The sequence below is a fragment of the Benincasa hispida genome, chromosome 9, assembly GCF_027475165.1.
Source record: "Benincasa hispida cultivar pf3 chromosome 9, pf3_genome.v1.1, whole genome shotgun sequence".
NCBI lineage: Eukaryota > Viridiplantae > Streptophyta > Magnoliopsida > Cucurbitales > Cucurbitaceae > Benincasa > Benincasa hispida.
Genome location: NC_143486.1, coordinates 57,808,914 through 57,953,092, shown reverse-complemented (window position 1 = coordinate 57,953,092; position 144,179 = coordinate 57,808,914). Strand labels below are relative to the sequence as shown.

Genomic DNA, 144,179 nt, shown 5'->3' with positions numbered 1-144,179 from the left:
ATACTGAAGTTTTCTTCCAAAGGAAAATAGAACAAAATTGAGAAGAGGAACGATTGAGGCGAAATGCGTTAGCTAACACTAATGGTGCAAATATACTCGAGCAATTGTTGGAAAAGCAACTTATCAGCTGGGAGAATACAAACGACCAGAACAAGCAAGAAAAGTGGATGATCCTAACTACTGCAAGTATCACAGGGTCGTTAGCGACCCAATTGACAAATATTTCGTGCTGAAGGAGCTGATTCTAAGGTTGGGTCGTGAGAAGAAAATTTAGCTGGATTTGGATGAAGTAACTCAAACAAATCACGTTGCAGTGGTAGTGACTTCAAGTGCTCCAATATCAACTGCGTTTTATGATGAAAGAGAAAGCTTGGTCCAGTTTGGGACCCTCAAACTTATAGTTGTTCGATTTCAATAAGCGATTCAAATGACAGACTCCCACAACATGTTTTACTTCTTAAATTTCCATCGATTCAGTGATAAAAGCGTGCTATTTAAGGCCATGCATATAAAACCTCGGGTCAACGTGAAAGCTCTAGAAAAAGACCCTTAAACTTTTCCATAGAAGATGATCACACCTTCACAATCACGTTAATTGCTTCTTCAATTCTATCACAATAGACCACTCAAAAACTGAGTTATGAAGACTTCACATCTAGTCCATACCAAGACCAACTTCATCAAGTCTGTCAAAGACAAACCACTAAAAAACTGAGCTACGAAAATTTTACAATTATCTATCAAGTCCATACTAAGACCACCCAAAGGAAGGGTATGGAATTTTTAAATGTTTTAGTTTTATCCATCAAGTCTGTACTAACACCACCCAAATGAAGGGCTATGGACCATCAAGTCTATCATAATAGACCATCCAGATAAAGGTTGTGAACCATCAAGTCTATTGCAATAGACCACCTAGATAAAGGGCTATGGACAATAATAATGGTTTGAGTCCCATACTTATTGAAAATTTTAGAATTATTCTTCGTGTTAGGCCTTTAGTGAGAGGATCTACAAAATTCCTCTCAAACCTTACAATGAAATAATCCTCCTTTCAGTAATTGTTTCACAACTCTATGCCTGAGGCGTATATGCCTCCTCTTGCCAACATACACACTATTCTTGGAAATTCCTGTGGCAGCCTGTGAATCATAGTGCAAAGAGATTGGTATTAATGTCCCCCAATCTCTTGTCCTACTAATTTTAGAAGAATAAATTCAGACTCCATGGTGGACCTTGCTATACAAGTTTGTTTTGAATACTTCTATGAAATAGCTCCTCTACCTTAATAAGATTTGAATCCTGAGCGAAAGCATGTGAACGCCTTGAATTCCGCAAATTGATTTTTACATAAACAAAATCAATGAACTAAAACAGAATATGTGTAGAATAAACATGTAAAATAGCATGCTTAGGAAAGAACCATTCTCACCTTTGTAGATTCCTAAGATCCTAGAACGATGCTCTCGATATTTTAATGAACGACTCCTCTAACGATCTTGAACACGAACGTCTCCTTGAACAATCTTGAACACAACCATAAGAATAACCTTGTTATTCTCAAGGATTCTAATAGAAGGATAGGTGGTATCCAACTATTGGAAAAAAGTGAGGAAGAAAAACCTTTGGGAGAGTAGAGAGGATTTCTTTTTGTGGCTTAAGGAAAAATTTGCACAATCAATGTCTTGCCCCAAAAGGGCCATAAGGAATACTTTATATAGAGAAGGGTCAAACCCCTTCTCCAAGTCTTCTTTCCAATTTTTTCTTGAGCACAATTAATTAAATAACACTTATTTAGTTAATTAGCACATTAATTAAATAACTATTTATACATTAAATCCAATTTAACGTGTATATATATTTAATTATCATAAATATCGTATGTCTATGTGCAACACTTCTCTATTTATTAACGATTTCTTTGTTAATCGAATTCACTTGAATTAATTATATGAATCTCATTCAAATGTTTCTTTCCAACTTAATTTGAATTATAGATCACATCCATAATCAATTACATATTAATCATATTAATATAAAATTTCCTCAAATTAATTTGAACAATTCAAATCATTTTTTTTTAATATCCTTTAATGATCTAACAAGGGGACCTGGTAAACCTGTAGATCAGAAGCTTCAACGATATGAGATTAATTGGGTAAACTCATTAACCAAGCTAATCAATATCTATTAACTGTGGATAGACTTTACTAAAGACCCACAGCTGCACTCTTCTCACTACAGATATATTTCTGTGTCCATGGATATAGACCAATAACAACAAGTTAGTCCTTCACAAGTGTTTGTAACTTCAACTGGATCAAATTACCGTTTTACCCTGGCTTACCTCTGACTCCTTAAGTACCAGTGCTCCTCTAATGAACAATTTGTTTATGGTCCAACCAATAAACATAAACCCCTCTTAGGACAATGAGAGGGTAAGACCCTTTGTTCAAGTCCCGGAGACACCACTTAAGGGAACATTCATCTACTTATCCTAAAGATGGGAAGGAGCGAATTCCATCTTGTATTATTATGTTCCCAGCTCCCAACTCAATCTTGACCCCAAAATGGTAGGTCTATTGAGTCGACAAACTGGTGAAAAGCATCTAAAAAGTGCTTTTATTATCTTCAAATTTAGAACTACTATTGCTAGTTTTGTTTAGTTTGATGTGGTTGATTGAGGATTTTCAGAAAACTAAGCATCATGAGCAATTTATGCAAAAATGATAAAAAAAAAAAAAAAACCCGGGGCAAAAATCCTAATATGAGAAATTACGGGTTGACTATAGAATTAGGAAGAAACCAAGAGTCAAGAGGCAAGAAAAGAGGTAATTTTGGAAGACAATTCAGGGGAGCCAGCGTTCGATGAGCGTTGCAACGCTACTCCCTGATGTTGTAGACTCAAGAGTAATTTGAAACAGGGCAACATTGCAACGCTGCGACTTCTACGCGTGGCTGGCATGACGCCAGCGTTACAACACTAATTTACAACGTTGCAACGCTGTGAGGGCATTATAAATACTTTGTTGCGCCACCAGTTCCGGAGGGAAGCAATTTTAGAGAGTTTTACACAAAAATTCAAGTTCATACAAAGGTAAATCAGAAGGATTTCAAACCATTTATGCTGAAGACTCAAGATTTTGATTGAGGGTTTATCCGAGAGCGATTCTGGGCTGATTGTGACAGGATAAACAAGAACGTGCGTTTTGTTGAAACCAATCCAGAATTCGTTACGAGAGTCAAGGAGATCGTGATTGGGATTCTGTCCTATTGAAGGGAGATTGTTCTTCTACATTTATATTATTGTTTTGCCATGATGAATGATTATTTGTTGGTTGTTGGTGTTAGAATCATACGTGGCTAAACAATGCTTCTAGGGTGTTTGTGGATTTTAGGGATGTTACTTTGAGTATTTGAATTTACAATTGATTGATTTTACATAGATTTCTAAATTGTTTGTGCTTAATGTTTTCGATTAACTGGCCATTAATTGAATGAACTTAAGTTAATTAGATGTCTCTCGAGAGAATTTAATTTGCTAGACCCAGTAATTTAGATTGTTATTCGAAATTGCATGAGAATGAATTTAGAATAATAAGAGGTATGATTGAAAGGTCTTAATGCTGTAACTAATCAAGTGATAGAAGAGATTCGGGTCGATGGTTAGTTATTAGGAAGGTTTGAGCTCAAGAGAGGATTTTCTGATTTTAGAACTTCTAGTCTCAGTCTATCGATTTCAATCAATTGCATGTCATTACTCATTGTACTCCCTAAATGCAACAACACTCTGGATAAGTTCGCTTTGAATTATATTTGTGTGTGATTGAATTTTTGTTCTTTTTAGTCATTGATAGAAATCCTCTTTTGGGTGCCTGGATAAAATTGACAAAGAACTGCGATAGCTAAGTTGAGGAATAATTGCTCACGTCGGTCCCTGAGGACGATACCCTTTTTGGGAATTTATTACTTCAATATGTACACTTGCATCTATGCATCAAGTTTTTGGCACTGTTGCCGAGGACTGGCACGAAATTTTTTTCCCAAGCTTAATATTGTTAAGGATTGAGTTGATCTTAATTTGGCCGTTTTTGTTTTTTTTTTTTTTTTTAGTTGTTGCAGAATCCTATGTATGCGAAGAAGTCAACAAGCTGAACTTGTTCCTTGTGATCCAGAACTTGAACGGACTTTAAAAGAGTAAGAAGGAATAGGAGAGTTGAGTTTGACACCATGGGAGCTGTTAGAACTATCAAAGATTATTTCCAACCAGTCGTCCCTACAAACCAGATGGGCACTACTGAGGCCCCAACTAATGCCAATAATTTCAAGCTAAAATCAAGTTTAATTCAGATGGCATGGGACCTTGCATCCAGGGAAACTCCACATGAAGATCCACATAAGCACATCGACTCTTTTCTAGAAATTAGCGGGACGGTGAAAATAAATGGAGTCTCTTCTGATGCTATTCGATTGAGATTATTTCCTTTTTCTGTGCAGGACAAAGTTGAAGATCGGCTGAAGTCACTTACAGTGGGAAGCATAACCACATGGAATGAGTTAGCCCAAGCCTTTCTGAACAAATTCTTCCCTCCTGCGAAAACGAGAAGACTAAGAACAGAAATTAGCACATTCAGATAAAGAGAGGACGAGCAGTTATTCGAGGCATGGAAGCGCTATAAGTAGTTTCTGCGAAAGTGTCCCCAGCATGGATATCGTGACTAGTTACAAATCTAGTTGTTCTACAATGGGTTGACTAGTACAACGAAATCCATCTTGGATGCTACTGCAGTTGGCTCAATTTTTGCAAAAACTGCTGATGCTGCTCAGGCATTATTGGAGGACATGGCTACCACGAGCTATAATTGGCCCTCATAATGGTCTCCATCTAAAGTGGCTGTGATTTATGAACTTGACGAGGTAAATGCTTTAAAGGTGCATATGGCTACTTTGACTAATGCCATTAATATTTTGTCCATAGGTACTCAACCATCGATTGCGTTGATGGCAGTTTACAATGCATTTACATCATAGGAAGTACCTAACCCTGAGCAGGCAAATTATGTGCACCAAGCGAACCAATTTCAAAAACCCATCAAAATTCTTATCAGATGAACCAACCCACTCATTATCACTCAGGTTTGCGCAATATTGAGAATTTTTCATATGCTAACAATAAGAATGTTTTGCAGGCACCTCCAGGTTTTTCTGAAAAGAAACCATCTGTGGAGGCTTTGCTTCGGGATTTCATAAAGGAACAAATAAGCATAACCAATTTCTTGGAGAGCACAGTAATGAGTCATGGGAAAGCTATCTAGAACCTTGAGGTTCAGGTTAGCCAGATCGCTGCTACATTGAATACTATGAACAAAGGAGCTTTCCCTAGCTGTACGGAGAAAGCCCCAAAGGAAGAGTGCAAAGGAATAACCTTGAGAAGTGGGAAAAATATTGTGCATCTCGTGGCAGACCAGTGATAACGGGCAGAAATGCACGTTATTACAGTGCTAAGTTATTAAACAATGAAGGTTTGCATTGATAAAATATGTTAAATTGCGTCCAAAAAGCATTAAGTTCATAATATTGTGGTCGCATGCATTCATCGCATAGAAACAATTAACTTTTGTATTTTTATGCAGAATATGCGTTGACGCAAGGCAGAAAACGTGATCACAAGAAATCAACGGACGAGTGCAGCATTACCGCAAGGCTTTGCGGTGATTTATGCTCGCAAACATCTGCTCAAGAAGGATTGCCGCATAGAGTTGTCGCAACTTGGTGGGCGCATCTGGGTGAAAGGCATAATTAATCACGATGGGATAGTTGACAAGTCGCTAATGATAACAAGTACACTCAGCTTTTCGATGACAAATATTCGGCGCATCAGTCAGAGAATTAAAGTCATCCTATATGTGCAATCATAAGAGAGAAGCTTTCTTTCACCCCAGAGCTCTATAAATACCGAAGGCAACCTTCAGAAAAGGAGTTCGGCAGTTCAGCAAGTTTGAATACTTAGATAATTTTCCCATAGTTAGAATAGCCTTGTTTTTAGATTTTCTTTTATTTTAAGGTGGAAGCGAGAGAAGTGAGATTTTGCTGATAGATCGTTCTGATAAACTTGGGAGAGTACCGGAAGCTTCAAGATCAGAAAGAGGGCCAGCTTCTGCAGAAGCAGGATTATCTTTTGAACAGAATAGAGTTGACAGTGTAAAAGCCTTGGGAAGCAAGGGATTGCTACCAGGCTCTCTATCTTTATCTTCCATTGTTGTTTTGTACTTAAACTCATCTATAGAAATGGAACTCACTTCTTTATATCTGTTCACTCTCTGTTTATTACGCATGAGTAGCTAAACTTGTCGAATGGGGTGAGAAGCACTTAGTTAGTATAACTGGGAATCTTCATTCTATGTGATTATCTTGTATTACGTATGCATCATTCGTCCATTAGGAATACTTGGGAGAGTAGTCTAAGGACAGGATCTAGGCTTGGAAAAACCAGGTTAGAATTTAGGCTCGGGAGAGTCAGATTAGAACACATAATCAAGAGATAGGAGCTTAGAAATAACCACTGTTTTCTATTAATGCATCGCATGCATCCTAGAGATAGGATATGATTGTGTGCAGTCACCTTGTCTTTGTATGCAGTCACCTTATCTTTGTGTGCATCTTGCATCATCGCATAGGAAAAGAGTAGAGACTTAAGAATAAGCTCTATGGGCATTGTTGCATTCAACACATGCATCCAAGAAGTAGGAGCACCACATTTGCATTGGAAAATGATCTGCTGTTGCATGAGTGTAGCATGATCGCATACTTTAACGCATTCCCAAGAACCGCTAGTGAAAGTCCTTCTCAACCCATTCCACCGCATACTCAGTATATTTATAGCATAATCGAACTTTTCTCAAATCCACCGCATTCGTTTATTTCATTACTGCATACAACAACCCAAACAACTATTTGATTTAATTGGTTACCGCAAAGTCTTTTGAAAAATTATCACCGCATACCGTTTTCCCAAGTCCCTGAGTTCGACCCTGGACTTACCAGGAAACTCAGTGGGGTTTATACTTGGATTCCACTGAGAAAACTTGTTGCTCAACGCAATTCCATCACCACATTTCATTCCATATTTTCACCTCATAAAATAACGCATCAACCAGACAGAGGAACATGTGGTATTGAGTCATACAACTGGTAATGTGAATCAAGGGAAAAAGGGTGATGTTTCTATATCATCCAAATCAGGGAGTAGTTATGAACCTTCATTTACTGTGTTAAATAAAATCTTCTATCCCCAACGCTTTTAGAAAAAGAAATTGAATGATCAGTTTGTTAAATTTTTAGATATTTTTAAGAAGCGTCACATATATTCCTTTTGCAGATGCTCTGGAACAAATGCCCAATTCTGTGAAGTTCATGAAGTAAATATTGTCTTCAAAGAAGAAGTTTGAAAAGTATGAGACGGTTAGCTTAAATGAGGAATGCAATGCTATATTGCAGAAGAAGCTACTGCAAAAATTGAAGGGTTCTTGGAGTTTTATGATCCCCTGTACTATAGGGAATCTGACAGTAAACAAAGCTTTATGTGATTTAGGAGCCTCAATTAATCTGATGCCTTTATCTTTGTATAGAAAATTGGACATATGAGAGGTACAACCGACGATGATATCATTGCAGTTAGTAGATCATTCCCTCACTTACCCTCGTGTTATAGTAGAGGATGTTCTGGTTAAAGTCGGTGATTTCATCTTCCCAACAGATTTTGTGGTCCTAGATATGGAAGAAGACTCTAAAATTCCCATCATCCTTGGAAGTCCATTCTTAGCCACAGATAGAGTATTGATTGATGTATATGATGGCAAGCTTACACTTTGGGTGAATGATGAGGAGATGAAGTTCAACATTTTTGTCCTTCTAAGCCTGAGGAGCCTGTAAGTTTGTGCCAAAAGATCAATAAAGTTGTTTGTGAAAATCCTAGATAGTCTCTTGGTAAAGGAAAGGGCAAGGAAAAGGTAAGTAGTCCTAAACAATCTTCCAAAGAAGGTAAGGTAAATTTTCTAGATTATTTTCGGAAGGTAGATATAGAACTCATGGACAAAAGGAAAAAGGATTATGCATTTTTTGGTGATTGTTGTTCGACTAATCTTCTGTGTGAATGCCAGCGTGGAAGAAAATTGTTCATCTCAGGTGCTTTAGTGCATGGAATGATGAAGCCACCTTGAAAGTTTGACTGAATTGGAGACCTAGTCTAGCTAAGGACGTTAAACTAAGTGCTTATTGGGAGGCAACCCAAATGTTCCAGTTTTATTTCAGTTTTATTTAATTTGTTATTTGATCATTTTTTTAAAGATAGAGAACTAACTCATGATTTTTTTTTCTTTTGATCCCCAGGTTGGAGATGATGCTCAAGCATTTTCAAGCATCAGATAGCCATCCAAATTTGTGTATCCCCACTCATACCCAAGCTTGTATCACTCATCTATTGTGTGATTGTTTTAGATGTTATGCATTGGGGACAATGCATCTTTTTAAGTTTGGGGTGGGGGGCGTACTTTGTGCTTGAGATTTGAGCTGTTATGCTTGTTGTTTTTTAGTTGACTGATATATGCTTGTTATTGTTGATTTTGAGGAAAAATTGAAAAATTTTCAAATTTGGCACAAATTTGGTTAAAAAGAATGTTGAGACTGATTGGTTTGTATTATTTGGTTGTTTTCTCTTATGATGACGGTTGATGAGTCACTCATGATGTATGCCATGCTTGAAGTAGAAATTGGATAACATAGTCCTGTTTTGAGTGTTCTTTATTCTGAATCCCTTTTTGTATCCTCTGTTATCTTAAGTACGAACCACTTTAATTTAGAACCTTTAACTGAACAAAGGATTAATTTAAGTCAAGTTGGTTGTCACCTCGAAAGGCCCCACTGGTTAAAGAGTGTCTTGCATGATGGTCTGTAATGTTATACAAAGAGGAAAGAAAGGAATATTATTATTGTCTTTGAGAAAAAAAAATAGAGTGTGCACTCATGCGCTTGAAAGAAATATATTTTTGTTATTTAAGCTTGTAATGTGTATGCATGGATGGGAGTAAAAAGAGTTGCTTTTGTTGTGATCAGTTAAGACACCTGGGAATTGACTAGGTATGGTTCCTTGCAGTGGATGTGTGAAAGCTAGTGCCCCTAGGTAAAATGATGCAAGTTTAAGGCCCTTTTGTTGTTGAAAATAAAAACAGAAATAAGGCACCTTAGTGGACATATTACTTCCTTGAGTATGATGATGCTTGATGATTGGTGCTTGAGCTAGATTAGAGAGAAAACTAATGAAGCTTAATTAAATCTTAAGTCAGTTGTTGAATTTTGAATTAAAGGAGAAGTCACACTCGCATAGGGGATAAAAAGTTTTGGCTTTAGAAACTCTCAATATTTATGATGTGTATGAATTTTTCTATGGAAGAGTGTTATATATGTAGAGAATGCATGCTTAGAACCTTTTCATTTCAGTATTCATTATTTCTCCTACTTTGTGATTCTTTCTTTTCTTTGCTTGGGAATAGCAAAGTTTTAAGTTTGAGGTGGTGAAAAGCATCTAAAAATTGCTTTTATTACCTTCAAATTTAGAACTACTATTGCTAGTTTTGTTTAGTTTGATGTGGTTTATTGAGTAATTTCAAGAAACTAAGCATCATGAGCAATTTGTTCGAAAATGATAAAAAAAAAACCCAAGAAAAACTCCCAATTTGAGCAATTACGGGTTGGCTATGGAATTAGGGAGAAACCAAGAGTCAAGGGGCAAGAAAAGAGGCAATTTTGGAATAAAATTCGGGGGAGCCAGCATTAGACGAGCGTGGCAATGCTGCTCTCTAATGCTACAGACCCGAGAGTAATTTGAAACAGGGCAGCATTGTAACACTACTTGTACGTGCGGTTGGCATGATGCCAGTGTTGCAACGCTAATTTGCAGCGTTGCAACGCTGTGAAGGCATTATAAATACTTTGTTGTGTCGCTAGATTTGGAGGGAAGCAATTTTAAAGAGTTTTGTACAAAAATTCAAGTCTGTACAAAGGTAAATCAACAAGATTTTGAACCGTTTTGGTTGAAGATTCGAGATTTTGATTGAGGGTTTATTTGAGAGCGATTCTGGGTTGGTTGTGATGGGAAGAATTGATCAAGAACATGCGTTTTGTTGAAGACCAAACCAGAATTCATTGCGAGAGTCAAGGAGATCATGATTGAGATTCTGTCCTATTGAGGGGAGATTGTTCTTCTAAGTTTATATTATTGTTTTTCCATGATCATTATTTGTTGGTTGTTTTTGTTAGAATCATACGTGGATAAACTTTGTTTCTAGGGTGTTTGTAGATTTGTGGATGTTACTTTGAGTATTTGAATTTACAATTGATTGATTTTGCATAGATTTCTAAATTGTTTGTGCTTAATGCTTTCGATTAACTGGCCATTAATTGAATGAACTTAAGTTAATTAGATGCCTCTCGAGAGAATTTAATTCGCTGGACCCAATAATCTAGATTATTATTTGAAATTGCATGGGAATAAATTTAGAATAATAAGAGGTGCAATTGAAGGGTCTAAATGTTGTAACTAATCAAGTGATAGAAGAAATTCTGGTTGATAGTTAATTATTAGAAAGGTTTGAGCTCATGAGAGGATTTCTTGATTTTAGAACTTTTAGCCTCAGTCTATTGATCTCAATCAATTGCATGTCATTACTCATTGTACTCCCTAAATGAAACAACACTCTGGATAAGTTCGCTCTGAATTGTATTTGTGTGTGATTGAATTTTTGTTCTTTTTAGTCATTGATAAAAATCTTCTTTTGATTGCCTAGATAAAATTAACAAAGAACTATGATAGCTAAGTTGAGGAATAATTTCTCACGCCAGTCCCTGAGGACGATACCTTGTTTTGGGATTTATTACGTCGATACGTACGCTTACATCTACGCATCAACTGTCCACTCTCACCGATACAAATCAAAGGACAATCCCTTGTGTACAAGAATTCATAACATACTTCGGATTAAGACTAAGTTGCCAGGGTCATCCTTGTGAAATAGAAACCTAATTACTCAACGGTGTTACATCTAGTGGTTACTATTTCGTGGTCCGGTCTTATGAAAACTCATTGCATAGGATACCCCCATTGGCTGTCACCTACATGAATGTGTTGGATCATTACGTTTGTATCAAATACAAAGTGGGTCGTATCCATCGTGTTACCGAGATAAGGTACCCAACCTTATTCCTATCTACTATCTACGAGTTTTAGGGCACAAAACCCAACAAACTCCCACATGAACTAAAACTCTAGTTAGTGGGTTGTACATGATATCAGAATCCAAAAAGCGGGATTATGGTAAACAAATACAATAAACTAGGGCATCCATATACCCATTACACAACTCCCACTTGCCCTAAATTATATAATGTACATGTCTTATAGACCTAGATTCTTTAGATGAGCCTCAAACACTTTAGCCGAGAGAGCCTTCGTAAATGGATCAACAATGTTGTGTTAGGAAGCAATCTTTGTGACGATCACCTTCTATTGCACAATCTCTCGTATCAGGTGATACTTCCTTTAAATATGCTTTCCTCTTTTGTGACTGCAAGGTTCTTTATAGTTGTTTACTGCCCCACTATTGTCACAATATAAGGTAATGGGCAAGTCCATATTTGGAACCACTTCCAAATTGCTTAGAAACTTCCTGGGCCAAACTGCTTCCTTTGCTGCTTCACAAGTAGCTACATATTTAGTTTCCATAGTGAAATTTGCAATGCATCCTTACTTAATGCTACGTCAGACTACAGCTCCCCCGTTCAGGGTAAACATTGATCCTAACATGGATTTTCTAGAATCCTTGTCAGTTTGGAAATCAGAGTCAGTGTATCATATCATGATCAAATCCTTAGCTCCATACACCAGCTTGTAGTCCCTCGTTCTCCTAAAATACTTGAGGATGTTCTTAACCGTAGTCTAGTGGTCTAACCCTAGATTGGACTAGTACCTGCTGACTATTTCCATTGCATAACAAATGTCTAACCTAGAGCAGATAGCATACATTAAGCTATCAATAGTTCAGGCATAAGGAATACGTCTCATATCCTCAACTTCTTGAGGTGCCTTAGGACACTGTTCCAAGTGAACCCTGTTCCTGAAAGGTAATAAACCTTTCTTAGAGTTCTGCATCGAATATCGAGTCAACATTTTGTCGATATAAGTTGCTTGAGACTGAGCCAACATACTGTTCTTGCGATCCCTAATGATTTGGATCCCAAGTACATACTGTGCCTCTTCTAAATCTTTCATTTGGAATTGGGCTGCCAATAAGGTACTCTACATCATTCTCAATGAGTAGAAGATCTTCCACATAAAGTACTAAAAAAGCTACTTTATCGTTGATGATTTTCTTGTAGATACAAGGTTCATCAACGTTTTGATCAAAACCAAAAGATTTGATTGCTATATCAAATCTAATGTTCCAAGATTTGGATGCTTGTTTCAAACCATAAATGGATTTATTCAACTTGCAAAGTTTTTGCTCCTGACCTTGGGCTATGAACCTTTCAGGCTAAGACATAAAGATATTCTCTTCAACATCGCCATTCAGAAAAGCAGTCTTGACATCCATTTTTCATATCTCATAATCATGATGTGTGGTTATGGACAAGAGAATTCTTATAGACTTAAGTATAACAATAGAGAAAAAAGTTTACTCATAGTCAATCCCTTCTCTCTGGGTATAACCTTTTGCTACAAGTCTAGCTTTGAAGGTCTGTACCTTTCCAGCTACATCTCTCTTTCTTTTATAGATCTATTTACACCCTATGAGTTTAATCCCTTCAAGTGGATCTACAAGCTCCCATATTGAATTGGAGTACATAAGATTCATGGCTTTGACTCATTTGTCTTTGTCTATGTTATTCATTGCCTATTTATAGGACAATGGATCCTCAACACTATCATCTGGTATAACAACTTGAGTTTAAGTTAAACCCAAGTAACGGTCGGGGTATATCATGCCACTACGTCGAGGCACTCTCAACGATTGAGAAGGAAGAGACTGACCTAGAGTGTTAGTTTCTTCAATAACTCTTGATAAAGAACCAGCTACATCAACAACCCTTGTTGATGCTTTAGTAGCTTGACTTAATACTATTTTCCTACGTGATTTATGATCTCTTATGTGGTCTTCCTCTAAAAATGTAGCGTTTGTCGATATAAACATCTTATTTTCTTAAGGGTTATAGAATAAACCACCTTTGGTTTCCTTAGGATAACCAACTAATTGGCATAATCTTGAACAAGGTTCCAACTTCTTAGGATTTATCATTAACACATGTACAGGACAACCTCATATTCTAAAGTAACATAAATTCAGTTTATGCCTCCTTCATAACTCGAAAGGTGTTTCAGAAATACCCTTCGAGGGAACATTGTTCAAGATTTGAATTGTAGTCTCTACTGCATACCCCCAAAACAAGTTAAGCAATTGAGCATAGCTCATCATAGAATGAACCATATCTAATAAGATTCTATTTCTTCTCTCTGATACACCATTTTGCTGAGGTTTACCAGGTGCTAAAAGTTAGGATTGAATTCCATGTTCAATCATATAGTCCTGGAATTCTAAATCCTTTTACTCTCTACCCCAATCAAATTGAAATGTTTTATTTTATTTTTACCTAATAGGTTTTCAACTTCAGCATAATACTCTTTGAACTTTTGAAAGGCTTCAGACTTATATTCCATTAGGTATAAGTAACCACACCTTGAATAATCATCTATGAAAGAAATGAAATATTTGTACCCTCCTTTAGCCTTGAAATTCATTGGACCACAAAGTTCCGAATTTATGAGCTCTATAACCTTTTCCACTAAAAGATCTTTTAGTCATTTTTCCTTCAAGACAGGATTCACATGGAGGTAATGAATTATCTTCTAACTTTCTTAGAAGTCCATTCTTTACCAATCTCTCAATTATATCAAGATTTATGTGACCTAATCTCAAATGCCAAAGATACGTATCATTGTTACTTGGAGAAATTCTTTGCCTTTTTGTTTGAGTATTAGTAGTTTTAAACATCTCATGATTTAAAAGTGCTTTTGATTCAGGTGATCTTAACACATATAAGTTGTCTTCTAGTTTAGCTGAATAGATAATCATACAATTTTTCATAATAAACGCTTCATTAGAAGAAAATGAAACAGAGTACGATTGTTCAATTAAATAGGAAATAGAAACAGGGTTCTTCTTCATTTTGGGAACAATGTATAAGTTTTCTAAAAACAGAAATCTACTTCGAAAAACAACTTAGCAGCTCCTACTACACGAGCTGAAATGGCGTCTTCTGTTCCAACCTTGAGCATCATTTCACCCTCCTCGAGTTGTTGAAAGGAACTAATTCCCTGTAAAGAAGAACAAACATGATTAGTGGCTCCCGAATCAAGTATCCAGGCATCATGGTCATTTTTCATTAAACAAGTTTCCAGAACTAGTAAATCATATTTATCTTCCTTCTCTTTCTTCTTCTCAGCAAGGTACTTGGGGTTTCCAGTGACCATCCACATTGCAGTAGAAGCATTTGCCCTTGTCAGCCTTAGCCATGCCCTTTCCTTTCCTAACAACATGAGCCTTCCCCTTCCTTCTTTTTTTTTTCTGGATCTTCTTAAAACCAAGGATGGAGGAACAAACTTAGTTCCTGAGGATGAACCCTTGTAGAACATTCTAGAATGGGCAACATTTTCCTCTCCTTCTACTGGTCACTTACCTTTTATAACTAACTCATAAGTCTGTAACTCATTAATAAGGGTAGTCAGAGTGTACTGTATTTTGTTTATAACCGCATTGCTGTAGAATTGAAGAAAACTCTTCGAAAAAGATTCTACAATAATGGACACTTGACTCTGCTGTCGGTGATCGCTCTGTTCATTGTTGGCAACATTGAACTAGATCATCAGGTCGAGAACATGTTCTCTCACCGACTGGCCTTCCTTCATGTGCGCATTGTAAATGTACTTGAGGGCCTCGTACTGGATCTGAATGGATGGTTATCCAAACATCTCCTAGAGGGACTCCATGATTTAATTTGCAAACATCATGGCCTTATACTTCTTGGTAAGAACATCAGACAGACTTGCCAAGATGTAGACTCAGGTCTTGTCATTGGCCTTCGTCCAACGGTCATATGTATCTTTCAACGTTTAGAATGCATTGCGAGTGAGGACTAGAGGACATTCCACCATGCAGCTGGACTGCAGATCATCAATAACCAAAATTGTATTCAGGTTAGATTTCCACGTCGCATAGTTTTCACCGATCAATTTTTCATTTTTAAGCAAGGAAATGATTGTGGAAGACATGATGAAACAAATAACAATCAATTGACCATATTAATTATATTTTTCTTAACCCGTTACATAATTATTCAATCAATTTAGCAAAAACATATGTAATCATAGAACTCTAATTAAACTATTGATTTTAGTTTTTGCAATGATACTTCAGAGGTTTAGAGCAACAACCACTGAAGGGTGATCAGCTACTCCTCCCCTGAATTGAGACAATCTCAACCAATCACTAATACCAGAAGAACTTTTCCTATAGTTTTTAACTACTGCTTTTTTCGGTCAAGGATTCATTAACTAGCTTAATTCATCTCTTAAGTGTGACCCTCTCATTTTCGGATCCCTAAGGTATGCTTTAACAGGCTATCGAAAGAAAAGACAACTGTTGAAGATTAACCTAAGAAACCCTATCCATTGTTGGAGTTTACGTTATTCCAACTCCTATGACCAGGCCCTTCAAAGGGATGGTCACTTCATAATGACACACAGGCAGACCATAAGAATCTCACGGTGCAACCTAATGGAGGAGACCATAGGATCGTTGACACGTGTCCCTCTCCCACTTACTATGAACACTTTCCCTATTCACCTTGTTATTAACCCATGCAAACAATTTCTGAATGGAGACTATGCCCAGGGTAAAACGAAGTCGAGCATGGATCTCACGGTATGAACTCTTAGGGATATGTGAGCTAAAATTTGATATATATCATATACCAATTTCCTCGCACTAAAGTATTCTAATATTTTTAGGGTTTTGTTACACTTCGTTAAACCCGACTAATGAATTTAGCTAAGTCATTTTATTTTTCTCAATATAACATTTATATTCAATGATTTATCAATACTTGATTTAATTTTTTAAACTCTTTAATAAAATCAATCATTTATTGCATGCTTATAAAATATTCAATTCACCTTCCAGGTCGATTCCCAGGTGGAGATGTTCCATTTTCGTCAGCTTAAATGCCTTCGCCTAGACAGAACGTTCCTTAGACAAAGGTCCCTTATGAGCAATTATTTTATAAATTTAATCTTTTTGATTAAATTCATTTTAATCTCATTAAAATAAATTAAAAAGATTAACCTAATTTCTAATCCCATTAGAAATAACTCCAACATAAATCTAAGTTGATCAATTTTAAAACAACTTAAAAATTAATTTGGACCTATGTTTGCATGCAACTCTTGATTTTAAAATGTAAATCCTGAACCCTACTTTCCCTACTTAAGTATGTTAATTAAGTATAAGTTAGTGTTATGTTTATAGGGAAAAACTTGAGGATGGTTAAAGAAGGAGAAAATGTTACAAGTGTTGAAAATGAAACTCTTGGTAGTAAGGTGTATAAGCACTTGATAAGGAAAAATTTAGCTAAGTGTGGAAGCCTTGTGTTGAAGGCCTTGATGCGTTAAAGGGTATACGGCAACTATGTCTCATGGAGGTTAGATGAGTGCATGACAGGCGTGAGGCATGGAGTAGGTGACTAAGTGTTGGTCGAGAGTGTGCCAAGCAATGGGCATGAGCTATGTGTAGGCCAAGGTTCATATGAGGTTAGTTGGGTAAGGATGTGAGCAGAAGAATAAGAAGGCTTTAGATGCATGGTTGTGATTATACGTTGGCTAGGCAAGGGCTGCGAGCAAGGGAAGCCAAGCGATGACCTTGGGCCAGGCGATGGCCGCAAGATGCGTCGAGTGTGTGCATTGGCTAAGAGGGTATGCATCCGATTGTGCCATGCAATGGTAAGAGGATGGTGAGCCATGCATTGGTTTAAAGGGTGATCATACCTTAACCACTGACTTGAGTGGGCCATATGTCAAGGTTAGGAGAATTAAAACTACTTAGTGGGTGAGCTGTCAGCTTAAGGATGAATTGTGGGCATGCAATCTTCAGTATAAAAGGAAGCCCTACTTCAAGAGTTCGGTTTGAGCATTTTACCTATGCTAAAAGAGAGATCCTAGAACCAAATGAAAGCCTAAAGAGTATAGTTGAAGCTCCTGGGTTGCTGGAAGAGGATTCGTAAGGAAATGAAGTGGAATCAGAAGTTTCCTCCAAGAAGGTTAGACCCTCGGTTGAATTTGGGTCAGTGGTGAAAATTGGAGGTTTTCGGACAAAACAAGAGGAGTTTAGAGCTTTAATTTTGAGATAAGCAAGTTTAGACATTTTTAAACAAATTTGTAGAAGAAAATTTCCAAGATAAGGCCTGAATTAAAAGTTATTTGAGCTCAAAGATGAATATAGCAGTTGCAACCATTGAGCAAGCAAGCAGCTCAACATGGGCAGGCTGCAGGCGCGCAAAGGACGGGCTGAGCGCAAAGTGTGCGTTAGGCCATGCATGAGGATGTGCTGAAAGGCACGAAGATCTACGACGTGAGCTTGAAGCCATGAGCACAAGGTTACGCTAAGTTGGCGTTGGCGTGCGGTTGGATGAGCACCTAAGGCATGCGTTGGCGCATGGGTTAAGGCTTGATGGCCGCATGGTTCAACCTTAGTACTTAAGGATTTTCCTAAGTGTTCGACGCATAGAAAGGTATGCGTTGAACTAGAAAGAGATGTTTAAAGTTAAAAATTAAGCTTCTTTATGAGAGATAATCTCACAAGGAGACCATTGGCATTGGCTAAACATGTTATTCATGTCCACAGGGTTAACGCAAGTAGGAAAGGCTTATCAACCTTTGGAGGAACGCCCAAGGCTGTGAGTAACAAACTAAGTATTTTCCTAAGTATTTAGTAAACGCATGGTTTATCCAAAAGGATAGTTTTCATGCTAGCTTTAATATAAAGTATGTTAAAATATAATTTCCAAGCAAGAAAACTAAGTTTTAAAAGGCTATTAACGCATGCTAGTTTAAAAGAAAGCTTATGGAAGCATGTTTTAAGCTTTTTGTGCTTTATGATCACAAGCATGCATTTGAAGTTTATGTTTATATGATAAAGATGTTAAAACTCATGTTTCACGATATTATGCTTCCAATTATACATGCTTTAATGATTAAGACTTAATGATGCATGAGTTGAGCCGATACTGAAGGACTATGAGAAGGTATCTGAGTAGCAGTACCTAAGGTATGACAGTACTTAGTTACTACCACATGCATGTAGGTAGAGATGACATTGGTAGTGTTAAGGTTACTCCACACCAACTAAGGGGACGTTGTGGATTGAGCAAAAGGGTTCTCTCTCAACTAAGGATACAAATGTTTAATGTTTTCTAGCAGTTTCATGTTTTAAAGTTTTAAGTATGAGTTTGCTTGGTAGTTTCCAGTTTAAAGCATGATGTTTATGTTAATTGGTCACTTACTAGGCTAGTATCTCACTCGTTTTAAATGTTTTCCTCCTCCCTAGGTAGTGGTCATCTCCCCAGAAGTTAACTGTACTGTTGCTCTACCACTCGAAGACTCTAGTTAAAGCTCAAGATAAAGAAAAGTCTTAGGTGTTTACATATAAATGTCTGTACATATGTGCATTCATGTTAGGGACTAGTGATAGATGTTGGGATCCACTGAACTCTGTTTTTGTATATATGTTGTACTTATGTTGTTTGTTAAATCCCGAGTGTTGCTGAAGTTGTTTTAAGTTCTTTAAGCATATTGAATGTTGAGTTTGTATTTCTAGGGATTTCTAAGCAGGTTAAGGAGGTCATTTAGGCAGTAAGTGCCACAAAGGGTTGGTAACTGCTACAGTCACATTCTCTTTCGAATTAAGAGTGTAATCTGGGAGGGGGTGTGACATAAACTATCGCATTAAAACTATAGCACTTATATTTTAATGCTTTATTAAAACCTATAAATTTGCATTTAATGACATCGATTAAATACAACAATTATATTTATTTAAGTAATGTCATGCTCAATGCAAATTCCATTTTCATTTGATAAATATAATACTTATATAAATCATACATGAAAATCAAGCATTCATATACATCATTCCACTATGTATTACAACAATTTTAATATAGCACGATGCATGGACATGCTTCGTGCGATCATACATCATTATAACATAACATTTATATCATGATGCATGAGCTTACTTATTTAATGATGTATTCATAAAATATAATCCTTATATTTAATTATGATGCATGTATATGTTTATCTTAAGGTGGGTATTTTGAATCTATATGACATACAATATGCAGTATGAATTTAAATATTAATCTAAACATACATCCAATGCATGATTAAATTAATTTAACTAGCAAAAATTGGGCCAATTTTGGTACCCTAATGCAAAAATAATTAATTAAATTAACTATTATATCAATTTAATTAATTAACATTAATTCAATACAAAAGAAAAATTAGGTCAAAAGCTTCAACAGCTACATCACTCCTCGCGTGCGTGCCGCTGCAGTTCTGTTAAAGTTCGTAATGCTGCAACGCTGAGGGGTAGCGTCGCGACGCTATGAATTCCATGCGTTGCGCCATACCACCTTGCCTTTCAGCATTGCAACACTACGATAGCAACATCGCGATGCTGAAAGACAAAATGTCTCTGTTTTGCACATTTTCATCTCCAAACTTGCCTCAAATACCTCTGTTTCTTTCGATCTCTTAAACAACAGTCACTTTATTAATCAACTTAAACTTACAGACTCAAAGCTAGAATTAAATTGATTTTTGTTTAAAAAAATACGAAGAACGAATATGCAAGAAATTGGACTCTAATACTAATCGATGAGATTTGAATCCCGAGTGGAAGCGTGTGAACGTCTTGCATCCTGCAAATCTATTTTTACATAAGCAAAATTAGTGAACTAAAATAGAATTTGTGTAGAATAAACATGTAAAATAGCATGCTTTAGAGAAAGGAAAGAACCATTCTCACCTTTGTAGATTCTAAGCTCCTAGAACGATCCTCTCGATATTCCAATGAACGACTCCTCCAACGATCTTGAACACGAATGTCTCCTCGAACAATCTTGAATATGTTCACGAGAATAACCTTGTTATTCTGAAGGATTCTAATAGAATGATAGGTGGTATCTAACTATTAGAAGAGAGTGATGAAGAAAAACCTTTGGGAGAGTAGAGAGGATTTATTTTTGTGACTTAGGGAAAAATTTTCACAATCAATGTCTTGCCCCCAAAAGGATCATAAAGAAAACTTTATATAGAGAAAGTCAAACCCCCCTTCTCCAAGTCTTTTTCCAACTTTCCCTTGTATACAATTAATTAAATAACAATTATTTCATTAATTAGTCATTAATTAAATAATTATTTGTACATTAAATCCAATTTAACGTATACATATTTAATTAACATAAACATCATATGTCTATGTGTAACACCTCTCTATTTATTAATTAATTCTTTGTAAATCCAATTCACTTAAATTAATTATCTGAATCTCATTCAAATGTTTCTTTCTAACTTAATTTGTATTATAGATCACGTCCACAATCAATTACATATTAATCATATTAATATACAATTTTCTCAAATTGATTTGAACAATTCAAATCATTCCTCTTTAATATCCTTTAGTGAGCTAACAAAGGGACTTGGTGGACTTGTAGATCAGAAGCTCCAACGATATGAGATTAATTGGTTGAACTCATTAACCAAGTTAATCAATATTCGTTAATTGTGGGTACACTCCACCAAAGACCCACAGCTGCACTCTTCTCACTACAGATATATTTTTATGTCCATGGATATAGACCAATAACAATAAGTTAGTTCTTTACGAGTGTTCGTAACTCCAACTAGGTCAAATTACCGTTTTTCTCTTGGCTTACCTCTGACTTCTTAAATACCAGTGCTCCTCTAATGAATAACCTGTTTATGGTCCAACCAATAAACAGAACCTCCTCTCGGGCCAATGAAATGGTGGGACTCTTTGTTCAAGTCCCAGAGAAACCACTTAAGGGAACACTCATCTACTTACCCTAAAGACGGGAATGAGTGAATTCCATCTTGTATTATTATGTTTCTAGTTCCCCACTCGGTCTTATCCCCAAAATGGTAGGCCTATTTAGTTGACTAACTGGCCACTCTCACCCATACAAATCAAAGGACAATCCCTCATGAAAATGAGTTTATAATATACTCAGGAGTAAGACTAAGTTGCCTAGATCATCCTAAGGAAGTAGAAACCTAACTAGTCAATGGTGTTCATCTAATGGTTACTATTTCACGGTCTAGTCTAATGAAAACTCATTGCATAGGATACCCCCACTCACATGTCACCTACACGAACACGTTGGATCATTGCATTTGTATCAAATACAAAGTGGGTCGTATCCATAGTATTACCAGGATAAGGTACCCAGTCTTATCCCTATACTATAAACCCTTTAGGCTGTATTTTGAACATTGATCCCTGTATGGCTCCACATACACTTCAAGACTCATAAAGTAGCCTTGGATGTTAGTTTATTGGGTTTAGGGTTCTTAAGAAAAAATAGAAAACAACACAATAACATTTATTGAATTAACATCTATAACTCTTTATTGATGACAATTAATTAATAACACTTACTATCTACGAGTTTTAAAGCATAAAATCTACATACTCAATAAGAAAACATCCACTAGTAAAGCTTACTTCGTCATTCTAAGTTACCCTATTTGTATACACCACCCTTCTAGTATGGTAAAAAAATATTAAAATGCAAACAATAATCTATTATACCATTAAGATACCATAATAAACGACAAAGAGAAATCAAATGATTTTTAATCATAGGTCTACTATAGTTCATTAAAACATAATAGTTCCTATAATCTTTGCATATTCAGATTGAGAAACACTATCTTCCTTATTTTTCTTAAGATTCATACTAGCACCATAAGGTGTTCTTATAGGAGCATTATCAAAACAATCAAAACTCATTTTCAATGTGTGATTGATATAAAGAAAATCCATATTTAGTTTACCTTATATTAACACCAATTGTCACATCATCCTCACCTAAATCTTTCATTTCAAATTGTGAGGACACGAATAACTTAGTATTATTACTTATATCTATGTTTGTATCAAAGATCAGTATACCATCAATATATAAATGGATAATTACACAATCAGCTCAAATAAATTTGAGTAAACGCATGTATCAAAGAATATTAACAAATATTCACATAATCAGCTCAAACAACCTGAGTATATGATAATGGATAGAAATGCGCGTTATTACAGCGCAAATAAGTAAAACTATGAGGAAATGCGACGATAAAAATATACAAATTCATGTCCAAAAGCGTTAAACTGAGAATATTATGATTGCATGTGCTCATCGCATAAAAGCAGCTAATTTACTTATTTTGTGCAGGAAAAATGCGTTGGCGCAAGTAAAATTGCGATCCAAGAAATTCGGCGTCTGCGCGCATTGCAAGATTGCGATCGCAAGTCATGCGATTGTATGCGCTTGCGAGAAGTTGCTTAAGAAGGTGGCCGCATAAAGACGACGCATCAAGGTGAAAGCTTAATAAATCATGATGGGATGGAAAGCTGATGACATTCGAATCCGAATTTAGTTGACAAGTCGTTAACGACACACTGTAGCAAGTACATTCAACTTTTCGGTGACCATTAATCGACGCATCAGAGCAGAAGATTTAATGACCTCCCATCATTGCAATCATTAAAGAGAAAAGCTTCTTTACCTCGAGTCTATAAATACCAAAGGTCACCATTGTTCAAGAAGTTTGCCATACAGAAGATAGATCATATACAAATTAGATAGCCGTTAGTCTATAGTTATTCTTATACTTAGAAGGCGGAGACGAGCAAAAAGAAGAAGATGCTGAGAGATCATTCTGGATAGCTCGAAAGACTGCCGGGAAGCGTTATAAACGAAGAGAGGGCTAACACTTGCAAAGCAAGGATATTCTTCTGGGGCAGAGTTGAAGTGAAAAGACAGTGTAAAAGCCACGGGAAGCAAGACATTGCTACCGGGTTTCTTATCCCTACTTTCCATTGTTGTTTTTTATTCTGCACTTTATTCATAGTAAATGGAATTCTCATCTCAACATCTGTTCAATCTCTCCACATTTTGCATGAGTAGCTAAATTTCTGAATGAGTTGAGAAGTATTTAGCTAGCATGACCTAAGATCTTCACTTTATGCGATCATCTTGTCTTATGTATGCGTTATTCACCCTTTAGAGATACTTAAGAGAGTAGTCTAAAGAAAGAATCTAGACTTGAGAGAGTCAGATTAAAATCTAGGCTTGAGAGAGTCAGATTAGAACCGCATAAGTAAGGGACAGAAACTTAGACATAAGTTCTGTTTGCAATTATGCATCACATGCACCCTAGAAATAGGATATGATAGTATGTGGTCACCTTGTGTATGTATGTATCATTCATCATCGCATAGACAAGAATAGAGGCTTAGACATAAGTCCTATCGACATTATCGTATACATCGCATGCGTCCTAGAAATAGGAACTATGGCATTTGCATTGAGAGATGACATGCTGTTGTGTATGTATAGCATGATCGCATAACTTGAATGCAATCTTAGGAAGTGTTAGCTAAATCCCTTCTCAATTCGTTCACCGCATACTCATTGTAACTCTCGATTTCATCAACTCTTCACTTGAATCCATCGCATAGGAAATATACTTAAAACAAAACACCGTCCAACTTACTTGTTTTTGCTACCGCAAAGGAATCAATTTTACTGTCGCATAGTAACTCAGTAGTCCTTGTGTTCGACCCTGGACATACCAGGAAACCTAGTGAGATTTATACTTGGGTTTTACTAGGAAAGCTTGCATGTGCAACGCATAAATCATCATCGCAATTATACACCATAATCACATGACATTTACAATGCATCAGTATACTTCTTTAATCATATGAGAGTATGCATCAAAATATTTGAAGATTCATTTACATCTAATTGGTCTGTTTCCTTTTAGAAATTGAAGATCCATATTTAATTCATAATGTCTCTTCAAAAGTTACTAAATCATATAATAACAATGAATCATCAATCTTCATTTTCTCTTTTCAAGATCTTAAACATGCTCAATAAAGACTTTCAATCAATTGAAATTATATATATGTACACCTATGTACCCATTGTTGGGGTTGATGCCCTAAATCTCGTAGAGTTCTATAGTTTGTAAACACCTGTATGAACAAACACTTGTGATATAATAATATGAGATATTTTCTTCACTATTGTCTATGAAATATGAGATATTTTAGTTGCATTAACCACAAACCAATAAACTAAGATCCTTGGTTATCGTTGTAACTTAAGCATGTATGTGGAGACATACAAGTGAATCATGCCTTAAGTGATAACTTAAATGGTCTGTAGTATATGGATAAAGGAGGGAAACATTATCCTGGTGACACTACGGATACGACCCGCTTTGTAGATGTTACAAGTGTTGTAAAGTACTATAGATGGTTTGATCCTGATCATTCATGTGGAGAATGCGAGTAGGGGTATCCTATACAAAGGAGTTTGTATAAGACCGGACAATGAAATGTTTAGTCTTGTTATATAACATCGTTCATGTTAGAGACTTTCATTTTACTAGGATGACCATAGGTAACATGACCTTAATCCTGAGTGAGTTGGAAATTCCTGCCTATGAGGGTAGTCCTTTGATTTGCATGGGTGTGAGTGGCCAGATTGTCGACTCAAACCTACCACTTTAAGGATTCGTCTGATTGGGGAGCTGGGAACTTAGCTACACAAGATGGAATTCACTCCTTCCCTGAAGCAGGGGTAAGTAGATAGATTGCTCACTTAAGGACTGATTCTAGGGCTTGAACAATGTGGCGCCACACACTTTCTCATGGCCCAAGAAGTGTTCACTCATAGTAGGACTATGAAGTATTGTTCATTAGAGGAATCAGTGGTACTTAAAGAGTTAGATGTAACTATAGGGGCAAAATGGTAAATTGGCCTAGCTGTACTTATGAGCGATCTGTGAAGTGTTATCGTATTGTTGATTAGTTATATCTAATGGACATAGAAATATATCTGTAGTGCGAAGAGTGCAATTGTCGGTCTTTAGTGGAGTGCCCGACAGTTAACGAATGATGGATATCGTGATTAAAGAGTTTAGTCAGTTATTCATATATCGTTGGAGCTTCAAGCTACAGGTCCATAAGGTCCCCTTGGTAGCTCAATGGATTCAAGTTGAGAATCAGTTTGTGGATTAGTTTGAAGTGTTCAAATTAACAAAAGGGAATTTGATTATATATGATATAATTAAATTGGTTCAATATATGTGATATAATTGATTTGATGTATTAGATATATTAATTGGAGGAATTGATATAAATATGATTTATATTAAATAAAGGAGAAAAGAACTATGGTTTAAATATTACATATGATGTGATACTAAAACTATAGGTTATAAATATAATATGATAAGTTAGTTATTATATTTATTTATAATAAAAACAATTATTAGATAATGGTTTTGGTTGGTTATTTCTTTTCTCCATTAACCGTGCAAGTAGGAGGTTAATTTCAGTTTTTAATAACTGAAGAATAAAAAAAGAAAAGAGTTTTCATTTTTTTGATTAATCGCTTCATTATCGTATTTTACTGATCGATCGAGCGAAAGAAAGCTATACAATAGCCCTTTCGAGAGACTAAACAATCGAGCAAGAGATTGCTAGACAATTGCTCACGAGAGTGAGAGATTACTAGATGATTGCTCACGAGAGCGAGAGATTGCTAGACGATCGAGTACCCACTGTCTATACGATAGACTAAACCTTTCTCCCACTTACTTGATCGTGTAGCTCGATCATATACATCCTCCTTCCCTCTACCAAATTCTCACAGAACCCACACCTACTGGATTCTCACTCTTAGAATACCAAGGTAACCGAGTGGTAATGTTGAGGGTTGCCGTTCGAGGATCAGACTGTGCGTGATCACACTGAGTGTTTGTTACGTTCATGATCGTGTAGACTTTGCTGGGACGCCTGACCAGTGTTATTCGAGTGAATACGTGAAGAAGAGTTCTTCAAAGGTATGTCACTCGATTCCCTTTTTTGTTTGATTAAGAAAGTATGCTATAATTTTCTCTAAAATGCACAACTGTTGTTGTATGTTTGTGAATGCATTTATTCTTTCACAATGGGCTTGGATAGATCTTGCTTTCGCTCACTGGTCCTCTTGAATAAGAGCTCCTTCACCCATGATCTTATCTAACCAATGTGGGACGTGGGTCGTATTCCCAACAGTCCCCCCCCCCCCCCCCCCGAACAAAGGACAAACCGAGCCTTCCTTGAAGTAGCCATCCATCCATCTATCTAGGCTAACTCCTTTTCACAAGAGCATATTGCCTATCTGATATATTTCAACTATGGATCACACCATGACTTATTTCGAGGTTCTACTACATCTTTGTTCAACACTTAAGGATTATATCAACGTGGCTAAACTAAAGACACGACTCTAATACCACTTATTAAGGATACTAACTCTCCAAATATCTTCACAACAATATGATATTGTATCTACTTTGGACATACATGGTTTTGCTTTTGCGTTTGACCTCAAAAAGTCTCATAAGAATGGAGATACACTACTACAAAAACAGTGTTTTTTGACGTTTTTTATATGTCAAGAATCACTTTTCATGACGTTTTAAAAAACGTCAAGGAAGCCAGTGTCAAGAATATTGATTTTCTTGACGTTTTAAAAATGTCAAGAAAAGTGACACTTGACATTTAAAAATATCAAGAAACATTGATACTTGACATGTTTCAAATGTCAAAAATATAAGTGTTCTTGACAAGGAAAAAACGTCAAGAAATTTTCTTGTGATTGTTTTAGAAAAAATCTGTAATGTTGACGTTTTTACCTATAATTGCTCCTGTATTTTGATCCAACATCCACATTTTGTATATATATGACATACATTCATCAATCAAATAAACAATACACGCAATTTCAATCTTATATATCAACCAAATTTCCACCAATATATATCTCTTTATAAAAACTTCACTTCTTTAACATTGTCAATATTACAACCTCATAAAGTATTTCTAAGTTAAAAGAATGTGGAAAACCCCATATGAACAATTTCAACATTATAGTCAACCTCATATGAACAATTTCAAAAGTATAACAATTATCAACCCCCATATGAACACATTTCGTATTGTACAATCAACAACCCTCATCCCTCTAAGAACAATTAAAAAAAATTATATCTATATCAATCCCATATGAAGTAATCATGGCTAAATCTCGCTCACTATGCTCCTACCTCCACAAGAATAACATAGCCGACCTTGAACTCGTCGCTTTGAGCACCTACATCAATGAAATAATATACCAAAACTACAACATATAGATTGAAACAACTTAAGGTTACTAAACTTTAAGTACCACAACCTACAAACTATAACATAGGCTTTTTTCCTTCAGCTACTAATGTGACTAATCTTTGTCACTGTCCAAACATGGCATGTTCCCTTCAATAATAAAGTTGTACTTCGTTTCTTTATTGATGCAATATATAAAATATATATGAGCCTATATGAAGTTTCTTCTCTCCTTCATTTTCTTTTTAATTGCTATGGACTGCCCCTCAAGCTTTAAGAATTAAGTAGCAAAAAGTCATTGAAAATTAGGCCATGTTTGGAAGCCTCCAAAATGGCATACTAAAGAAAAAAAGAGTTAAAGAATTGAAGAGGGAAGCTTCAACCAAACATGATCCATGTGACTTGATTTGTACCTGTTCCCATAACCATACAGAGAAATCTCATATTCAAATGTGCAAAGAAAGCATTTTGAGAGAATAATTGTAATTTATAAACTCATTCAAACTGGATTATAATAAACAAATTAAAAAGAAAACTAGAGGTGATGGAAGTATAATACTTAATTAGCAATGTGAATGAATCACTCATATAATCAAACAACCACTTCTTCAATCAAACAAAAAGAGTATTAGTTTTATCAGCTTTTATCAACTAACAATATTTGCAAAATCTAAGCTACAAGATATGCAGCATCCAAAGAAATATCCTTCTTGGTAAAAGAAACATGAAGCTTTAGTGAATAAAACACTCATATTCGATGACATCAGGGCTGAAAAACTAAAACTAAGCAACCAGTTAGGGAATGGCTCGTATGCATATTTCGACTTCAAAGGAATCCCTGCATTCTAAGTTCAGGCTAGATTCTATGCTTTTACCAATAAAACATTTTACTCTGCTACATTTCAATATATTCCCTTCCGCAAAATTAAAATAACATAAGCACAAAAAAAATTCTCTTAGTTACCGACCAGAGCCTCCATGAAATCGACAAGCTCTTCTAATTCTCCAGATTTGGCAATACGGCGACAATCTCTCCTCAGCGATTCTACTGTAGCGGGTCTTTGCTGAAGACAAGAATAAAGGTGGTAATCTTTGTTGAAGAAGTGGATCTAGTGTGCTGCCCGCTCGTGTGCGTGGGTTGTTGCTTGTTGTTCATTGTCATTTCTGCAAGTTGTTGAGTTGTGGGTTTGCACGATTCCAAGGGGGAGAAAGATAGAGGGGAAAAGAGGTGAAGGGGTGGTGTGAAGAATGGTTGCTGAGAAAATGAGAGAGAGTGGTAGCCTGGACACAATTGAGAAAATGGAGAAATCGCTAGGCTTTTGTTTTCATGTTTGGCGTTGCAACGTTATTGAGAGCGTTGCGACGCTGATTTTGCATGAGGTGTGCACATTTTTTTTTTTTTTTTGTTGTCAAAATCCAGTATTGTAATGCTAAACATTGCAATATTGTCCTGTATATTCTAGTATTCTTGACGTTTTTAAAATGTCAAGAAATCATTAATTGAACTTGACATTCGTAAGACGTAAGTACTGTATTTTTCAGAAAAATGTATAACCTCTGCTTTTTTAAAAAAAAAAATCTTGACGTTTTTTTCTTTAAAATCACCTATTTATTCACATTTTTCATAAAAAAAAGTCAAGTATTTAAAAATGCAAACGTCAATAAATGTAGTTTTTCTTGTAGTGATAGTTGTTATAACTTATATACGCATAAAAAATCCTCATAGAATATCGACATATTTTATAACTTAGACAATATCTCAAATTACAATCAATTCTACAAGCTTTCACATAAAATTGATGGAACTTACATATTTTCATACTACAAGCATGCTAGGGTATAGTCAAAATAATGTTATAGGATCAAACTCAATTTAAAAGTAATAATAATGATAGATAAAACTAACACGCAATGGAAGAAATCAAAATCTTTAAGCACTACAATTACACTTAATTTGAGTTTAAAAAACATGCTAAAATAGTTTTGCAGAAAAGAGGGTTTGAAGCTAGAATATCTTTGATGAACAACCGAAATTCTTCTTCTCCTCTATGAATTTGATCTCCAAAACACCAATGAACTACCACAAGGATCATCTCTACGATCCTCTAACTTGGAATGAGAGGTGGAATCTTAGAATTGAGGTCAGTTGTTTGAGAGAGGATAAGGGTTTGGAGAGAATTTTGGAAAAATAAATTTCAGCTTGCATGAACTCTACAAAATTCAAATCTCATCCTTTTTATGAAGAATTATCGTGCAAGCACTCTAAACGTTGACATCTCAATCAGATAATTAAAATGGGCTAGGTGTTGATTAGAGGATTATTCCAACAAATGTTGGATTAATCCACTAACTTTCCTATTTTCATTTTTTTAAAAAAAAACAAAAAATAGTTTTCAAAATTAAATTTAATTTTCATAAAATCAAATTTAATTAAATTCAAAACTGAATTTTGAATTTTGAACTTCATAAATTTGTAAAATGTTTTATTTAATTAATTAAATAAAAGTAATTTAATATCAAATATTAAATTAATTAAACATCTACTTTAAACATGAATACAATTCATGTTAATTAAATATTTAAATATTCTAATCTCTCCAATTTTATTTAAATTCGATAAATTAAACGTTTAATTATATCGAATACAATTAATCAAACCCTAAATCGAATTTGAACACTTCAAATTCAAGACCCTAATTCTGAACTTGAACATATCAAACCCACTCAATTCATTAATCCAAGATATATTATATGAGTTAGTAAAAGGACCTTATGGACCTACAAATCATGATCAGCTTCAACAATTTGAGAATAATTGGCTAAATTCTTTAGACCGAATTAATCAATATTCATTAACTACTGAGACACACCACTATAGCTCGATAGTTGCACTCTCCTCACTGTAGACATATTTCTATCCATTTTAACTATAATTAGTAAGTCGATCTTTCATAAGTTGTTTGTATTTATAGCTAGGTCAAAATTACCGTTTTACCTCTGTAAATATATCTTGCTTCTTAAGCTCCCACTGATCTTCCATTGAACAATTGGTTTATAGTCTAACTTATAAACCATGACCCTCTCGATCATGAGAGAGTCGGGCCCCATTGTTCAAGACCAGGAATCAAAGCTTAAGAGAACCACCTATCTGCTAACCCTAAGTCTGGTAGGAGCGAATTCCATCTTGCAAAACTATGTCTTTCGCTATCTATCCTGTCTTATCTCAAAATAGGAGGCTTATTGTGCAGTGCTATTAAACTACTCTCATCTATGCATATCAAAGGATAATCCCGAATAAATAGGAGTTCATAGTTAGCTTAGAACTAAGATCGAGTTACCCTAGGTCATTGAATTTTGAAATAATAGTTTTAATAATAAACTATCATTATAAAGAAAAATGACTATTTTGAGGTCCTATCTTATACAAACCCCATTGCACAGGATGCTTCCACTCACATGTCTCCATGTGAATGATTTTGGGATCACATCACTAGAAGGAGGTATCCAATCTCATCCATATACTTATAGACCATTTTGGCTATATACTAAATCTTGACCCTCTTTATGTCGCCACATATAGTTAAAGTATTCATATTATAGTCATCCATGGATTCGTTTATTGGATTTTTATAACAGAATGCAATATCAATAACAATTTATTAAAAAAGTACTCAATAATACTTTTATTGATAAATAGAACATGTTAACAATATTTACGAATTGCGAGTTTTAGGACATTCCCAACAAATAATACTTTTCAACTTCGTGAAATTTAATAGTCATATATAACAAGTTAATCATGCATAAACTTTTGTCAAATATAACACATGTTATTTCCCTTCATGATAACATGATAATCATACTTGCTCAAGTAGATCACAATAACATCCCATTTAGGATATGAAAAGCAATACAATAACAACAATAAGATTATTTTCTTATTTCACTTGTCATGAGAATATTTGCTAATTGTGAAATATTCAAATATATATTGAATATCATGCTCAAATATAGCAATTAAATAAAATTGTCAAATTTTTATACCTTATATAAAAATTTGAAATATATATCGTTGAGATTAAAAATATAGGAAATTCGACATATATTAAAGTCCATTCAAAATAAACAAGAGAAAACTTGATGATTTTGGATTTGAATCGAAATTTTAACCAAATCAAGAAAGTCTCACTACCATCATCATCTAAATTGACACATCATCCAAATTGACAATAATTTGAAATTTAAAAATTGGATGTGATCGAAATGGCTTCACCTTAAAGCCATCATACTTAACGATCAACCAAATTGACAATAATTTGAAATTTAAAAATTGGATGCGATCGAAATGTCCTCACCTTAAAGCCATCATACTTAGGGACTGTTTGAGATGCTAAGCTGATATAAGATGTCTGGAGTTCTGATATTTGGGGAGTTCTGATTTCTGTGTTTGGGGTGTAGAGTTGTGTTGTCTGAGTTCATATGTCTGTGTTTGGGTGTGTAGAGTTATTATGTCTGAGTTCATATATCTGTGTTTGGGTGTGCAGAGTTCATATGTTAGTGATATTTGGTTCAATTTTTTGTACTCTAAAATAATTTGCCTATATGAACACTATTTTTTTTAAAAAAATCTTATAATTCAATTATTGTATCAATTCAGTTTTTTGTATTCAATTATTGTCTTTTAAATAATTATTTATTATTGTTGATTAATCGTAAATAATCAATGATATACTAACATTTAAAAATACGAAATTTAATTCTAAGCCAGGGATGAACGTACCAACTTTTTTCTAAAACCTTTTTCCACTTATATATAATTCTCAATCATGATTTGAATTTTGAAAAAAGTCTTCAAAAGTAAGAAAAATAAAAAATAAAAATAAACGAGTGAAAATAGTATTTATAAATTTAATTTTTAAAAACTATCAAGAACTAAAGGGTTATGAATGGTCAGTTAAATATTTTAGTGAGACATTTTAAAAAAAAAAAAAAAATTTTGCTTCTGTTTGATTTTAGGGAATTTCGTTGAGACTTTTCTCATATATATTCATGGATAACTTTTTCATTGAGGTTTTATAATGGGCTTTTGAATAGTAGATTTTGAATATTGATTTTGTATATAAAGAGATTTTTTTTTTTTTTTTTTTTGAGAAATTGTATATAAAGATTTAATCCAAAATATTGTGATTTTTTTAATGGGCATTATACAGATAAATAATTGATATACTAAGCAAGTGAAAATGAAAACTTGAATGACATAATTTATAGATAATAAATTATTAATATACTCTATCATAGGACACTGGAAGAAAAAACGATGTATGTAAATTGAAGGTAAAAAATGGGTGCATGGAACTAGATTGAAATACCATGTCTTAATAAAATGGATATAGTGGAAAAAAATTACACCCGAAGTATAATGAAATAAACTCAAGAAAAGAATAAAGAAATAAAAACATAAGTGGGTCATAGGAAGGGAGGAGGGAGTGACGATCGGGTATGAGAAAGGAGGAGACATAGGAAGTGGGGGGTGGAGAAGCTGAGAGAGTTGTTAAATGAAGGTTACTGCGCACATGTTGAAGGAAGTGAAAGGGGAGATGGTATATTAGTGGGTTAAATAGTGATATAGGGGCTATATCATCTCCTCACATAGGATATCGGGCCCCCAAACAGGCATTTAACGATCAACAACTACTAGATCCACACTATAGATTTTAGTAGTGTTGCAAAACCTACATTTCTAAAAAACACAAGCATGTCTAATAACTAACATTAACCAGTCCACTAATTTACTCAACATAAAGTGAAAAATCAATATGTTGAGCTCTCTCCAAAATTCTCAAATCATATCTTCAGTTGGATGACTTAGTCAATACACTATTTCAAAAATAAGTATAGAATGAAATTCATTTATAAGGATCAATAAAATTATGATCACATTCTAGTTCTGAAAGATTCATTCTAAAACCTAAGGTTCGAAATATAAGTAAAGCACATCCATTAATCATGCTCAACCTAAATTGAAGACAACAATGAAACATAGAGATTAAGAGTGAAAAAGCCTTCAGATAGTCAGCAACATAAATGTATTCACAAAATAAAAAATATCATCTGAAAAAATTGAATTTAGTGGAGCAAACCACTGATCAAATTATTTTCAACATATTTGAATCAAATCAAGAAGTTATCATGCTACAAAAACCACATATTCCAAAACTCTATCACAAACACATAAGACGATCAATATAAATCATTACTGATTTACTAATTACAAATGAAAACACAATATGTTGAATCGTCTCACCAAATTTCTTAAATCATTTTGAAAATTAGTGCATAATTATTTGGGTAATTATTTTCCCAATTCCATTCAATTTGAAATGAAAAATTTTCTAATTTCAAATATCCCTATAATCTAAAAACTAGGAACCAAAGTATAATCTCTCTCAAAATTTCTTTCCAACATAATTTAATTCAATTTGGTGACTTATGATTATTCCTTTCCACGAATTAGACTATATCCCCTACCAGATCAACATTTACCTTCATAAAATAAATAAAAATAGGAGCTCAATAACTATTCAAACATGAAACTGCTACAGTGGAATTTGATCTTTTTTTTTATGATCCACTATTAATTCAACCATGATAATCCATGTATAATCAGAACCCAATTCCAAAAATAAGAAACTACAAACTGATGGAACATGAGACATACGCAGCGGAATTGTGATCTAATTACACTCTAATTGCTTTTAATTAAAAGGAAACTAGCATGTAAATCAAGGGAAAAACAGTATATTAATAGGATAGGATACAACCTTTGTAGCTCTCGAAAACCGCTTTTCCTCATTGAATCTCGACCTAAACTCTTCCAGACTACCACTAGAGTTGACTTACTATCCTCTGGACTCAGAACCAGATTGTGGGACCCGGTAGATGAAGAAACCGAGAGAGAGAAAGAGATGGAAAAAGAAAATGGAATTTGGGTAGGGTTTTGGTTTTTTTTCAGCCCAATTTTGAAAAACTAATTTTTTCAAAAATGGCAAAAAAATTTCATCCATAATTGAAAGCCCAATTTATAGAAAAAAAAAGTCATGCAACATTTGCATGAAACAAATCTATAAAAACTCAACACCTATAATCCACTATCTTAGTAGGCTTAATGTCTCCACTATAAGCCAACACCTAGCCCACTATTTTGTTAATAGAATTATCCAACAAAAGTTTGGATTTTCCTACTAACTTTAATCAAAGGGCAAAATAGTCATTTTGTCAAAGTCAAACTTTGACCAAAACGTCAACATTTTGACTTTTTATGATTTTTTCCGTGTTGACTAATTTTGACCTTCTGAGCATGAATCCACATTCATTTTCTTGAAATTCAAATCACATTTGAATATAAGGTCGGTCAAAGTTTGACTTTTCAAAGTCAAAAGTCAACTCTTTGACTTTTTACATCTTTGACCATTTCCATTATTTTCGAGCTTTCGAATATGAACGTATTCATATTCTTGATATTTAAATCACATTTAAATATTAAAGTTGTATCTCTAAACTGAAAACTGACTATTATATCACATATACTTGTCGATTTCTCTCTCTTCACCTAATTCGAACAATTCGAATTATTCTATCATATTGTTCTAAATTTATTCCATATGAGCTAGTAGTGGAATCTAATGGACCTACAGATCATGGGCTCCAACAATTTAAGATTAACCGATAAAACTCTTTAACCTAATTAATCAATATTTGTTAACTAACGGGTCATTCCACTAAAGTCCCGTAGTTGCACTCCCCTCACTGTAGATATATTTCTGTCCATCTGATATAACCATAATTAGTAAGCTAATCCTTCACAGGTTGTTTGTAATCTTGGCTGGGTCATAAAAACTATTTTACCCCCAAAACTACATCTTGTTCCTTAAGTTCCACTGATCCTCTAATGAACAATTGGTTTAAGATCCAACCTATAAACCGAATCCCTCTCAAGCCAAGGAGAGGGTGGGGCCTCTTGTTCAAGACCTGGATTCAGTACTTAAGGGAATAACCTATCTACTATCCCTATAACGGGTAGGAGTGAATTTCATCTTACACCCTATGTTCCCAGCTATCCACCTGATCTTACCCTTGAAATGGGAGGCTTATTGAGCCAGCGATGATGAGCTGCCCTTACCTATGCAGATCTAAGGATAATTCCGAGTGAACAGGAGTTCATAGTCAGCTCAGGATTAAAATTAAGTTACCTAGGTCATCAATTAACGAAATAGTCAATTTTATACATAAAACGGCATTTAGAACGTAAAAAGTGACTATTTCATGGTTCAGTCTTATGCAAACTCATTGCATAGGATGCCCCCATTCACATATCTTTATATGAACGATTCAGGATCACATCGTTTATACTAACTACAAAGTGGGCCACATCCATAGTGTTCCCAGAATAAAACGTCCAACCTTATTTATATACTATAACCATTTTGACTATATATTTGAACTTGATACACATTTATGTCACTACATAAAGTTCAAACTACATTAAATAGCCTCAGGACCTTAGTTTATTGGATTCAAGATTACAATTCCAATAACAACTTTATCGAAAAACAAAACATAATATGTTTATTAATTTACAAACTATGAGTTTTAGGACATAAAATCCAACACAAACAATAGAGGCATTCTTTGTGAGCAGAGTAATAGCTAATTTAGGCTTCAAATTCTCATTTTCAATGGAACCCATTTGCAGAAATAGTAAATTAGACAAAAATTAAATATCCAACACAAGGTAGGAATATATGCAATAAACTCTGAGAAAGTATTTAATAAAGTGGAGAGAGGGATTGAAGAAAAGGTACCTACGCATCGATTTAACTAACTTTCTTTACAACAAATTTCTTGATCTTTATTCCCTTAGATCATGGCACCATAAAGATCCGACAGACAGCTTCTCGGATTGAGATTGGGCAAGACTGCGAGCGAAGGAGATGTTTCGATTTTGGACAAATCCGAGAATCTGCAGATTTGATCGACTTATGATAATGATTTCGAGTGATTTCTTGCTTTTAAATTTTTATTATTGGAACTAAATGTCAATCGTTGTGCTGAGGATAAACTCATTGCCTTGAAAGCAAGATTGGTGCAACCTCAGTGCTAAATCGTCAAAGTCGGTTGCTCTCCAAGATTAACATAACTCCCGAGCTTTGACATGTACTCTCCAGGGACCAGGTTGGAATCAAAGAAAAATTACTCAGAAAATAGGAGAGAGAAGAAGTAAAGGTTGAAAATCTTGAAAACAAAGAATTTCTCTTTGATCTTGCAAAACTTTCTTATTTATAATGAGGAAAAAAAAAGGACAAAAAAATGGCTAATTCTCAACAGCTATAAACAACTAGTTTCCAATGACTATAAACAGCTAGTTTCTAATGGTCATAAATGGTTAGTTTTTTCACTTTGTAGTTGCTATGGGCCTTGGCCCAAAGTAATTTCCAACACTAATGCTAATGATGATTCCTCATTAACTACTTGACTTACCTTGCCAAATGTGAAAGATACTTCAGACTCACAACCCCAAAATTAATACAAATACAAAATTCAAATTCAATTGAATCAAATTTCTCCTGAAATCTTATCGAACACATGTAATTCTGGATTTTTTAAGAATTTTATTTCAACTTAAAAATGAAAAAAAAAAATTGAATCATTGGTTCAATAAAAAGAAAATGTCAAAACAACCAAAATAATTTAATTTGTATAATAACCATGATTTAATAATGATTCTACTTTTTTAAAAAAATATTAAAATTTTAAAAGTTAAATATATCTATTTCTTCTTCATTCAAATCAAAATATAAATAATGAAATTGTGGTAGAAAATTTTGAGACATAATTTTTAATTAGAAATAAGATTTTTGAATGAACATATCATAATTGAGTTTAAATTTAGATAACTATTTTAAATGGTAAAACTGCTGAAAATATTTTGAAGTATAGCAAAATGTCAATGTCTATAAGTGATAGACTGTGATAGACCGTGATAAACATCTATCACAGACTCTAATAGATGTCTGATAACTTGTAGAAATATAAACATTGTAGCTCTTTATTTAGAATAATTAGGAAGTTCAGATGAGAATGCATTAACTTGAAATGAAAATCATGTAAATAGACAAGCTTTGCGTTCAAGCATTCACAAAACTTAATATCCTGAAATTATAAATTTAAAATATTTTTAATACATAATTTAATGAAAGGAAGCAAAAATCAACAAGGAAATAAAAGTTGCAGTCGTTGGATGCACAAGAAGATCAGATCAACCTCATATTGCACGCGAAGAAGAACTATGCGTTGAACAAAAAAATGAAGAGATGAAAATGATAAACGCATGGGCGATGGATGTCAAATCAAAGTGCAAGTTGGTAGCTAATTTGAAATAGTTGTGGCAGAACTAATGAATCTGTGACGCGATGAATTCGATGCAACAGGGCATGAAATTAAATGTAAGGTGTTAGATCATCATTAGAAAGAGAACTTCTCCTTGACACCTATAAATAGCCTAATGATTTTCAACTCAAATGTTAGACTTTTTGTCAAGAAATTAGTTGAAGCACTGTCCAAATCTCTCCCCAATCTTCCATTATCTTCAACCTCTTGAGCTTCTTTTTGAGAAATTCTGAGTGAGAGTTTAGTTTTCTTTTGTGAATAGGAAGAGAGCACCACCAACCTCCATTACAATCACAGTGAAGCAGTCACCATCAAAGCCAAAGGAAGCAAGAGATTACAACCGGCAACTTGGTACTTCCATCTCTGCACTTTATTCTACTTTGTCACTATTTTAGATTTATATTAAGATCTTGAGATTGAGAAATTCCTTATTTCTTAATATAAATATGATTTTCATTATTTCTCACCTATCCATATTGTCAGTTCTCTCCATCATGAGCAACTAATTTCCTGATGGATTGAGAAGATTAAACAATCATTTTCTCAAGTGTTGCATAAGTTAAAGTAAATCTTGTCTAGTGTGTGCTTAATCTATTGCTTGAACTCATTTGACAAAATTTATTTAAGTAAAAATAACTAACTACTTGAGAGATCAAGCGGTTGTAGGAATCATTAAACAAAGAAAGAAGAAGCTTTAGAGATAAAGTTAATCTTTTGTCCAAAATTAACTTAAGCATGCGTCTTAGAGATAGGATAAATGTAGCATGAAACACTGAGAGATGAGTTCTTCATTTCATAAATTAAAGACATGAACGAATACTTATGCATCACTTAAGAGAATGTTTGTGACCCTTCTCAACCCTACTTTCTCAATTGATTTTCACCCCTTTTAGCGCATGCTGCTTTATTTGTGAGTGTATCTCTCTCACCACCACCATTTCCATCACCTAACGCATCATCACCATCATACACACCTTCAATAAATCATAACTCCACTACCATTCTCATCCATTCTCACCTTTATCTTCTAATTAATTATTCACTACTTTAGCTGTACAAACAATTACTCGACATCATTCATTTATATCACTTGCATAAATTTCATTCATTAAGTTCAAACATTATTCATAAATCCAATTGATGGGATAAGATAACATGCAACGGAAGTAAACATAATCAATAAGTACTCTAATTACATTTAATTTGGGTTCTAAAAGCATACTTAAACAGAAATTTAAGAAGAGAGTTTCTCAACAACATACCTTTGATGAATTCTCCCAATTCCAAGTTGCTCTTCACGTGATCCCAGCTCCAATTCAACAGTGAACTGCCAAGAGATCTTCTCTATTATTCTCAGTCTTGAATTTGAGTAGTTGAACTCCAAATTGAAGTGAATCTGGTGAAGGGAAAGAGATGAGTTTTCAAGTGAAGGAGAAGAACTCAGCCAAAACTTTTTCCTCTAGTTCTTCCAACTTACCCTCTACGATCCTCACAAATTGAAGTGTTTTATCCACTCTTTTCATGTAGGCACTGAAGGAGACATCCCAAGGCCACCTCAATTGCATGTATGAAAATGGGATTTGTGTGTGTATATGGGAGGAACACCTCAATTTGTTGAAAATGTGGGAAGATCTCACTCAAATCCAATTTCCAATTTTTTGTATTTTTAAATTCAAATTTTAATTAATTCAAAAATTACATAAATTTGATTTAATCAATTCATAATTAATTAAATTTAAAACATCAAAATTCAATTTCTCAAATTGAATTGAAATTGAAAATTAATTTGATTTTTAATTAATTAAACATATTTAATTAATTAAATAACAAATTTAATATCAAAATATTAAATTAATCACACACCTAATTTTAAACATGAATCCTATTCAGGTAATTAATATTTAAATCAATATTTAAATGTTGTAAACTCTCCAATTTTATTTAATTTCGATAAATTAAACGTTTAATTATATCAAATATAATTATACAAACCCTAATTTGAATTTGAACTTATTCAAATTCAAACCCTAATTTCAGTTTGAACATTTCAATTTGAATATTTCAAATTGATATCATTCCAAATTCACTCAATTTATCAATTCAAGGTGTTTATGTTTTACGAGCTAGTAGAGGGACCTTATGGACCTATAGATCATGAACTCCAACGATTTAAGATTAATTAGCTAAAACTCTTTAAACCAAATTAATCAGTATTCGTTAACTATCAAGTCACACCACTATAGCTTGATAGTTGCACTCTTCTCACTGTAGATATATTTGTGTCCACTTGATTTAACCATAATTAGTAAGTCGATCCTTCACAGGTTATTCATAATAACCAATATGCTGTTTTACCCCCGATATTACATCTTGCTCTTTAAGTTCACTAATCCTCTAATGAACAATTGGTTTGTGACCCAATCACTAAACTGGATCCCTTTCGGGCCAATATGAGGATGGGGTCTCTTGTTCAAGACATGGATTCAGTACTTAAGAGAACAACCTTTCTTCTACCCCTAAATCGGGTAGGCATGAATTTCTTATTGCACCCTATGTCCCCAGCTATCTACCTGAAATGGGAGGCTTATTGAGTCGGTGCTGTTGAAACAACCCTCACCTATGCAAATCTAAGGATAATCCCAAATAAACAGGAATACATAGTTAGCTCGGGATTAAAATCGAGTTATCTAGGTCATCTAAGTGAAGTAGTCAGTCTTAAACAGTAAACAACGTTATAAAGTAAGAATGACTTATTTCTTGGTCCGATCTTATGCAAACTCATTGCATGGGACGCTCCACTCCTCATGTAAATATATGAACGAATTAGGATCATTTCGTTTGTAGCACCTTACAACAAATTGTAACAATACAGAGTGGGCCGCATCCGATAGTGTTGCCAAAATAAGGCACCCAACCTTCTTCGTATACTATAGATCATTTTGACTATTTACTCGAACCTGATCCACTTTTATGTCTCTACATAAAGTTCAAATATTCATATAATAGCCATGGATCTTAGTTTATTGGATTTAGACTTTATAAGTGCAATTTATAGATTCAATAACAACTTTATTGAAGTAATGTCGAATAACATCTTTATTAATAATAGAATATGTTTAACTTTACAAACTACGAGTTTTAGGATATACAACCCAATAACTAAGACACTCCATTTAGACTTACACTTGGATTCATTTGGAGAAAACTTGTATGCAATTAAGATAATTTGGTTAACCCATACACATATGCACAAAGAGATTATTTTTTCCAACAATGTTTATCGCGGTCTATCTCTGATAGATAGTGACATTTTTCTATATTTGTAAATAGTTTACCCAGATTTCTAAACTTAAAAACACCGCGTTAAATTTTAAACATTTGGCATGAGTAAAAGTAAAGAAAGAGAGAGATTATAGATTAGATGGGATAAATAAAATTAATATATATGTGATATAACTTAAACAAAATTTGTAAAATAAAATTGATAAGAAAATAAAGAAAAATAAGATATCTTATTATTTGACCTTATTATGTCATGAGTAATTATGTGGTGCATTTCTCAAAATACAAATTTTTACTATGTTTATTGGAAATGTCCAAAATTTAAAAAAAAAAAAACCCAAAATTTTACTTGGTTTTTCTTCCTCTCCTCTCTTTGTTACCTGACTATGCCCTTTACATTATCTTTTTTTTTTTTTTTTTTTTTTTTTTTTTTTTTTTTTTTTTTTTTTGTTAAGAGAAGACATGTAAGAAAAAACAAGTAAAATAACCCAACGAAGTGAGAAGAAAAGGTACAAACTATTAAAATTCAGGTTATAATAGATATTTATTTTAAAATGAAGGACATAGTATGTCTCTTCTCTCACAACCCCTTTTAGAATAGTATATGAAAAAAAAACACAGTAGAAAATTTTTAATTTATGGTATTAAAGTTATTTTTCTACTCTATTTTGTGGTTAATTATGTACTATTTGATTTTTTATTATTAATCATTATCCAGTGTCATGTTAACATGTGTATCTTCCCTTTTGTATTTTAAATTTTTGTATATGCTTCTTTATATTAGCGGTCTTCGATTTTGATGGAATAATATTACAAAAAACTTATCTTCAAATATCTCCATCTTTTCAATCTTTTTTACTTAACATCCTTTATTCTCTTTCTTAAAAAAAAAAAAAAAAAAAAAAAAAAAAAAAAGAAGAAGAGAAGAAACTCACCCAGATTCTATTATGAATGGAAGAGCTAGTCTTCAAGAATTCCTTTAGAGACTTCACCGTTCAGTGAGACCCTAGGGTGGTAGTCAGGGGCGGTCTAGTATGGACACATGGGAGGGGAGGTTCGAGCCCCCCTCAACTTTATGCTCTTTATAATGTGTATATATATATATATAAAAAAAACCTAAAAATGTCTTCTAGCCCTCTCTAGACCTAAGCTCAAGGCTTACTCATCACATTTATTTTTATTAAATTATATAAAGTCTCCCATTAACAAAATTTTTAGATCCACCACTGATGGCAGTGGCAACAGAAATCCATTAAAAGAAAGCAACCAACAAAATGATGATATAAACGAGGATTGTGACCATCTTGAAATGGAGAATAAAAACTTTAATATTACTATTATAAAATTCTATGAAGGGATATGCCTATAAAATTTGTAGTTACGATGTGAAGGGATTTGTCTATAATTTGTAGTTACGATGTGAATGGATCCATCTATAAAATTTATAGTTATGATGTGAAGGGATGTGTCTATATAAATTCCAGTTATTATGTGAAGTGATGTGTTAAGCCGAAAAAGTGTGATATCCTTTTTCGAGAGATGTGTAAATGGTAGGGGTGTTCGTGGATTGAGTTGGGTTGGGTTGAAGAACTTTTTGGACCCAACCCAATTATTCATGTTGTTAATTTCTTCAACCCAAATAACCCTTCTTAAAAGATGAACCCAACCAACCCAACCATGAAACATTTGGGTTGGGTTGGTTCGGGTTGATCGGGTTATTTTTGTTTTAAAAGAAAGTAAGTTGTTAATATGTAAAAATTTGATTTAATTATTTTCATATATTGAATTAAGATTAACAACTCAATTTCAATTTATATAATGAATATTTTCTTTCCAAAGTGCTAAAAAATTATTTTTAAGAGTTGTTGGAGAATAAATTATCCAAAAAAAATGATAAAACTTAAATAAATATATGTATATATAATTGTATCATAAGTAAAAAAAATATATATTGTAAAGTTAATAGTAAGTTCGGGTTGGTTCGGGTTGGTTGGTCATTTTAGGTGAACCCATGGACTGTTGGGTTTTATGTCCTAAAACTCGTGGTATGTAAACAATGGAACTTATTCTGAAAATTCATTAAAGGTGTTATTGAATAGATCTATTGCTTGAATAGAAATCCAATAAATCTAAAAGTCCCTTGACTATTGGATGAGTACTTGAACTTTATGTGGAGACATAAAAGTGGATCAGGTTCGAGTAAATAGTCAAAATGATCTATAGTACATGGATAAAGTTGGGTACCTTATTCTGATAATACTATTGGATATGGCCTGCTCTGTAGTTGTTACAAGGAGTTGTAAAGTGCTACAAATGAAGTGATTCTAATTCGTTCATGTTGGACATGAGGAGTGGGGGTGTCCTTGTGCAAAAGAATTTGTACAAGATCGGACCACAAAATGAGTCACTCTTACTTTATAACGTTGTTTACTGTTTAAGACTGACTATTTCAAAGCGATGACCTAGGTAACTTGACCTTAATCCTAAGCTAACTATGAACTCCTGTTTATTCGAGATTGCCCTTAGATTTGGATAGGTGAGGGTTGGCTCAATAGCGTCGGCTCAATATGACTGCCATTTTAGGGGTAAGATCGAATAGATAGCTGGGAACATAGGGTGCAAGAGAGAATTCACTCCTACCCGCTTTAGAGATAGTAGATAGGTTGTTCCCTTAAGTGCTAATTCTAGGGCTTGAACAAGGGATCCCGCCCTCTCATTTGGCATGAGAGGGACTCGGTTTTGTGATTGGATCACAAAACAATTGTTCATTAGGGGATCAGTGGGGACTTAAGAAACAAGAGATAATTTCGGGGGTAAAATAGAGATTTGACCTAGTCGTTATTACAAACAACCTGTGAAGGGTTAACTTACTAATCATGGTTATATCGAGTGAACATAATATATAATGAGGGAGTTCAACTATGGGCTTTAGTGGAGTAGCCCATTAGTTAACGAATGGGGATTAGATCGGTCTAATGAGTTTAGCCGATTAATCTTGGATCGTTAGAACCTATGATCTGTAGGTCCATGAGGTCCCCCTACTAGCTCGGAAATGGAATAACTCTAGGGTAGTATGATAAGTTAATTTGAAATATTCAAATTAGAATCAAACGGAATTGAAGAAAATATATTTAGATATATGAAGATAAATTTGTGTAAAAATTAATTTAACATTGGATATTAAATTAATTAGAATTATTTAAATTGTTTAAATACTTATTTATTAATTTTATTAGAAAATTAATTTATGAAATTAATTTGTAAAATTAATAAATTTTGATTTTAGAAAAAAAATATGATTTTAAAATCAAATTGGATTTTTTGAAAATTGAAAAATTACACAAAACTTGAAAAAATGAGTTTTTCAAGTCATTTTCAAAGTAGCTTACAAGGAAACCACCTTCTTCTTCTTTGGTTTACTCCAAGCATGAGCCGCATCCCATGCAGCACATCTCTTTACATGATAGTCTGCAATATATTGAAGAGATTGGAGTAAAGAATGAAAGAGGAATTGACTAAATTTTTGCTGAAAAATTCGGATGAAGAAGGTGTTCTTCAATGGGTTCTGTTCAGTGAGCTTTCTCCATATTTCCTTTGATTCTAGCTTATTTTGAGTCCCACAACTCAATCTAGAGCACCAAGAAGATAGTAGGGAAGATCTTGTGGTGGTCTACATAAGGATTCGGAGGATTTTACAGCTAGAAATGGAGATTTCGTTGGTTCGGCCAAGGTATGTTCTTGAAACCCATTATACTCTATTTTAGCATGTTTCTTTTCAACCAAAATTAATGAATTAGAATGCTTATGGATCATGTTCCCTTCCGCTGCGTGCTGGTGTTGATCCAACATGAACCAACCCAAGCCACAAAAATTTCATTTATTTGAACCCAACCCAAATAGCATGTATTAGGTTGGGTTGATCGGGTTTTTTGAGTCATCGGATTTTTTGAACACCCCTAGTAGGTGGTGAAGGTAAAAGAATAAAATTATTAAAAATATTATAAAGGGCTTTGAGGGTAAAATAAAAATTTTGGGGTGCTGAGTTGGTGCTTCGAGACCATTTGGGTCCTATACAGCTGGCTGACTTGAAGTTTATCCCCAGATATCAAGAGGTAAAGCTCTTTGAAGCTATGTTTATATGCTTTGGTCTTGAGAATCTGTCCTCCATCCAGGTATCGAATATCTTAGTTGAGTGCAATTGCCTGGAGGTTAAAAATCTGTTGAATGATGTTTTTATTGATTACTTGGAAGTTTCATTCTTTGTTGTGGAAGCTAAGAATAGGGGCGATGAGTTAGGAGTTGTCTCTTTCTCTCATATTCGTCGTAGTCAGAATGTGTTGGCACATTGTGTTGCACACAAAGCGTTGGATGATCGGGAATCTTCAATTCTTTCTATTCCTTATCCTGAGTGGTTTACGTTGTCTACATAATTTACCCATGTAGCAAGGTTGTTTCCTGTTTTGATCTTTTCCTAAAAAATTCTCAAAAGCTTTAGTGACAAAAAAGGAAGAGAAAAATTCCTCCCCTTATTGTCCCTTTTAATATAATATAGATATAGATAAATAAATTAAATATAATTCTGATATGGTATACTTTTTAAACAAAATAATTAAAAAAAATGAATGATAATGTTTCTTTCTTTATGAGTCCTTTTAAACATGCATTATAAATTAGTTTTTCTTAAAAACAAATGTAGTATAGATCATTAGATATTAGAAATGAGCCTTTTTTTTCCCTAAAGAAAGCTTTTTTGTACTTTAGTCCCATTGACTTAAAATTGAATTTTTCTCAAATTGTATGTTATGGATTTTACTATCAAATGTAAAATAATAAAATGACTAATTTAAAAAGTTAGGAATATATAATTAAATTTTAAATAATCAATGCAGTTTATATCTGTTAAAACTATATTAGTTTCACAAATTCTGAAAACATTTGAAGTTTGTGAAAAGATTGAAATAAAATATTCTTTAGAAAATAGATTGAATTAAAATATTTAACTAAGGTTTAGATAGAACATTAAGTAGATTATTAAAATTAAATATTTGGGATGAATTCAAATAAAAAATAGAGCGGTTTTGAAATATAGTAAATAAGGTAACTTATTTATAAGTATAAAAAAAAATATCACTGTCTATCAATAGTAGATATTGATAGACATCTATTAGTGTCAATTGAAAATATTTTCAGTATTTTTGTCATTTGAAATAATTACTCTAAAAATAAATATGATTAAATTAATTATACAACATTAAAAAATATATACCAAATAGAGATTATCAACAAGATCTTAACAATTCCAAATTGCTTTTACATAACATATTTTGATCCAACTCCAAATTTCTTTTTTCTTTCTCCATATATTTACAATCATTTTGTTTTAAAGTTTAAAATGTACCTGATAATTAACTTATATAATACAACACATTAATTTTAAAATTAAATAATATAATATAACTATGAACGAATTCTCTATAATCAGTATCAAAACCAAGGAGCAAAGACAGTGGTTGAATACACTGAAGACTTCCATTGCCGGGGAGCAAGGACGAACCTGTTCAAGTGTGAACATCACTTGATCGCAAGATCTGTGGGCGGCCTTCGCATGGAAATTGGAGATAAGGTAAAATTCCTGCTCTTAGGATTTCTTACTGGTGTGATTTCTTTGGTAGAAACAATTGAAGAGATGAATGAAACTCAATCAAAGAGATTCAATAGAAGAAACCAATTGGAAGCTTCACTGCGCACTTCCAAGGGAGAAGCCCTGAGTACCCCAAAGAACCAATCCTTCAGTAATTAAGAAGACATGACCAAGAATCACCAAACACCACCTGAAAAGATCAAAGAACCAGTCGCTGCAACTACAACAAAAAGAGCATCCAATCCTCATGGTAGACCAACTCTTGGAAAATATTTTCGTTGTGGGAAAATGGGATATCTATCTAAATAATTGCCTAAAAAGAAACAGTAGCCATGGTGGATGAAGAGGACGATCAAGAAAAAGAATTTGAGGAAGAAACAAAAGAAGGCACTGACTTCTTGGAACTAGACAATGAAGATCCACTAAGTTGTGTTGTTCAAAGGATCTTGCTCACCCCAAAGACTGACCAAAACACACAGACATTTTTTGTTCAAAACCAGGTGCACGATCAAGGAAAAAATATGCAACATGATTACCGATAGTGGTAGCTCTAGAAACAAAGTCTCCAAGAAGCTTGTTCAAGCTCACAACCTCAAAGTAGAGCCTCATCCAACCCCGTACAAAGTTAGTTGGATCAGGAAAAGAGGAGAAGCCTAAGTAGCTGAGACTTGTACAGTCCATTTCTCCATTGGCGATAACTACAAGGATCAGATCGTGTGTGTTCTCATTGACATGGATGTTTGCCACATCATGTTAGGACGACCATGGCAGTATGATATGCAAGCTACTCATAAAGGACGCGATAACACTTATGAGTTCTCTAGGCATGGAAGAAAAATAGTCCTCTTGCCAATATCTAAGCCTAATACCTCAGGACAATCACAAGACATCAAGGGACAATTATTTAGCATCCTAGCGTGAGAACATGATGTGGGGATTAATTGTTAAAGGGAAAACTCAACCAAGGGAGAACACCCACTTTCCAGAACCTATTCAAGAGTTATTCAAGCAGTTTCCAAACATTGTTCAAGCACCAAGAGGCCTCCCACCACTTCGTGACATACAACATCAAATTGATTTTGTTCCAGGGAAACAACTCCTACACCTTCCACACTACAAAATGAGCCCTTCAAAATAAAAAAATTATACATGAGCACATTCAAGATCTTTTGAAAAAGGATGTATTCAACCAAGCATCAATCCATGTGTTGTTCCAGCGCTCCAAACACCAAAGAAGGATGGCAGCTAGTGCATGTGTGTTGACAGTTGAGCTATCAACTGCATCACTATCAAATATCGATTCCCCATTCCTCGGATTGATGACCTATTGGACCAACTTGGTGATGCACACATCTTCTCCAAACTTGATCTTCACAGTGGCTACCACCAAATACGGATCAAACCAGGGGACAAATGGAAAACTGCCTTCAAGACAAATGAAGATATTTTCAAGTGGCTTGTCATGCCCTTTGGCCTAATGCACCTAGTACTTTTATGAGGCTCATGAATAAAGTTTTTCTTCTCAACCTTAACAAGTTTGTTGTGCTTTATTTTGATGATATTCTTGTCTTTAGCTCTACCAAAGAAGAACACATGAAACATTTGCATATTGTCTTCTCTATACTATAAAAAAAATCAACTACACATAAACACAAAAAAATGTGTTTTCTAGTTACTAAATTCTCTTTTTTAGGATTCTTAATTGGTCGCAATGAAATAAAAGTAGATCCAAAGAAGATAGAGGTAATATCAAATTGGATGACGCCCATAAATGTAAAACAAATAAAATCCTTCTTAGGTCTAGCTTCTTTTTACAGAAAATTTATTCAAAGTTTCAGTACTTTAATTTCCTCTCTTACTGATTGTCTCAGAAAAAATAACTTCAAGTGAGGACATGAGTAGAAAAATAGTTTTAACAACATCAAGGATAGATTATGTCATAGCCCTATCATGAAATTGCCTGATTTTTTTTTTTTTTTTACCTTTTCAAGTGGTAGTAGAAGCTTGTGGGGGTAGGCATAGGGGCAGTGTTATCCCAAAATAATCACCCAATTGAATTTTTTAGTGAAAAACTAACATCAGCCAAACAAAATTGGAGTACCTATGAGCAAGAATTTTATGCATTGGTTAGAACTCTTAAACAGTGGGAACACTATCTGGTTTATAAAGAATGCTCATTGGTTATCATTTCTACAAAGATTTGATTTCGTGATTCGACACCAAGCTGGAAATGACAACAAAGTTGTTGGTACCCTCAGTAGAAAAGGAGAATTATTGACAGTGTTGGTTGGAGAGGTCACTGCTTTTCACCATATTCCAGAACTTCATCCATCAGATAGTGACTTTGGTATAATATGGTACAAGTTCTCTAATATCAACAGTGATGATTTCCAAATCTTCAATAATTTTTTATTCAAATGTGATTGTTTGTGTATTCCTCAACATCTCTTAGAAAGGCACTCATCTAAGACCTACATTCTGGAGATCTAGAAGGCCACTTTGGAATTACAAAAACTTTTGAACTACTTTCTTCTCGATTCTATTGGCCTCAACTACGAAAAGACGTTCACAATTTTGTCAAAAGATGCTTTATTTGTTGAACAGCCAAAGAACTTCCACCAACACAGACCTATATTCTACTCTACCAACCCCAAATTCTATATGGGAGGATCTTTCCATGGACTTCGTTCTTGGTCTTCCAAAAACTCAAAGAGGGCATGATTTTTATGATGATGACAAGTTTAGTAAAATGGTACATTTTCTTGCTTATAAGAAATCACATGATGTTGTCTATATTGCTAATCTTTTTTAAGAGAAGTCGTACGTCTCCATGGAATTCCAAAAACAATAGTATCTAACAAAGATGTCAAATTTCTTAGCCATTTCTGAAAAACTTTGTGGAGAAAATTCCATACTTCACTCAAGTATAGCACAACAAGTCATCCACAAAAGGATGGACAAACGGAAGTCACAAGTCAATCTTTGGGAAATTTAATAAGGTGTTTAAGTGGAGATCATCTAGAACAATGGGACTTAGTACTTACACAAGCTGAATTCGCATTTAATTTCGTGAAGAATAGATCAAAAGGGAAGTGTTCCTTTGAAATTGTTTATACTAAATTCCCCTCTCTAACTATAGATCTTGCTCAACTTCCTTTTTTTTTTCTTCTTCTTCTTTTTTTTCTTTTTTTTCTTGTGTGCTAACAATGATGCTGAGGAAATGGCAGAGAAGATCATTCGACTTCATCAAGATGTAAGCTAACATTGAACATGCCAATAAATCATACAAAAAAACTTATGATCAACATAGACGATTCCAACAATTCCACGAAGGCGATCTAGTGATGGTTCACCTTTGAAATAGCATATTCCCAACTGATACCTACAACAAACTCAAGAATAGAAAACTTGGCCCTTTCAAAGTCCTTCGATCATATGGTTCAAATGCCCATTGTCTAGACTTACCATCAGACTTACAGATCAACCCAATGTTCAACATAGTAGACTTACATCCTTATCATGCTTCAGATAACCTTCAATTAGCTACTTGAACTCTGTCTTGGATATGATGAGGGTGCTATTGGAGTGTCAACCTAGTTAAGATGCCCGGATGCACCTACTGATCATTTAGGATTTTTTTGTATTTAGAGCAGTAACCATTTGAACTTGTGGACGTGTTTCTTGTAGAGGGGGAGGAATATGATGTATCAATTATGCTTGGGGTTTTAAATCTTGTTGTTATTGACCGGTTACTTGTTTATAATTGATCAAGTTAGTTAGAATAAATCGTATTCCTTGCCTATAAATAAGGACTGTACCATCCATTTAAGGAATAACACATTATGATTTTATTAAACTATTGGGTTTTATGCCCTAAAACTCATAGATAGTAAATGTAATTAATTGACCATCATTAGTAAAGAGTTATCAATGTTATTTCATCAATAAGGAGTTATCGATGTCATTTCGATAAATGTTATTGATTATATTCTATTTTGTCTTAATAACCCTAAATCCAATAAACTAACATCCTAGGCTATCTTATAAGACTTGAATTGTATGTGAAGACCTATAGGGATAAATGTTCAAGATACAGCCTTAAGGGTCTATAGTATAGGGATAAGGTTGGGTACCTTATCTTGGTAATATTGTGGATACGACCCACTTTGTATTTGATACAAACACAATGATCTAATGCGTTCGTGTAGGTGACATGCAAGTAAGGGTATCTTACGCAATGAGTTTGCATAAGACCAAACTACAACATAACAATCAGTAGATGTAACACCATTGACTAGTTAGATTTCTATTTCAATAGGATGACCTAGACAACTTAGTCTTAATCCTAAGTATATTATGAACTCCTGTTCACGAGGGATTATCCTTTGATTTGTATGGGTGAGAGTGGCCAGTTCGCCAACTCAACAAGCCTATGATTTTAGGGACAAGATTGAGTGGGGAGCTAGGAACATAATATTACAAGATAGAATTCACTCCTTCCCGACTTTAGGGTAAGTAGATAAGTGTTCCCTTAAGTGGTGTCTCTAGAACTTGAATAAAGGGTCCTACCCTCTCGTTGGCCTAAAAAAGGTTTCTATTTAATGGTTGGACCATAAATAGGTTGTTCATTAGAGAAGCATTGGTACAAATGATACAGAGGTAACCCTAGGGTAAAACGAAAATTTGACTCAGTTGGTGTAATGAACATTTGTGAAGGACTAACTTACTGTTATTGGTTTATATCTGTGGACAGAAATATATCTACAGTGAGAAGTGCAACTATGGATCTTTAGTAGAGTGTACCCATAGTTGACGAATATTGATTAATGAGTTTAGCCAATTAATCTCATATTGTTGGAGCTTCTGATCTATAGGTTTATAAGGTCCCCTTGTTAGCTCACTAAAAGTTATTAATGATGAATGATTTGAATAGTTCAAATCAATTGAGGAAATTGTATATTAATGTGATTAATATATAATTAGTTATAGATATGATTTATGATTCACATTATGTGAAAGAGATATATTTGAATGAGATTCAAATATCATATTTATGGGAATTAGATTCCTAAAGAGATGTATAAATATAAATATGTGATATTTATATGTTAAATAACTCTATATTAAATATGATTTAATATAGTTACCTAATTGATTGATTAGTTGTTAACTAATTGATTAAGAAATTTTATAGAGAGGTGGATGCCTATAAAGATGTGATGTTTATATTTATTAATTAACTATGTATACTAAATTGGATTTGATATATATAGTTATTTAATTTTTGTGCTAATTAATTAAATAAAAGTTATTTAACTAATTTAGCATAAGGATATAAAAGGAAAGACTTGAAGAAGAGGTTAACCCTTCTCCATATATATTCTTCCTTATGGCCCTTTTTAGGGCAAGTTTTCATTTGGTGAGATTTTAACCTAGCCACCAAAAGAAAAAACCTCTCATACTCTCTAAAAGAAATACCCCTTCCTCTTCCAACTGTTGGATACCACTTATCCAATTATTGGAATTCCTAAGAGAATAACAAGGTTATTCTTGTGGTCGTGTTTGAGATCGTTTGAGGGGACGTTCATTTGAAAAGCTAGAAGATGGTTCGCGAGGCACGGGAGTCTACAAAGGTAAGAATGGTTTTTTCTCTTTGTTTCTCCTTCGTTAAAACGTGCTTATATGATGTTTATCCCACTTATGCTCTGTTTAGCGTGTTATTTTTGTTTATAAAAAAATGTAAAAATCGAACACAAGATGGTCCTCACGCCTCTACTCGATATTCGATTCCCAACATAAACTTCTTTGGTTATCACATCAATCATCCTCTGTATTCAAAGGCTTCATTTCTATAGGAAGGATGTCAAATTTTTAGGCTTCATTTGGTAACCATTTCGTTTATTGATTTTGATTTTTCAAAATTAAGCCTACTTACTCTACATTTTTTACAATGATTTGCATCTTTCTTAAGTACAATGGTAAATTACATAAACAAAAACAAATATTTAAAAGCTAATTTTTTTAGTTTCAAATTTTGGCTTCATTTTTTAAACCATTGGGAAGAAGTAGAAAATAAATGAAGGAATTTGAAGATAAAAGTAGTATCTATAGACTTAATATTTTCAAAAACAAAAAACTTAGTTACCAAACAAGGCCTTAGAGTTTCAATATCATAAATAGATGAGTTTTATGAAATTTGAATCTAATTAATCTAGATGGACGTCATATTTTCAATGTATGGAGGAGAAATATCCTTCGAGGATGTGAAATAAGAGAAAAAAGAAGAAAATGGTTTTTTTTTAATTATAATCAAATTTCATGAATTGATTCACTATTTACGACTTCAAAACTTTTCAATTCAAAAAAGCAATAGGGAAAAAAATCATCTTAGTCTCTTGAAGCTAGGGTTTTGTTAAGTAATTTGTCATAAATAATACAATAATGACATTTCTAGAAAAGCCTATAAAAAACTAGTTGAAAAAAAATATGAAAATGAAACGATTTATCTACTATGCTCACAATTTAATCTTGCTATTCCATATTGCATAGAAGTAGTCGACTTAGGGTTACGACACGTGGGAAAGGAAGAGATTTTTATAAAATAGAGCCGTCATTCCATCTAAATCACCAAATAATGATCTAGTTAGGCTGTTTTCATATATAGCAAAATGACCAACTTATTTATAAATATAGCAAAATGACAAGATTTTTTAATTTTGTCACTTTTCCATTTTGTTATATTTGAAAATATTTTCAAGTTTTTGTTATTTAAAATAATTTCTCTATGTTGTTAGGTTCAAGTTAGATTTTTTTTTTAATAATTATTGACAAGAATAGGATTGGACTGAAAGAATTGACAGAAATAAGATAGTGAAATCATGGACTTGGTACACAATTACTGAGTGAGTAGCTAAATCGTTGATGGGGTCCATGACTTTCTTCTACATCATGTGACCAAGTCGATCATCTGGCACCCAGACTGCCACATGTATGATATGTAGCATTGACCAGGTAATCGTGGATCGGATCTACGATTCCCTAACTCATGTACCGGGTACATGAGTTAGTGGTCCCAAATCCATACCCCAGGACTTCTCCCTAACTTTCTTCCCCATCTCGAATCTTCTACCTTTCTTTTTTCCTCTCTCTCCCAGTCGGTCGTCCACGCACATCCACTATCTGTTATCCATCGTCCGTCGTGCGCTCCATCATACGCCATTCTCCTTGTCACCATCGACCGTAGGTGACCTTTTTTTTCTTTTCAATATATGAGATTGTGCCTTGAATATCTATAGATCTAGTATTTTATTTAGATATGTGCATGAAAAACTAGAGTTTTGAACTATTTTGATTGAAAACTTGGGTGATCTAGGGTGTGAAGTTTGTTTTGTCTATGATTTGATTTTTTTTCTTTTTTGTAGTTTAATATTGTAAGTTGGACTGAAGATTTGAACTAATATGAGGAATCCAAAAATTGTCTATGATTTGTGGTTTATTATTGTTTTGTCTATGATTTGAATTATGTTGGACTTGGCTGTAGTTGGTTTTTTTAAAAAAATAAAAGATTTGGACTGTTCTTCTATTTAAGTTTGGACTTGGGTTGTAGGTTTATTGTTTTGGTTTTAAAAAAATAAAAAATTTTGGACTGGTCATAAAATAGAGTTTGTATTATCTTCTGGACTAATGTTGGATTGGGATGTTAGTATTTGACGTATTAAGTTAGACTAATTTTTTGTCAACTATAACAGTTGTAAACATTTGAGTAAATATGTCGATGCGTCCTGAAGATTTAGTCATTCTTGAACCTGAAAATGCTGGAGATAGTGATATTGATGTAGAACTTGATGAATTATTTGGAAATGATAGAAGTGCAGAACATGATCTTGAGTTGGTACCGTCAGAGATGTTCACCCAAATAGATTGGGACATTACTAATTCAACTTGTGAACAAGGGTCGGCATTGGTGGAAAGGAGTAGATGTGTAGATAATTCTAGTTTAATACAAAATGGAATGTTAATTGAATTTTTAAAATTTTAGATAGAGTGGTGTATTAGCTATGTCACATCCTCTCCAAGATTACTTTTTTAATCTAAGAGGATGTGTGAAACAACAGATGTCAACCCTTTTATGACATCTACTACCAACTAAACCTATTAAACTCACATCTTATGAACCTGTAGTAGGCTTAAACCTGTAAATATGCTCATCAACAATTCTATCACAGAACGCACTTACCTCAACATCACAATACTCTAACTACTACATCACCTTTCGGCATATGGCTTATTGCAAACCAATGCCCAGACTCTACCTCTATAGAGATTATTTAAATACAAACCAACTCAGGCAACATATAACTAACAAACACTTTACGATGGTGGCAGATTGGACCTTCTTAACAAGCAACTTGAACCCTGGAATCCTGGAACTCTTCTTCTACCTAGGGGGGACCAAAACATTGGAAAGTGTGAGCTGAGGAGTCCAGTGAGTAGCACATTTAAGAGCACAAGCTTTTACTATGGAAACTCATTTTGCAAGCAACTTTCTAAATCATTAGCATGCTCTTCTAACTTTAGTTTAGAAGAATCCTTTGTGCACATATGGCACATATAAACATCGTACTCTCAAATTATTTAGTGAAAACCAGAGTCCACTTAAATCATAGACTTCCAGACTTAGAACATAATATGCTAAACTGAAAGATTTATAAAGAAAATATCAATTGAAAACATCCTCATAATTTCAGGGTTAAGACATGCTTTTCAAAGCTCGTCAAATAATAAAATATCAACATATAATAATAATAACTTTAAAAACCCTGAGATCAACTTGTGAAACAATCATATAAAATCTTTGTACTCTTTAAAAACCTTAGTTGTCGAAAACCTTAGCTGAGGTGGAATTCTACATCATCAACAACGTCGATAATAATCTTATGTGCACGTAGAGATTTTCCCTAGTTACCTTCATCTCCTTCAGCATTAGGATGGAATCAACCCTATATGTCTTCGTCTCCTTCAGTAACAGAGACCCTGATACCTTCACAACCTACAGTGTCAGTGTCGGGTTTCATAACTAGGGTATTAAAAACATATTTCTCATAACAATTCTAAAATAGCATTTCTCATTAACACATCATTTTGAAGGAATATCATCAATAAAACACATAATCATTTGGAATGCATGCATTGAATACCACATACTGAAAACATCATGCTCGAAAACATTTGAACTAACATCGTTCAAATGAAATCGTGTATAAAACTCATAAGTAAATTATTCACCATAAGTCATGCATTGAAATACTTTGCGTAAACCATTCATAACTAAGCATAAGAATTAATTTAAGGAACTCTCTGGTAAAACATTTGTATGTAAACATACTTTGAAAACATAGGAATGCTTAGTTTATGAAACTAACTCGTGGTTTAGTTTACTTTCGAAATATCAAACTCATATAACCTCAACCTTGTGTTGACATGCATGGTATTTGACACTAAACCATGCGTTTGAGTGAACATCATCTAGCTTTCTTAAGAAATTCATGCTTTAGCTTCTTTTATAAAACCTTGATGCTTTAGGTAAAATATGAGTTTAACACTTAGTTCCATAGAACTATCTATGTATCTAACTTTGGATTTTAGGAAAACTTAAACATGTTTGAGGTCTAACTCATCTAAAGCATCCTATGAGCTCATTTATCAAACATACTATATTTGATCATTTCAAACATGTTAAAACTTGAAAACTAGTAAAAGCATAAACTTGAAATACTTTAAGAGTTAGAAGTTACTCACACTTAGTTAGCTCCCTTCCTATCCTTTTAGGCCTTAAGCATCCCTTAGGCCAACGTATACTCCTTTCTGTAACATAGTTGTCCTCATGGTCCCTTCTTGGATACATGGTCCCTTTCTATTTTCCTTCATTTTCTAACACTTATAGTATCAATTCCAACTCAAATTAGACAAACCTTCCTTCCTAAACCTTATTAAGAATTTTCTCCGGAAGCTTACCTCCAAATTGGAGCTTCCAATTCCTCTGCTAAAGCTCAAAATGCTCCAAATACCTCAACCTGCTCTAGATACTTTGAATTCTAACCTTTATCATGTTCCCTGCACTAGCCCAGAGTTATATTCTACACTAAAAGAGCTTCAACTTAGTTGAAAATATCCTTGTTAGCATAAGCCAAATGATCACGCCGCTTTCTTCTTTCAATCCTTAGTCAGTTGCTTGCTTCTTCATCACCTCAATCCCAGGTTCAATTTTCTGAACATATAACTCAAAATCTGTTCATTAAAATCTGAAACTTCCTTCTATGAACTTTTTATATATTCTTTCTAAATTATCTCAAAATTGGAGCTCTTAATGCTTCTTCAAACTCTCAGAATTCATCAAATATCACAGACTACCCAGTTGAACTTAGAATCTGCACTACCTTGATTCTTTTTTTATTTTCAACATCAATTTGTGGAATTTTTCTTTCAGCAACCCCATATTTTCTTCCTCACTTATCCAGCTTTCAGATGGCTCTAAGATCACCTCTTTTTGCTGAGTAAAAATAATCAAACCGATCCTCTTTCCATAGTCCATATTTGTAGAGAATTCTAAATGAATTCCAGCTTCCTCAATTTTTCCAAGTAACCTCCCTAGCTGGCCTTTTCCTAAAATTTGGCTAACTCTCATGAAGCTACCTCATGCTTCAGCCATTTTATATGTGCCTTGCACTGCTCAACACTTCATTGCAATGCATGGAAGCTTACTCCACGCATGGATGTTCCTTTGCTCCCAATGCATCTCTAGGTTTCAAACTTCCCAACGCATCACTAGGTTTCAAGCCAATCTAACCTCTATGGAAAGCCAACCAATGCATTTGCCTCTTCCTCAAGCTAAATCCTTTAAAATGAGCTTCCTTCACCTCATGACATAGCTTATTTCCTTAGCTCTTCCTTTCCTTTCAACACATAGTTGTCTTTAACGTATGGTTGTTACATAATTCTCAACGCATGAGGCTTGTTTGAGATGTATTGAATGTTTTACTTGGCTTTACTTCTTAGGTAACCTCTATTCAACGAATGGTTCCTTAATCTTACCCTTCCTAAGGCCTCTTTGGACGCATGGTAGCCCTTTTCATGCGTTCAACTTTCCTTCTTTTCCTTCTTCCTTAGTTTTTAAACTCTTCCTCATAACATGGTTTCTCTACTTGAGTTCAAAGCATGGTTATTGTGCTTCTCATTGTGCTATGCGTCCAAGTAAACCTACATTCTCAAGGCATGCGTCCACTTGGCTTCCCGTAGGGTTTCTCGATAGTGTTGGGTTTGATGTCCTAAAGTCTCGTGTCCTGTAGTTTGTAAACAGTATGTACGAACGCTTGTGTTGTTAATATATGATATTTACTTCACATCTTGTATTTTGCTCGGTTAATTGTTTTATTTGCTTTACCATAAACCAATAAACATGAATCCATAGTTATCTGTATGTGACTCAAGCATGTATGTGGTGACATAAAAGTGGATCATGTATCGAGTGATAACCAAAATGGTCTGTAGTATATGGATATAGGAGGGAAACCTTATCCTAGTAACGATACGAACGCGGCCCGCTTTGTGGAATGGTCACAAGTGTTGTAACTTGTCACAGATGGTCTGATCCTGATCATTCGTGTTGGGGACATGCGAGCGGGGGCGTCCTATACAAAGAGTTTGTATAAGACCTGACCACGAAGTGTTAACGTCTCGTTATATAACACCATTCATGACAAAGACTTCACTTCACTAGGATGACCATAGGTAACATGACCTCAATCCTAAATGAGTTCGGAACTCCTGCCATTGAGGGTAGTCCTTTGATTTGTATGGGTGCAAGTGGCCAGGTCGCCGATTCAAACCTACCATTTTGGGGATTCGTCTGATTTGGGAGCTGGGAACTCAGCTGCACAAGATAGAATTCACTCCTTCCTCGAGGCAGGGGTAAGTAGATAGATGGCTCCCTTAAGGTCTGATTCGGAGGCTTGAACAATGTGGCACCACATACCTTCTCCTGACCCGAGAGGTGTTCACACATAGTTGGACTATGTGTATTGTTCATTAGAGGAATCAGTGGTACTTAAGGAGTGAGATATAACTATAGGGACAAAACGATAAATTGGCTCAGTGTACTTACAAGCATTTGTGAAAGGTCATCATACTCATGATTGGTTATATCCAATGGACACAAAAATATATCTGTGGTAAGAAGAGTTTAGTTGTTGGTCTTTAGTGGAATCAATGACAATTAACGGATGGTGGATCTCGTGGCTAAAGAGTTTAGTCAGCTATTCATGTACCGTTGGAACTTCGAGCCACATGTCCATTAGGTCCCCTGGGTAGCTTAGATAAAGTCGAGAACCAGTGTTTGGGTTAATTTGAAATGTTCAAATGGACAAGAGGAAGTTCAATTATATATGATATAATTGGACTAGTTAATTATATATGATGTAATTGACTAAATGTATGAGATACATTATTTTGGAGGAAATTAGATATAAATATGATTTATATCAAGTAGAGGAGAAAATATTATAGTAGATATGTGATATCAAACTATAGGATGTAAATATAATATGATTATATTTATTAATTAATCAATTGATTAATTATATGATAATTAACCAATTCTTCCACGTTCGAACGTGGGTAGTGGGCAGCGTTGGTTATGGTAACCGATGGGTTAAAATGAAAAATGTTTTCATTTTTGTGTAGATGTTCATTCGCCCAAAAAGAATTCGTGAAGCGCACGTTGGTAATGCAAAACGATCGCTTGAGAGCCTATGCGATAGCGTTCTCAGTCTAAACGATCGTATACCTCGCGCCTAAACGATCGTACATTGTTGCCTAGACAATCGGATAGCTTCTTTAAATGATCGTATGGTGTGCTGATTTAGCTTAACGATCGTATACCTTTTCCTAAACGATCGTTCAGCAAATCCTACATGATCATGTAGCTTCTCTATGCGATAAGCACTTCTGCTATGCGATAGCACTATTTTCTCTCCCACTTGCTTATCGTCTACACGACTCGTTTGTCCTCCGTCCTCTACCAAATTCACCAAAGCCAACCCTTTAGGTTTTCACTTCGAGAATACCCAAGGCTCATTAGTGGTGGTGTCGTCCCCGTTGTGGCGTTCGTGTTCACATTGATCATGTTGTTGCAATCAATGCTCCCGTCAGGTGTTGGTAGATCTGTTGGAGGGATCCGCTGCGTTGGGGTTCTGAAGTTCAAAGATAGTCTTCAGCTGGTATGGAACCCTTTCCCTATTAATTATCTTGTTCTGAGCATGCCGATAATTAGATTTATTTGCATAACTGTATGTGTTGAATGTATATAATTTGTATTTCGGTCACGGTGAGATCGAAGCAATCTAAACATGCTCATGGAACTCTCAGTATGAGATCCTTCAGATATAACTCCTTCCCGAGTGGTTGTCTCATGCTTTTTCTATGCTCCAAAGATAGTCGTCTCCATGCCTTGACTTCTTGATCCTCACCTATGCTTTGAGCATCCCCTTGACCACGCCTTCAATGAATGGTCCCCTTGGTTTGGCCATCCCTCTCTTGTCTTTCTCTTGTTCATTTCCACACATGGCCCACTAGGCTACCTCGAGGTATGATGCACTCTTCTTTCATTGGACTATCTCCAATGCATGGTTGCCCCCTCTTGGACTAGAATTTATTTCCATGCTAAGTACATTTATGTGTATCAACCTCCTAGAGCATAGCTATCCTTAACTTAGACAACTCAAGTCTTCCTTCTCAAACTCTCCCAAGGCCAATACGAGCCTTGCTCCCAAACACCTTGGGCCACATTTCACAAGTCACCCTACCTCAAAGAATCCTTAAGGTGAAGTTTCAAGGGTTACAAGCTGTCTCTAAACAGTCAGCAAAAATGTTGCTAGTATATCGAAAAATATTGACCGACTGATGCACAATCAGGTAACAAATGGATATACAAATGAATATTACATACATTTTGGGTGTCTAATTATTCTTTTTTTTTTTTCCTTATTAATTGAATGTCATACACGCAAGATATTTGGTCATTATTGTCTGATTAATATCGTGATGGTCAAGACATTTGGTTGACCATTAGCCCTCTTTTATACTTCCATATTGTAGAGTGGTATAAACCAGAGTCGTGTGTTGAGATAGTTCGGTCTGTGACAAATGATATCATTGTTGTGCTTTACACTCCCAACACTACACCAGATTGATTTAAGAGATAAGTACGAACAAGACTGGCGTTGAATTCATGCAGAATATATATCAAAGGCATGCACGTCATGATCGTTGTGCACAAGGAGAAATAACAAATGAACCAGCTGTGTCATATGAATATTTTTCCTTGTATGATTCAATCACGAGACGATTTATCATACCTGACAGCGCTTACTATTACTGCATGGTAAGAGTTTTATTTCTTACATTTCCCAAATATATGAGATGAAAATTATTTAGTATTAAATTTTTTCATCATACATGATAATTTTATACAAGATGTACGATATTTGGTACAACACAATTTACCAGAGTTGAGTTCAATATGTGACTAAACCTTGGTAAATGTAGAAAGTATTATTCAGCAGACAAGACGACTCAATGTTGCTGATATTGATCAAAGACGTATTCGTCGTAGACAACAACGTCAACAAGGTGAAACTAATCTATAGGCACACAAAGACGACCACCATGTGAAAAATTGAGTTACTTGTAATTCAAACTTTTAGCTTCATGTGAACTACTATCTTGGAATTAAAAAAACTAATGAAATTATATTTCATCATAGGACACTAAATCTAGTAAATGAGTATGATATAAAAGATCAAGAACAAAACAAGGAAGAAAATTGTTAGTTAAAACTTTTTTTAAAAAATCAAAATCGAAAAAAAAATAAAATAAAAAAACTAAAATCCACAAGTTTGGTCCTTTGACCAAGTCCGCATGGCTGACATGGTAGCCATCTAACATCCACAGGGTTCTGACTGGATTGAACCATAATCATGTATCGGATACGCGATTTTTCTGCCTAAACAAATCTACCCTATTTTTGTCAATACATTTCCCTTCAATCCTACTTTTGAAATTTCTTTCCTATGTACTCCATTTTTTTCATTAATTTTAAAAATCACATTATTCTTGAACTTAACCCTTAAAGTTAAATCACACAATTTAAAATCATTTTGTAAATCCAAGGGACTAAAGTATATCTTTTCAAACTTTAGAGACCAAATAGGCATTGACCCCAAACCTCAAGAACCAAAAATATATTTTACCTTTAAATCTTTCAAATTCTATCCCACCTATTTTCTTAGTCTAAAATTGTCAATTATTGAAGTTTAAGAACTAAATTGTTGCAATTTTGAAAATTCAGGAACTACATGGTTGCCAACTAAAACTTAGGGATTAAATTATTACTTCTATTAAAGTTTAAATCATAGAATCTTTCGTTAATATAAATTATTTGATAAGATTTGAGGAAAACAACAAAATTGAATCCATCAAAATTCCCGATTTGTTTGTATGTGATTTTGCCCATGACAGAAAATTCTTCCATAGTTCCTTCTTATTCAAATTTATGAATTTTATCAAAATTATTTGACGGTTAATTTGTACATTGATCAAAGTTATTTTTTAGCAAAACTTTATTTCATTAAAATTAATAAATTGATGAAGATCTTAATACTTGTTTTTTTTTTTTTTTTTTTTAATTAGTGGACAAATCAATGAAAATGAACTAAGGGTAAAAACTCTAACACTTGTTTAAAATTTAAGATGCAAAAATTGGTTCCCCCCCAACCCAAAAAATATATTACTAATATGCCTATTCTATTTGAACCTGAGGGAAGAGAAAAAGGCTTGTCAACTGATTTTTCTCTCATCATTTTATTGATAACAAATCATTTTCTTACAACTTTTCAATGATATCAATTTACTTGAACAAATACATCTTTTCTCCCATCATTCAGTCTAAAATGGTTATAGATTCAGCAAATAAAACGGCTTGACATTCATCTCTGCCCATTCTCTTGTCTACTCTAGAAGTTAATTTAATTACCTATCCTACCAATCCTCACTTATTTCTGCTCATTTTCTTCTTCTTTTTCTTTTTTCTTTTTGCTTTCCTCTCTGTAGGAGAACCAATATAAAGCAATTCACATTCCTTGATTATCCAGCAAACATGAGCATCATCTTTTGGAATTTTATCAAGCAAAACTTTTGCAGATTCTACAGCCCCAGATGCTAAAAGAGCTTGATACATCCTGCAAAAATTGCCCCATGGACGAGTTAGGTGAACCGAACTGTTAAAGCTCGACGAAAACAACAAGTTAGAGAAAAGGCTCACAGGAAAGGAACATAACAAGCAACAGCATCACAGTCTTACCTCAAGTAAGTAATGGCATTGTAAGGGAGGCCAGCATGTTTATATTCTTTCCAGATAAGGCGAGAGCTTTCTGCATCTCTGTCATTAGCACAAACGCCAAGCAGAAAATCGAGGCATCTCCGTGGAGGAGAAAGACCAAGATCGTTCTTTATAAATTGAAGCAATTGAAGGCCTGTTTCTAAATATGTAGGCTCAGACTCTGCAATGAAGGAAAAAACCTAGAGATACAATAATGAGTTGTAAGTTAATGTTTTGAGATTTATCCCATATCGGAAACTCATAATATGGTTATAAGACTTGATCAAGTTCTGCCAAAGTGGGTTTAGCTCAATGGTATTGGCATGCGCTCCGATCCAAGAGTCAGAGGTTCAATCCCCTACCCTCACAATAGTTTTACTTAAAACAAAAAAAAAAACAAACAAACAAAAAAAAAGACTTGAGCAAGTTTTGCAAAGGAAGAGTTAGCTAATTGTATTGAATCATCTGTGTTTGCCTCCTAGAAAGCAATTACAAGGTCACATTTAGGGTGAGATTGAGATGACTTCAAAAAAAGAGTTTTATGTGAAATCACTCCTGTAAACATCTTTGAGTAGTCCCTCAACAAAAATATTGAAAAAGCGCTTCTAATGGAGAGTCTTGCATAGCAAATACAATGGGAAAGGAATTAACCAACCTCATCAAAAGCCACTCCCATAATCCCTTCATCATTACCGCATCTGTAACTGAGCTGCTTCAATAGATCAACAGTTGAACTACCAAAAAGATAGAAAGCAATGATTCTTTATATACCAAATTCTCTTTCATGGGAGAATAATAAATCTAAAAATTAAATCATCCAAATAAGCAAGGAATTTGCCAGGATGAACCTCAGATCGTGGTGTTTTACAGAAAACAAGATAATTCTGCTGCAACAATTTACCCAGTCATCAAAATCATGATGCAAATCACCAAGTAACTGAAGCAATCTATTCAACGACCCATCAAATGGATAGTGCGTCTGAAAACGAAAGGGAATGCTGTTTAGTCTACAAAACTAAGGAGGAAATGATCATCCATTAGGACCATTACGAATGTTCAACTTACAATAAGACTGATAACAGCTTTGGTCTCCAAATTACATCCAGCTTGTTTCATTTCATCATAAATTTTCAGGGCATCAGCCGTTTGGCCATGTGAAGCAAGAGCAGAAACTAGCACATTTCTAATTTCATTCAAGTTCTTGACTGGTATTCCTTCATCCGATATAACCTACAAGATAAAATGACGTCTAAATAATCTTATATTGCATACTGCACACTTCAGGCAACTCTTGTGGAAATTTTCGTATATATAAAAGCATGGACCTCCAGATCAAGCACCTGTTTTGCCTTCTCAACTTGTCCATGAGCAGCATATGCATTCACAAGCGCCATGAAAATGTGCTTCGTCACTTGAACTCCAGAACTCTTCAGTTCTTCATAATACTGCGGGAAGAAAGGTGGCTTCTTTTTAAATTCATACAATGCTTGGCTTTTACAGCTTAACAGTAAAGTGAATAATAATCAGATAGGAAAAAACAACGTACTAAGGCTTCGTTGTTTTTTGTTTTTATTTTATAAAATTAAGCCTATGGACACTACTTCCATCTTCAAATTTCTTCCTTTGTTATCTACTTTTCACCGATGGTTTAAAAAACTAAGCCAAATTTTGAGAACTAGAAAAAGTAGCTTTCAAAAAGTTGTTTTTGTTTTTGGAATTTGGCTAAGAATTCAACCATTATATTTAAGAAAAATGCAAATCATGGTAAGAAATGAAGATGAAATAAACTTAATTTTCAAAAACAAAAACAAAAAGTCAAATGGTTACCAAACAAGACCTAAGTGATTGGTACAAAGCATAGTTTGTTAGGCATTTAGATTAGTTATACGGGATAGTCAATACAAGCATATTAACTATATATGGTCAGTTGGCAGCTTACCAGAGACCCAACTGTGAAAGAGGAGTTTACGGCGCGGATTGGAACTAGGACAGGAATATTATAGATAAAATTAAGGGATTGAAAAGGATGAAGAGCGTAAAAGGGAAAAAATGATAAGGATATTGAAGAGCAATGGTAAAGCGTCAATAATAATTGACACGGAGAAAAAGAAAATTAGAAATATGAAGGAATGAATTCCAGAAGAGAGGCGACTTTCTATTCGCAATGGAAAACTCACATTGAAGTTGACCTATGCATTAGTTCAAGAATAAAGTCCCATTTAATATCCATCAACTTAAAAGAAACATTAATAAAAAATAAATAAATAAAATAAAAAATTGTGTGCTGGAAAGAGACACAATGCATAATCATAGGTCAAATTATATAAATTAACAATTGAATTAATTTTTTTTCGAGTACAACAATTAGAAGGTGGAAGATTCGAACCTCTAACATCTTGTCCAAGACTTAAGAATGTATCCCCTTGTATTAGTTGAACTATGCTCAAGTTAATAACAATGAAATTAAATTACTTTATGAAATAAAGATAAAATTCTAAATCACAATACTCCAAATTTTGCTTGTCAAAACCTGCTTGATATAACGTATACAAAAATTCAAATTATCCATATTGCAGAACTTCGTAAGAATGCTAGCTAGTTGTGGTTCGAAACTAGGATGAATATTCTTGATCACTTTATTTTTCCTATCGTCTACACTTCTATTCTCCCTATCATTTTGAGAGGCTTTTAGTATGTCAAATACTTTAGTGATATTAGACTAGGTTTAACAAATCCTTGTATTCAAGAACTGGAGGAGAAAAACATCAAGTACGAAAGGCAATAATTGTTTTTCGAAAGGCATAAAAACTAGGCAAATAATATCAACGTGTTTTAAAATTTGGTCACAAGCAAAATTAGAAATAAAATTTGAAGAATTCTGTTATACCTTGACAATATCCTCCTCACATTCAGAATTGCTGATCAAATAGCTGAAAGTCAGGAAATCTGGTTGTACACCCGCAAGTTCCATTTGCTTGAGAACCTTAAATCCATCAGAAGTGTTCTTCTGCAGAGTACTTGGAAGAATTAATTATAGGAGTCCAGATTAATACCGTTAAATTTGGAGGGAATAATTTCTCATTAAACAAAAGATCCAAAAATGGATAAATATAACACAAGAAAATTTCTGCTGAGGAAACTAATAATAAATGGAAAAAAAACAATTAAAAAATAAAAGACTAATATTAAAAACTAAACACAATTATAAGTTCAACTGCATCTTCCCTTTCTTTATCTACACCGAACCATGTCTCGATTAACCAAGCACCAGCAAATGGGTTTCAGTTGGCACCTCTTCGTTTCCAGCGACACCCCCGACAGCAACAGGCCCACCATAAAACCTCTCCAGAGAAAAGGAAATATCCTACTGGTATAAGGCTATCAACATTCTTATTAGCCCTAAAGAAGACTTCATCCATAACCCTCTCCAGCATCTTCTTCAAACTCAAGAAGCCCTCCACCCAAGTCAACCACCAAAGAGACAACGCCTTTAGTTCTAAGGAAAGGGGACATACAAGTTCGTGATCCATCATCCAGAGAATGCCAATCTCCAGCCCTCAACTACGGACTTAAAACCCCATTTGGAATTATATTTTCAATTTTTGGAGTTCGACATTGAATTAAATTTGATTAGATAATTAAGTTTATATTTAGTGATTTGGATTTGTGGATTATTTTTGTGGGAGATTGAGAGGTTAAAGCGGAAAAGGAAAAGAAAAAAATATATATATGTATTTTGGGTGTTGACTGGTCAAATTAGGGTTTGCCTTAATTTTAAAATATATATATATATATAGATAGATAGATAGATAGATAGATAGATTTAAGGTTTAAATAAATAAATAAAAGAAATTTAGTTTTTCCCTCCTCTCCACACCTACAGCTGTGAGTCCCTTCCCCCCAATCCACAACTTTTTCTTCTCTTCCATTCGCAATTGTGCACAACCCTCAACCCCCAGATCCGCCACCCACACGAGAAGCTCCAAATCTGTCATCCCGCGCCACTCCGACCATGCCAGCCGTGGGTTCTCTCAGGTGTGACCTAGCGCCGCTCGTTCCGCCGTAGTTTCAGATCGCATCGTGATCCAGCTGCAGCCCACTTGATCTCCAGCCACGATCTCCAGCCGCCTCACTCACCTGCTAGCGCCACCGCTAGAGTCTAGCCGCCTGATCTAAAGCCGCGACGCTGTCCACAGTCGTTCGTAGCCGGTGCTCGACGTGGCCGTTCGTGTGGGTTTTCGTCGGGTCGTCCGTTCGTTGCAACGTCCGCCTTTTGGTCTGCCGCACTCATCCACCGCCGACCGTTGGTCACTGCCACTGAGTCATCACTTTACATTGCCAGATTTTCAGAGTTCGACGTGTTTTGGTGAGTTGATGAGATTTCATTGGGTTGTTTCCGATCTACTGGTATGTGGTTAGTTTAATTGATTTTCAAGTGTGTCCATGGTAGGTTGGTTTAATTTCAGTTTTCTCACACCGCCTTGATCATAGATTTAATGTTCTGGAAGAATTCGAAGAATTTTGAAGAAATTATCAGCAAGGTTGGGTCTACAATCGGTGAGTTTTGTTGGATTCTTGTTTAATGGCAGATTACCCATTAAGCTTTGCGCTGGTTTAAGTTTGTTACTCACAATGCTTGTGTTAGATTGGAGCTTTGAAGGACTTTGAGGCACTGTTCAGAAACCGTTGGGTTTTTGTAGGTTATCTTAAGTTTAATTGTTGGGGAATTTAGTCATTGTCTTACTGGTGATTTGTGCATAGGCTGGACTACTTGGTGGACGTCTTTGAGTGAAATCTTGGATTGATCTTGTTTTGACCTCCATTTGGGTAAATGGTTTAAGGATAGTTGAGGTAAAGTGTGTTGGAAATTTATACTTTATTGGATGAAACTAATTATGGTTTATGTTTTAGGCTTTGGATTGAGAAGTTTGATAAACAAAGGCACAAAATCGTTTGGATTTACTCTAAGTCAAGTGATTTACTATTGGTTCACACTCGAACCCAAATTGATGTTAAGACTGTGATTTCACTGAAAGCATGATTCTATTTTGATGGGTTGAATTGCTATGACTTGCTATGGTTGGACTATTGAGGATGTTCTGGAAACTTGTGTTTATGTTACGGAACATATGATATTATGTGAATGATTTACTACCTTTGAATGATGGATGGACTGCTGAGACTGTTCTGGAAACTCTTGAGTGAGTATGTTTGAAGATTATGATTACATGCTTATGACTATGTTAGACTGATGGTGACTGTTAGCATTCCTAACGAGCTGTGTACATCCCTTGTGTATGTTTTGGCATCCTTATGGGATCGCCACCTATATTTATGATTTTTTTTTTTTTTTTGTCTCTTGTCTTCAGGTTTGCCCCTTATGCCTATGTTGGGATGCACATTTGTCTTGTTAAGAAGACTAACCTGTACACCTAGTGGGCCCAGTAGTGGGTCACTTACTGAGTCTTTTTATACTCAATCTTTTCTCTACATGTTTTTTTTTCCAAATAGAGGTAAAGATAGACTGGCGAATAACAAGAGAAATCTGTGACAGAGCCATTGGGACTTAATATCGCTTCCGCACATGATTTTCTCAAAGTGTTATGTTTTGTTTTAGAGTCAAATATTTAAATTATTCGATTGTTTTAGTCAGTTATTTATTTAATTTATTTTGAAATGGATTAGGGGTACCCCGAACAACGTTTTTTTTATTTATTATTTTAGAGCTTTATTTAATGAAAAAGTTTTATTTCTTTTATTGGATTTTTCTTCTAGAAATATGTTTTCAAGGTTATGCATGCATGTAGTGGTGTCCTTGTAGTATATTAGAAAGTTGGATCGTTACAGATAGACTCTCAATCATAGAGTGAAAAGATTAAAAAGTACTTGATATTTCAAATTTTTCCTTCATCAGATATGTCGGTTAATGATAGAGGTTATGAAGCAACATGCTCTTCATATATTTTGAACTCTAAAAATAATAAAATAAAATAAAAACAAGACTGAAAGTACAAGAGGATTATACTTGTCAAGGACTTGAAAGTGGAACAAGACTGAAAAACAAAACTAACATAATTTTTTTTTTTAAAAGGAAACGATTCTTTATATTAAATAAATGGTGAGCTAAAACTCAAAGTACAAGAGGATTATACAATGAGCAAAAAGCATAAGGATCAGCTAGTGCACCCGGGCATCTCAACTAGGTTGACACCCCCTTAGCGCACTCATCATATCCAGAGAACAGATCATCATTGACTAATGGGAAAATAAAAAAGGTTGAAAAGTAGCCAAACACAATACAAACAGCTTAACAAGACCAAAACAGTGGCCGGAAAAAGAGAGAACTACAAAGTAAATAGAACAAAGGGAAAACAAGGTTGAAAAACAAGAGAAACAGCAGCTGATGAAGCTGAGATCCGCCATTAGGAGGGGAGATAAAAGCTCTACAGTTGAGGTTGAAATCCATAATACTATAGCTATTAAAGTGTTTGGCAAGGGTGCACCAAGAAGAAGCAAGACGACGGGCAGACTCAAAGCAACTTTGGCACCCAAGAGACTTATCATTAAACACCCTCTGGTTTCTCTCAAATCATAATTCTGCCATTAAAGCCTTAACCGCATTAAGCCAAAGTAAACAGATGGAGTTCTTAAAGCTTGTTCCAATTAAAAGTTGCTGCACATTTCCCAGGAAGTCGCTGCTCATCACCCATGTTAGATTGAAGATGGACAGTAAGTTCTCCTAGCACCAAGCTGAGTAGGAGCACAGTGGAGAGGATCTTCGCCAAACTGAAGGCACAACGGGCATATAGAAGGGGAAAGGTAATTAGAGGGAAATTTGTGTTGTAAAACAAAGGCTACATTCAGCTGGCCAAAGAGCATGATCCAAATAAGGATGTTAACCCATCGAGGGCTATTTGGCTTCCAAAGGGCCAAGAAGAGAGCATTATCCAAAGGGGAGGAGGGGGAAATGTGGTTTTTTAGGGAATTGACCGTGAAGCTGCCCTTGACTGTTAAAGACCACACCCTTTTGTCGAAAGCAACTAAGACTCTCCTTGCTGCAATTTTCCCAAGCACCTTGAAATTCAAGCACCTCATCATCTTTTAATAACCGGCGAAAAGAAATTGACCATGAGGCTAAAAGACTGTCCCAATGGTCAGCTACGGATCCTTTTGGAAAAATGGTGATTCTGAAAAGACTAAGAAACAAGATATTAAAGGGAACCACTCCTTCTCATGGGTCTAGCCAAAACGCAATCCGGCTTCCATTTCCTAACTTGAACGTGGCCAATGACTCAACTTTCAGCCAAGATCTTGAGATACTTACCCAAGGGCTTCTCAAGCTCCTACCACCTTTGCCCGTCGTGTGCCAATTGAAAGAGTCTTTACCATGAATGCTTCTGACTACTTTGCCCCAAAAAGAACCCTCCTCATCAAAGTATCTCCATCCCCATTTTGCTAGAAGGGCTACAGAATTAGAAAAGGACTCATGACAAGAGTTCAAAGAAAGACTTAGAAGATGTTCTCTCTTTAAAAAAAAAAAAGGGAAAATTAGAGATAATTATGTTGCTTAGCACTACTAATCACATTTCCTGAATCCACTCCATGAAATTCACACAAATTTAAATGAAACTTAGAGATACTATTCAAGTCACTCATGAGTTTCCTTTTTTACCACATTCCTGTGACTTCACACAGAGATCCATCTAAATTCAAACCGATGAATGATCGGGGTGTAATTTGAATTAATAAAAACCATTGATGTTGTCAGTCATGTGGTATGATGCTTTGAAGTCTACAATCTATGATTTTTGTTTGTTGCACAAAATACATACAAGAGAAGACAATATCCTAATGAGCAAGGTCAGTATGTTTCATCATGGTAAGAGAGAAAAGAGTAGACTGACGAGATTGAGCAATTCATAATGGCAACTAGCAAGAGAGACACCAAACCAAAAACAAATTTCAATATTTGCGACTTGGCAACTTTACCAAATGCAGGCAGCCCAGACGGACTGGAATGCAAGCAAAGATAAAAACAGCACAAACATGTAAATGAAGATTTGAACTTGCAAACAAATAGCCTACAAAGTACATCTGATTAGAACTTGCAGACACAGAAACCCACAAATGTAGATCTGATTTGCAGTGAAGATAGACACACAACAGAAACTGAGATCGAATACAAACAGTGACCCATGAAGGTGTGACTAAGAATATGAATTAGATTCTTACTGATGTAGTTGTATTGTTGACTAGTTGTAGTTGAATTTAAGACGTTAGAATTGAATTAATTGTATCTTGAGGCTTTAACCTATTGTAACAACCAGCTGTAACAGAAGCAGTTTATTACCTTCTTTAACAGGTATCTTCCTTAGGTTGACCGGCTCCCTAGGTTAACCATCACCTAATGTATGTAAATAGGCCTTTGTGCCTTCATTTCTAGTCATTAATAAAAGAAGTATTCTTGAATTCTTGAAGCAATACATCAGCTGGTATCAGAGTGCCGATCCAACACGAACTCTTCTTGGATCTCAATCTCAAATGGACGCGGAAGCATCCTCTTCAACCAAAGCTGTCGAAGCTCGTTTGTTAACAGTGGAGAAGTTTATCATCGAAATGAGAGGTGAAATGGGTGAGTTATGATCCATGTTAGCCCAAGTTCTTAGCCGAATGAACATTCAGACCGGAGGGACAGTCACGAATATGTGGAAATACCAAACAAAGGTGGAATCCGGATCCAAGAACCTCAAGATTCTGGTATGAATAAGGCGAAAGGTGAAGAAGTGGCCATCCTTGATAAACAAGAACCACCAAGAAACTATGGGAAGACCAAGATTAACGAAGTATTTCATCAAGAAACCAGACAAAACAGAAATCAGCTCCAAGAAACCTATACCAAGCAAGATTCAGACCCCAAGAACTTCAAGGAGGAAGCTGTATGTTGCAAGATTCTGATTCTTCGAATGAAGGAGAGAGCTACTTGGGTGGTTTACAAGAGAGAATGGGTTTTCACCGTGGAGGACCTATACCAAGCAAGATTCAGACCCCAAGAACTTCAAGGAGGAAGCTGTATGTTGCAAGATTCTGATTCTTCGAATGAAGGAGAGAGCTACTTGGGTGGTTTACAAGAGAGAATGGGTTTTCACCGTGGAGGACAACTAGTTCATCATAGTAATACTGAGTACAAGATGAAAATCGACCTCCCTAGTTTTGATGGACGGTTGGATGTAGAAGAATTTCTTGATTGGGCTTCAAAGGTAGAAAACTTCTTTGAATATACCAACATTCCGGATGTCAAGAAAGTTAAACTTGTAGCATTCAAGTTTTAAAGAGGTGCATCGGCTTGGTGAGATCAACTTGAAACCAATCAGCTTTACTATGGTAAATCTCCAATAAAATCTTGGCCGAAATTCTTGAAATTAATGAAGAAAAGGTTCCTTCCCTTAAACTATCAACAAAGACTTTACAACCAATATCAACGTTGTAAACAAGGGGATCGATCTATCTTTGATTACACGGAAGAATTTCATAGACTTGGTGCTCGGAATAACCTTCCTGAATTAGAACAACAATTGGTTTCAAGATTCATTCTTGGCCTTCGAAAAGAGATTCAAGAAGTTGTCAAGTTACACCCGGTAGCATATTTGGCGGATGCCATCACTCTTCCAACAACAATTGAAGAAAGCACCAAGCTGAAACCAACAAAGACCTATCAAAGAAGAAAACCTTGGGAAAGGCAGCAGCAATCTTTCAAAAGAGTAACCACTGATCAGCCACGGCTGAATGCTTCGGGGGCAATAACAAACCAACAAACCAAGAAGGATGAGGTTCCTCCTGAAACCTCAAATGCCCGAGGGATTGAAAGCATCACCGCCAAAAGGAACTCGAATCCTTATCAAAGGGCAACACTAGGCAAATGTTTTCGATGTGGGCAACAAGGCCACTTGTCCAATGAGTGCCTTCAACGGAGAACTTTAGCCATTCAAGAAGATGCCTTTGATGAAGCTGACTATGATGAGGACAACTTAGATGACCTACAGTGGTACAACTAGATGACATCGACCAACTTTCTTGTGTTCTTCAACGAGTCTTGATAACTCCTAAGGCAGAAAACCATTCCCAAAGGCATGCTCTTTTCCGCACGAGACGCACGATTAATGGAAGAGTTTGCCAAGTAATCTTAAACAGTGGAAGCACTGAGAATAACGTCTCCAAAAAGCTAGTTTCTGCCCTTAACCTTACAGCTGAACCACACCCCAATCCTTATAAGGTAAATTGGATTAATAAAAGAGGAGAAACAGCAGTCAAGGAGATTTGCACAATACCTCTGTCCATCGGCAATGTATATCAAGATCAAATTGTGTGTGATGTTCTTGAAATGGACGTCTGTCGTGTCCTCTTAGGCCGACCATGGCAATACGACAATAGAGCATCACAAGGAACGAGATAATATGTACGAATTTAGTTGGATGGGAAAAAAGGTGGTCCTCCTCCCCATCGGTGGTGAGCAAGTCACCACAAATAAGGTACCTTCTTCCTCAACTAAACAACTTTTTCTATTATCTTAGGGTAAGGATCTTTTACACTCTAAAGAACACTCTCTTTTAGCCTTTATAGTAAAGCAAGATCCTTTTGACCATCTAGATCCACACATTTCTCATTTATTAGAAAAATTCCCCTCTATTTTAGAAGAACCAAAAACTCTACCTCCCCTTAGAAACATACAGCACCACATTGATTTAATTCCGGGTAGTATTACCCCACTATCGCATGAGCCCTAAAGAATATGAAGCTCTACATAATGAAATACCTAATCTCTTAGATAAAGCTCTACATGGCATTCCAAAAGGCATAGTTCCAGATCGAGATGTCAAATTCATGAGTTATTTGGCGTTCCCTATGGAAAAAATTCAGCACTACTCTCCTTTTTAGCTCAACTAGCCATCCACAAACTGATGGACAAACAGAAGCTACTAATCGTACACTTGGTAACCTCCTACGTTGTTTGAATGCAGACAAACCCTGTCAATGGGATCTCACACATGCGCAAGCAGGATTTGCTTTTAATAATATGGTCAACCGTTCTACTGGAAAATGTCCCTTTGAAATTGTTTACACTCGAGTCCCGAGATTTACCTTAGATCTTGCCAACTTACCTATTTCAGTTGACCTAAGTGCCGAAGCAACTTTCATGGCAGATCAAGTGAAGCAAATACATGAAGAGTTTCGCCAACCCTTAGAGAAATCTACTACTGATTACAAATGTAGCGCTGGTGAACATAGACGACCTGTTGATTTCAAAATTGGAGAATTGGTTATGGTACATTTGAAGAAAACTAGATTGCCTAAAGGACAACATTCCAAACTCACCAACAAAAAGATCGGCCCTTTTCCTATCCTAGAGAAATTGAATCCTAATACATACCGCATAGATCTTCCACCAGCAATGAAAATCAGCTCAACATTTAATGTTTCAAACATATATCATTACCATCCTCCCGATGAATTTGAACTCACTTAGCCAAACTCGATGGCGCGATTTTTTTTCTCGGGCGGGTAGAGTTGATGTAGTTGTATTGTTGACTAGTTGTAGTTGAATTTAAGTTGTTGTAAGAATTGAATTAATTGTTTCTTGAGGCTTTAACCTATTGTAACAACCAGCTGTAACAAAAGCAGTTTATTACCTTCTTTAACAGGTATCTTCCTTAGGCTGACCGGCTCCCTAGGTTAACCACCACCTAATGTATATAAATAGGCCTTCATGCCTTCATTTCTAGTCATTAATAAAAGAAGAATTCTTGAATTCTTGAAGCAATACATCACTTACTTTGGTTTATGTATGAATTATCTGTTATGGGGTGGGTAGCAGTTGATCAAAAAGTTTTTTTCATTAGGAATTCAGGCAAAGGAAACTGGATTACTATTGAAGAACGGAGAGGTGCTAGGGTGAGTAATGTGGATTTGGATCTGGGGACGGTAGTGTGGGTCCGGGATTGTTTGAACTCAATGGTGGCCTCGAAGGCTTTAAATGGTTTTTGGCGGAGAAGAAGACTGGACTCAGCCACCATGTTTTTCCAAGTGTTATCGAACTCAGGGGTCGCCTTGCCTTGGTATCTTTGAAATCTTTCAAAGGTAGAACAACTCAAATATTCATTCCAGAGGGACACAAGAAAAAGTTGGAGCGCGATTGCAAGAGGGATTACTGGTTTCTTGCCCCGTCCCAACCCTCCAGCAGTTGCAAAGAAAAGGGAGCTACGAAATGGTCCACTGGACTTTGTCGAGGCTGTGACGAAAGAACAAGGAAGGGGCAGAGTGGGTTGTGCGAAGTCTGACCTGAAGAGTAGAACTGAGGAGTTGTTTCCGATTGGGTCTGTGACTTTGCGTTTGACTTGTCAGCGGCAGTTTTGGTGGAAAGATTGAGAGTTGAGGTTAGCTAGAATAAGGTGGAGAAATGGTTGTTGGATGGAGTGGGCCAACTTCTCTCCTTTCTTCCGTTCTGTGGAAACCTAGCGGTTTGTGTGTGATAGTGAAGAGTCTGCTAAAGCTTTTCTCAGTAAGGAATTCGGGGACCTCAGGGATTACGTTTTGGTTTCAGCTTGGAATTTTCAATTGGTGGCTGAAGGAAGGAAGTCGGTTTTCACAGGTGGCTGGGTTTCGATCTTAGACATCCCTCCTTTCTTAAGAACAAAGGATTTTGTAGCTGAATTGGCAAATGGGAGTGGGGGCTTGCAGGAAGGTGAGAGGCCTCGAGTTCTGGAGTCGTGGGAGGAGGAGCTTTGGTTTCATGCTAAAGGAAACTCTAATGGTTTCATTCCCACAGTCTGCTTGGCCAACTATGGAGGTTTTTCTTTTCCGATCAGGTTTGCAATTGATCGACGGGGAACAGAGGCATCGAAGGGAGGGTTGAGGAATTCTCCAGTGTTGTCAGGTACGATTCAACTAACCCCGCCCTCCACTCGTCAGAATTTTCAGGCGCAGCAGGGAAGCAGGGCCACGGGAGTGTTGTGGGGGTCTCAAAGGAAAAAGATGATAAGTGTAATAGGCTTTCATCCTCGTTTGGCCTTCAACTGAGGAGGGGTTGTCCAAGCCCACTTGAACACCTAAAGAAAGAAGCTCTCTGGTTGTAGGCCAACCCACTCACAGGCTTGGAAAAGAGGTTCTCAAAGATTATCCTGTGGAGGCCTTGACCCAAGGGCTCGAAGAGAGGAAAGTTTTGGGCTAGGAAGAAGACATCGACGTGGACCCCTCTAACCCAACCCATGAAGAAGATGAGTTTGATCCATCCGACCTGTCACTGGCAAGTATCCCAGACAACAACTCGTTCCTTTCTTTTGCCTTCATCCCCAAACGTAGTCCGTCGCCTGTGGGTGGTTTTAGCGCCATAGAGGCAAACGTTCAAAGGAATTCAGTGGTGGTTGGTAAGGCAGTTGAAACTGCTCCTCCCCTAGCGGCTGGAACCCTTTGTGGGAGTCACTTTATAAAAGAAGATGAAGGGGGAGCTTGGGTTAATGTAAGTTCCATTGGAGGAGATCAGATGGATAAGGGGCAGCTTTCCCGGCTAATTTCTCAGACGTTGTCGACTGGTTCCATCAGTCAGGTAAATACCTCTACCCCTTCCTTTGAATCTTGTTCCTCCAAGGGATGTTGTGGAGTCGAGTCAGAAGGGGGTTAGGTTTTGCAGTCCTGAGGGGTTTGTCTTGAAACCTATGACGTTGGGTGAGTCATCGGGGGCGGTTGGGAGAAAGAGTGATTTCTATCCTTCTTTTATGTATCCTTCTCCCAACACTTTTCAAAATTCCGGTGGAACCTTTCCCCTTTTGCCAGTTTATTCCTTAGGTGTGGGGAGTTCTGAGGGTGCTTCATGGTCTAAAGCAGCAAATGTTAGGGTAGCGGGAGGCTCCTTGACTCTTGCCCATTGGGGTTTTGTTGGGAGATCCATATTCTTTTTCCAATCCCTTCTGATGTCGTACTCTTTGGTGAACGGGGAACCTAGTGGGAGCTAGCCCTATGGATGGAGAGCTTTGACTTTGGTGAGAATTAATAGGGTGGAAGCTGAGGAGGATAATCCTGTGACAGTTTCTAAAGGAAAAAAGAGGGTGGGGAAGAAGACTAAAGGGAACGGCAGTCACAAAGTGGTGTGTGAGTTGCGGAAGCTTGAAAGCCCGATCAATTATGAGCGGAAGAAGGCTTCTAAGGAAGTGGGCACACCCCTGTCTCAATATTGAAAATCATTTCATGGAATGTGAAAGGGGCGGGATAAGAGGAGGTTGATTAAGGAGGTTTTAAGACAAGAAAAGTCGGATATCGGGGTTTTGACAGAGACGAAGTGGAGTGATTATGATTTCCGATTCATCGGAGGAGTTTGGAAATCTAGAAGGATCGAGTGGGAGAGTATTGATTCGGTGGGGAAGTCCGGGGGTATCCTTTTCTTGTGGAATAGTCGAGTTCTTGCAGTTTTGGAAGTGATTAAAGGAGATATTTCGCTCTTGATTTCTTTTAGGCGGAAGGATAAGGAAATCATTTGGGTGACGGGCGTGTATGGTCCTCCTCGTATTCGTGGGAGGGATCGGTTTTTCAATGAGTTGGGAGATCTCTTCGGCTTATGCAGTTCGAACTGGTGTATGGTGGGAGATTTCAATATGACTTATTCTCCAACTGAGAAGGCCCCAATGGGGAGAAGAAATAGATCCACTCGAAAGTTTAATGACTTTATTGAGGGAGGTAAGTGGATTGACCCGCCTTTGCTTAACGATAAGTTTACTTGGGCCAACTGTAGAGTGAGAAATAGAATTGACAGTTTTTTGTTGTCAATAGAGTGGGTTAAGGTGTTTGGGGAGGTTAGGTAGGTGTTGGGCCCAAGAATCACTTCGAATCCTTGGCCTATTATCCTAACAGCAGGGTGCCTGAATTGGGGGCCAACCCCTTTTCGTTTTCAGAACATGTGGCTTCAACATTCCCCTTTTAAGACTCATTTTCCCAGTTGGTGGAAAGTCCCCCTGCAAGGAAGCCCGGCTTATGGGCAAGTTGAGGTCTTTGCAAGGGAAGCTTAGGGCATGGAACAAGGAGGTGTCTGGAGATGTTAAAGTTCAGAAAAAGGAGATTATGGCCAAGATTAAGGAGTTTGACGAGATGGAGGTTGAGGATTTGTTGGATGAGTCTTTGAAAGCTGAAAGGGATGGACTCAAGATCCTTTTGGCGGAGGTGATTAGAAAGGAAACGGTTAGTTGGAGACAAAAAGTTAATGTGGAGTGGGCTAAAGATGGCGATGGCAACACCACCCTTTTCCACAGAGTAACTAGTGGGCGGAAGAGCAGAAATAGGATTAGGCCTGTGATTAATGAGCTCAGTGAGTCTTTAAGAGACGAGAAGCAAATCGAGGAGGAAGTCATATCTTTTTTCTCTCAGTTGTATGGGCCACAGGTTCTTGCTAAACCCTTTGTTCATGGGATTGACTGGAACCCCATTTCTGCAGGAGAGAGGGATGGTTTGTCTGAACCTTTTACGGTGGAAGGGATCAAGGCGGTGGTTTTTGGGGTGCTATAGTTCTAAATCCCCAGGTCCGGATGGGTTTTCAATGGCTTTTTATCAAGAAAATTGGTTATTACTTAAGGAGGATTTGGTTAAAGTCTTCCAAGAATTCTATGAAAGATGCATTCTTAACAAGCCCATTTCGGAAACGTTTGTTTGTTTGGTCCTGAAGAAGGAGAACGGGGTGAAGGATTTTAGACCTATTAGTCTCATTATGAGTGTTTACAAAATCCTTTAGAAGGTTCTGGCTAATCGGCTGAAAAGGGTGCTCCCTTTGATGATTTCTAACACCCAAGGGGCTTTTGTTGCCGAAAGGCAAATTTTTGGATCAAGCCCTCATTGCTAACGAGGTGACTGAGGATTATAGAGCTAGAAGGAAGGAAGTTGTGCTTTTCAAGATTGATTTTGAAAAAGCTTGACCATGTGGATTGGAATTTTTTGGATAAGGTGATGGAGAGGAAGGGTTTTGGTTATAAGTGGCGAATGTGGATGTGGGATTGTCTGAGGAATGTTAGTTACTCTTTCCTTATCAATAGAAGCCCCAGAGGTAAAGTTACGGTCACGAGAGGTCTTAGGCAGGGAGATCCCATCTCTCCCTTTCTCTTCCTCCTCGTGGTGGATGTTTTAAGTAGGATCGTGAGTAAGTGTATGGAAGGCAATGTCATTAAGCCGTTCAAGTGGGGGTGGATCAGATTCCCCTTTCTCACCTGCAATTTGCTGATGATACGCTCTTCTTTTTCTCTGAAAAGGAGAAATCGTTCTTATGTTGAATCATGTTTTAGCCTTCTTCGAAGAAATGTCGGGGTTGAAGATCAATAAGGGAAAACGTAGTGTTATGGGAATCAATTGTGATGAGGAAAAACTCAAAAGGTGGGCGAAGTGGATTGGGTGTGACGTTGGGTGTCTCCCTTCTTCTTATCTTGGTCTTCCTTTGGGTAATAATCCAAAGTCAATCACTTTTTGGGACCATGCTGTGGATAAAGTTTGGAAGAGGTTAGCCTCTTGGAAGAAAAGTTTTTTCTCTATAGTAGGAAGGCTCACCCTAATAAAGCCTATTTTGAGTGGTATTCCTAATTATTACTTTTCCCTCTTTAGAGCCCCATGTGAGATGTGTAAGGGTTTAGAGAGATTAATGCGGGACTTTTTGTGGGAAGGGGTTGACGAAGGGAAAGATAAAGGTTCCCACTTGGTAAGGTGGGAGATCATTGCAAAGTCGGTTGCTAAGGGGGGATTGGAAATTGGGAATTTAAGGATCCATAACAAAACTCTTTTAGCCAAATGGATGTGGCGCTTCATCTCTGAACCTCTCTATGGCGTAGGATCACTGTGAGTAAACATGGCCCCATCCTTTTGATTGGTTGTCCAAATGGGTTAAAGGTTCTAACCGGAATGTTTGGAAAGGGATTTCAAAAGAGCTTCCCTCTTTCTCTCTTTTGGTCCGTTGCATGATGGGAGAGGGGAGAGACACCTACTTTTGGGAAGACCTTTGGGTGGGAGAGAGACCTCTCTGTTTTTCGTTCCTTTGGTTGTATCACTTGTCTTCCCTCAAAAACCATTTCATAGCCCATTTTTTAGTATCGTCGGGGAGATCTTGTTCCTTTTCTTTTGGTTTCTGTCGTTCTCTTTTCGATAGAGAAACAACGAACGTAGTTGCTCTTCTTTCTTTAATCAAGAACCACCCCTTTTGTTTGGGTAGAAGAAATGTGAGAATTTAGAGCCCCAGTACTTTGGAGGGCTTCACTTGTAAGTTTTTCCTTCAGAATTTGGTTAGCCTGCCCCCTCAGGTGAGTCGGTTTTTTCAGTGCTTTGAAGGCTTAAGATCCCTACGAAGGTGAAGTTTTTTTTCCTGGCCTCATGCCAATACATTGGATAGGCTTGCTAGGAAATTTCCCTCACTTGTTGAGCCTTTCTGTTGTATTCTCTGCCGCCTGTCGAAAGGTAGAGGAAGATCTGGATCATATTCTTTGGTGGTGCGGTTATGTGAGAAACGTTTGGGATTCTTTTCTTCATACATTCGGTGTGTTGAGTGTTCGTAATGAAGATGACAGTGCTTCGATTGAGGAGTTCCTCCTCAATCCGCCTTATGGGGAGAAAGACCGTTTTCTTTGGAGTGCTAGCGTGTGCGCTATTGTTCGGGTGTTATGGGGGAGCATAATAGTAGAATGTTTAAGGGTTTGGAAAGGGATTATAGGAATCTTTGGTCTCTTGTTCATTTTCATGTTTCCCTTTGGGCTTCAATTTCGAAGACTTTTTGTAACTATTCTATAGGCATAATTTCGCATAGTTGGGACCCCTTTTTGTAAGGGTGTCCCCTCTTCTTGGGACTTGGTTTTTTGTATGCCCTTGTATTCTTTCATTTTTTTCTCAATGAAAGATGTTTATTCTCATTAAAAAAAAAAAATAAAAAAGAACAAAGGAGGACAATGACAATCTTGCCAAAAAAACACATTGCAAAATGTTAGGGCTCTAATACTATGTTAAATCACCACTAAATCCAAAATGTTGAGTTGATGGGTTAGTGTCAATATAATTTTATAAATACTTTAATGCTCTTCTACACTTGTGGACTTGAAAATTTGTACAAGTAGAAGTCAATATTAGTTGAGGAGGGAAAAGCATTATCGGAGTTTGAACTTTTTTTTTTTTTTTTTTTTGAAACACGGAAACAAACTTTTCATTGATAAAATGAAAGGAGGCTAATGCTCAAAATACAAGGACACAAGGTAAGCTTGAAAGCTAGGGATTAGTAAGCGCACCCAAATATCTCAACTAGGTTGACACACCCATAGCGCTCTCATAATATCCCATACATGAGTTTGAACATAGAACCTCCTTCTCTAATACCTTGTTATTTTTTTAGGGTGTAATGATTTCTCGTAAAACAAAAGAAGGGTAAATATAAGACAAGAAATTTCTACCAAGGAAACTAATTATGAAAGGAGAAAACTGTTAGGTATCAATAGTTCCTGCACTCAGAAAATTACCCAACAAGCTGGAATAGGAATTTACTCCCTTAGTTACCGATATTCAAGTATAAACAACCTGAATTACAACTCAAGCAAGACTCAATTAAGAAATGAATTCATCACAAGAAGAAGAAAATACAATAAAGAACCCGGGACCGGATAAGGGCTGATTCGAAAGCACCTCCCTCTCCCAAAAGCTTCAACGAGCTCCAAATTATTTTCCTAACTAAAATGATTCCCCTGAACCTCTTTTATCCTCAGCTGGGTGGCCCCCGCCTCATGTAACCTCTATTTCCGTGCCAACGTTCCCATTTATTCCCAACTTTCCTCTTTTGCCCTTTCTTTGGAACGTATGTATGTGGGGTCTTACAAAAACATTTTAAAAAAAATAAAATACTAATAGCTTAATCTAAACACAATTATATTACACACAAATCTATAAGAAGCAAGAGCCACCTATTGTCTAACTCTCTCATAACATAACTTCATCAAATGTTTATTATATTAAAAAAGAGAAAAAAAATACGTGCAATGGAAGTTCTTGATTGTAAGGAACAGAAAATACATGAAATATATTCACATATCATATATATGTTACACAGAGAGAAATAACTGAGGAAAAGGAAAAAGAGACCATAGATGATAAAACTAAGGAGGAAGGTACCTCTCGGAAGTATCCTGCCATGATAGGATTGTACATGTTAGCTGAAGGAATTAAGTTCATTTTCTCCGATTCCTTAAGCATGCCATAGGCACCTTTAAACTGCACAAAAGAAATTTAAAATTTTGTATCCATGAAAGTTCGATTTTTGAAATCCAAAAGATTTGAGCCCGCAAAATAGCCTGAAACGAAAACAAAAACAAATTTTGAGCAAGGATTACATCTTTCATCTTTACATGCAGACTTATCATGCCCCTGAAGGTTTCACTATCTGGCTTCAAGTTGTGGCGACATATGAGCGAATAGACTTGATGAACCTTGGCAATAAGCAGAAAGAGGGAAACATGTAGTGTTAAAACAATATTAATATTAAAAAGAATAAAAAAACAACACGCACAAGGATAAACCCACTTTTTTGTGTGTGTATTTCGATAAGAACATGGGGAAGATAATTTCTTTTTCTTTTCTTTTTTTATTTTTTTTTTTTTTTTTTTTTTTTTGAGACAACATGGGGAAGATAATTGAAACAAGGAAATAAGGAAATCACATGGAAGCATAATTGCACATCAGTTACACATGAATGGATAAAAAGATATAATCTCACTGAAGTTCATTAAGATCCTCCTAACAATTAATAATATATAGAGAAGACTAGATAAAAGGCCAAATAAACAATGATGTGCGACAAAACAAGATAGGGGACTGAATGCAAAATCCGAAAATTGGATCGAATATAGAAACAAGGGGCAGGCTGGCAGCTGCCTACAATATTTGGCATTATCATGGGGCAAACCCATGTAGTGGCCGCATTGTCTTTTACCATATAGCATAAGTACAAATATTCAGTAAACCACATAATCACATTATTAACTTTCAAACTTATTCTATTACCCAAAGAAGATATGTAAGCTCAAAATATAAAGTGTACATATCAAGATGATCAGAAGCAAAAGCCAGAGATGTGAACAGAAGCAACCACATGACATACGGTATTAAGTTCACTTTAAATATTGACTAAAAAATTGAGAACACAAAACACTTACCAAATTATATTCACAGCCTTGATCCAAAGCATGTAAAATGGAGTGCAAGACCTCTGTTGATGGTGTGAAATCTGCATCACACATTTCATTTGCTATATCAAGAGCCACGTGAACCTACACCGGATTTAAAAAGAAAGAGCCAATTTCACAAACTGCACCTAAGAAATAATAAGACACAAATTTAAAGTATCTTATTCGAAACAAACGAAGGGTCTCACAAAAGTTCAAAAGAAATTTATGCTTAGCAGTCTTTTCTCTAATTCCATACCTTAAGTAAACCACAACAATAACAGATGAGCTTCTCATATGAAGCAGATGAAGGATTGATATCTAACTTCAAGTGCATGCTCTTGAACTTTGAAACCATATCCTCAATCTTCCACGTTATCAAAAACAAATTGAGAAATATATCAATAATAGAATATAAAAGTTGTTCCTTTAAAAAGAAAAAACCTCAAACATCCATCAAAACTCTCGTACATGTACAGCAACAACACCCAGACAAATACAGAAAGATACAACTGCAGAAAGACGAAGACCATGTACTGCAAACAATTGTTGCAAGTATGGTAGAAACCGTAATAAGACTTCAACAATAACTTGAAAGAAGAGAACCCCTCAATCTCAAGATTGGACACTTATAAAGACTGGAAAAGGACAAACAGGAGCAAATAGCCAACCCCAGGGAATGCTGATCATTAAAAGAACTACTGCTAGTTTAAACCTTCATTTTGTTAAAGCAAATTTTCAGTAGCTAACAGCTTCACAAATGAAAACAGTGTTCCTGTCACATCACAGTCACACATCCAATATACAGATACCCTTTTAATCATGTTAAGGATGAGAAAATTAGAAATTAGCTCCATTTTCTCTTAATAAAAATCAAGAACCTTCCAAGACACATTGAGAAGGCTCTAGATGAGTTGTTTTTTTTTTTTCCCTCCAGGTGGCTCTTGAGGTGCGCTTAGAATATGACACTGCGCTTTGGACAAAGGTACATGACATTGCTAGACTCATGGTCTGGAAAGATTCTTGGGTGCTCTTATTTTCTCTTTGCATATATTTCCCGCCTCGGTCAGTGAGGGGGCAATGAAAACACATGGAACTTGAGAAAAGTTATCAAGAGAGGGCAACCCTTAGGCTACTGAATGCAATCCCTTATCAGATGAAGAAACAAAGAACAACATGACCTTTCTCCCGCCCACAAATCCTCCCAAAAGGAGGTACGGACTTCAACGCAGCCTCCCATTTGACCAAGTGCACCTCACCATGAATTCCAATTTGTGGCATGGTCTTATAAGATTTAGAATGTGCTTCACTTTATAACCCTACTATAACTATTCTATTGTTTTAATTTTAACAATTAAGCCACTTTTATGTTTCACATTAGGCTTCTTGTTTGTGCTTATTTTGCACCTGTGTCAAGTATGAAGACCCCAAACCCAAAAAAAAAAAAAAATGGAAATGAAAGCTCGCTTATGTAAAATCATACATCAAACACAATGTGTTCTTATCGAAAGCAATTATTTCTTTTTCTTCTGTTTCATCATTTTTAATAAATTTTAAAAAACAAATAAACAAAATGACTTGCAAAATAAAATTTTGGAAAAGTTAAAGAGCACCCACTTCTAAAAACAATCAAACTGCCTGAGAAGCAGAAGTGCCTGAGAGATTTGTAGACTTAAGGAAAATACCAGCATCGTTCATGGGAATCTCACCGCTAGATTTGGAATGCTGACAGCATAACTATATATAAGATCTGGGATATTCTCTGCTCCATCCCCTGCAATTTCAATTCAGTAATTCAATATGGGCCTGAAGATGATAAAATATCTATGCAATAATGATGAAGCTATTAGATCTTTTTAGTGACTAGTGAATATCTGGTTTTTTTAGGGGAACAACTAGAAAATATCTGGTTAAAAGCCTAAGATATTCCTCCACTTTTATTATTAGCCTCTGCTCCTTCATTCAATTGCTTTTGAAGGGCACCATAAGCCTTAATAATTCACCAATAAGCTGTCCAGTGGGATTAACATAGACAGCATCTAAATAACCTCTATTCCTTCCGGTTCTGTAATCGATTTTCCAGCCAGTGCTAAGGAGCATTCCCCTGATCCTTTCGCGTAGGTTTTGTTTCTCTATTCCACTGCTTCGCTTTACTTTTCCTTCCTTTGCTGTACTTGGGGAAGTCTCTTCACATGGAATTTTTTCAACTTCACAACATGCCTTCTTGGTAGATTTGTGAGCTTCAACAACCTTTGTTTTGGGCTTCAATGACACACTGCTGTCACCTGAATCCCAACTGCAACCCTTTACATTTTTTGTTGATGCCGAAGTTTGAAAATTTGTATGGTCTTTCTCTGGCTTCGAAAAGAGGTCCTGTTTCACATTGGGCTTAGTTTCTGGGTGAAGTGAAGGAGAAACTAACACTTTCCTCTTCAGAGTATCTTCGGTCCTTAAACTCTTTCTTCTTTCTTCTAATTTGCGATGATCATACATATCGGAAGCTCTGCTCACATTTTTCTTCTTGTTAACCATTACCTTTAAAACTCCATTTTTCCCCTGAACCGTGATTGCTTCATCAGAGTGACCCCTAAACTTATCTCTCAACAAGGGAGTCGGGAGGTGAGGTTCATCATTATCTGAGTCATAATTAATCTTTCTGGAAGGCCTGTCCCGATCAAAGCTATTGGTTTGTTCACCATACAAATGCTTTCTCTTGTCCACCAAAGCATGCTTGCTAGAAGAGGTTCCAAATTCCCTCTTGACACCACTTTGAGGCAGTTTCATGGAACCAACAAACTGTCTTTCTCGACTGTCATTAAAGTGCTTCCTCCGCCTAGTCTCACTAACAAGTTCATCATACTCGTTGAACTCAAAGACATCTAAGGTGTCCATATTTCTTCATAGACCATCTCCATCCATCCTGTTGATTGCATCATCATTAAGGTACTGCAACCTATCCTTTTTCTGATACCTCCTTTTACTCGCCGGAGTTGTCAGATTTTGCCGTTTGGGGTAAGATTTTGGGCGTTTTGGGTCTGTCCCTGGTTGACTCTTTGTTGCCCAATAAATTTCTGGCCTAAATCTTGTTGTTTTGATGTTAGATTTGGGATTTGGAGATCGTAGGCTCGCTGTCCAACAGTTTGGAGGTTGTTTCGGAGAAATTTTAGTGAGTAGCAAGACCTCGAAAGCCCCTTGACATCAGTAGTGCTTGCTGGAATTTGGGTCTTTAACCCTTGGAATTAAGTGTCACATAGGTTAAGCCTAAAAGTTCAAATTGACTTTTGGTTAAGGTAGTAGTGTTTGACTCAAGGTTTCTCAAAGCTAAAAGAGGAGATTAAATTATTTGTGCTAGATTTTGAGATAAGTGATTTACTACCGGTTCACTCTCGAACCCCAAGTTGATGTTAAGACTATGAATACACTGTAAGCATGTTTCTATTATGATGGAATATTCTGCCATGATGGACTCATATACGATTGTTGAGACTGTTCTGGAAACTCATGAATTATGCTACTATGCTTACTGTAGTATGATATGGTTTGATATGAATTTGGACGTTGTATGATGCATGATAGACTGATGGTGACTATTAGCACTCCTATCGAACTGTGTAATCCCCTGTGTATGTTTTGGCATCCTTATGGGATGGCCACCTACGATTATGTTATTGTGTCTCTTCGAAGCCACTACCTATGAAAGCGTGCCTTCGGGTTTGCCCCTTATGCCTATGCCTATACCTATGTCTATGCTTATGTCGGGATGCACACCTTTGCCTTGATAGGAAGGCTAACATGTACACCTATTGGGCCCAGTAGTGGGTCACTTACTAGGTATTTTTATACTCACTTTATCTACGTTTTTTGGATAAAGGAAAGGACAAAGCGACAAATGACAAGAAGAATCCATGACCAAGCCTTGGGACTTGTTATCACTTCTGCACATGTTTTTTTTATGTTTGTAAGTTTTAGCTTATAATTAAAATTTTAAATTCTTTGAATATTTCATTTGTTTTTTTAATTTTAATTAAAGTTAGGGGTACCCCGAGCAAAGATTTTATGTCTTTCTTTATAGGTATTACAATAAAATTTATTCCGTTCTTTCGAATTTAGTCAATTTTTTGTGAAAATGTCGTTCTGAGAATTATGCATGCATATAGTAACGGTCTGATTCTCATTCGAGAAAGTCGGGTCGTTACAATTTTGCTTAACATACTGCAACCTATCCTTCTTTCTAATACTTCCACTCTCATCCACGGCAACTTTCCCAAAAGAATTCAAACCATTACAAACCCAAATGGTTTCAGGACCAACCCATCTACGCTGAGGCAACAATACCTCATCACTGGACCCAGAATCACTCAAAACCAACCTAGGCCTCTTCTTCTCTTTCTTTGCATTAAGCAAACGTGAGCCTAAATTACTGGCGCCTCCTAATCCATCCTCTTTTTTTCTAACAATGAAGCAACCAGACAAGATCCTAGTTTTCACCAAAATCCCCGACAGACCCCCAGATTTCACACCGTCTTCCTTTTAAATCAACCCCCAACACAAGAACCCTAAATTACAAAATCTTCCTCCATACCCATATTGAGCTCGCCAGCAAACCCTAATTCAATTATCCCCAAAATCCTTCAATGAAAGTATGTTAAAAGACCCTTATTTATTGAAAAGTAAAACTGTAAGTTTACTGTTCAAACTTTCAGCTTAGTGTTTATTTAGTATCGGTTGAAAATAGGGTTTTTACTCTAGGGATATTTTTGTAATTGCTTCTAACTCTAGGGTTCTCTACAAGTCTATTTATTCACCCTGTTCTCATGTATTCAGTGTATTAGTTTTATAATAATAAAAGAAAAGATCTGTACCGTGGTTTTTCTCCCTGGTCTAAGGTTTCTACGTAAATATTGTGTTTTTTCTCTGTTATTATTATTTTCATCATGGTATCAGAGCAAAGGGACGAAATCCTAGCCATTATGGAAGAAAACCATCCACAATCGCCTTCCGCTGGTGGATCTTCAAGTTTTGATATGCAAACCGCTATTAGGGTTGCGGTTAAGCAGTGTTTTCAGTCTGCCCTACCAGACTTAATCTCCGCCGTCCGATTGCAGGCAACCAATTCTTCAGGAAACCATCCGGTTGCAACGGGATCACAATCGCCGATCAGGAACAGCCCAAGAACATCGACGGACAGAGGCGTTTCTGACGTGCAGGTGACCGACGAGCTTCTGATCGCTCCTCCTCGTCTATCCGAGTTTTCAGTCGCCGATTATAGGGTTTCGTCTTCTGTCAAACCCGTTTTTCCGATCAATGAAGCAGCGCCGCCTAGGGTTTCATCTTCTACCTCCTTCAGAAACACGACCGCACCGCCGGTGTACACCCAAGGAGTCGCGACAGGCCCAGTGAGTTACTCCGTCCGGCAAGGAGAGCAGAATCTCTCCAATTCTGTTCTCGGTTCGTTTGACCAAAGGGATGAGAGATTTTCCGGCAACCATCTTGAGCAACGCAGCCGACCGGGGCCCTCTCATTTCCCGGCGATCTCTCAGCCAGCTACCAGTGCCCCGCCGGCAACCATGGCGACTCAGTTTCTAGCCGGTTGTAGTTCGGTTCATTACTCCGATGATGTGAGACATCAGTTGGCCTTTTTGCATTAGCAAATTTGAGATACAATGCTTGGCACAACTTCCCAACCGCCTACTGGTCCAGAGATTCCGATAAACTCGTTATCTATTTTGCCCAATACAAATTACTTAACTGGTTCAGTGGGCAATTCTGCAGGAGTTCTGGTTGGAGAAAAACTGAATGGGGAGAATTACTTCTCATGGTCCCAGTCAATTCGAATGGCTCTAGAAGGTAGGCACAAATTCGGATATCTAACAGGAGAAATTCCGCAACCCATCCCAGGTGATCCTCAAGAAAGAATCTGGAAAGGGGAGGACTCTTTGCTACGGTCTGCTCTTATCAACAGTATGGAGCCCCAGATTGGCCGGCCTCTTCTATATGCAGCAACTGCAAGAGATATCTGGGAGGCAACCAGGACTTGTACTCACAACGACAAAACGCATCCCGGTTGTACACTTTACATAAATAAGTCCATGAATGCAAGCAAGGAAACATGACTGTTACGTCCTACTTCAATAAGCTGTTAGTTTTTTGGCAAGAAATGGATTTGTGCCGGGAGATTATCTAGAACTGCGCACAGGATAGGGCACAGTATTTGAAGCTTGAAGAGACAGATCGGGTTTATGTGTTTTTGGCCGGATTAAACCCAAAATATGATAGTGTTCGAAGTCGCTTATTGGGTCAACGACCTATTCCGTCTCTCCGAGAGGTGTGTTCCGAGATTCGTCTAGAAGAAGACCGATCACAGGCTATGAACAGTCCGGTGATAGCCTCTGTTGATGCATCAACCTTTGTCTCAAAGGCGTCCAATTCCGACAGTGACAAAAAGCCCATACCTGTCTGTGAGCACTGTAAGAAGCTGTGGCATACGAAGGACCAATGTTGGAAGCTGCACGGCAGGCCCCCAAACAGTAAGAAACGACAATCCCATGACAGATCAAACTCCGGACGAACTTCTGTAAGTGATCCAGTTACTGAAAATTCACAGCATCAGTCATTAGCCCATAGTAAGACCAATGTGAATGCCGTCGGAGTAAGTGTCATTGCTCAATCAGATACATTCTCAGCTCTTGGTCTTGTTAGCATTAATGGCAAGAAACCCTGGATCGTAGATTCAGGGGCCACAGATCATCTCACTAGTTCTTGAGAATTATTTGTTACTTACTGTCCGAGTGTGGGGAATGAACGTATCAGAATTGCAGATGGGTCTTTTGCCCCAGTTGCAGGACAAGGGAATACTTTTCCTCTTGATGGTTTTATTTTACGTGATACTCTTCATGCATTTGTGCCAAACAAAGTCGTATTTCGTTTCGTTCTCAACCATATAAGCCATCTAGTCCCTTCTCCCTTATTCATAGTGATGTCTGGGGACCATCACCAACCACTACCTCTACTGGTAAACGTTGGTTCGTCACCTTCATAGACGACCATACACGTCTTACTTGGGTGTTCTTACTAGCCGATAAGTTAGAGATGTCATCTACCTTTAAACAATTTTATACTATGATTGAAACCCAATTCCATGCCAAAATTGGGATTTTAAGGAGTGATAATGGACGAGAGTTCTTTAATACCTCTGTTCATGACTTTCTTGTGTCTAAGGGAATTGTTCATCAGAGCTCGTGTGCTTATACTCCTCAACAAAATGGAGTAGCCGAGCATAAAAATCGCCATCTGATGGAAGTTACCCGGTCTTTAATGTTGTCTGCTACTCTTCCTTCCTATCTATGGGGAGATGCCATTCTTACAGCAGCTCACCTCATCAATTGTATGTCTTCTCGTGTCCTTGACTTTCATAATCCCTTAGACCTTTTCAAAGAATCCTTTCCGACTACTCGTCTGATTTCCGATGTACCCCTCCGGGTCTTCGGCTGTGTTGCTTTTGTCCACTCTCATGGCCCAAATCGCACAAAATTTCACCCTCGTGCTCAAAAATGTGTCTTTGTTGGGTATCCCCTTCATCAACGTGGATATAAATGCTATCATCCATCCTCTAGAAAATATTTTGTCTCCATGGATATTACCTTTGTTGAAGACCAACCTTTCTTTCCCGTTAGTCATCTTCAGGGGGAGAGTCCAAGTGAAGAGTCTAACTGGTCCACCTATGCTATTCCCTTAAGGGATTCCACTATGATCCCTTCCACTAGTTCTGAAAGAGCCTACCCTGTTCTTCCTACCAATCAGCTTCCTTGGATAATCTACTATAGGAAGAATCGTCGAAAGGAAGAATTGCCACCTGTTAATCCGTCGGCTCAAGTCCAGGAGTCAGAACCGGCATCTGGTTCAGGTATGTGTATTCCTGAAACTAATGAAGTTGATATATGTATGGAGACTGACAAGTGCAGAGACGAAAAAGATGAAGGAGGTCGAAATGGCCATACCGAATATGTGACAGATGAAGAAACAGCTGAAAGAGAGAATAATAAAGGGAAAAGTCCTGTTGTTGACAAAGAAATGGAAGATAAAAGTCCTGTTGTTAACAAAGGAGTGGAAAATATTACTAAAAATCTCGAGTTACAGGTGACCAGTCATGCTGAGAAACCGAGAGAAGTGGAAAATCGTGATGCCTCTCTCGACCTTCCGATAGCACTAAGGAAAGGTACTCGCTCATGTGCAAAGTACTCTATGCACAGCTACTTGACGTATAATAACTTGTCTTCCGAGTTTAAAGCATTTACCACTAGCTTGGACACCATAATAATTCCAAGCAATATCCATGAAGCCAGGGAGAACTCTGAATGGAAATCGACTGTTATGGAAGAAATGAGGGCGCTTGAGAAAAATGGCACATGGGAACAGGTGCCTTTACCAGAAGGACACAAGACAGTTGGTTGCAAATGGGTTTTCACTGTAAAATACAAATCAGATGGGACGATTGATTGGTATAAGGCCAGACTTGTTGCTAAAGGTTTTACCCAGACTTACGGAGTTGATTATTCTGAAACATTCTCTCCTGTAGCTAAACTCAATACTATTCGTGTGTTGTTGTCAATTGTTGTTAACAAAGATTGGCCACTGTATCAATTGGACGTAAAAAATGCGTTCCTTAATGGTGAACTTGAAGAGGAGGTCTATATGAGCCGACCTCCTGGATTTGAAAGTCAGTTCAAGCACAAGGTTTGCAGACTGAAGAAATCCTTATATGGACTGAAACAATCCCCAAGGGCTTGATTCGATAGGTTTACTACATTTGTTAAAGCACAAGGTTACAACCAAGGGCACTCAGATCATACACTATTTACAAAACGATCTGTTTCCGGGAAGGTTGTTCTCATAGTGTATGTTGATGATATTGTTTTGTCCGATGATGATGAGAGTGAGATTATGAGGCTTAAAATGAGAATGGCCAAAGAATTTGAAATTAAAGACCTTGGTAAGCTGAGATACTTCCTGGGAATGGAGGTAGCTCGATCAAGAGAAGGTATTTCAGTATCGCAAAGAAAATATACACTTGATTTATTCAAAGAGACAAGCATGACTGGCTGTAAACCTGTTGACACACCTGTGGAGTATAATGCAAAACTTGGTGTTACAAACAACGGGGTTCCTGTGAGCAAGGAAAGGTACCAGAGGTTGGTTGGAAAGCTGATCTACCTATCCCATACTAGACCAGATATTTCATATGCAGTAAGCGTTGTGAGCCAGTTTATGCAAGCTCCGTATGAGGAACATATGAATGCAGTTGAGCGTATCCTTCGATATTTGAAGGGAACCCTTGGTAAGGGCTTAATGTTTAAAAAATCTGGGAAAAGAACGATTGAAGCCTATACAGATTCTGATTGGGCAGGCTCTGTTATTGATAGAAAGTCAACTTCTGGATATTGTACCTTTGTCTGGGGTAACCTTGTCACTTGGCGAAGTAAGAAACAAGGAGTAGTGCTGAAGCTTAGAACAGGGCAATGAATTTGGGAATATGTGAAGAAATCTGGTAAATAAGGTGTTGACTGATCTTTACCAAGACAGGGAGCTTCCAATGAAGTTGTTCTGTGATAATAAAGCTGCAACAAACATTGCGAACAACCCGGTTCAGCATGACAGAACCAAACATGTAGAGATTGACCGACACTTCATTAAAGAAAGACTGGATAACGGGAGCATTTGTATTCCCTATATTCCGTCTAATCAACAAGTGGCAGATGTTCTCACCGAGGGGCTGCTTAGACCAAATTTTGACTATTGTCTCAGCAAGTTGGGTCTTATCGACATTTATGCACCAACTTGAGGGGGAGTGTTGAAAATAGGGTTTTTACTCTAGGGGTATTTTTGTAATTGCCTCTAACCCTAGGGTTCTCTACAAGTCTATTTATTCACCATGTTCTCATGTATTCAGTGTATTAGTTTTATAATAATAAAAGAAAGATCTGTACCATGGTTTTTCTCCCTGGTCTAGGGTTTCCACATAAATATTGTGTTTTTTCTCTGTTATTATTATTTTCATTAGTATCGAAACTTCAAAAAGTGTCCAATACTGAACTTTCAACTTTATATTCAAATAGTCCCTGGTTATCAATTTTATGGCCTACCTATTCGACATTTTTTAAAATTGACAGACTTTCTAGACTCGAAATTCAAATTAGATCAATTAGTTTTTAAAATTTTCGAATATTTAAAGGACCTGTTGGACAATAACTTGAAAGTTGAGGGCCCTACTAGATGCAAAATTGAAAAATCTGAGACATATTAGACACTTTTTAAATTTTGGAGACCAATAGCTACAAACTTGAAAGTTCAGGGACTAAACTCGCAGTTTGGGCATTCTTTAAGTTTTACAAAATTGACATTTATACAATTTTAGAAATCATTTCTACTTTACAGGTACCACCTGAAGCACATTTCCTCTCCCATTTCCTCATCCACAGCACCAACCCATCATGCTTTCTCCTAATTCATTCGGCTAACTAATGGCTCCAACCATTCCACTCGTGGAATGGAACTGTTTCTCTAAATCATAGTCTTCTTTCCATGTTATTGCTCTTTGTTCATTTGGTTCCCAGAATTGGGTCACCGTGTTGAATGCTTCGGTATGGAATATGGTGTTGCCAAACAGTATCTTCGCTATTCTGGATTCAGTATTTGTGGGTTATCCCTTCCATGGTATTGAAAAAAAAAATTCCTTCGGTTAGCTCTTAATAAGTTTTCTTCTGGTTCTTTCAGTTAGCTCTTAATCAAGTTTGAAGAATTTTCAGGGACATTTTCTCAACCTTTGATAATTTTATGGACTTGATTTTCTTTCATGCTTCGTATTGGTGTAAACATAAACACCCCTTTAAAGATTATAACTTTTCTTCTTTGTTTTCCAATTGGCGAGCTTTATTGTGATTCACCTTTGGTGTTGGGAGCCCAATAGGCTCCTTTTATTTCATTCATCAATGAAATTGTTTTTCTTTTCAGAATGGAACTATGGCACATCAATGTTCCACAATTCGTTCAAAGTCAAACATCATCAAAGTCAATAGTAAGTATACTGGAAATTGTGCTTGCATTGCATCACTGAAGCAACTAAAGGATAAACCCTTCTCCATTTCAAAAATCAAGGAGAAAAATAAATTATATTTTTCAAATTCGATTCAGTTGCTAATATCAATATATCTGACTTTATCCATACACACTCCAAAACAAAGAAATGACTGCTACAAATTCCTTGTCAATAGAAGTTTAAGGTAATCATCAACATACCAGAAGTTTTAAACGCCAAAAGCAACTTCTCTGCAAAAGAGTGAAGTGATAGCCTCCCTAAGCATTTGAAGATGTTAGCTGCAACTACGTTTGATGAAAGTTTTGTGATGTCTATAACTTCCAGCATCTGGAAAAGTTCCTCCGTCTGCTCACATTCACAGAGGGCCGACAAATAATTTTCTGTAACCACAGGTTCCAAATTTTTAACCAAACATGTTTATCTCTGAAATGTATCTATTTCAAGTTTTCAACGTAAGACATATGCCTCACCAAAAACATGACCATAGCTTTTCAAAAAATTTTGTGAATGTAGATTTCCGTTTTATTATTGCTTATGCCAAATAGAACATCCATCACAACCTACAGAACTTATTCAGAAGGTATCAAGACCTGTAACAAACTGATCTGCTGAATGAGTGCATAGAAGTCGTGTCTGTTAGTATATAATATATGTGAGAAAGTATCTAGAGAGATTATCATTTTATCTGTATAGGTGACAGAGGCTGGGAAAGTGGGAAACTTGGTCATTTTCCCCTTGGTAGTTACCCAGTTGATAAATAAGATAAACTCTGTCATTCTCTTAAAAACAATGTCTACAACCTTTTTTCCGGAAAGGGTTAAACAGAGAAACAAAGTTCTAATCATTTCCAAAGAAAAAATTTTGGGTTAAGACTAGTCACTAGTACATTCAAGTCTAAAACCCAAGGAGGATGCCAAAGGTGTTATTTATTATAGTTTCCTTTTATTATATATTTCTTTCACTTAGCTTGTTATTTTTCATTGCAAACACTAAATAAGAATTCAACTTCAAGTTTGATTGTCCATAAAGCTTTAAAATTCTCAACACTTCAAAATTGAACACTAAACTTTAATAAAATTTCCAACAATTGTCCTATATCATTGCCGCCCTATTCTCAAAAAGCAAAGCTAAGATATCCCCGGGGTATAGGAAGAGTCGGTAGAGAGTTTGACTATCTGAATATATGCATTTTTTTAGGCTGCAAATACCAAGAAGTTTAGTTATTTCTTCTTGTTCTTTACTTCAGCTGATTAGAGAGCTTTCTGATAATCTCTTAGCCAAAAACTGATTCAACCTCTTTTCATATTCATGCTTTTTATCAACAGGTTGTTCCTTATGGTTGAAGTATTAATACAAATTATAATTAAATTTACCATAACCCGATCAGCTTAAACTGTGATTAATTATCTTAGAGAAAAATAAAATTTCTTCAGAACTTCCCCATCATTTATTTCAGTGCAAGAAGACAAAATGTGCAGCAGAGAAATTTGTGTGTCCATAAACAGTATGCTGTACCTTGTAAACTGATCTTGTTCACTCCATCATCAACTGTAGCATGGTAACAAAGCTCCTGAACTTTTTCAGCATCATCGATTTTAATATAGAACAACATCTCATAGTAACCCAACCTTGAAATTGAGCCTGGATTTCCATCTTTTATAACCTCAAGGAAAACATTAAATTCTTCTATCATGTCCATGCCAATCAAATACGTAAGTAGTGGACCATAGGTTTCATCTTCTAATTGAAAACCCTGTTCTTTCATTAATTTAAATAGCTGATAAACCTTCCCAATCTGCTCCAATACAACCTTCACGTCTATACTTGACTTAGCCTTCTCTAAACATATATCTATTAGTGCATTGTATTCTTTCACACCAGTTTCTCGTCCCAATTTACCAAAGACTTCTAGAGTAACATCAGCCCCCAGCTTTTGTGCACAATTTCTAACTAATCGACGAACTCTCATGTTTAGGCTATTTTTGTATATCCATTTCTCCTTTCTTTCCCGGGATATTTCTCTGCGACGTAATGCTAAGCTATGATTTGATTTGATGGAAAACCAAGGTATATTTACTAATGTTTCCATGGCGTTCTCACCACCATTTCCTTGTGCATCAGGAGACCTGGCAGATGAGCCTTTTCAAAAAGGAACCAATGTGTTAGTAAAGCAATTTACTTGGAGAAAACAAAGAACTGAGGACTGCATTAAGATAGATCCATAAATGGAGGAAAAACAAAACGACAACTTATGAAATAATGTTTATGAAAATTACAAGCCAACTAATTATTAATATTAAATGCAACTCTAAAACCTGTTTAGAATGGCGAAACCTGCCCAATTAAGAAACAAAGTCTCTAATTTACAGTTTGATCATCAAAGTTATTATAATTTGTAGAACTTAGTACAGACATGAAAGTACAGATATAAGACTCGATTTAACCAGCTTGTACAACTGGACAGGAAATGAATTCAATTACTCACATTCCCCTCATTCTCAGTATGATGAAATAGACAATATAAAAATCTGAAACGTAAGATCCAAAAAGTGGCTGTTAAGGAAGCCACTCCAAAATTTCCAAGTTACTATTTTTTTCCTTTTTAATCCATGAGCTGGACCAACCTGCAAGCATTGGACAATTGTCTGGCCCTACTACATCTAGTAGCCAAGGAAACTCGTAGGATATTCTCGTGGTAGGTGGCCATCATTTCATAACTTAAACCATTTTCCTCTAAACCCTTTAATATTTACTATATCCTTATTACGTTATTCATAACTTAAAGAAGAAAATGACAACTTAATTCTGAAACAAATTCAGAATAAACTCCTACAACAAACATTCAATATCACGTACCGCACAGAATGGAAGATATGGCATTGGTTAGATGCTTCGTAGAATCCCCTGCATTCAAACATGATCTTCTGGGATAAGTAAAATAAGTTAAATCAACTGTCATTCACATGCCCTTCACAGCAAATGAAGCCTAAGACGAAATTAAGCTTGGTTGAAGATTATCTACAGGCCCATTAACCAAAATAACAAGAACACCATGTAAACATAAACCAAACTATTATAATACAATACACGTACCAGAATCCGAAGGCTCTTCTAGAATGAGATAAGGAAATTGAACGTCAGAATTGGGGTTCTGGGAAAGCTTCTTGGAGTTCGAGGACTTGATGTAACGCTTATAGATGGCACCAGAAAGAGAAGTGCTAGGAGACAAGGGATCGGTAGTGGAAACGTAGTCTTGAAGAGATGCATCTAGGGGATTCTGTGAAGGTTTTGGAGCTATAATGGCGGAGCGGAATAGTGTGCTTAGTCGTTTGGATTTCGAACGCATTGGAGATTCAGATTCCAACAGGTCTGCAACTGCAACTGCAACTGCAATTTTCCGGTCTCCGGCGACTTGAGCTACGCCGCTGTCAGCTGAGGTTTATGGGTTTATCGGCGACGGCAACTTCCGATTCGTGCTGGGGTTTTTGTCGAAATTTCGTATTTTATTTAGGAAAATTGCCCAAACTAATCCAAAAAGATGAAACTTCTTCAAATTGACATTTCTTTAAAAATAAAAAATACCTTGAATTTTGGATGAAGTTTCTATTTAGTCTTTAAGTTTCAAAATGTTACACATTAAGTCTTTAAATTTTGAATTTAGTTTCAATTTGATCTCTAAATTTTAAATACTATAATTTTACCCTTGACATTTGAATTTTACTTCAATTTAGTCTCTACATTTCAAGATTTATACTTTTAATCTCAATTTTTCACTAAGTAATCACTTTTTGTCAGTAGAGTTAATTAATTAAAAATAATTATGGAGTAAAATTTTAAAACCTGGTTACCAAATGGAAACAAAACTCAAATCTCAATGGTAAAATTATAACATTTTGAAACTTAAGAACTAAATTGAAACAAAACTCAAAACTTAAGGACTAAATATGTAACATTTTTAAACCTAGGAACCAAATGGAAATTAGAGCCAAAGCCTGGGGATCAGACATGTATTATTCCTAAAAATTAAATTAAAACAGCAAATTGGATTAAGTTTTGGCACCCCTAAAATAATTAAATTAATATAACTAATTTACATTAATATAATTAATTAAAATCAAATCAAATTACAAAAATACAAAGAAAAATCTGCCAAAAACGGAAGCAGGTCTCGAGCTCACGACCGCTCGAACGGAAACCACTCGCGCGCAGCAGCCATGGAACGTCATGGCGTTATACCCTAGCGTCGCGATGCTACGAAAAAATCAACATTCCACTTCAGGTTGGAGTATCGCAACGCTGCATCACAGAATGCATAGATCTGCTTCGAATTTATACCGAATTCCTCCATTCTTCATCCCGATCATCAGCAACTCTACCAAACTCAGGACACAGACTTTACAGACTCGATAACAGTAATAAATATGCCAAAAAACAACGGGCCTTTATATCTTTAATCAAATTAAATCGATAAATCTATGGTGCCAACACTTGAAAATGCCCAATAGCAAACCATATTTAAAAAAAAAATACATAACAATTCCAATACATTCATGATGTAGAACGAAAATCGCACCTAAACTCTGATTTTTGAAACAATTGCAAATTAAAATCGTACGATCTGGCTTTGATACCAATTGAAGGGATTGAATCTCATGCGAAAGTGTATCAACGTCGTACAATTCAATTTGCAATTTGACTTTAAAATAGAAAAACCGAGAATAGTGAATTTGTAATTTATAGGATAAACATTCAAAATACATCATGCTTAAAGATGAGATGAAATTAAGAGATACATACCCTTGAAGATCTATATCTTCATGTTACTTTTCCACAGCACGAACATCTCCCGAACTCACAACCACGAACACCACATACAGAAGAGGACACCACCACGAGGTCTTCCTTGTTATTCTCAGGGACGAGAACCATGCAGACTAAGGCTTGCACTCAATTTTGGTAAGAGGGAAGAAGATGATGCATGAGAGATCTTTTCTCTAGGGAGTCATGAGAGATCTTTTCTTTAGGGAGTCACGAGAGATCCGTAGTTTAAAGAGGGATGAATGAGGAGGGAGATGCATCCTTTTTTAAAAACTTTTTTTTTTACATAAAAACTCATCCCATTAATCCAAAAATAACTTCCCTCTATTTTATTAATTTGAGAGAATAACTCCCAAAAGGAGTTATTAAATTTAAATTCAAAATCAATATAATATATATTAACCATTTTAATATATATCCAAACTAATATCATATATAACATATAACCTATAGTTTATATTACATCACATACAATATAAACTATAGTCTATTATTCTCTCAAACAACCTAAGGTATTAAAATGAATCATATTCATTTCAATTTTAACCTATAGTTTTTATATTAATCACATTCATATAAACAATATTTGAATAAAATTCAAATAATTATTTATCTTACAGAACTATATAAATTTAATTTGAATCACATTCACATTAATTTTAGCATATAGTTCCTACAAGAATCATATTCATATGGTTAATATTCATGTCTCTCATAAAATATATAAATCATATTCACATTAAATTTTAACATTAGTTTTTATATGATGTATCAATATTCATTATATTTAATAATGTATCAATATACATTATTTAATCATATCTTATACAATTAATTCTCTTTAATTAATTTGAACCACTCAAATTAAACCAGAGTTTGATTCTCAATCTCACAAGTCCTTATTGAGCTAACGAGGTGACCTTATGAACCTATAGATTGAAGCTCTAATAATACAATATTAATTGATTAAACTCTTTAATCAAATTAATCAACATTCATTAATTGTCGGTCGCTCCATAAAGATCGATAGTTGCACTCTTCACACTGTAGATATATTTTTATGTCCATTAGATATAACCAATCAATAGTGCATTGACCTTTCGCAAATTGCTCGTAAGTACAACTAGGGTCCAAATTATCATTTTACCCCTATAGTTACATCTAACTCTTTAAGTACCACTGATCCCTCTAATGAACAATTAGTTATAATCTAACTATAACTTAACCCCTCTCAGGCCAGAAGATGGTGAGGCACCTCATTGTTCAAGCCTCGGAATCAGCCCTTAAGGGAGGAATATATCTACTTACTTTAACAATAAGGAATGAGTGAATTCCTTCTTGTGTAGTTATGTTCTCAACTCCCCAGCCAGACAAATCTCCAAAATGATAGGCTTATTGAGTCAGCGAATTTGGCCACTCTTATCTAAATCAAAGGATCGTCCTCATAGGCAGAAGTTCACAACTCACTCAAGATTAAGGCCAACTACCTATGGTCATCCTGGTGAAATGTAAGTCTCTTCTAGCGATGGTGTTATAAAGGGAGACTCAACATTTCGTGGTCCAATCTTATACAAACTTTTTTTGTAGGATACTCCCACTCACATGTCTCTATATGAATGATCCGGATCAAATCATTTGTAACACTTTACAACAATTGTAACATTTACAAAGTGGGTCATATTCAGTAGCGTTACTAGGATAAGACACCCAAACTTCTCTATATACTACATACCATTTAGGTTATCACTTAAACATGATCCACCTGTATGTCTCCACATACATGTTTAAGTTACATCAAATAACCATGGATCTTAGTTTAATGGAGTATTGCATAAGTTACATAAAACTAATTAACCATTGATTCAACTAACACATAATTACAAGACTTTAGGGCATACATCCCAACAAGTTGTAGTTACCGGTGGTCCCCTCTAATGTGTTTGGTTGTTTCTTTGCCGCATAGATCGTTCTATCGCATGATAGGTCCAACGTATAGCTTTTTCTCCTTCGTTATCATATGTATTCCTGCACATTTAGTTGATTAGTAACGTAAATTTTCTCAAGCTCTACATTTGAATTCAATGAATTCATGGAAGGAACTTCTGCGGACATAAGGCACAAAATAGGGTAGCACTACGACTCTACGGAGATTTGTTGCCTACAAACACATTTTTTTAAGATAGCGTTGCGACATCGTCACGATTTTTATAAATATAAAGATTTGCCATCGAATTTTTTTGGGTGTTCTTTTTGGGAGGCTAGTTTTAGGTTTTCTTTAGACTTCGTCAAGGGCATCCATTAGGAGCCAAATTCTAGGCAGAGGCAACAACTGGGAGCTATCAAAGGAGTGGATGATCACGGAGATCATTGGAGGGTGATTCCGACCTTGAGGGTAGGGGTGGAAACGGTTCTGTTTAGCGGTTAAACCGAACCGCATATATGCGGTTCGGTTCAGTTTCAAATTTGGTTTTGATATTTTAAAAAAATCTATGTTGTAATTTTTTAATTAAAAAATAGTTCAGTTCGGTTCAATTTTAAATTCGGTTTTGTTCTTTAAATAAAAACGGTTCAATTTTAAATTCACTTTTACTTTTTTTAATATATATATATATTAGTTAAAATCAATTTGAGTCAGTTTCAAATTTGGTTTTTGAAATTAAAACCAAACCGAACCGAATTAATTCAGTTCAAAATTTCTTCAAACTGGACCTAACCACATTTTTCGGTTTTACTGAGTTTTCGGTTTGATTTTTAGAAACAGTTCGATTTTTGCAGTTTGAATGGCCACCCCTACTTGAGGGCGACAATCAAGAGCCCAACTTGAACAAATGCAAGGTCAATAAAAATTAAATCAAGCAAATGGTTCTAATTTAGTCCCTCAATCTCTCACCAAATCACTTGTATCATCATATTAAAATGTATAAATTATTTTGGTAATGGATATCCCAAATCATGTCCATCAAGGTTAATTTTCCTGCTATCATGCCCCATTAATTCCACTTTACACCAACATGCCTTTTTATAGTTCCTTAATTAACTTGTGTATATTCTGTAAACGGGAAGGTATTTAAAGTTCATTGTTGTTGATAGACCTTCCATATTTTGCCTCGTCTTTGTGCAAAAACTTCCATAACTAAAAGTGTATGGTAAGAATATATAAGTAGCTAATGTAGTAGTGAAGAAAACTTAATCAAATAGCATTCTCTTTTATACAAAATGTCTTCATTTTATACATTATATCAGAGTTATGCACAAAGACAGATCTGAACTTACAAGCTATGGAAGGTTCATCACAGAAAACAAAAAATGGAGAAGGTTGAAGCAGCTCTCTCAATCCAAGGAATCCATCAATGCTCAAGTCTCATGTCTCTCAAGCTGAATTCCAAGGACTATTTGCTTTGGAAATCACAAGTTCTTCCTCTTGTCTCAAGCATGGGAGTGAGAAATCATCTAGCAGATGAATTCTCACCTACTAAAGAGATACTTGACAAGCTAGTTATTAGGCATCATCAGTGAGCAAATACTCACTGGGATGGAAGGAACAGGTACAACCTATCAAATATGGGCATTTTTTGAAGAATATTTTCTTTCAACTATAAAAGAGACAGAAATCCATTTGAACAAAGCATTGGTGTGCTTAAAGAAAGGATCGATGCCACTGGATGACTAAATTAAGAAATCCATTTGAACAAAGCATTGGTGTGCTGAATTATATGCATTGGAGGAAAGACACAAGCCTCATGAAGGCTACAAAGCTTTTACTATCTCAAATAAAGCTCCATACCCTATATGGCATAATAAAATGGGGCATCTAAATGAGAACTCTTAAAATTTTTAGCAAAAATTTTCCTATAGATGTTTCGTGTTGGAACAAGCAAGAAAATGTGTGTATTGCATGCCAAATGACCATAAACTACCATTTGACATAAATTATAAAATAAGCGATTTCCTTCGAAAAAATTCATTGTGATTTGTGGGGTCCGACTCCAAATCTCCTCATGTCAAGGTTTTAAATATCATGCATGCTTTATAGATAATTTTTCTAGGTTTATATAGTATATTCTTTAAAGAAGAAATCTGAATTTTTTAAAACTTCAAACTTTTGTAGAAAATCAACTTCAAAGAAAGAAAAAACTTTCAAAGTGATGGAGGAGGAGAATCAAATTTGGAAGTTCTAACTTGAAAAAAATGGCATCTTCCACCAACTCGCTTGCCCTCACACTCCTCAACCAAAAAAAAAAAAAAGGCATTCTTCTTCTTCAATCTTTCTAATACCTTTTAGGTTAGCTTTCTTTTATTTTTGGTTGTAGTTAAATATTGGATGTTTCCCAATCTCGTCTACATCGTCATGGCATATCGATAAGGTTAGTTTTCTAGTTCTAAAATAAAAATCTGAAGTAAATTGGTGAGAACTTTCTTTCATGGCTTAATGCATTGGAATTTCTTGCATCTTTAAACTTTGTTGTATTTCGATATGTATTTGTAAATGGATTGACCCCTTACCCACTTATGCATATCTTTAGCTATAGGTTTGAGCTTGCACGTTTCCTTCGATGTTCATCTCACTTAAACCACCTAGGTAACAAATGTTGAATCCATGTATGCTAGAATTGTATACTATTCGTAGTTCTTGCTTGCACGCTCAACTAAAGTTCAAAGAAATAAACCAATTAGCTAATTAGGCTACACAATTAATTAATCATCAGAATGAAACCATTGGCCTTAATGCAAATGCTTAACTTCTATTTATCGAACCCAATAGGATGAAAGCATTTAGATTAATTAAGATGTTAGTCTTAGTTAATAGTTAAGGCACTTGTTTGACTCTTCCAATGAGTACATCCACAAGTTGGTTAAATCGAGCAAGTGGTTGTGTGCTTGCAAATCAAATGCATGTTTAACATTGAGATTTGATGAACAAAACTAGCTACATCGGAACCTTTCTTGCTCCTAAACTAAATTAGTCCAATCTTAGATTACATTTACTCTTTACCTTTTATTTTTCGCACTTTGAATCTATCCACACAAAACTCCCCATGCACGCTTTAATTAGAAAATTGACTAAGTGAAACATATTTTGCACTTCCCTGTAGATCGACCTGGTCTAACTGCTAATCCTACCCATAAGTAGTAGTAGTTGTACAGATCTGTATTATAAATGTATTTGATTGGATGAGAAGGAATCCACGACAGGTCCATTTCAGTCTAATCAGTACTAAAGAGGAAAATGTATCATCCAACACACCAAGATTGATGGAACACGAGACATACACAGTGGAATGAGGACCTAATTACACTCTAATTGCTTTTAATTTAAAGAAAATAACATGCAATTTGAAGGAAAAACAGTAAATTAACTTACATTTGAAGCTCCCGAAAAACGCTTTTCCTCATTGAATCTCGACTCGAACTCTTCCGGACCACCACTAGAGTTGACCTACTATCCTCTGAAATCAGAACCGAGTTGTAGGACCCGGTGGATGAAGAAAATCGAGAGAGAGAAAGAGATGGAAAGAAGATGGAAATTTGGGTTAGGTTTGGGTTCTGGACTTCACTCAAGAAAATGATTTTTCCAACCCAAATTTAGAAAACAAAAAATAGTAAATTGTCAAAACTTTTTCATCCAAATTCAAAAACTCATATTTATAGAAAAGGGTCATGCAACAATTGCATGAAATCGATTCATAAAAACCCAACAACTAGAATCCACTATCTAAGTAGACTTAATGTTTCCACTATAAGCCAACACTTAACTCACTATTTTGTTAGTGGAATTATCCAACAAAAGTTTGGATTTTTCCATTAACTTTAGTCAAAGGGCAAAATAGTCATTTGGTCAAAGTCAAACTTTGATCAAAAAGTCAACATTTTGACTTTTATGATTTTTTTCGTGGACTAATTTTGACCTCTCGAGCATGAATCCGCATTCATTTTCTTGAAATTCAAATCACATTTGAATATAAGGTCGGTCAAAGTTTGACTTTTCAAAATCAAAAGTCAACTATTTGACTTTTTACATCTTTGACCATTTCCATTATTTTCGAGCTTCCAAATATGAACGTATTCATATTCTTGATATTTAAATCACATTTAAATATTAAAGCTGTATCTCTAAACTGAAAAATCCGACCACCATATCACATATACTTGTCAGTATCTCTCTTTTCACCTAATTCGTACAATTCGAATCATTCTATCATACTGTTCTAAGTTTATTCCATATGAGCTAGTAGGGGAACCTAATGGACCTATAGATCATGGGCTCCAACGATCCGAGATTAGCTGGCTATAGACGAAGCTAATCAACATTCGTTAACTAATGGGTCATTCCACTATAGTCCCGTAGTTGCACTCCCCTCACTATAGATATATTTATGTCCATTTGATATAACCATGATTATTAAGCTAATCCTTCACAGGTTGTTCGTAATCTCGGCTGGGTCATAAAAACCGTTTTACCCCCAAGACTACATCTTGTTCCTTAAGTTCCACTGATCCTCTAATGAACAATTGGTTTAAGGTCCAACCTATAAACCGAATCCCTCTAGGGCCAAAGAGAGGGTGGGGCTCCTTGTTCAAGACTTGGATTCAGTACTAAAGGGAACAACCTATCTACTATCCCTATATGGGTAGGAGTGAATTCCGTCTTGCACCCTATGTTTCCAACTATCCACTCGATCTTACCCTTGAAATGGGAGACTTATTGGGCCAGCGATGATGAACTGCCCTCACCTATGCAGATCTAAGGATAATTTCGAGTGAATAGGAGTTCATAGTTAGCTCAGGATTAAGATTAAGTTACCTAGGTCATCAAGTAACGAAATAGTCAGTTTTATACATAAAACGACATTTAGAACATAAAAAGTGACTATTTCATGGTTCAGTCTTATGCAAACTCATTGCATAGGATGCCCCCACTCAAATATCTCTATATGAACGATTCAGGATCACATCGTTTGTACTAACTACAAAGTGGGCCGCATCCATAGTGTCCCCAGAATAAGTCGCCTAACCTTATTCATATACTATAGACCATTTTGGCTATATATTTGAACTTGATCAACATTTATGTCACTACATAAAGTTCAAACTACATTAAATAGCCCTAGGACCTTAGTTTATTGGATTCAAGATTACAATTTCAATAACAACTTTATCGAAAAACAAAACAGAATATGTTTATTAATTTACAAACTACGAGTTTTAGGACATAAAATCTAACAAACTCCCACTTAGACTAAAACTCCTAGTAGAGTATCACAATGTTGAATTTAAGTGAGAAACATATGAGTAAAATAAACTAGGGCATATACCAAAAAGTTCTCCCACTTGTCCTAGTTTACAAACTTCGTAGACCTAGACTCTGTAGGTGACCTTTAAACACTTTAACTGTGAGGGCCTTTTGTAAAAGGATCAGCAATGTTTTGCTCAAAAGATATCTGGGTTACTACAACGTCTCCAAGATGTACAATCTCCCAGATCAGATGGTATCTGCGCTCAATATGCTTGTCGCGCTTGTGACTTCTTGGTTCTCTTGAATTTGCAACTGCACCACTATTATCACAATATAGGGTGATAGACAGATGCATATTTGGAACAACTTCCAAATCTGTAAAAAATTTCCTCAACCATACTGCTTCCTTTGCTGCTTCACAAGCAGCTACGTATTCAGCTTCCATTGTGGAGTCCACAATACAGTTTTGCTTCACACTACTGCTTCTCCATTCAGAATGAACACTGATCCCGATGTATATTTTCTTGCATCTTTATCGGTTTGAAAATCAGAGTCAGTGTATCCAGTAAGGATCAAATCCTTAGTACCATACACGAGCATGTAGTTCCTCGTTCTCCTAAGATACTTGAGGATATTCTTAATGGCAGTCCAATGATTATATCTAGGATTGGACTAATACCTACTGACTATCCCTACTGCATAGCATATGTCAGGTCTAGTACATAACATTGCATACATCAGGCTCCCTACTGCGGAAGCATAGGGAATGCGTCTCATATCTTCAACCTCTTGAGGTGTCTTAGGACATTGATCATTTGACAAATTAATTCCATATTTGTAAGGTAACAGACCTCTTTTGGAATTCTGCATCTTATACCTAGACAACATTTTGTCTATATAAGTTGCTTAAGACATGGCTAATGTTCTATTCTTGCGGTTCCGAATAATCTGAATCCCGAGAACATACTGTGCATTTCCTAAATATTTCATTTGGAATTGCATTGCTAGCCATTTATTGATATCAGTTAGGTAACCTACTTCATTCCCAATGAGTAGAATATCGTCAACATATAAAACTAAGAACGCTATAGTAGAATTGACGATCTTCTTGTAAACACAAGGCTCGTCAACATTCTGTACAAAGCCATAAGATTTGATCGCAGTATCAAATCTTATATTCCAAGATCTAGAAGCTTGTTTCAACCTATAAATGGATTTTTGAAGCTTACAAATCTTTTGTTCTTGACCCTGTGCAATAAACCCCTTTGGTTGAGCCATATAGATACTCTACTCAAGATCGCCGTTTAGAAAAGCTGTCTTGACATCCATCTGCCAAATTTCATAGTCATAAAAGGTGGCAATGGATAAGAGTATTCTAATCGACTTAAGCATGACAACGGGAGAGAAAGTTTCTTCATAGTCCACTCCCTCCCTCTGGGAGTATTCTATCGTCTCAAAATTATTTGTCAGTTCTTGTGAATTTGCTAGTTTTTGAAAATGTAGTGTGAATGCCTCTTGAATCTTCTTTGCCTTGCTTCTTGTAATTGGTCCTTTAGATACATGCAATGGTACAATGGTTGAATTCACATCATCCCCCATTTCTTTAAAAGGATTTGTCCTCAAATCAAGGTCTTCATTCCCTATATCAAAAGGAGTCAAATCAACCACATTAAAAGTAGAACTTACGTTGTACTCACCTCGAAGATCCAATCTGTAGGCATTATCATTGATCCGCTCTATCACTTGAAATGGACCATCTCCTCTTGGTTGAAGTTTAGACATCTTTTGATCTGGAAACCTTTCCTTTCGTAGATGAACCCAAACCCAATCACCGGGTTTTAAAATCATTTTCTTTCTCCCTTGGTTCTTGCTATTGACAAGCTTTTGATTCTTCTTTTTAATCCTTTCTTTGTCTTCTTTATGCAAATTTTTTTATATATTCTGCCCTTGAAATAGCTGCATCATTAATAAACATATTAGGTGGCAAGGGTGACAAATCTAAAGGAGTTAATGGATTAAAGCCATACACAACCTCAAAATGTGAATAATGAGTGGTGCTATGTATTGCTCTATTGTAAGAAAACTCTACAAAAGGTAGAGTATCCTCCTAAGACTTGAGATTTTTAGACATTAATGACCTAAGCAAAGTTCCCAATGTTCTATTAACCACCTCAGTTTACCCACCGGTTTGTGGGTGACAAGTTATTGAAAACAAAAGCTTAGTTCCCAATTTACCCCACAAAACTTTCCAAAAATGATTTAAAAATTTTGCATCTCTATCACTAACAATGGTCTTAGGAGTTCCATGCAATCTAACCACTTTCGTAAAGAAAAGATTAGCTATGTTAGTGGCATCATCTGTTTTATTACATGGTATGAAATGTACCATTTTACTAAACCTATCAACTACCACAAAAATGCTATCATGATGTCTCCTAGCCTTTGGTAGTCCTAAAACAAAATCCCCCAAGGTTCACTAGAAACATCTAAAGGTGTGTAAAGACCATGTGGTTGTGTCTTAGACTTAGCCTCCTTACATTTAAGACATTGTTTGCACACTTTATTCACATCCTTTCTCATTTTCACTAATAAAAATGTTCAGCCAATATGTTATATGTTTTAAATTCCCTAAAATGCCCCATTAATTCTCCCCCATGAGCGTCCTTCACAAGCAACTCTCAAATGGAACACTTAGGAATACAAAGTTTTCCTTTCCTAAAAAGCATTTCATCAAACACAATATAATCATGCACATTTTTCCCTTCTAAACATTGACTATACACATCATGATATTCATATGTCTCTACTTTGTGCAAATCAAACATGTGTTTAAAACTAAAAATTTTTGCACTAAGGGAAGAAAACAATGCATACCTTCTTGATAACGCATCAACCACCATATTATCCTTACCTTTCTTGTAATGAATGACATATGGAAATGTCTCAATGAACTCTACCCATTTAGCATGCCTCTTGTTCAACTTTGTTTGGCTTTTAAGGTGCTTAAGCTTTCATGATCCGTGTGGATGAAAAACTCTTTTGGCCATAGGTAATGTTGCCAAACTTGCAAAGCCCTTACAAGTGCATGTAATTCCTTATCATATGTGGGGTAGCTAAGTTATGCTCCATTTAGCTTCTCACTAAAGAACATGATTGGCCTCTTTTATTGCATCAAAATAGCTCTAATCCCTATCTCATTTGCATCACATTCAATTTCAAAAGATTGGTCAAAGTTAGGTAAAGCAAGACAAGGTACATTAGTCAATTTATCTTTCAATTCATTGAATGCATTTTCTTGCTTTTCTTTCCATTCAAATTTCACATTCTTTTTAATAAGTTCATTCAATGGTGAGGCTATGCTATTGAAATCCTTAATAAACCTCCTATAAAAACTAGCCAAACCATGAAAAGATCTCACCTCGTTTACATTGGTGGGTGTTGGCCACTCTCGAATAGCCTTGACCTTTTCTTCATCAACTTTCTCCCCATCCTTTCCAACAATGAATCCTAAGAAATTGACTTGGTCTAGACAAAACTACACTTTTTGAAATTGGCATAAAGCTTTTCTTCTCTAAGTTTAAGCAAAATTGTCTTGACATGCAACATATGTTCATTCAAATTTTTAAAGTAAACAGAAATATCATTAAAGTATACCACAACAAATTTTCCAATGTATTCTCTTAAAACATGATTTATTAGCCTCATAAAAGTACTTAGTGCATTGGTAAGACCAAATGGCATAACAGGCCACTCATAAAGACCAAATTTGTTTTTGAAAGCTGTTTTCCACGCATCTCCTACATGCATTCAAATTTGATGGTAACCACTTTTCAGATCAATTTTTGAAAACAAGTTTGCACCATGTAATTCATCTAGCATGTCATCCAATCTAGGAATAGGATGTCGATACTTTATCGTTATTTTGTTGATGGCACGACAATCAACACACATCCTCCATGTTCCATCTTTCTTAGGCACTAAAATGACTAGAACCAAACAAGGACTCATGCTTTCTCGAACATAACCTTTATCCATGAGTTCTTCCACTTTCCTTTGAATTTCCTTGGCCTCGATTGGATTGGTCCTGTAGGCCACCATATTTGGAAGCGTTGCCCTGGGTAGGAAGTCAATTTTGTGCTCAATTCCTCTTAAAGGAGGTAGACCCGTAGGTGCATCTTCATGTGGAAACATGTCATTAAATTCCTGCAAAAGAGATTTAAAAGCACTAGGCAAACCATCATTAGAGTTTGGCCCAGTTACTAAACATATTCCTTTGCACATAAGTACAAAGTTTGGTGCTTCGAACGAAATCATATTCCTCTCTTCCCCCTTTCTCATAACCAAACGCACACTCTTTCTTTTTTCCTCAAAATCACTCTTTTTCCTCTCTTGGTTTTCACTCACCTTTTGCCCCTCACTTTTCTCCTTTTTTTCACTCTTCTCCTTTAACTTACTTTCTTCTCTCCTCTCTTGATCGTCAAATTCTTTTCTTTTCTTTTTTAATTTCACTTGATCGCATTGTACTTCATATAGAGATAATGGAAGCAAAGTAAACTTCTTCCTATTCAAAGTAAATGTGTATTTGTTCAACAAACCATCATATGTTACTTCGCTATCATATTGCCAAGGTCGGCCCAATAACATATCACCCCCATGCATAGGAACTACATCACAAAGAACCTCATCCTTATATCTTCCCAAAGTAAAAGAAATAAGAACTTGGGAGTTTACCTTCAATTCTCTTTTGTTTGTTAATCATTGAAGTTTATATGGTTTTGGATGTAGACGAGTAGTGAGTTGGAGTTTTTTTACAAGAAAACTACTTACTACATCTGTGCAACTTCCACTAGCAATCACCAAGCTATATAGGGTTCCTTCAATCAAGCACCTTGCGTGAAATAAGTTCTCCCTTTGATCTTCAACTTTCTCCTCCTTGATCTGCATATTAAGTACTCTTCTTACAACTAAGGATATAGAGTTACCTTCTTCAATGTACTCATTATCAAAGGCTTCAAATTCTTCCTCAAGTTGGTCACCTTGTTCATCACATTCATCTTCCTAATCAATAATTCCATTTCTTATGACCATGACTTTTTGATTGACACAATCTTTGCTCACGTGCCTAAATCCTTTGCACTTCTAACATTGAATGGAACTAGATTTCTCTCTTTCCTCCTTTGAAGCTTCATTCTTTTTAATATAGGTGCTCCCTGTTGGGATTGATGTCCTAATTCTCCCGGAGTCTCGTTGTTTTGTAAAGATGCACATTGTTTAATGAATAAAATAATCGTTATTTAATTATGGCATTTACTCATATCCAATAAAAAAATCTCCTTGGTTATCTTATGTGAACTTAAGCATGTATATGTGATATACAAGTGGATCATGCCTTAATTGATAACCTAAATAGGTCTATAGTATAAAAATTAAGGTGGGATACCTGATCCTTGTGATACTACGGATACAACCCATTTTGTAGAGGTCTGCAAGTGTTGTAAACTACTACAGATGGTGGATCCTGATCATTCATGTGGAGACGTGCGAACGGGGGTGTCCTATACAAAAATTTTGTATAAGACCTGGACCACGCGATGACTAGACTCTGTATATAACGCCGTTGATACTAGAGACGTACATCTCACCTAAACGACTATAGGTGACACGACCTCAATCCTAAGTGTTTTGGGAACTCCTGCCTTTGAGGGATGTCCTTTGATTAGTATGGATGAGAGTGGCCAGATTGCCAACTCAATATGTCTACCTTTTTGGGGACTTGTCTGATCTGGGAGCTGGGAACTCAATCCACAATATGGAATTCACTTCTTTCTCGAAGCAGGGATAAGTAGAAAAATTACTCCTTTAAGGGCTGATTCCGAGGCTTGAACATAGTGGCCACAACTTCTCTTTGGAAGAGAAGACTCAATCATAGTAGGACTATGACTTATGTTCATTAGAGGGATCAGTGGTACTTAAGGAGACAGATGTAACTACATGGGCATAACAGTTATTGGCCCAGCTGTACTTACGAGCGATCTGTGAAGGGTTGTCGCACTGCTGATTGGTTAAGATGGACACATAATATATCTGTGGTAAGGAGAGTTCAGCTATCGATCTTTAGTGGAGTGCCTGGCAGTTAACGAATGGTGGATCCCGTGACTAAAGAGTTTAGTCAGTTATTTACGTACTATTGGAGCTTCGAGCTACAGGTCCATGAGGTCCCCTTGATAGCTCAATGGATTCAGGATCAGTTCTTGGTGTTGATTTGAAATGTTCAAATTGACAAGAGGTATTTTGATTATATATGATATAATCGGTTCGATGTATGAGATACATCTAGTGGAGGATTGATGTAAATTAGATTTACATTAAGTAACATGGAATAGAAAAAGAACTATGGTTTATATGTTACATGAAATGAAATATTAAAACTATAGGTTATAAATATAGTATGATAAGTTGGTTATCATTTATATTTATAATAATATTAAGTATTGGATAATTAATTCTTTTTCTTTAATAACCAAGTAAGTGGGTGGTTATTGGAATCATGGTAACCATGAGTTTAAAAGGAAAATGGTTTTCCTATTTTAAAGATAAGTTTTTACAAACGATTGAAAAGGTTTTGAGTTTTCTCTCCCTCACGAAAAAAGAGACTCACGTAGTCGTCAAGTAAATACGGATTTACTAAACGACGGCTGGGCGAGCTAAACGATCGTGCAGTGGAGAGCTAAACGATCGTGTAGTATTTACTAAACGAACGTATAATTTTGCTAGACGATCGCTTGCCTTAAGTAAACGATTGTGTAGTGTTTGTAGGCGACAGACCGAGCTAAACGATCGCATAGCTTTTACTAGACAATTGCTTAACTTTATCTAAATGATTGGGCATCGACCTATACGATAGGTCTCCGCCATGTCCCACTTGCCTAGTCGTGTACACGATCGGTGTTTCCTTCTTCGTTTGCATCATACCAAGTCTGAACAAAGCCCACCCTCTGGATTCTCACACCGAGAATACCAAGGTAGCCTTATTGGTGGTGTCAGACTCAACTGACACCGTCGAGATTTTCTGGAGGCCGTTCGTGGTGCTGTGGAGGCCATTTGTGTTGCAGAGAAGTTCGTGACCGAGGCGATCGTTGAGGACGAGCGCGAAGTGTTCGTGCTGTGTTCATTGCGGTGTTGCGATCGTGTAGATTGAGCGATTGAGGTTGCTGATTGTTCTAGTGATCGTGCTACGGAGCGTGGAGATGCATCTTCAAATTGTTCGTACAGTTTGCTCTCTGTGCATTTGAATTTTTCATGCTGTAATTTCTGTATGAATTGTATAACCGTTTTGAAGTCGATTGCAAATGTTATGTTCATTCATGATTGTGATTTGGAATAATCTTGCTTCTGCTGCTCATGGAAATCTCGCTTCCGATTTCCTTCAATTGGTATCTGAGCCAGGTTCTCTGATATTCCAAATTACAAATCTAAATTGAACACATTTTTCAGTCGCGGTGGGTTTTTGCATTTGAAGTTAACTATTTTCTGCATTTGTGGATGAATTTGATGAATGTTTCGGGTTTAAATTGTCTTTTCGTTACAGCTTTCGGTATTACAAAGTGTTAATTGTAAGGGCCCCGATGTTTTTAGGCGAAATTAACTTTGCAATCGAGTCTGTAATTCAAAAAGTTTGAGTTCACTGAGTCGTTCATGATGAAGCTTCGGTGCATGGCGATGCAGTTCTCAACAAAGAAGAAGACCAAGCATTGGTCAGATCGTGTAGCCTCAGGTAAATGATCGTTGAGATTTAACTAAGCGATCATTTAGATATTTTTTCTAGACGATCGTGTAGTATTTTCTAAACGATTGTTTAACTAATGCTAAACGATGGGTAAATCATTTATCATATCGCGTGGCGTTGGTTGCGCGATCGAGTAGGTGCTGGAAGTAGACGATCGTAGTGGGAGCATGTGATGCTCGTTGTTTAGTAGAAGGCGTGCGCTAGACGATCATGTATTTAGCAAGCTTCATCGCTTAGTTACTACCTATGCGATACGGAGGCGCTAGCTAAGCGATCGCTTAGGCGATGGTGCTTCGCAACATCGTAGTCATTTAGACGATCGCGGAAGGTGGGAACTATGAGGAGCGCGCTAAACGATCGTGTAATTCAGGCTTCATCGTTAAGTAAAGGTACACGATCGTGTAGTTACAGCTGAACGATCATTTGGATTTTTCTATACGATCGTTTAAGAAATGCTAAATGATCGTTTAACTCTGGGAGCGCTGGTAAGCGATAGAGCAAAGAGTTTGTTTTATCGTGTTGACGATCGCAGGGTGCTTAGTACACGATGATTGGTTGGAGAAGCGATGCTTTGCCTGAGCGGTTCAAGACTCGGTTTGCCTGTTTGAACTGAAGACTCCTTGTCTTTGTAATAGTTAGTTTTCTTTTTGTGTTTTTAAGGCAATTTTACTCGGTTCATCAACTTTTATTGCTTATACATGTGATGTATGGTTCTTATATGTCAAAGTGTTTGTCATATAGTTAAAAACCCACCTTAGGTTGTGCAATTATTCATCCATCATGTATTATAAATGTTATAATATTGCATGAAGAAATTACTTGAAAGCATGTACATGCATCATGAAATATAAGAGTTATATTTTGCATGCAGTGAGCATTATCATGCATCATCCTTTTATTATATATGTTATAGTCTAAGGGTGAATGGAAGCATGTTTTGCTTGTTTCATTGTTGTTTTGTATAAGTGTTATATAAAAGAAGTAGCAATGAATGGACAATGCATTGTGGTTGTTTCCGTTTATAAGTGTTATAAAGGAAATTAGACCGAAAATCAATAATTCAGAGTTGCATGCAGACTTAGGGTGCACTCAAGTATTTTAAAAGGGTTTAAAAATTGGAATGAGATAGACCTAAGTTCAAGTGGTTCTAAAGAGTTTAGTAACCTAGATTAATCTTTTAAAATCAGTTTAATAGGATTAAATTAGTTGAAATAAAAGATTAAATTTGTTGTAAACCTATCTATAAGGGACCTTTTGTCTAAGGTGGGTTCTGGCTAGGCTGGGGTTCTTAAGTTGATGGTAACGTAACACCCCTACCTGGGAACCTACCTGGAAAGGTGATTTAGATAGATTTTCAACAAGCATGCAATGTTTTGGTCAAAGACTCCGTTAAAGAGTTTAATGGATGATCATCAAAAGTTGTTTCAACTATTCAAGGTAAATGTTACTCTTGGGAAAACCTAAAGTCACTTAGTTAAAATCCTTAGTCGTATTTTTTCTAAGTAAGCTAAACCCTAGATTATAAAATACTCAGTGGGAGAAAGAGACGTATCAGATATGTCTATGATTCCACTCACGTTTCTCCCTGTATGTTCACACCGTGAGATTCATGCTTTGCCTCGTGGTGCCCAGGATGCATCCCTCTTCGGATGGTGTTTGCATGAGTCAATATCAAGGTGAACGGAGAAAGTGTTTATAGTAAGTGGGTGAAGGGTGTATGTCAACACGTCCTATGGTCTCTGTCATTGGTTCACACCGTGAGATCATTCTGTACGCCTTCGGAGCGTCCCCCTTTGAATGGGTTTTGTGCAGTTAGTCAAAATCAAGGTGAACTCCAGAAATGGATAGGGTCGCTTTAGGTTTTACCTCAATCGGATTTTTTCCCTTCGGATTGGCCTTTTGGGACGGACCTTTAGGGCTTAAAATGGCAGGTCACATTTATGGGAGATTGTTAAGTTAATAATCTCTTGGTCAAATCAATGATGGCTAGTCGTTATAGGAGCAAGAGTTGTTATGGTATTAATTACTGGTTGAGAACTTCTCAATTCAGAAGAGGGATAACTAACCTCCCTTCGGCGGCTTTTGTTCTAAACCTTTGAAGCATCATTGCGAAACTAGATGTCACACGGGGTTCATGTTAGTTTTGCTAAAACCTCATTGGATGTTGTTTTGTTGTACAACGGGTATTTACTTAAAACCTAACGTAGGTCAATGTGTTTTTCTTTTCAGCAACTCGTTAGTATTTCTGTTTAAAGTTTTTAAAATGACTGATTATTTACAGTGGAAAGAATCATATGAAACGATTTCGTGGTAAAAAACCTCGATCCCACTACTCTCCAAAAGAGGAGACAAGACAGTAAATATGATTTATTGGTCTTGGAGACATGTCTGGTAGAGAATGATGATTCTGCCTGGATCCTCGATTCAGGTGCTACCAATCATGTCAGTTTCTTTTACCAAGGATTTAGTTCCTGGCAAACGTTGCCACAAGGAGAGATAACTCTTCGAGTCGGTACTGGTGAGGTTGGTTCAACTATTGCTATAGGCAGGCTGAAGTTATTTGTTGACAAGAAACGTTATCTGTTATTGGATAATAGTTTTGTAGTTTCTCATATTAAGAGGAATTTAATCTCGGTTTCTTGTCTCATTGAACAAGGCTACACCGTCTCCTTTTCTGAGAATAAAGTGTTTATTTTCAAGAATGGAATGAAGATTGGTTATGGTTCAATGGAAAATAACTTATATGTACTAAGGCCATTAGTCATAAAAGCCTTGTTTAACACTGAAATGTTCAGTACGGCAACAACAGCTAAAAGACCAAAGGTTTCTCCAAAAGAAGACACCCATCTTTGGCATCTAAGGTTAGGTTACATCAACCTCAATAGGATTAAGAAGTTGGTGCAAAATGGACTTCTAAAGAGTTTAGAAGAAAACCCTTGCTGGTATGTGAATCATGCCTCGTAGGCAAGATGACCAAACAACCTTTTACTGGAAAAGGTTATAGAGCCAAGGAAGCCTTGGGAGCTTGTACATTCAGACCTTTGTGCTCCGATGAATGTTAGAGCTCGAGGTGGGTATGAATATTTCATCTCTTTTATAGATGATTATTCAAGGTTTGGGTATCTCTTCCTAATGCAACGTAAATCTGAAGCCCTTGACAAGTTCAAGAAGTATAAGGCTGAAGTTAAAAACTTATTAGGTAATAAGATAAAAACACTACGATCTGATCGTGGTGGAGAGTATATGGACCTCCAATTCCAAAACTATATGATAGAACATGGGATTGCGTCCCAACTCTCGACACCTGGTACACCTTAGCAGAATGGAGTATCAGAAAGGAGAAATAGGACCCTGTTGGACATGGTTCGGTCTATGATGAGTTATGTTCATCTTCCAGACTCGTTTTGGGGTTATGCAGTGTAGACTGCATGTTATATCCTAATCAACGTTCCCTCGAAAAGTGTTTTTGAAACACCTTTTGAGTTATGGAAAGGCCGTAAAGGTAGTGGAAGGGTTTGTACGCCACTTCAGGATTTGGGACTGTCCGGCACATGTGCTAGCAACTAACCCAAAGAAGTTGGAACCGCGTTTGAAGGTTTGCCTCTTTGTAGGCTACCCCAAGGAAACGAGAGGTGGATACTTCTATGATCTGAGTGAGAACAAAGTATTTGTTTCCACTAATGTTATCTTCTTGGAAGAAGATCACATGAGGGATCATAATCCACGAAGTAGGCTCGTTTTACGTGAGATCTCAAGTGAGACTGAGGCTGCTGAGGGTTCAACAAGAGTTGCTGAATAGGCCGACAGATCAACAATAGTTGTTGAGGTCAGAACATCTAGTCAACCAACTCAAGAGTTGAGACTGCCTCGACGTAGTGGAAGGGTTATGAACCCACCGGATCGCTACATGGGTTTGACTGAAGCCCAAAACGTCATTACGAATGATAGGGTCGAGGATTCGTTGTTTGTTAAGAAAGCAATGGAGGATGTTGACAAAGATGAATGAGTTAAGGCCATGAACCAAGAAATAGAGTCCATGTACTTTAATAACGTATGGGAGCTTATTGATCCACCTGTTGGGGTAAGACCTATTGGGTGTAAGTGGATCCATAAGCGAAAGAGAGGTGTAGATGGAAAGGTGCAAACCTTTAAGGCTAGGCTCGTGGCAAAGGGTTATACCTAGGTTGAGGGAATTGACTATGAGGAAACTTTCTCACCTGTTGTCATGCTAGTCTATCAGGATTCTCTTGTCCATAGCCACATTTTATGATTATAAAATATGGCAAATGGACGTCAAGATTGCCTTTCTTAATGGTAATCTTGAGGAGACCATCTATATGACTCAACCATAGGGGTTCATAGTTCCAGATCAAGAGCAAAGAGTTTGCAAGCTTAATAGGTCCATTTATGGACTGAAACAAGCACTAGATCTTAGAACATTAGATTTGACATTGCTGTCAAGTAGTTTGACTTTGACCAAAACGTTGATGAGCCTTGTGTTTACAAGAAGATCATCAACAGCTCAGTAGCTTTCCTGGTACTGTGAGTGGATGATATCCTACTCATTGGAAATGATGTATGGTATCTGTCTGACATTAAGAGTTGGCTAGCTGCCCAGTTTCAAATGAAAGATTTGGGTGAGGCACAATATGTTCTCGGGATCCAGATCATTCGGGATCACAAGAACAAACAGTTAGCCCTGTCTCAGGCATCGTACATTGATCAAATGTTGATCAGGTACAGGATGCGGGATTCCAAGAGGGGTTTATTACCTTCAGGCATGGAATCATTCTGTCTAAGGATCAATGTCCTAAGACACCTTAAGAAGTTAAGAAGATGAGATGGATTCCTAATAACGGGCAGAAATGCAAGTTATTATAGGCCTTTTATTTAGAATTATGAGGGTTGTTAAGTTGAATATGTGATGATTGTACTAAGAATTTATGAGAAAATGAGCTTGCGTCGATCAGCAATGAGAATCTCGGCTAACCCACTATTATGCGTTATTTGGCGTCCAATTGTCTATTTTTGTAGCTAACGCATGAATTGATCGCATGCGGTGAATCTCGCCATCACAGAGGCGTCACATACCGATCACATACGTTCGACACAAGGATGTTGCGACCATTAACCGCATGCGTCCATCGTATAGAGGTTACGACTACAGAATAATAACCATAATAGAGGGATGAACGCAAGGGTGGTGGAATGTGTTGATACTTCGGAAACCAAACATGAACGCATACCTCGGGAGTATCAAAAGGTGATGTTGACATTTCACCTACCAAGCCATTAGCCGTAGAGATTCAGAGCAGGTCCATCACGCTGTTAGCTGCAGAATTTTAGAGAAGGATCATTAATGCTGTCGGCGATCAAACTCTATAAATAGAAGCTTTGGAGCATAACTTCAGACATCCGGGGTTTTCTACCTGAAGGCATCCGAGCTTCTACCTTCTGGCAGATCCTTGTAATCTAGATGAAAGCGTGAGAAGATATTCTTGAGAGTTCTTCATTCCTCCTACCATTCCGTGTGATGACCGGAGCTCCGCCGGAGATAGATCTCGAGAGAGATTACTCCACTGCCCATCCCTGGCACCACCGACAGCCTTGACACACATCTGATGGAAGCAAGACATTGTTCACCTGGCCCTCCATATATCTTCTATCTCTGTATTGTATTACATTGTGGCTTAAAAGATTAATATATTTTGTGATCAATGCATTCCTCTACTTCCTTTGATTCCATCTTCATTTTCTCATCATCCTTTACTTTCATCGCAAAGACTAAGTAAGATTGCTAGAGTATCGCATACTTAACCATACGACATAGACATATGAAGCATGTAGCAAACCATCGAGAGTGTGCGTTGCGCGAGTGTTGTGAGAAAATCCTATTTGCTTAATGAGATGTTGTAGCCACGCTTGTCTATGAGCTGATCATCGGTAGCTAACTGCCCAGGAGGGTAAGTGGTGGAACGCATTAAGCAAAAATAAGCAGTGTTCCTAGAGATAGAAATAACCTTATGTCAACCATGTTTATGTGATTACCTTGTCTTATGAGCGCATCATTCATCATTTAGGCATATTTGAGAGAGTAGTCTAAAAAACCAAATCTAGGCTTGAGAGAGTCAGATTGGATTGCATAGGCAAGAATAGAGGCTTAGAATATTGGGAATCATAGACCTCATTTTAGTTTTTCTACTTTTCTTTGTTGACCCTAATTTTCCTCAATCATGAGAAGAAGTTCCTAAATCGTCCATTGATTGTTTTTTTGTTTGTTTTTTTTTTTTAAATGTTGTTTATCATAATATCTTTAGGGGATAATGATGGAGTTGACATTCAACAAACGGAAGTTATAAAAGATCTAAGCACTCTAACTACATCAATTTTAAAGGAAAAACATGTTCATGGTTTCCAAACTATTAGGGTTTTAGTATTATACCTTTGATGAAACCACCAAATTTCTTTACTAGATCCACGTGAATCTTCTTCCTTTTATGTAGTAGACCACTACCCAAGCCTTATCTACTAACCTAAGATTTAGATTGAAGTGTGGTCTTCAAATTGAGGGAAATTTGAAGTAGTTTTGAGAGTTGAAGAAGTGAGAAAAAATTGATTTTTTTCTCTTCAGATTTTTTTTCATTTGCATGAGCCTCAAACCTAATAAAAAACTTCAATATATAGAAGTTTTCCATGCAAATCAGATAGAATTTGATAAAGCTACTTCATAATCCATTAAACTATAGTGGCTTGAGATGTTATTTGAAATGGGATAAGTGGGATTATTCCACTTTCAATTTTCCAAATTTTTGTAAAATTATTTTTGTTTTTAAAAGTGAATTTAATTTTAAAAAACTGTATTTCAAAATTAAACAAATTAAATTATTTTGAAATTCATAAATTCAAAATTTTAAAAACCAATTTCTTAATTTTGAATTTCATAAATTCAAAATTGAATTAATTTGGATACCACTATAGTTCAGTAGTTGCACTCTCCTCACTATAGATATATTTCTGTCCACTTGATTTAACCATGATCAGTAAGTTGATCCTTCACAGGTCGTTCGTATTCACAACTAGGGTGCATATTATTTCTTCCTCTTCCTCTCATGTTTTCTCTTCCTCCAATTTGTTTTTCTTATTCAATTAAGTCAATTACTTCCTCATCTTCTTGTAAGACTCTTTGTTGTTGCACCCTCCTTTCTTGCCTATCTTCCCTCATCATTTCCTTCATGCCTTGAATGGCTTGAAGAATAGCCATATTAGAATCTTGTACTTTGGTACTCCTTCACCCTGTGACATTTTAAAGTTAGTAATAAAAGGACCTCACCATACTTCTCACCAATTTCACTTTAGAACACTCGTGTTTATCACTCAAGGGTGGGCTTTTGGTACTAGGTCAAAGATGTAAGGGTTGGCTTATATTTTTGGTGCAGTCTCTCTAAAAATTTGATAAAAACCAATTCAAAATGATCAACTCTCACAAACTAAGACTAGAGTAAATAAAATTAGGCTAAAAAATTTTGGAATTTTTTTTTCAAATGAGTTGAGAAACTTTCATGTGCCTTGGATCTTTGATTTCTTTTCTTTTTTTTTTTTTTTGAGTTGGCAACTGCTCCATTGTTATCATAATGCATAGTAATTGGCAGATGCATATTCGGAACCACTTCCAAATCGGGCAAGAACTGACTGAGCCATACTGCTTCTTTAGCTGCTTTACATGTAGCTACGTGTTCAGCTTCCATGGTGGAGTCAGCAATACAACTCTGTCTAATGTCTTTCCATACTATTGCTCCTTCGTTTAGAGTGAATACTGATCCTGAAGTAGATTTCCTAGAATCCACACCAGTCTGAAAATTAGGATCAGTGTATCCAATAAGGATCAAATCCTTAGAGCCATACATGAGCATGTAGTCCCTCGTTCTCCGAAGATACTTGAGAATGTTTTTAACAACAGTCCAATGACTATATCCAGGATTAGACTAGAACCTGTTGGGATTAGTGTCCTAATTCTCCCAGAGTCTCATAGTTTATAAACTATACACATTGTTATGAATAAAATAAGAGTTATTTTATTTGGCATTTACTCATATCCAATAAAAAAAGCTTCATGGTTATAGTATGTAAACTTAAGCATGTATATGAAATATACAAGTGGATCATGTCTTAAGTGATAACCTAAAAAGGTCTGTAGTATAAGGATTAAGGAGGGATACCTGATCCTGATGATACTATGGATATGGCCCACTTTGTAGAGGTTTACAAGTGTTGTGAACTACTATAGATGCTAGATCCTGACCATTCATGTGGAGACATGCGAGCGGGGGTATCCTGATCATTCATATGGAGATATGCGAGTGGGGGTGTCCTATACAAAGAGTTTGTATAAGACCGAACCACGAGATGACTAGTCTCTGTATATAACAACATTTATACTTGAGACTTACATCTCACCTAAACGACCATAGGGGCGAATGACAGGAATTGAACCCGGTAGCCGTACTGGAAGGTGACATGACCTTAATCCTGAGTATTTTGGGAACTCCTGCCTTTGAGGGTGATCCTTTAATTAGTATGGGTGAGAGTGGCAGATTACCAACTCAACATGCCTACTTTTTTGGGGATTTTTCTGATTTGGAAGCTAGGAACTTAGTTTCACAAGATGGAATTCACTCCTTCCCCGAAGCAGAGGTAAGTAGATAGATTTCTCCCTTAAGGGCTGATTTCGGGTCTTGAACATAGTGGTTACAACTTCTCTTCGGAAGAGAGGACTCAGTCATAGTAGGACTGTGACGCATGTTCATTAGAGAAATCAGTGGTACTTAAGGAGTTAGATGTAACTATAGGGGCATAACAATTATTGGCCCATCTGCACTTACGAGCGATCTGTAAAGGATTATCGCATTGTTGATTGATTGATATGGACACAATATATATATGTAGTAAGAAGAGTGCAGTTGTCGGTCTTTAGTGGAGTGTATGGTAGTTAACGGATCGTAGATCCCGTGACTAAAGAGTTTAGTTAGTTATTCGCGTACCATTGCAGCTTCAAGCTACAAGTCCATAAGGTCCCTTTGGTAGCTCAATGGATTCGAGTTTAGAATCTATTCTTGGTGTTGAATTGAAATGTTCAAATTGACAAGAGAAAATTCGATTATATATGATATGATCGGTGTGATGTATGAGATACATCAAGTGGAGGATTAATATAAATGAGATTTACATTAAGTACCATAAAATAGGAAAAAAAAACTATGGTTTATATGTTTCATGATATGAAATATTAAAACTTTAGGTTATAAATATAATATGTAAGTTGGTTATCATATATATTTATAATAACATTAATTATTAGATAATTATATCTTTTTCTCTAATAACCAATTGAGTGGGAGGTTATTGATAGTTTTATGGTAACCGTGAGATAAAAAGAAAAATATTTTCCTAAATTTAGTAGATGCAAGAGTTGCTATTCTTGGAAATCACTCACGGATCGCTATCAAATGAGAATTGTTTTCACTAAACGATAGCTGAAAGAGAGACTAAACGATCGTGGAGTGACACTATATGATAGTTCACTCAGCTGATCGTAGCTTAACGATCGCAAGGCGTTTGCTATACGATAGCTTGTCATCTTCTAAACGATTGAGTAGTCGTCTATGCGATAGACTCTTATCATCTCCCACTTGCTCAATCGTCTACATGATTGTTATTCCTCCGGTCTCTTCCTCTAACCAAGTTCATACAGAGCCCACACTTATGGATTCTCACACCGAGAATACCAAGGTAGCCATTGCGATGGTTTCTTACTCAACTCGACTGAGTTTGAGGTTGTGGAGGCCGTTCATTGGGTTCGTGATCTTGGAGATCGTTCAGTTCGAGTTTGCTGTTGATCGTGTTGTGTTGTAGTCGTCGTGTTCGAGCGTGCGTGTGTTGCTGTCTTGGAGACTGAATGAGCATTCGTGATCGAGGGAGTTTGAAGCATGAGTCTTCAAAGGTATGTATAATCTTTCCCTTGATTATCTTGTAAAACATTATGTAATTTCGTATTGTGCATAACCTGTAAGTTTCCGTTTCTTGACTGTAATTGTATATGTTCAATTTTGAATGGAATTTGGAACGATCATTCCGCTGCTCGTGGAAATCCTCATGTCTGATTTCCTTCATAACCTGTTGCCTATTCCGACTGTAAAGCATGTGAAGAAATGTGTGCACAACATGGCATACATTAAGCTCCCGACTGCTGATGTATATGGAATTCTTTTCATATTCTCAATCTCTTAAGATGTCTTAGAACATTGTACCTTAGATAATTGAAGTCCATGTCTAAAAAGTAATAAACCTCATTTGAAATCTTGCATACTATGTCTTGATAATATTTTGTCAATATAAGATGCTTAAGATAATGTTAGCGTTATGTTCTTCTGATTCCGAACTATTTGGATCCCAAGAACATATTGTGCATCTCCCAAATCTTTCACTTGAAATTGGGATTCTAGTCACTCTTTACCTCAGCAAGGAATCCTACTTCCTTCCCAATGAATAGGATATCATCAACATAAAGTACCAGTAAAACTACAGTCTTGTTGACTATTTTCTTGTAAGCACAAGATTCGTCAACATTCTGTTCAAAACCATAAGATTTGATTGCACTGTCATATTTTATATTCCAGAACCGAGATGCTTGTTTTAACCCATAAATAGATCTTTTAAGCTTGCAAACTTTTTGCTCTTGACCCTAGTCAATGAACTCTTCTAGTTAAGACATATAAATACTTTCTTTAAGATAACTATTCAAAAAGGCTGTCTTGACATCCATTTGCCATATTTCATAAACATAAAAAGCAGCAATGGATAAAAGTATTTTAATAGATTTAATCATGGCAATAGAAGAGAAAGCTTCTTCATAGTCTATCCACTCTTTTTAGGTAAAACCTTTTGCCACGAGTTTGGCATTGTAGGTTTGTATTTTACTAGTTTGGTCTCATTTTCTCTTGTAGATCCAGTTAAATCCAATAGACTTTACCCCATTTGGTTGATCTACAAGTTTTCGGATAGAATTGAAGTACAAAGACTCCATTTCAAGGTCCATGAATTTTATCTATTGGTCTCTATCAACATCTTCCATTGGCTGTTTAAAGGTCAATGAATCCTTTAAGCGATCATCGGGTATGACGACCTGAGTTTTTGTTAAATTCATGTATCGTTAAGCTATTGAACAACCCTCCCACTATGTTGAGGCATTCTCAATTCGTGAGAAGGATGTAATGGACTAGTTTCATTAACCACTTTTGTTGAAGAATCGACTTGGTTAATAATTTTTGTTGATTTATCTGTAGATTATCTGGACATCTCATTTAATACCAGTTTACTGCGAGGTTGATGATTTCTTATGTGGTCTTCCTCTAAGAATGTAACATTTGTTGATACAAGTACTTTTTTTTTTTTAGGATCATAAAATAGACCATCTTTTGTTTCTTTAAGGTATCCTACAAATAGACATACTTTTGAACGTCATTCCAATTTTTTAGGGTTTTACACCAACACATGTGTCGGACATCCCCAAATTTTGAAGTGACATAAACTACCTTAGTCCTCTTCACAACTCATATGGTATTTCTGAAACACTTTTTGAAGGAACCATGTTCAAAATATATACAACAGTCTGTACTGCATATCCCCAAAAGGACTGAGGTAATAGGTATAACTCATCATTAAATGAACTATGTCTAACAGGGTTCGGTTTCTCCTTTCTGCTACACCATTTTTTTTGTGGTGTACCAGGTGCAATGAGTTGAGATTGAATTTCATTTTCTACTAAATAGGTATGGAATTGTAAATCCATATACTCGTCACCTCAATCTGATCGAAGGGTTTTAATCTGTTTACCTAGTAAGTTTTCAACTTCTGTCTTATATTCTTTGAACTTTTCAAGAGTTTCCAACTTATGATGCATTAGGTAAACATAGCCATATCTAGAATAATCATCAATAAAACTGATGAAATACTCAGATCCTCCACGAGCTTTTGAAGGAACTCTTAAACAAGAGTGTCCATGAGCGGAAGTGGATCTTTCCGATTTCATTGTGACAGAATTACTACATATACATTCTAATATACAGATATGCATTGTAAACACTAATTACTTGCATGCTTTAACAAATAAATACAAAAGACTGAGAAAACATACCAGTTGAAGACTTTCTTCAATCGAACTCGGTCCAGCGGAAGAGAACTCCTCACGCTCCTTATCGTCCAGCAAACAGTCGCCTAGCAGCACCACGATCGTCTACACGATTAGTAGTGCATGAACAAACAGCAACCGGGGATGACACCACCACTTAAAGCCCTCATTATTCTCGGAGTGAGAATCCAAAGCGTGAACTTTGATGGAATTGGTAGAGGGGAGGAGGAAAAGATGATCGTGTAAAACGAAACAACCAAGTGGGAGAAAGGAGAAGACTATCGTATAGTCGGGTGCTTGTTGTTTAGGTCGAGGTACACGATCGTGTAGTAAACACTAAGCGATCTTCTATCAAAAGGTAAGCGATCGTTTAGTTTTGCTCAACACGTTAAGCAAACGTTTAGTAAACGTAAGCGATCGTTTAGATAATCGTAGGCGATCGTTTAGTACGCGGGTGTGCGATCGTTTAGGAAGACGGGCGCTATCGTATAGGCTCTCAACGCTAAGCGATCGTATACTTTCACATCGTAAGCAAATTTTGCGTGTCTCTCTAAAAAATGAAAATATTTTCATTTTTATTCTTCAGTTACAAGAAATGAATTAAACTTCCCACTTTCCAACTAATCCGGAGAAAAACTCGGCCAATTATCACATAACCGCCCAATTAATTAGTTAATGAATATAATCATATTATATTCTTAACCTATAGTTTAATATCATATATCAACTATAGTGTTTTCTCCTCTACTTGATATAAATCATATTTATATCCAATTTCCTCCAAAATAATGTATCTCATACATTTAGTCAATTATATCATATATAATTAATCTGTCAAATTATACCATATATAATCAAACTCCCTCTTTTCAATTTGAACATTTCAAACTGAACCAAAAAACTGATTCTCAACTTTATCCAAGCTACCAAGGGAACCTTATAGACCTATGGCTCGAAGCTCCAATGGTACGTGAATAGCTGACTAAACTCTTTAGCCACGAGATCCACCATCCGTTAACTACCAGGTATTCCACTAAAGATCAACAGCTGAACTCTTCTTACCATAGATATACTTCTGTGTCCATCAGATATAACCAATCATGAGTATGATAACCCTTCACAGATGCTCGTAAGTACAGTTGGGCCAAGTTACCGTTTTGCCCTTGTAGTTACATCTCACTCTTTAAGTACCACTGATCCCTCTAATGAACAATACAACAAAGTCCAACTATGTGTGAACACTTCTCAGGCCAAGAGAAGGTGTGTGGCGCCACATCGTTCAAGCCCTGGAATCAGCCCTTAAGGGAGTTATCTATCTACTTGCCCCTGCATTTGGAAAGAAGTGAATTCCATCTTGTGTAGCTGAGTTCCCGGCTCCCAAATCAGACGAATCCCCAAAGTGGTAGGTTTGAGTCGACGGCCTAGCCTGTCACACCCATTCCTAGATTACCCTTATTAATCCAGAAGTGAATATGACAACAGTAGTTACGAACCCTTTTGTGGCACTTACTGCCTAACTAACATCCTTAACCTGTTTAGATCCCTGGAGTACATATATAACATTCACCAAACTAATAAAACTTTAAAACTAACCTCAGAACATTAGGGATCAACAACAACATAATTACATCATATTAACACATACAGAGTTCTGCATCCCAATATATTTTACTAGTCCATAATATGAGCAACACATATGTACAGACATTTACAGAGTAAACACCTAAAACTTCTCTCTAGACTTTGGACTTTTAACTGGAGTTCTTGAGTGGCAGAGCAGGATGACAGCTAACCTCTGGGGAGATGACCACTACCTAGGAAAAGAAAAACATTTGAAAGAATGAGCTACTCGCCTAGTGAGTGACTTAATAAAAACATAAATCTCATGCTTAAACTGAAAGCTAGAAAACATAATATTGGAACTAAAACATGCCAAGAAAACGTATACATAAAACTTTTAAAACCATTGTATCTAAAAACATAGCTAAACTGATTCCCAGTTGAGAGAGAACCCTTTTGCTCGATCTCTCAACGTCGGTATCATGTTCAAGAGAGAACCCTTTTGTTCGATCTCTCAATCATAAGCCTAGGCAGAGGTGAGAACCCTTTTGTTCAACACCTGAGAGAGAACCCTTTTGTTCAATCTCTCAAACATTAGCCTGGCCTAGGGTGAGAACCCTTTTTTTCAACACCTTCTAGCCAATGCTAAGAAAGAACCCTCATGGTTCAATCTTATCGTCAGGTATCATGTTTAAGAGAGAACCCTTTTGTTCGATCTATCAAACATAAGCCTGGGCTGGGGTGAGAACCCTTTTGTTTAGCACTTTACAGCCAATGCTAGGAAAGAACCCTTTTGTTCAATCCTACTGAACTGATTAACTGTCATACGTGCACGTAGAGCAAACTGGATCCTGATGTCAAGGATCATAACTGAAGCAGGGTACCACTGCTTATCACTGAATTGAGTGAATTATTCTGATACCTTCTCTAAGTATTTCAGTACCAGAATCATAACATAACTGAAACTAGGTAGTACAGCTCGGATACCCACTCCTTGTACTTCAGTATTGAGCTAAAAATACCTGATAGGAAAACATTTTCATAAAACATGCTTACTGAAATCTTGATCTCATAAATCATAGTTTTCACAAGAACATCTTTTGCTAACGCATGCTCAACAACATTAAGAGCATATATGATTTAAAACATAATACAAATACTTGTAACATAAACATGTCATAGAATCTCCTTTTGAAAACTACCATGGTTCAACCATTGTACCAAAGAATATTTCATAAACTTTGTAACTAGCATGCGTTTATAAACTTTAGAGAAATGCGTTGCTTGGAACTTCTTGTAAAATAACCAACATAAAAGTAACTGTCAATAAAGCATGGATTATTAAAATATTTATAAACCATTTATAGTCACTCAGAGGTTCTTCAAGTTTGCTTCCTTAAGGCTTGATAGGCTTTTCCAATGGGAGTTGAACCTACACATATAAGCATACTACTTAGTGTTTACATTAGCCTTCCTTTTAGGCTTACTCAATAAATCAAGCTCACATGCCAAACCATCACATTGTGCCTCCTACCATTCACTTTGAGGGCCGGACACTTAGCCAATTTGGAGGGATTGGGTGTCAAAAGAATGCATCCTTTGATCGCCCACAGTCCCAACACTTAGAAAAATTTTGGAGCATCAAACTGCAGATTCAATTCCAACAATTCATAACTAAATTTCCAGAACTGATCTCAAGAAAATTCCTTCTATAAACTTTCTTAGAATCAAGTTAAAAACATTACCTTAAAATTTCAGCTCAAAATTCCCCATCGTTTGATCTGGAGATTCAAACCTTCATCATTGGCCCCAATTCATGCAGCTCCTGCTTGTTCAACAACTTCCAGTTCAAACTTCAAAAATATATAACTCGATTTCTAGGCCTCATCTTAAAAAGTTTCATTCTACAAAGTTGGTTATATCTGAGTTAACAATATTACCTCAAAAGTTTAGCTCAAAAATCTTCTTGGTTCGTTCTGGAGCTTTAATTCTTCACTGATGGCCTAGATTCACCCGAGAAACAAACTCTTCGTCTTTATTTTACTCCTCCGGCCTTATTCTGGCGATTTCCCCCTCTAGCAGCATAGCCTCAGAAAATAGACACACAGAGCTTTCGAATGCCACTGGAATTACATAAATAGCCCAAGTAATTTGTTCAAACCAATTAAATGAAGTCGGCCTTCCTGCTTACCACCGCCCAAAATCCTGCATGAAATCTCCTTCGGCCACTTAGCCCACTAATGAAGATTAATAGCTGAGATTTGATTAAGCCATTTTTTTCCCACTCTATCACAGCACAATTCAACATTAAATCTCATAGGATAGCATGGTCTTCTCTTGGTTTCCCATACTTAGCCAAAATTTGACCATTCTTTTCTACATAGCCATCCGAGAGTTCTCTTGTTCTTTATTTTACTTTCTTTCTCCATCACTCCTAATCAAAACATAATCTCATTACAACTCATTGGAAGACATCACATAACTTACACTTGCTTACTTAAGGTAATTAGGGTTCGGGTTTTACATGGCCACTCGCATCCATGCAAATCAAAGGACCGCCCTCAATGGCAGGAGTTCCCAACTCACTCATGATTGAGGTCATGTTACCTATGGTTATCCTAGTGAAGTGAAGTCTCTGTCATGAACGGTGTTATATAACAAGACGTTAACACTTCGTGGTCAGGTCTTATACAAACTCTTTGTATAGGACGCTCCCGCTCGCATGTCCCCTGCACAAATGATCAGGATCAGACCATCTGTGACAAGTTACAACACTCTCAACTATTCCACAAAGCGGGTCACATCCGTAGTGTTGCCAGGATAAGGTTTCCCTCCTTTATCCATATATTACAGACCATTTTGGTTATCACTTAAGACATGATCCACTTGTATGTCACCATATACATGCATGTTTAAGTTACATAAAGACAATCAGGGATTTTAGTTTATTGGTTTGTGATAAAGCAAATAAAACATTCAACTGAGCAAAATTAAGAAGTGAAGTAAAATATCATATATTATACATCACAAGCGTTCGTACAAACTGTTTACAAACTGCAGGACACGAGACTTTAGGGCATCAACCCCAACAGCTTTACATTCATTGGACCACAAAGATTTGAATGTATAAGTTCTAAAGGTTCTTTGGCTCTAAGAACTTTTCCTGAAAAAGATATTTTTGTCATTTTTCCCTCAAGATATGATTCAAATGGAGGTAAAGAATTATCTTCTAATTGATTTAGATGTCCATTCTTTACTAATCTCTCAATCCTGTTGAGATTTATGTGTCCAAGTCTTAAGTGTTAAAGATAGGCGTTAGGAGAAATATTTTATTTCCTATTTTGAGTTTCGACTGTTTTAAACATCTCTATATTTAAAATAGATTTTGTTTCAATTGGTTTTAAAATATACAAGTTATTTTCAAGTTTAATATAACATATTTGAACACCTCTTAAACTAATGAACACTTATTTATATTAAAAGTAACTTTGTACATATGTTCTAATAAACAGAAGATAGAGATTAAGTTCTTTTTCATCTTAGGTACATAATACACATTTTCCAACAAAATGTAAGATTCTCCAAAAAATAATTAACTTGATATCTCCTCAGTTTAAATGACTTCACCTGTTCCCACCTTGAAAGTCATCTCGTTTTCCGTCAGCTGCCTCCAGAAACTAGTTTCCTGAATGAAAGTGTAAATATGATTAGCGACTCCTGAATCCAATATTCAGATCAAATGAGAACTTTCTACTAAACATGTTTCTATTACAAGTAAATCAGATTTACCTTGGTTTGCCTTCTTAATTTTCTCTTCTGCAAGATATTTTGGGCAATTTCGTTTCTAATGTCCATCCTCATTATAGTGGAAACATTTTTCTTTTGCAACTTTTGTCTTGCTCTTTTTAGCAGGAGCCTTCTTCTTTCCCTTTCTCTTCTTCTTCATTTGGATACTTTTATCCTTTGAAGGACCAAACTTCTCTTCTAAAGGTTTTGTACCTGATGTAGATCCCTTCAAAAATTTCTTTTGGGTAACAATATTTGCTTCCCCTTCTTTATTTTTCATTAATGATCGATAGGTCTGGAGTTCATTTAGGAGAGTTGTCAAGTTATAATCAATCTTATTCATCACAACGTTTTTTTTACCTCACAACTATAAAAGTTTCATCTTCATTTCAAACATGAAAACTAAGGAGAAATGATTGTTTTTAAAAAAATTATTAAGCTTGAGGTTAAAACAAGGCTTTTGAAATGATATGATTTGATTGGTCTCAAGTTAAAAAACATAATTAAGACCATATAAATTTAGGTCTGGTTGTATTGTTTTAATTCGATAGATATTGTTGGGGAGAAATGATACAGATAGAACTCAATACATTATCAAACCAATTGCACCTCAATTACTAGAAACAATACACTCATTGTATAATATTCAAACTCAAAAGAAAGTTAGATGGTGTAATAAGGCTCAAATTTGAAAATAAGCAAAAACTTAAAAGAACCTCAAAATCTTTAGAGACTCAAAATGTAATCAAGGCACGCTTCTGAAGACAATTATTCGCTCTATACAGGCTGCAAGTAGACTATAGTGATCATCTCAGTAGGATGCCACGGCTAACTCTAGTAGAACTGCAACATCGAACTATTCGAATCTGGCAGAACTCTTGGATACTTGTTCTCAACTAAACTCAAGAACAAAAGAAAGAAATAAATAAGAGAACTCTTCACTTTGGAATAAGATGCTACAAATGAAGAATCAAGTTGTTATTTATAGGCTAGCAACTTAGTAACTCTCTAAAATACAAAATAAATCAAATAAATACAGAAATTGAAACATTTTTCAAATTTAACTTAATTGAGTTGTTACTTGACAAAAATAAAAAATAACTCATTCGAATTGAAGAAACTACAAATTATACATGAAACTACATCTTAATTTGATGTTCAATCAAATTTGAAAGTTTCTAACTTTGAATTTAATCTACATAATTAAATTCATTTGTTTATGTTTCAATATTCAAATGCCTCACTTTATTTCACTATAGAAGTCCAACAATCCCTCACATCAAAGAAAGTGAGAAAAATCAAACAAAATTGTTTAAAGCAAATAGACAAGCTATGCATCAGGAGATATATCTTATGGACTTGAACCTTCTTTAGTGAATATCCATCGAATTTATTAAAGAATAGTGAGATTAGGCTCTGGAACTATCCTTCTCATTGGTGAATTGAGACAGTAGATATCACACATAACTCATCTTGTATCTTTAAGTTCTATACGTTTGTGTCCATTTTGGTCCTGGACAGAATCCTGAATTCATGAGAGTTTTAGAGAACATAAGTCATTTGAAAAGTTTTCATAGAAGCGACCCCACTTCGACTTTCATATAGGTAATATCGATTAAGAGTATTCTGTCATTACTCCTCATGTAAAATAAGATATCAAAATTGCCTTAACATCAACAGATCACAAACTCTACAACATCATAGAAAATGAAGAAACTATAAGTTTCTTAGTGTATCAATTATGAATTATCTAGCAAGTTTATCTATTGAACCTAGATCTTGGGATCTCCAATCAACTAGGTTAGGTTACCACCAGATAACTCATTTCATATGTTTTAGCTCCATTTCCCTCAATGTATATGTGACTTACTCTTTTGACAATCCTTTCGTCAAAGGATCTGCAATATTCTCTTTCAACTTCACATAATCAGTAAAAATCATTCCATTAAAGAGCAATAAGATATCAAAATTACCTTAATATCAACATATCACACACTCTACAACATTATAGAAAAGAAAGATACTATAAGTTTCTTAGTGTGTCAATTATGAATCATCTAGCAAGTTTGCTTGTTGAACCTAGATCTTGGGATCTCCAATCAACTAGGTTAGGTTACCACCAGATAACTCATTTCATAGGCTTAGCCCCATTTCCCTCGATGTATATGTGACTTGCTCTCTTGACAATCCTTTCGTCAAAGAATCTACAATATTCTCTTCCAACTTCACATAATCAATGTAAATTATTCCATTAGAGAGCAATTGTTTTATCGAATTATGCATGCGTCTAATATGTCGTGACTTGCCATTATAGACATTATTCTTGGTTCTCATAGAAGTCGCTAAATTGTCACAATAAATACATATTAGGCTTTGACCACAATGGAATATCTTCAAGAAAATTTTGAAGCCATTCAACTTCTTCTCCTGCTTTATCAAGAGCTATAAACTCTGATTCCATTGTAGAACATGCTATCCACATCTATTTTAAAGATTGTTAGTGAATCTTGCTAGCCTTCCTACAGAATAGGCAATATCAGATCTTGTACAATTATGTACATTGAGCTACCAATAACTTTATAATATTCTAGAGGAAATACACCTCCATAATTGTTTTTCTTCAATTTACAAATTGGATCAAAGGGAGTAACAACTGACTTACTATCAATATGATCAAATTTTCTCAATACTTTTCTCTATATAATGAGTTTGAGAAAGTATATATCCACTTGGATTTCTTATTATTCGAATTCCAAGGATAACATCAGCAATACCAAGGTCTTTCATATCAAAGTTGGATTTCAAACATCCTTTTAGTGGAATCGATGACACTTTTATTTGTGTCCATTATTAACATATCATCCACATCCACATAAACAGTGACATATTCTTGATCTATGATTTTAACATAGACACATTTATCACACTCATTTATCTGAAATACATTTGATAACATAGTGTGATCAAACTTTTCATGCCATTGTTTGGGGGCTTGTTTCAACCCAAAGAGACTTGACAAGTTTATAAACTTTGTCTTCAAGTCCCTTAACAACAAACTCTTTGGTTGTTCCAATATAGATTTCATCTAGATCTCCATTTAAAAATGCAGTTTCTGCATCAATTTGGTGTATTTCCAAATTTCATAAAGTTGCTATTGCAATTAACATCCTTATAGATGTAATCCTCGTCACGAAGAATAGGTATCAAAGAAATCTAGCCCTTCCTTTTGGTGAAAGCCTTTAGCTACCAAGCCGGTTTTATACTTATCAATAGTGTCGTCAACTTTTATCTTTCTCTTAAGAATTCATTTACACTCGATTGGTTTACTTCCAGGAGGTAAATCAACCAATACCCATGTATTGTTTTGTAAATGAATTCTAGTTCACTATTGATAGCTTATTTCCAATAAGGTGCATCAGGAGATGATACAACTTCTTGAAAAGTCCAAGGCTCACCTTCTATCATATAAGTTATGAAATCAGACCAAAAGTACCTTTCTTAGCACTTTTGCTTCTTTTAGATTCAAACTTAGTATTATGATCATCTTGATGTTTCAAAGAGCTAGCCTCATTAATTCTGTTGACACCAATAATTCTATGTCTTTCTTTCTTTAACGGAAATATATCCTCATAGAATTCAGCTTCAATAGATTCCATTATAGTATTATTATTGATATAAAAAATTTCTGATTTAATTACCATACATCTATAAGCAACACTATGTATTGCACAACCTATAAAGACACAATCAATTGTCTTAGGTCTAAGTTTGGTCCTTTTTGGTAAAGGAACTTGTAGCTTTGCTAAACACCCCCACACTTTCAGCATTTTATATGAGTGTAACTTTCCATTCCACACTTTATAGGGCAAATTATTAGTCTTCTTATGTAGAATTCTGTTTAGTATAAAATTTGTTGTTAGCAGAGCTTTCACCCCACAAATTATGTGCTAAACCTGAACTATTTAACGTACAATTAACCATGTCCTTTAAAGTTCAATTTTTTCTTTCAGCTACACCGTTTTGTTGTGGTGTATAAGTTGTTGTAATTTGATGGACTATACCATTAAATTCACAGAATTCATAAAGTGATGATGATTCATATTCACCACCTTTATCTGATCTAAGCACCCTTACTTTCTTCTCAAGTTGATTTTCAACTTCTATTTTATATGTTTTAGAAACATTAAAGGTTTCATCCTATGTAATAAATATACATAGCAATATTTACTACAATCATCAATGAATATGACAAAGTATCTCTTACCACCTCTTGTGGGAGTACTTTTCATATCACATACATCATTGTGGATTAAATCAAGTAACTTGTTACTTATTTTCACAGATGAAAATGACTTTCTAGTAAACTTTGGTTCAATACAAACTTCATATTTGTGTCTATTATTGATGTTAAAGTTCAATAATAGTCTTAAGCTTACCAGTCTATTTAAACAAAGATAATCGACATACCCTAATCTAGAATACCATACATCACAAATTCAACAATATAAGAAAAAGAGTTGTTATTATTATTATTCTTTGGTATTTGTGCCAGTACATTCAATTTGAATAACCCATCGCTCTGATAGCCTTTTCCCATATACATACCCCCTTTTATCAGAATAAATTTATTTGACCACATACAAGCTTAAACCCATATTTATTAAGTAGAGTTCTTGACAATAGATTCTTTCGAATCTCTAGCATATGCCATACATCATTGAGGGTAAGTATTTTACCAGAAGTCCATTTCAGTAGGATTTTTCCCTTTGCCTTCCTCAGAGGCAGTCGAAGCATTTCCCATGAATAGTTTATCACTGCCATCTAGCTTCTCATACGTCATGAACAATGACCTGTTTTTACAAATGTGCCTAGTAGCACCAGTATCAATCCACCATCCTTTGGTATTCTGAAGTCATATTTACCTAAAAAATGACGACAACCAAGTCATCATTTTTCACGACGTTGGCTTGATTGTTGGAACTTTGTCCCTTCTTATGTTTGCATATTATATTAGTATGGTCACTCTTACCACAAACCCATAAATTTCCTCGAATGTGCTTGCTAGCATCATTCCTTGACCCATGATTTGCATTTTTTTTTCCATGAAATTTTGCTTCTTGGGTTTATACTTTGAAACTTTTACAATATAAGCTTTGGTTTCGACTTCCAATGGAGTTTTATCTCATTTTCTGTTATTCTTTTCTATATGGAGTTTCATGCAAGGTTCTTCATAGATAATTCATTTCGCTTGTGCTTGAGATAGCATTTGAAATCCTTCCAGGAAGGAGGCAACTTCTCAATCATAACAACAACTTGGAATGACTCACTAGTTTCCAATTCTTAATTTTTACAAACTACTAATGATAATTTGCAATTCTTCCATCTAATTGACTACCAAATTGGTATCAATCATCTTGTAATCTAAGAATTTTTTCAATGAGAAATTTCTTACTACCAGCATCTTTCAACTTGTATTTCTTGTCTAATGCCTCCCATAGTAGTTTTGATGTATTGTAGGCATAGCAATATGTAGGAATGTATCAGCAACAGCGGAAGCACAATGATCTTTTAAGCACTCTAATTCATTAATTTTGGCAAAATATAAAACATGCTCTTGCAGAAAACAAGTGAGTTTCATGACATACCTCTTGTAGAACTTCTTCAAAGCTTGTTCTCCAGTTGCAATCTTCTCCAAATCTTGTTGCAGACCACCTCAAGATCTTCCCCACTATTCTCTTGGTGCTCTAGATTGAGTTGTGGGACTCAAAACAAGCTTGAATCAAGGGATGATGGAGAAAAGCTCATAGCATCAATCTGGTTGAAGAACTCTTTCTTCAGCACGAATTTTCTCTAAGATTCTCTCTTGATTGCATGCTCGAAATTCACTCCAAACTCTTCATTATATTGCAGATCAACATGCAAGGGAGAGAGTTGCATGAGTTGCAGCTCATGCTTGGAGTAAGACAAGGCAAAGATGATGACTTTTGTGTGAGCAAGTAAAAAGATGGATAATGGAAAACATGATTTTTCCATTTTAGTGTTTTGTTTTTCAATTTTCCAATTTTATCAAAAATCAAAACTTGATTTTTAAAATCCATTTTGAGTTTAAACTGAAAAATAAAATTAATTTCATAAATTAATTTTTAAATAAAACTTAATTAATTTAATATCAAATATTAAATTAATTTTTACACACATCCATCTTTATATATTTAAATCATATTTAAATATAAATTCTTCTATTTCGTTTAATTCTCAAATTAAACAGGTAATTATATCTCATATAATTACTAATTCCCTTAATTCTAATTTGAATATTTCAAATTAACTTATCACGCTATTCTAGAGCTGTTCTGTTACAAGCTAATAGGGGGACCTCGCAGACCTACAGATTATGGACTCCAACGATCCGAGATTAATTGGCTAAATTCATTAGACTAGATTAATCCCCATTCGTTAACTAATGGATCACTCCACTAAAGCCCATAGTTGCACTCCTCACACTATAGATATATTATGACTACATGATTTAACCATAATCAGCAAATTGATCCTTCACAGGTTGTTCGTAATAACGACTAGGTCAAATGTCTGTTTTACCCTCGAGATTACGTCTTATTCCTCAAGTTCTTACTGATCCTCTAATGAACAACTGATTTGTGATCTAATCACTAAACCAAACTCTCTCAGTCCAGTAAGAAGATGAGACCCTTGTTCAAAACCTGGATTCAGTACTTGAGAGAACAACCTTTTTCCTATCCCTAAATTGGGTAGACATGAACTCCGTCTTGCACCCTATGTCCCCAACTATCTATTAGTCTTACCAATGAAATGAGAGTATTATTGAGCCGACGCTATTGAACCAACCCTCACCTATGTAAATCTAAGGATAATCTCGAATAAACAGGAGTTCATAGTTAGCTCAGGATTAAGATCGAGTTACCTAGGTCATCTAGGTGAAAAAGTAAGTCTTATATAGTAAAGTAAACAACGTTATAAAGTAAGAGTGACTTATTTCTTGATCCCATCTTATACAAACTCATTACATAGGATGCTCCTACTCCTCATGTCATAACATGTACAAATTAGGATCACATCATATGTAGCACGTTACAACTCTTTGTAACAACTACAGAGTTGGTCGCATCCAATGATGTTACCAGAATAAGGTACTCATTCATGTATCATAGATCATTTTGACTATTTACTCGAACCTGATCTACTCTTATATCTCCACATAAAGTTCAAGTACTCATACAATAGTCACGAGTCTTAGTTTATTGGATTTAAATTTTCATACAATTTATGAAATCAATAATAAGTATATTGATTATAGAAAATGTTTATTATTTTACAAACTGCGAGTTTTAGGATATAAAACCCAACACAATAGACATTATACAAAGTTTCCCCAAGACCACTAACCAAATAATTACGACACAGGAAATTTGAATACATCCATGCTTGATGCGTAGCTTCCGTTTCAGGAGTTATAACTTCTGGTAGGGTAATTAGTAGATATGTCCACAGGGCATGTGAAGTCACACGATAAATATAAACAATAGATAGAAGAAAAGATAACATTCTTCAATAAATGTAAATAATAAAAAAAATAAAATTACTCGATAAATATGCAAACTCTACCATTCGTGTTCCGTCACTTTGTCCATCTACAATTTCATGGATTCCAAGGATAGTCAAATAAAAATTCTGGCGATAAAATCAATTTCAATGCAACTGTAAATTAAAATAACAATATTAACGATGAAAAAATTGAAGCAAATATTAAAAAAAGTTCTTCCCTGTTCCTATGGTGAAACTGACATTCTTCTTCATTGTCTCAAGTTGTTTGGAAACTATTTAATTTTTTTAATAACCAAATTCATGCCAAAAAAATGTAATTAGATAACTTTTTTTTTTTAAAAAAAACAAATTATAGTTTTACTTTAATATGTTCTCACAAATTCTCTTTTATTATAAAAATTGAAGTTATCTCTTCGAAGATAAAAAATTTGTAGATACTGATTTTATTATACAATACATAATAACAAAGCCCTTCAATCCCAATTCTTTGAAGCAAATTTGAATACAAAAACAAAATAGTTTTCTAAAGCCTTTGAAGCAAAGTTGAATACGAAACAAAAACGGTTCTCTAAAGCCTCGTTTGATAACATTTTTTTTTTCAAATTATGAGTATTTTTTCCCAATTTTCTTAATTTTTTATCAAATTTTAAAAATAAAAATAATTTTTTTAGTTTTCAAATTTTAACTTGATTTTTTAAAATATTGGTAAAAAGTAAATTGCAAAATTGAAAAACTCATAGGTATAAGTAATGCTTATAAATATACTTAAAAAATAGTGTTTATTTACTTAATTTACGAAAACAAAAAACCGAAGCCAAATGATTATGAGCTTAAATAACTACATTTTCACCCCAAATTGTCAAACAATGAAAAAAAAAATTGTTTGGATAATGTTAAAGAGATTTGCCCAAATCCCATTTAAAGGATAAAAAAAGAATGTAAAATGTGTAGAGAGATGATAAACATTTTCCATAATCATTGACTAGAACTCTCTATACATTCCCTTGTAAGTAAAGGCACTCTAACGGGGCATACTTCCAATTTGTTTCTATAGATCTTATAAATACTAAAACTGTTAAGAAAGTAATCGTTTTATAAGATTAAAAAAAAAAATGTTTTATGCCTATTTTTTAGTCTTAAATTTTAAATTTTGTAGCTAATTCATACATTAATTTTGAAAAGATATCTAATCATACCTATTAAGCATAAATTAAATTTAATGTCTAATATAACATTTAATTTTTAATATTTCCTAATATGTAAGAGATGTATTTGATACGAACTTGATATTTAAAGTATATGTTAAATACAAAAATAAAAAATTAAGGTCCCATTTGGTAACAATTTTATTTTTTTGTTTTTTGTTTTGAAAATTAAGCTATGGACACTATTTCCACTTCCAAATTTCTTTGTTTGATATCTACTTTTCACCAATAGTTTAAAACACCAAGCCAAATTTTGAGAACTAAAAAGAAAAAAAATAACTTAAAAAAAGTTGTTTTTGTTTTTAAAATTTGGCTAAGAATTCAACCATTGTACTTAAAAAACAAATCATGATAAGAAACGTGGATGATCAGACTTAATTTTCAAAAACAAAATTGAAACAAAAACAAAAAAACAAAATTGTTACCACATAAAGCCTAAAAGATCTGATGATTTTTAAGTTTATGAATTATACATAAACACAAAATTATAAGTTAATGGACTAAACTTTAAACATTATATACATTCGCGTTCCCCTCCCTTGAAATTCTGCGCTGTAAAATGGTTTTTTTCCCATATTTGGTAAACTATAAGCTTTGAGGGCATGATTCTCTTTTAAATATAAGCATATGGAAACTGCGCAATATTATAGTCGGGAGTCGAATTTTGATGTAGTTTTCTTCCCCAAGGATTTGTAGTATAACAATGAAATTTATGTTTCTTTTCTACCCATTTTTTTTACAAATAATTTTTACTTTTCCTTAAAGAAATATTTAATTTTTTTTTTCAAATTCAAAAAAACAAAATTACTTTTTTTAGAAACATCGGTAGAATCTAGAAAGTGAGAAACAGGAGAAAGAAATGTTTAAGTGGAAAAAAATTTAATTTTCAAGAGCTAAAAAAAACAGTTATTAAATGAAACCTTAGGTTTATTGGGAAAAATTTTGTTCTTAGAGACTGCTTTTTGTCCTAACAAGAGTAAGCAATATCTTAGGAAAAATACTTTCTTGGTCCCTAGGTTTTAGGTCTAGTTTTCTTTTGGTCCTAGGTTTCAAAATGTTACATATTTAGTTTTAAATTTTGAGTTTGATTTCAATTTAGTGCCTAAGTTTTTAAATATTACAATTTTACCCTTAAAATTTAAATTTTATTTCAATTTGGTTCCGAGGTTTAAAGATTTATGATTTTAAACTGATTTTTCATTAAATACTCATTTTGAACTATTAACATCAATGTTTACTAATTAATTTAAAATAGTTATAAAGTGAAATTTTAAATTTAATTTTAATAGTGATAGAAAAATAGTGAAACTAAGTTAATTAATAGATATTAACACTGAAGATAGAAAACAAGTAATTACTGAAAAATCAATGCTAAAAGTAAAATTCTTGAAACCAAGAGACCAAATTCAAAAGGGAAAAAAACTTAAATATCAATGGAAAATATTATAACAATTTGAAACCTAGAGACATTGAAACCAAATTCAAAACTTAAGAACTAAATGTGTAACATTTTCAAATTGAAGGACTAAATAAAAACTAAACAATCCTAGGAACCAAAAATATATTTTTCCCAAATATCTTTTTAAGAGAAAAATAGAAGGAGGAGTAAATGGACCAATTCTGCAATTTCTGTTATGTGTGTATGAGTGGGAGTGAGAGAGAGGGAGGCAATATTTAATGCAAAAACAATGACCAAGAACACCAATCCAAGAACAAATGTCCTGGAGAAAAACAATGTAAATAGAATATAATAGTATTTTCTTCTCTCTCTCTGTCTCCTCTTCTCTCCCAGTGGTTGCATCTGATTTTGTTCTTATTTTCTATTAGTTTTAAGTCATCTAACAAGGATGACAGTTTAACATTTAGCCTCAAAACAACAAAGTCTTATTGCTTCATAGTCTCCTAAGTGCAGTCCTTTTGGCCTTATGCATTAGGAAGGGAGCAAAAATTGCAGGCAGAAAATGCTTGGTTTTGGAGGTGTAAACAACTAGAAGAAACCACACATAAACATAACCATGGCCATACAAACCAGTCCAAAAGGCAGAAGAAAAAAAATAGGGGAAAAAACACTCAACCTATCATATCATTGAAGAATCTCAAATTAACAATCTTCATTTTCTAAATTTTGTAAATACATTTCTGATTCACTTGTGTTTTTCAATAACCAGAAAGAAGAATCAGTCTACCAAGTGCTTGAAATTGCTTGCAGACAAACAAATAGTACATCCAAAAAATTGACGTTTCAGGAATCACTATGTCTGCCGGCTAGGCTCAAATATAAAGTCATTCTTATCTCACCTGGCATTGGCTATATCAGAAAATGAAAGAGATCATGCAACAGATCAAGCCTGCCAGTTTTTCTAGATAGCTTAGGAATACTGCATACCTTGAATAATCTCCAAATCTGCTTCTCCTCTCTCTCCTTCTAGACCACAGAACCAGAAAAATGGCAGGCAAAAGCATGTTCCGCTACGCTGATAGCATCGACAAGTTTTTTATGTTTTTTGGGACTCTGGGCAGCATAGGAGATGGGATACAGGTTCCTCTCATGATGTATATTCTTAAGGATGTGATCAATGCTTATGGAGATAAAAACCGTGGCTTGACAAACGATATGGTTGACACGGTATGGCTTGCACCTCTTTGTTAAGTTTCCTTTTGTTATGAAAAACTCTATCATAATGTCAATGATGACAAATACTTAAACCAATAATGAGTGATAGATAGAAAGGACAGAAGTGAGCCAACGCCTAAACATTTTCAGAAAGAGAGAGAACGAGAGAATGAAACAAAGAATATGTTCCATTAGACACATAATGTCAAATCATAAAACCTAATGTTCAACCCACTAACAAATAGCTTACAACTTCCTATCATATATTGTTTGATCATAAGGAAACCAAAAGGGACAGAAAAGAAAACCGATTTCTACAATCGTGGATGCCTTCCTGCTGAGGGAAAACTGAAAGTACTAGAAACTACATTTAATTATGAACATCTGTCTTTTATCACACAGCCTACAGGCTACACAGGCTGCATACCGTTAGATATATGAATTGTTGATTCTAGAGTACGTAAAGCAATTAGTTAACTTGCTATTCTAATATGTTTCAGTTCGCACTGCGTCTACTTTATACTGCAATTGGAGTTGGACTTTCAGCCTTTGTAGGTGAGCATATTTGCTGGAATATATTCATGGGGTAAGAGGGTAATAAATAGTCTTTGTTTATCTCACTTAGCTTCACAATTTTAACTTTGCAGAGGGATTGTGTTGGGCAAGAACAGCC

The 144,179-nt window shown here is 35.6% G+C and overlaps 2 protein-coding genes and 1 pseudogene across 3 annotated transcripts in view; 1 reads left to right on the top strand and 2 right to left on the bottom strand.

Annotated features, from left to right (window-relative positions):
* Positions 1–62,892: 62,892 nt before the first annotated feature.
* On the bottom strand, positions 62,893–98,280 carry LOC120085733 (pentatricopeptide repeat-containing protein At4g04790, mitochondrial-like). Of its 2 annotated transcripts, none has more exons than XM_039041900.2 (16): positions 97,829–98,280; positions 97,592–97,639; positions 96,251–96,874; positions 94,936–95,115; positions 85,353–85,417; positions 83,903–84,010; positions 83,635–83,748; positions 82,813–82,908; positions 82,595–82,693; positions 66,324–66,443; positions 64,777–64,881; positions 64,502–64,666; positions 64,285–64,415; positions 64,092–64,170; positions 63,419–63,636; positions 62,893–63,296 (listed from the first exon to the last, which is right to left on the bottom strand). In XM_039041900.2, exons 1-16 carry the CDS (start codon positions 98,079–98,081, stop codon positions 63,107–63,109), a joined length of 2,595 nt encoding a protein of 864 aa, XP_038897828.2. In that variant the 5' UTR covers positions 98,082–98,280; the 3' UTR covers positions 62,893–63,106. The 2 variants fall into 2 exon arrangements, 1 of the variants encoding a protein (XP_038897828.2); XR_016532248.1 differs by having other exon boundaries at positions 63,092–63,296; positions 64,338–64,415.
* Positions 98,281–110,312: 12,032 nt separating this feature from the next.
* Positions 110,313–111,862, bottom strand: LOC150033960 (uncharacterized; annotated as a pseudogene).
* Positions 111,863–143,338: 31,476 nt separating this feature from the next.
* The window catches only part of LOC120085969 (putative multidrug resistance protein), a 5,445-nt gene continuing 4,604 nt past the window's right edge, over positions 143,339–144,179 (top strand). Inside the window, exons 1-3 of the mRNA XM_090318291.1 lie at positions 143,339–143,518; positions 144,007–144,061; positions 144,154–144,179. The exon at positions 144,154–144,179 is cut by the window's right edge and continues 156 nt beyond it. Coding sequence (XP_090174417.1) covers positions 143,339–143,518; positions 144,007–144,061; positions 144,154–144,179 — 261 coding nt within the window. The remainder of the gene's footprint in view (positions 143,519–144,006; positions 144,062–144,153) is intronic.

What these genes read in the sequence shown, in the direction of transcription:
- LOC120085733 (XM_039041900.2), bottom strand. Translation starts at nt 98,081, where the DNA reads ATGCGTTCGAAATCCAAACGACTAAGCACACTATTCCGCTCCGCCATT. An exon ending in ATTGTTGTGGTTTACTTAAG is followed by an intron (nt 83,749 to 83,902) that starts GTATGGAATTAG and finishes AATCCGGTGTAG; the next exon opens with GTTCACGTGGCTCTTGATAT. An exon ending in TGGCAGGATACTTCCGAGAG is followed by an intron (nt 66,444 to 82,594) that starts GTACCTTCCTCC and finishes AGTACTCTGCAG; the next exon opens with AAGAACACTTCTGATGGATT.